The sequence below is a fragment of the Malaya genurostris genome, chromosome 3 (assembly GCF_030247185.1).
Source record: "Malaya genurostris strain Urasoe2022 chromosome 3, Malgen_1.1, whole genome shotgun sequence".
Lineage (NCBI taxonomy): Eukaryota > Metazoa > Arthropoda > Insecta > Diptera > Culicidae > Malaya > Malaya genurostris.
The window spans coordinates 114208638-114352816 of record NC_080572.1 but is presented as its reverse complement, the minus strand read 5'-3'; the positions used below and the strand labels follow the sequence as shown (position 1 = coordinate 114352816).

The 144179-nt window shown below is 36.7% G+C and overlaps 4 protein-coding genes and 1 pseudogene across 14 annotated transcripts; 2 read left to right on the top strand and 3 right to left on the bottom strand.

The window, feature by feature from the left end:
- Window positions 1-8228: 8228 nt before the first annotated feature.
- Window positions 8229-10183, bottom strand: LOC131434864 (probable chitinase 10). The gene is made up of 3 exons (XM_058602084.1): window positions 10025-10183; window positions 9387-9961; window positions 8229-9256 (listed from the first exon to the last, which is right to left on the bottom strand). The coding sequence occupies exons 1-3, from the start codon at window positions 10032-10034 to the stop codon at window positions 8351-8353; spliced, it is 1491 nt and encodes a 496-aa protein (XP_058458067.1). The 5' UTR covers window positions 10035-10183; the 3' UTR covers window positions 8229-8350.
- Window positions 10184-45978: 35795 nt separating this feature from the next.
- On the bottom strand, window positions 45979-47080 carry LOC131434868 (peritrophin-1-like). The gene is made up of 2 exons (XM_058602087.1): window positions 46377-47080; window positions 45979-46303 (listed from the first exon to the last, which is right to left on the bottom strand). The coding sequence occupies exons 1-2, from the start codon at window positions 47043-47045 to the stop codon at window positions 46097-46099; spliced, it is 876 nt and encodes a 291-aa protein (XP_058458070.1). The 5' UTR covers window positions 47046-47080; the 3' UTR covers window positions 45979-46096.
- Window positions 47081-70923: 23843 nt separating this feature from the next.
- On the top strand, window positions 70924-72372 carry LOC131434866 (uncharacterized). Its single transcript, XM_058602086.1, has 3 exons — window positions 70924-71633; window positions 71864-71975; window positions 72037-72372. The coding sequence occupies exons 1-3, from the start codon at window positions 70924-70926 to the stop codon at window positions 72247-72249; spliced, it is 1035 nt and encodes a 344-aa protein (XP_058458069.1). The 3' UTR covers window positions 72250-72372.
- Window positions 72373-94375: 22003 nt separating this feature from the next.
- LOC131434665 (uncharacterized) lies at window positions 94376-143883 on the bottom strand. 11 transcript variants are annotated; one of them, XM_058601626.1, is made up of 6 exons: window positions 143767-143883; window positions 135973-136440; window positions 106819-107672; window positions 95565-95763; window positions 95353-95511; window positions 94376-95277 (listed from the first exon to the last, which is right to left on the bottom strand). In XM_058601626.1, the coding sequence occupies exons 3-6, from the start codon at window positions 107352-107354 to the stop codon at window positions 95092-95094; spliced, it is 1080 nt and encodes a 359-aa protein (XP_058457609.1). In that variant the 5' UTR covers window positions 107355-107672; window positions 135973-136440; window positions 143767-143883; the 3' UTR covers window positions 94376-95091. The 11 variants fall into 11 exon arrangements, with proteins under 11 accessions (XP_058457609.1, XP_058457608.1, XP_058457613.1 ...); XM_058601625.1 differs by having other exon boundaries at window positions 143621-143878; XM_058601630.1 differs by having other exon boundaries at window positions 135969-136440; window positions 143621-143877.
- On the top strand, window positions 103360-106808 carry LOC131434664 (zinc finger protein 62 homolog; annotated as a pseudogene).
- Window positions 143884-144179: the final 296 nt, after the last annotated feature.

Below are 144179 nucleotides of genomic sequence, written 5' to 3'. Positions count from 1 at the left end.
CACAGGAGTCATTCAGTGCGAGAACGGCAACGGTACAGTAATGTGTTACTTTTTCACTGTCATATTTCGTTGCGGTGACCAGTTGGCAACCGAAGACAGTCAATGCGAACATATCGTAAGAATTAGGTTACCACAAAGTCACGTTGGAACTTATTGTAGCATAGAATGATGAGATGTGAATTCGTAACATTATTTTGACTTCGTTGTCACCATCATTATCCGGCTTGTTTCGTTGTGTCTTTCATGCGAGCATTATGTAGGAAATGTTTTTTTTTTCTACGAATATGTTACAGGTGCTACTTGGAGATACTTGGGATGAGTATTTACTTGCTCCTAATGACCAAACTGAGGCATCCTTATCGTGAGGAGTGGCTGTCTGGTTATTTGAAATGACAACTTGATTAACTTACCTTACCTAACAGCTATAGGCCTGGGGTGTCCTTTGCTGTATCAAGCATACGTCTCCACATAACTCGATCCATGGCTGCTCGTCGCCAGCCACTCAAAGCACGGACGCTTCTGAGATCACCCTCCACTTGATCGATCCACCTTGCTTGATGCGTTTCTCTTCTTCTTGTACCAGTCGGATTAGATTCAAAACCCATTTTCACTGGGCTGTCGTCCGACATCCTTATGACATGCCCAGCCCATTGTAGACGTCCGATTTTAGCTGTCCGTACGATGGGTGGTTCCCCTAGCAGCTGTTGCAATTCGTGATTCATACACCATCTCCACGTTCCGTCTTCCATCTGCACTTCGCCATAGATGGTTCACAGCACCTTTCTTTCAAAAACACTGAGGGCGCGATAGTCCTCTGCCAACATAGTCCAGGTCTCGTGGCCATAGATGACAACCGGTTTAATGAGCGTTTTGTAGATGGCCAATTTCGTGCGGTGGTGTACTTTTCTTGATCGAAGGGTTTTTCTGAGCCCAAAGTACGCACGATTCCTTGCCAAAATACGTCTCTGTATTTCTCTGCTGGTGTCATTGTCGGCGGTCACCAGTGAGCCCAAATAGACAAACTTGTCAACCACCTCGATATCGTCACCTTCTATCAATATTCGTGGTGGGAGGAGTAGTGTTTCTTCTCTAGAGCCTCTTTCTTTCATGTATTCTGTTTTTAACGCATTATTGGCCAGTCCGATACGCCTGGCTTCAGCTTTCAGTCCGATGTAGGTTTCCGTTATCTTCTCAAGGTTACGTGTTACAATATCAATATCGTCAGCGAAGCCAAAAAGTTGTACGGACTTTCGGAAGATCGTGCCACTTGTGTCGATCATCGCTCTTCGAATCACACCTTCCAAGGCAATATTGAACCAGATACAAGAGAGTCCATCACCTTGCCGTAGCCCTCTACGAGATTCGAAGGGGAGCGCATACAAACCGGGACAATGTAGTAGTCAGAATCAATGTTGGCACTGCGGTGAGTGCGGACATTGATGACGTCGGAGAAGAATTGCCCGTCGATGAGAACGTGGTAGATTTGATTTTCCGTATGTTGATCAGGTGATCTCCAGGTGGCTTTGTAGATTTCTTTGCTGGGGAAGAAGGTGCTTCGAACTACCATTCCTCGAAAGGCTGCAAAGTTCACGCATCGTTGGCCGTTGTCATTTGTTACCGTGTGCAGGCTCTCCAGCCCGATCACAGGCCTGTACATTGTCTCTCGGCCTACCTGAGCATTCATGTCGCCGATGACGAGTTTTACATCCCGCCGTGGACAGCTGTCGTAGGTTCGTGCCAGCTGAGCGTAAAATGCTTCCTTCTCGCCATCGGGTCTCGTCTCATGTGGGCAGTGCACATTGATAATGCTGTAATTGAAGAAACGACCCTTGTTCTTCAATACGCACATTCTATCGCTGATTGGCTGCCACCCAATCACGCGCTGGCGCATCATGCCCAACACTACAAATCCCGTTCCTAGAACGCTGGTTGTCCCACAGCTCTGGTAGAAGGTAGCCGCTCGATGCCCACTTTTCCACACCGTCTGTCCCGTCCAACGAAGTTCCTGCAGTGCTACGACATCGAATTTGAAGCTCATTATGCAGAATTCGGTCGTATCCTGGGAAGCCAAGCGATTTGCAGTTCCATGTGCCAAGCTTCCAATCTTAGTCCTAATTTCGTTGCGTAGGTCTTTGCCGATTATTCCGAGTCGTATTTCTTCCTTGATTATGCGTAACAAGTGTTTTCCGGGCGGCTTGTTAGGCCTACACCAACCTCCTGTCTCGCCGGAGGGCCATCGTGTCAGCATTGTTTAGAGTCCCACACTGATACAAGGATGGTAATCAGCTACTCCTAACATGGAGAACAGACGCTGTTTCGAGCCGCCCCAACATGGGGAACATACGCTCAGGTAGTCTTGCTCTCTATAAAGAGAAAGCAAGCCCCCCCTTCCCTGTCAGCTTACGACCAAGGTCCCACCGGGGTTGGTTACCCGATCTTTCCTATGGTTACTCGCACCCCAGCCGGCACCGCGGGGAGGTAGGGATATTAGTTACTGGACAAGAGGCTATGGACCACATTGGGGCCTGAATTGCGCATTGTCCAGTCGTTTACCAACCAAATTAATTAACACATAGTTTGTTTGGACTGCTGGATAGTTGTGCTGGTGCTAGTGTCTACTGTCGTGAAATGAGACTAGAGTAGTCTCATTCACTTGGTGGATACTGCACTGTATTCCACGCAGAAATCTACGCGATCATGTGTGGCCCTTCAACAGAGAATCTTTGGTAAACGAATTTATTTTTTTTCCGGCGGACAAGCAGTTTCAAAGGCATTCAGTTCGAACAATTCACGATCTAATCTAGTGATCGGCTGTCTAACTCGAACCAGAGACCTCATCATTTCAAAAGCTGTTTACTTCTCCAATACTGGTATTACTTAGAATTAATAAGTTGATGAGTTGGCTAGAGCTGATGCAACGGATGATTCCGTTAGTCCTGAACCAGCTGCACCCCTGTCTAACTAAGCTTTGGTATTACATTCCTGTAGTGGAATTTGAACCTTCTGTTCCAACAGACTTTGCAGCCGATTCAGAGTGAACAGAATCATTGCATGGCTGGTGCTACGACTCTACTGACACTATGAAATCCTTCCAGGTCGGGGCTCGAACATACGACAACTGGTTTGTAAGACCAGTGCCATATGCATTGAACCGCCAACCCGGAACGTCAACTAGTTGGATAAAGCACAAGATTCCTTTTTGGACCGCATCCTTACGTGCCAGCTACTGGCGAAACTTGCGTTCAGATTAAAGCATTGTTACAAGATTTGATGCTGAAAATGTAAAAATGTCTAGTGCATTTTTCCAAACATCATTGCAGTATTCTGGTCAGAGCTCTGACTGGACATTGCAAACTGAATTTCATATTATCTGATACTAACTCTAACTGTATTTGTCCCGCATTGACTCAACTACGTATTACGGGTTTTTAATTCTCTATATATGGCTCAATCTGTGAATGGGGAAATAAAATAGAAGCATATTCTATCGTTTCTCATACAATGTTGTAAGGAGCTTTAGTTAGAGGGGTTCATCGTTCTTCCTGAAGTGAACGAATACTTTCGGTATTGACCCTGAATAATTTTGGCAGATTGTTTGACATCCCTTATGGATTCCGAATCAGTTCTGCATTCTTCCGTGAGTGCAGAATGGTGTTGTTTTTGTAAAATCTCTACAATCTATCGGGGGTTGGAAGATTTTTTAAAAAGTACATTTAGGCATCTGCAGATCGTTCAGCATTCTTTCCTAACAGAACGATTTGTTCCTTTCTTTTTTGATCTGTTTTCCCACCTCACCGACTTCACAATTCTTTTTCTTTTATGTTTCGCTTTCCTTCAAGAAAATGACGAAAAGCCATGGCATATAAACAAACTTCAAAAAATCTGTGGCACGTGCCATTTACGCCAATTTGTTTCTAGAATAAAGTTTAAACCAATTTCTCATATTAACACTCCAAATACCAAGCCTCAAAAAAAGTTGGAACGGTAACTTTGAGCTGTTATAGCTCAGCTGTTTTTCAACGAATCTTAATAAATTTTACACCCTCGAATTTTGTGAAGTTCGTAGATTGATTCCAAAACTTTGTAGCAGACGATTGGTAAAGGAAAACCAATGAAAATTTGATTTTTCCCGTTCCAAGTTTTTTTCACACGCCCAATATGCCCTATCTGCTTCCCAATTTTCGTTCCTTTGGCTTAAACGTCGCATAGAAAAAATTGAATACTTCAACTTTACCGAGTCATAACTTTGTTGTTAGTCAACCGATCTTCAAAATTTGTTCACCATTGGAAAGGTAATACTTCCAGAAATAAAATGCACTGAAAAAAACTAAAAATAGGGTTGTCTACCCAAAGTTATAATGAAAACTGTAGATAGATGACCTAAGAAAAGATGAGACTTTTTACAATGATCGTAAATATCTCGAAATTCAAAGCGGTGACCAATATATTTTTATACATCATTCGATTGCTAGTGATACCAGCTACAATTTTCGCTCAACTACCATTCCTGCACAATCAAAAGAAAACATTAAACAATCGATGAATTTATAAATATATATGAATTTTTCATTTTTTTTTCACATGTTTGTATATAACTCAAAAATTAAAGCGATGACATGTACATTTTTTTGATTCAAAATATTGGAATCATTACCAGAAACAATGTACTGATGATCAAAATTATATATCCGTTCAAAGAATCTCAAGAAATTTGGTACAAATACAGAGAATTTCTTTTATTGGGAAAATTTTGCCAAAAAAAAACAAATCAAAAATTTTGAAATTTTATAACATATATTTTTTTTTTATTTTAGTTGGAAATTCATTATGAACAAATTTTACAAAAAAACTGAAACTTGGATTTCACTGAAAATCTTAAAAATTTTGGTAAACATATCTAAACTCTAAAAATAATTATGTTTTTGTATTGGACAATTTTTATGCACAACCCAAATGGAATTGATAACTACTTAAATTAGGTTTTTTTTTGTTTTAGGTTTTCCGTTAAATCTAAAAAAATCGGTAGAAGATCGGAAATTTCAAAATTTCTGATATATATTGCGTTCCAATGTTTCTGCAAATCAAAGTGAAAATATTGGAATCCGTTTTGATTTCATCTGTTTCAAAGAGACATAGAATTTGTTTCTATTAATAAAATAAATTTTGTGACAACACGGAAATTTTTAATTATTCCAATGGTTTTGTACAATAAGAAATAGAACGTAAAATTATATGAATTTCATATACTAACCCATGGCAAAAAAAACCAACTACAATTCTAAAAAAAATTATTGCTTGATTTTTTTTACAATACATATATCTTAAATTTTCCGATATCCTAAACAACATCGCTATCCTTATAATCGATAGAATAATAAAATTTAAATATCACAAACTTAGAATTATTTCGAAATGTATAGAATTCGAAAATTATTTGAATTTTCTATTAGAAAACAATTCAGAAAAAGTAGAATTCTGAATTTACAACAAAAAATCACACGAAATTAAGCAAAACTTGATTTTATCCACCTAGTTGTGTAATGATGCCTTTCTTATATCTCTTTTATTCTCATATAAAAAATGTTTTCTTCAAACAGTTTTGTTTGATTTTTGAAAAACATGAAAGCTAGTGCATGAACTTGTGTAACCTACAAAATGAAACAGTTCTCAAATCGGTTAGGCCATCTTTCTCAGTGAAGTGAGTTCCACTATTTCAGGTTCCACTTATGAAACTGGAATCGCCCCGAATATTGGCTTTGCAGCACCCTTTGCGATTAGCAACAACCAACCAATCTATTTGCAGCTAAAAGTTGTCTTCGTCTCGAAAAACAACCTCTTCGTTTGAATGCTTTTTACTGAATGAAACCCTACACCTATGTTATCAGAACTAATTGGCTCAAGTGGCATATTCCCCTAGTTATTTGGAGATTTGTGCTTTGCCGTAGCTTCTAATCAACTTCCTGATGGGAAGGGAAGGATAAAAGGAACATGGAAGGGAATTGGGAATTGGGTGAGGTGGGAAAACAGCACACAACATAAAGAAATAAATCGTCCTGCATCCCCGAAAGAACGCTGAACGATCGCAGGTGCCAAAATGCGGTTGATAAAACCTCCAAACACCGAGAGGCCTTAGAGATTTTACAAAAGCGACACCATTCTGCATTCTCCGAAGAATGCGAATATTTTTCAATGAAAAAACCCAATGAATAAACATAATTTAAAAAATTTTTAAAAAATATCTCCTCCGCCTTATTTTACAAACATGCTCGAAAATATTTTCTGTCAAATACAAGAAACGGATTTTTTTCGTTTGCTCAATGTTAGATATAGCAGTTCAAAAATAACCTGTTTTTGAACTAGTTTTGCTCATAACTTCGGTTCAGAAAACGCTACCTCGATACGCCAGTCATTAAAAAATTGGTTTTAACAAACTCTAAAAGATGTTCAAAGATACCTATTCGAAAAGAGAAAAATATAAAAGCTAGAGCAAAAAATCTGATTTTTAGAGAAACATTCTAAGTTGCTCTTTAAAAATAGCTGTAACACTAAAACCGTTGCAGATACTACTATGGTGTCCTCAGCAAAGCTGCTCGATATAAGTTTATCTACAAGAAGCGAAGAATGCAGTCCTCTATCTCAATACATCCGGAAAATAAGTTTTGGATCACCTTAATAATAAGAGCCACCCTAATACCATGTACATCGACATATGGCTTATCTTCACTGATCATTTGTTTTGAAGACATCATAGCTCTAAAGTATAAGGTTAAGCCATAAATGTTTTTGTCCTCCTAAATTGTGGATCCGGACCACTGTGCAATGCAATTTAACTCGGAAATTTTAAAATTTCCGATCTTTTACCTATTTTTTGAGATTCTACGGCAAACCTACAACAAAATCAGAATTTTAGTAGTTATCAATTGCGTTTGGGTTGTGCATAAAAATTGTTTAGATCGTTTGTCCAATACAAAAATATAACTATTTTTAGAGTTTGAGGTTATTTACTAAAATTTTTAAATTTTTCAGTGAAATCCAAGTTTCAGTTTTTTTTTTGTAAATTTTGTTTATAATAAATTTCCAACTAAAATAATAAAATAATATACGTCATAAAATTGAAAAGTTTTGATTTCATGTTGTTTGTCAAAATTTTCCCAATAATAGAAATTCTCTGTATTTGTACCAAATTTCTTGAGATTCTTTGAACGGATATATAATTTTGATCATCAATACATTGTTTCTGGTAATGATTCCAATATTTTGAATCAAAAAAATGTACATGTCATCGCTTTAATTTTTGAGTTATATACAAACATGTGAAAAAAAAATGAAAAATTCATATATATTCTTAAATTCATCGATTGTTTAATGTTTTATTTTGATTGTGCAGGAATGGTAGTTGAGCGAAAATTGTAGCTGGTATCACTAGCAATCGAATGATGTATAAAAATATATAGGTCATCGCTTTGAATTTCGAGATATTTACGATCATTGTAAAAAGTCTCATCTTTTCTTAGGTCATCTATTTACAATTTTCATCATAACTTTGGGTAGACAACCCTATTTTTAGTTTTTTTCAGTGCATTTTATTTCTGGAAGTATTACCTTTCCAATGGTGAACATATTTTGAAGATCGGTTGACTAACAACAAAGTTATGACTCGGTAAAGTTAAAGTTTTCAATATCCAATTCGCGATGCAGGTGCCGCATGAATGCAGATAGGGCACGTTTTGAGCTTGAAAAAAAACTTGGAACGGAAAAATTCTGATTTTCATTAGTTTTTCCTAAAAGATCTTCAATAATGATATACCTAAAATAATCTACGAACTTCACAAAATTCGAGGGTGAAAAATTTATCGAAATTGGTCAAGTAACAACTGAGCTTATTATTATTATTATGTTGCTTTATTTACCCTCGGTTTTAACCTTACGGTCATTCACCGAGGTATTACGGTCATTTACTGAGCTATGATAGCTCAAAGTTACCGTTCCAACTTTTTTTGAGGCTTGGTGCTTCGCGTAACTTTTTTAGGCTTGGTATTAGGAGTGTTAACAATTATGAGAAAGGCATCATTGCAAAACTAGGTGAATAAAAAAAGGTTATTTTTTTCTATTTCCATAGAATGCAAAGATCAGAAATATAGGATTCAACTAGATATTTTATGAAATCAAATTAATTAAAAATTCACCAACAAAAATGATAAAGCTCAGGATACTGATGCTGTAACAATTTATTAACTATAACAAAGTAAAGGAAAATAAACACCATAGGAATTTTCCAGCTAGGACTAGTGATAATCGTGACACTAACATGGTTTATTGCAATAACTTTCAGTTTGATCAAGTATTCGTATCAGTGTTGTCTTCGAGAAACACATTTCGCGTTCCAAACGTGGTCACAGAACTCGCGAGCTTGATTCCAGTGTTGATTATCGGGACAATCTAGTACATGTAGTGTTCCATAAACACAGCGGTAAAATTTGTTGCAATCTCGATGGGGGTGATAAAACAGTTCTGCTTTTAGGCAAGCCGGTGTTGACGGGTCAGCAAGATTTGAAATAGTGCTTGTTGATGGAGTGCTGACTGTTTCAGTAGCTGTTACGGGTCCGATAGTAGGAGCAACAGCCACATCGATAATACAAACAGAATTCTCAGGACGGTTACATTTCCTTGTCAGGGCATCAAAGATAAGAGATGATGAACAGTGCTGATGGAATGCCATTTCGTCAGTACACGTGTAAAATGATGAGCACTCGGCTGGATCTGGTACTCGGACTGTGCCTACGTTCCCAACACAGGGGTTCACAGGTTTTACAGGTTTCACTTGGGGTTCCAAGGTATCCTCCGAAAAACATTTTGCCTTAGTAATATCTTGACATTTGCTTGTAGTGACATCGAAATGTTTACTAGCTGAGCATGCAACTTCATACTCTTTGTCGCTCATGCACATAAAATATTTGGTGCAATCTTTCGAATGGGGGACGAATTTCAATCCCAGATTTCCTTTACAGGGGCTTACCTGATCAGTCACATCTCGGATGCAAACTGAATTTTCTGGTTTATTACATTTTAATGACTTCGTATCAAATACTTTTCCGCTTCCGCATGGCACTAAGAATTGCTGGTCTTTCATACACATGTAGTAACGTGAGCAATCGTCTGGGTCGGGAAGATTTTTGATGCCTGTGTTCCCAACACACTTTTCGTTGGATCGAATGGTTTTGGATTGAACTAAGGAGAGGAATGCTACCACGGATCGCTTGTAAAACGAAATCGAAGGATAGGATTAACATGGATCATTTTATGATAATAACTAACCATACATGGAAATGGGATTTTTTACAGTAATGAATTCGTTGATAACATTACAAATTTATTTATTATTTTACCATAAATGCAGGACACTGTACATTTTCTTTCCTGTCACAGGTTTCGGTTACAGGATTGAAGGCTGTTCCGGCAGGACATTCCTGCCGCACGGGATCGCCATCCACACAAATGAAATAAACCGAACACTCAGTCGGATGAGGGCGGAACGTTGGAGTTTCCGTATTTTGAGCTGGGCATTCTACGTCGACACACTTAGGTGCATTGGCAATCAAATTGCACTGTTGCAGAGTCCGATCAAATATCAATCCATCGGGGCATCGACCTCTGCTTTGAACTCCATTTACGCATAAAATGAATTGTGAGCAAGAGTACGGTATTGGAAACCTTGCAACTCCTTCCGATGGGCAGTTCACACAATATGCTGGATCCCCATAATCACATTTACCATTTTGGAATATTGGATATTTGGTGGGGCACTGCAACAAGTGCGCAACTCCGTTTACGCATGAATAATATTTCGTACAGTCACTCTCATGTGGTTTGAATCCAGAATTCACTCCCTGGCAGGGATTGGTTTCAGCAGTTGCGCTGACAAACAGCAAACAACCAATAATCGAAACTGCAATACAATGTTCTACAAAACAAACAAAATTTGCTTTAAAATAAATTAGTGATTATTATTCACATTTTCACTCACTTAACATCATATATTGGTTAATTATTTGCTGGAACAACAATCAATCCAACAAGTTCCGCGCTGTTCGAATCTATCAGTTGAAGTAACTGCTATCACCACCAGAACCAATAAATTTATACAAGAACCAGTTGCCGGGTGAGTTCATTTTCGCGATGTTCGCTGCGACCCGATGAATGTTATCTGCTAGACTTGGATAAAAACATGCAGATACAGAAATCAGATTGTCAAATTATCAGTCGCCATTTTTTCGCTTCCTGGCTGTTATCTGAAAAGAGCTTTATCACCGTTGCTTCTTTAGCCACTGCCGTATACCGTGTGATCCTTTACTTCCTGCCTGTTATAACAAATGAGATAAGGCATGCGTATTGTTTTTCGAGATCGATTAGTTTATTTCAATGAATGTGAAACATTTTTGATGATTGCCTCATCCATCGCAGAGAGCAGCAAATCATCCATTTCTGTACAAAGGGGGAATTGTTTAAAATCTAATACACATTAAAGACGACCTGGCTGAACCAAAGTTTAGCTACAACTACCAAAAACGATGAAGTAGCATGACTAAGAAAGAACTAAGTTCAGCGCAATTTCTTGATAAAACTCGATTATTAACAACAAAACCCCCTTGATTAGTTCAAGCCGTTTCACGTACTAAGAACAACACAACGAGGTAGTTTATTGCCCGGTGATTAATCAATTACTCAGAGACTTGGAGATTACGTTTTTACCTTTTTTTTTTTATAAATATAAAAAATAGGTATAGAATTCGCTCAAACTAGAAAAATTTTCCAAGGCCCGGAGGGCCGAATGTCACATACCAATCGATTCAGCTCGACGAATTGAGCAAGTGTGTGTGTGTGTGTGTGTGTGTGTGTGTGTGTGTGTTGTCAACTAATAGGTCGAGATCTCAGAGATGGCTGGACCGATTTTGATCAAACTAGTCGCAAATGAAAGGTCTCCCGAGCAAAGTCAAACATCAAAACGAGAGCAAATCGAAATCTTATTATGATAGCAACATCAAATTGAAATCATTCAGTAATAGCCGTTCAACCGAGAAGGTTGTGTATAGAAGCGTACAGTTTAATAACGCTGGTTGGTTTACACGCGTTAAATACGACAACGGTTGAACTACAGGTAGAGACCTGTTGGCAGCAGCCGTTAAAACGTATAGTCGTGCTGCATAAGAGAGCCCTAGTGCTGGGCCAAGCTGGTGAAGGAAACAACAAAGAGCGTTTCCCAAACTCTACCCAGGCCGCAATATACAGCCACAAGTGCTGAGCAGAAGAGTGCAAAGGCACATCGAAGAGGAAGAGTGCAAAGGCACATAGAAGCAGGAGAGTGCAAAGGCACACCGGTGCGAAGGCACTTCGGTGCAGAAGCATATCGGTGCGGAGCACTAGGAAGAAGGAGACAAGACAACTCGGTCTTTCCACTGCCATACAACACGCAGGTATACACCGGTGACCTGCGCTGGTTACAGCTGGCGAAGACGAAAGCAAATCGGAATTCGAGTGGTGCTGGATGTCAGGTAGCAGTAGCATCACATCATATTCTATCGCTACAGTGAGCTTCAGCATTGTATCAACGTCCAGATACATCCAACAAGAACATCTAGAGCAACGAGGATCTACACGGCAGTGCAACGGAGATAGACAACAATTTCAAGGTAGAAGTTTTTTCTTTTCCTTTTGATTGAGTACTGTGTAGTGTTGGTTTCAAATTTTATTTTAAAGTTTAGTTAAAAATTTTAATGTAATGGATGAATCCATGGACGTAAATCCTAGCATGAATCCGATACCCCCACGAACGAAAAAATATCAGGAGAGCTCTTCTGGGCCTTGGATAGTCTTTTTTAGACGTATATCAAAGCCATTAAACATTTTTCAAATTAATAAAGGTTTGACATCACGATACTCTTCAATCAAAGAGATCATAAAAGTAAATAACGATAAAATTCGTGTTGTGGTAAATAATTTGAAACACGCGAATGATATTGTCTCTTCGGAACATTTCAATAAAGAGTATAAAGTTTACATACCCTCCAAAGATGTCGAAATTGACGGTGTTGTTACCGAAGCGAGTCTTTCGGTAGATGATTTACTCAAGCATGGTGTTGGTCGTTTCAAGAACTCTATGCTTGAGGGTGTGAAAATACTGGAGTGCAAACAACTGTACTCAGTAGTTCATGAAGAGGAAAAAAAAGTTTATCGCCCATCAGACTCGTTTCGAGTGACATTTGCCGGGTCTGCGTTGCCGTCCCATGTCTATGTCGATAAAATTCGCCTCCCTGTTCGGCTTTTTGTTCCAAATGTAATGAATTGTACGAACTGCAAAAAATTCGGCCACACAGCTACTTACTGTAGTAATAAACCAAAATGTATTAAGTGTGAAGGGCCTCATAAAGATAATGATTGCAACAAGGAAATTGAAAAATGTATTTATTGTGGGAATAGTCCTCATGATGATATTTCAGTATGCACTGCATTTAAAGTGCACAAAGACAAAATTAAGCTTTCTTTAAAAGCACGGTCTAAGCGCACATATGCAGAAATGCTTAAAACGGTCATTGATGTCCCCCCTTTGGAAACCGAAAACGGGTTTTCAAATCTAGAGGAACCAGAGGACTCTGACTCTGACGAAAATGGTGAAGGTAATTCGTTTATCACTACCCAAGGGTCAGTTAAGAGAAAGAAGTCTTCCTCCAAATTACCAAAAAAGACACCTAAAATTTCATCTTCAAAAAAGATCCCCGTGTTAAACAAAAAAAGTCAAAACCAAAGACTGTGCCTCCTGGTTTGTCAAATTCACAAACCAATCCAGGATCTAGTACAGAAAAAGATAATAATCCAGTGGGCTCCATTTCACAGCCACCAACAGGATTACTGAAGTTTTCGGAAATTGTTGAATGGATTTTCTCAGCATTCAATATATCTGAACCCTTAAAGTCCCTCATAATGGCATTCCTTCCAATAGCTAGAACCTTTTTGAAGCAGTTATCAGCTCAATGGCCAATTGTCTCAGGTTTTGTATCTTTTGATGGATAATTTATCACCCGTCGCAAATGATACAATCACTGTCCTGCAGTGGAATTGTCGAAGCATCATGCCAAAACTTGATTCATTTAAAATATTATTGCATAGTCAAAAATGTGATGTATTTGCTTTATGCGAAACATGGCTTACTTCAAACATAGCTTTAAATTTTAATGATTTTAACATTATACGTCTCGATAGAGACTCTCCGTATGGTGGAGTGCTTTTAGGAATTAAGAAATGTTATTCCTTTTATAGATTAAACATCCCTTCAACTTCTAGTATAGAAGTTGTTGCTTGCCAAATAAACATTAAAGGCAAAGATATTTGCATAGCTTCGGTTTATATTCCTCCAAAAGCACAAGTTGGACAGCAACAGCTTAATGAAATGGTTGAAGCCCTTCCTGCACCACGATTGATTCTGGGGGATTTAAATTCGCACGGTATTATGTGGGGTTCCGTTTACAATGATAGCAGATCATCTTTAATACAAAACATTTGTGACAATTTTAGCATGACGGTATTAAATATGGGTAGCATGACACGGATCCCAAGACCTCCGGCACGCCCAAGTGCATTAGATCTATCTCTTTGCTCAACATCAATTCGACTAGATTGCACCTGGAAAATACTGCCTGATTTACACGGTAGCGATCATTTACCAATCATCATCTCAATTAGCAGTAGCAATTGCATTGCTACTTCCGCTAGTATTCCACATGATTTGACAAAAAATATCGACTGGATTAAATACCAAAGTAGTATCTCTAGTATTTTGAATTCAATGGAAGAGCTCCCTCCACTTGAAGAATATGACTTCCTCATTTGTTCGATTCTGGAGGCAGCAGAACAATCCCAAACTAAACGCTTTCCTGGGCCAACGACTAACAGAAGGCCTCCCAACCCCTGGTGGGACAAAGAGTGCTCAGAGGCTAAACTCGCAAAACAAAATGCTTGCAAGACGTTTCTAAAACGGGGAGGAGGAACTCCTCAGAATTTTGAAAAACTTATGGTTTTAGAAACCAAGTACAAGAGCATACTTCGAGCCAAAAAATGTAGCTATTGGAGACATTTTGTCGAAGGTTTGTCAAGAGATACCTCAATGAGCACTCTTTGGAACACGGCCAGACGAATGAGGAATCGTAACGTGGGCAATGAGAGTGATGAATACTCGAACCGATGGATATTTGACTTTGCTAGGAAAGTTTGCCCAAATTCTGTTCCTACGCAGAGCATTATACGGGAATCTCCTCCAAATAATGGTTTTATTAATAACCCATTTTCAATGATGGAATTTTCTATAGCACTCTTGTCTTGTAACAATAACGCTCCAGGGTTGGACAGAATTAAATTCAACTTGGTGAAGAATCTGCCCAACCCCGCAAAAAGACGTTTGTTGGAATTGTTCAACAAGTTTCTTGAGCAAAATATTGTTCCACCTGACTGGAGACAAGTGAAAGTTATCGCCATTCAAAAACCGGGGAAACCAGCTTCCAATCACAACTCATATAGACCCATTGCGATGTTGTCCTGCATCAGAAAATTGTTCGAAAAAATTATTCTACGACGTCTCGACACTTGGGTCGAGACGAACGGTTTGTTGTCAGATACTCAGTTTGGCTTCCGTAGAAATAAAGGGACGAATGATTGCCTTGCATTACTTTCGTCTGACATCCAAATTGCCTTCGCTCAAAAGCAACAAATGGCATCTGTATTTTTAGACATTAAAGGAGCATTTGATTCAGTTTCCATTGATGTTCTTTCAGACAAGCTTCACCAAAATGGACTCCCAGCGGTTATAAATAATTATTTGCACAACCTTTTGTCAGAGAAACACATGCATTTTTCACATGGCGATTTGGCAACACTCAGAAATAGTTACATGGGTCTCCCGCAAGGCTCATGCCTCAGTCCGCTCCTCTATAATTTTTACGTAAATGACATTGACAGCTGTCTAGTAACCCCATGTACACTAAGACAATTGGCAGATGATGGCGTGGTTTCAGTTACTGGACCCAAAGCTATTGATCTGCATAAACCATTGCAAGATACCTTAGATAACTTGTCCGATTGGGCTGTTCATCTTGGTATCGAATTCTCTGCGGAGAAAACAGAGTTCGTCGTCTTTTCAAGAAAGCATGATCCCGCGCAGCTTCAGCTCCATATGACGGGAAGAATGATCCAACAGGTTTTAACTTTTAAATACCTCGGGGTGTGGTTCGATTCCAAATGCACGTGGGGAGGACACATTAGGTTTCTGATAACAAAATGCCAACAAAGAGTAAATTTTCTTCGAACAATAACAGGATCTTGGTGGGGTGCTCATCCGGAAGATCTAATAAAATTGTATCAGACAACGATACTTTCAGTGATGGAATATGGATGCGTTTGCTTTCGTTCCGCTGCAAACTCTCATATTATCAAACTGGAGCGAATTCAGTATCGTTGTTTGCGAATTGCTTTAGGGTGCATGCATTCGACACATACAATGAGTCTTGAAGTTCTGGCGGGAGTTCTTCCATTAAAAGATCGATTTTGGGAGCTTTCATCACGCCTGCTAATAAGATGTGAGGTGCTGAATCCCATGGTAATTAATAATTTCGAACGACTAGTCGAGCTTCGATCTCAAACAAAATTCATGACAGTATATTTTAACCATATGTCACAGGAAATCAACCCTTCAAGATATATTCCTATCCGTGTCAGCCTCCTAAATGTCCCTGACTCAACTTTATTTTTCGATACATCCATGCAGCGCGAAGTGCGTGGAATCCCGGATCATCTACGTTCGACGGAAATCCCAAAAATATTTTCAAGTAAGTTCAGGCATATTGACTCTGAGAAAATGTTTTACACGGACGGATCGCGAATTGAAGAAGCGACAGGGTTTGGTATGTTCAACAATAATGTTTCGGCCTCATTTAGGCTTCAAGAACCTGCATCTGTTTATATAGCAGAGCTAGCAGCAGTTCATTATAGTTTGAGTGTAATCGTCACATTAATTCCAAACCATTATTTCCTCTTCACAGATAGTCTGAGTGCAATTGAAGCCATTCGCTCAAACATGACTGGCAAGACTGAACCGTTTTTCCTGGGCAAAATAAAACAGTGCCTGAACGACATATTGAACAATAATTATCTAATCACTATAGTCTGGGTCCCGGCTCATTGCTCCATTCCTGGCAATGAAAGAGCCGATATTTTAGCCAAACGTGGTGCTATTGAGGGTGAAATTTATGAGAGACCAATTGCTTTCAACGAATTCTATAGCTCGTCTCGCCAAAGAACACTTGCCAGCTGGCAAGCTTCTTGGGATAAAGATGATCTGGGTCGGTGGATGCACTCAATTATTCCGAAAATATCGACAAAGGCATGGTTCAGGGGACTGGATGTGAGTAGAGATTTCATTCGTGTGATGTCCAGACTCATGTCCAATCACTACACGTTAGATGCACATCTCCTTCGAATTGGGCTCTCCGAGACTAATCATTGTGCTTGTGGCGAAGGTTATCGAGATATTGATCATGTCGTTTGGACATGCGTGGAGTATCGTGATGTCAGATCTCAACTAATAAATTCTTTGCGTACCCAAGGTAGACTATCCAATATCCCAGTTCGAGACATTCTTGCTTGTCGTGACCTTTCATACATGAAACTTATTTATCATTTCATAAAGAAAACTGGAGTTTCAATTTAATAAAGGCCCCTTTCAAGACTTAGTTCTGATCCCAGCTGCGTCCATGAGTTCAACCAATAGCTAAATTAGAATAAAAATAATGTAATGATACAAACAAACTCGAAACAGTTTATGAAATTATTAACAAAATGTCTGAAAATAACAGCTTATTTTATAATTTATAGAAGTTAATCGTTTGGTTCAAATAATATTTCCGAGTAGATTTCATAATTAATGACGAGTTACCTAAGATGATATTTAAGTAATAAGAGAATATGTTTTAATAAATGCAAAACGTTGTGACTATGTTAGAATTAAGTTAGGATAAAAAAAGTGATGCTACGGCGAAGAAAAACTTATGTAAACTGCCTTAAGAAATAAACGTATTTATGAAAAAAAAAATCAAATTGAAATCTTAATTTGATCTCAGCTCATCAATTTTTCAATTGATATCACATTATGTTATCATTTTGCTGTTACTTTTGGAAAAAAACTTGGGAGGCAAAAATTTTGGGAAAATCCAAAAATGAGTATTCAAAGGCAACAATTTATTAACTGCATCAAAATAGGACTAATTCCATTAGGCGATACAAAAATGCAAAAATTAATTTTAATGGAACAATTATTTCTTTAATTCTATGTTGCGTTTTACAAAAATTGTTCCTGTGGCAGTTGTCCGGAACCATAACCGTGATCAAGGAAAAGATTTTTGTCAACACTTTTGCAGCTTTTACACCAATAATCCTCTATATTTTTATTTGCGAGATTATTGTTGTAGCACCACATATCTGGAGGACATTGGATAGGTTGACGATCATTGGTGCCACGTCTATCTGAAGCTAGTTCTTCTCCTTTAGCGATCTCCTGGCATACTGAGCCTTCACCAGATCCAGCCAAAAGGTGGCTGATCGTCAGCCACAGAAAGACCTTCGTCAGGAACTTGTTATGAAAAATACATTTGACGTCAACGGTTTCCTTCTGGTGGGATACGTTAAATATCAGATTCTCTAACAGTTTTCGCGTTTTGTTAAAAAAGGATGTTAATTCTTCTGACTATTATTTTCGGTTGTTGTTTTGACCGTTATTGTCTGTGGTTCAGAATTCGAGTATCGGTATTGCCAAAGTGATTGTTTTTTCGTGAATCAACTAACAAGTCCTTTGAATAATACGCTCTTCTTTATATCATACTAGCTGAATTACCCGGCGTTGCTCGGAAATGTTTCTTGAATACAAGGCCGCAAAAACAATTTTAGAAATTGTTCTGACCATTGAAACACTCAGAGCGTAGTGAAACACAACCTATTTCCACGTAATCGCTCAAGACTGTGAAAATAATTATTTGATAACGAGATGCTGTTCATAACTACGTTAAAAAACACTTTCGTTCTATAGAATAACGATTCAGTTAATTCAAATGTTATCGTAAACTTATTTTCATCAACTCGGTTCGACAGTTTTCTTATTTTACATGAAAAAAATGCACAATAATTTTATGATTTTTTCGTCAATTCAGATCAATTTTACCTCCCTTGGTTAAGACTATTTATTCCCCCTGCCTCTTGTGAACATTTTTGTGATCCTCACTTAGTTTCTAGAAATATGCAGTTCTAGTCAAGAAGTATCATTTTTTCATAAAATACGATAAATTCACTTTATACTTCCCATATTTGGGGCACTTGCTACACACCTTCCTTGAAATAACCCTTAAATCTATTTTGATGTGAAGGTAGTATCTGTAATAATCAAGAAGTATCATTTCTCGTTCAATAAATTTTACATTGAACTCCTCTTTTGTTAGTGAATTAGCAACAGCTCTCTGCCCTCTGAGTAGTGTAAAAAGTATCTGTGCTCCTCAAAAAAAGAGAGGGGGGATGAAAAATGATTTTCCAGACTCTTTTCTCCTAGTTTATATCCTCCGGCTTCCCTCGTTTGTCGACAAATAACATAAATTTAACAATAAACCTTATTTCAGAGGTACTTGCTACAAACTCAAACATTTTGTTCACCTGTGCAATGAATATTTGATCTCGACAAGAAAAAATAGTTTTATTACCACCTCTGAATTGCAAAAAGTACCTCTGCCAAGTTTGGTGATAATTTACTGAGTTGTTATGGAATTATTCCGATATTTACAAACAATTGAGCTGAGAGCTTCTTCAATAGACACTTGCTATCTGTGCCTGTCGAGAAATTTCGATTTCGTTAAACTCGAAACATTTTGCCTCAAATTCCCCCTGTAAACACTTACTGCAACCATCACCTCTCCCACCCCCCTTCTCATTAAAATATCTCATATAAGAACCTATGAACAGCAAGAATTACTTGTGCCAAGAAAGTTAATAATCTATTGAGTTGTTTTGGAGTTATGTTCGATCATATATACAATTTATCCTTTGCATGTTTGAGTTTGATCTCCTGTTAAAGACCCTAGCTAGGCCTCCTTCCCCCTAAAAATACTCTTATGACCGTCTTTGAAAAGCAAGAAGTGTCTGTTCTAAATTTGATAGCAATCCGTTCAGTAGTTTCGGAGTTATAACATTAAAAACATTACACCCCCCTTTTCAAAGGCACTTGCTGCATTCACCCCCCCATATAAGCATATCAAAGATGTGCAAAATGTTTCTATGGTCTTAAAAAACTATCGATTTCTCGTCCTCCCCCCTCTCTCATCTCCCGGTTAAGGACACTTGCTACGCTCTCTCCCTTTTTATTACCATCTCTGAAGAGCAAGAAGTATCTGTGCCAAGTTTGGTGGCAATCCGTTCAGTAGTTTCGGAGTTATGCTGTTACTAACATTACACCCCCCGTTTTAAAGGCACTTGCTACATCCACCCCTCGTCAATTCTAAGGTATGCAAAATGCAATTCTTCAAAACGTGTCGATTCTCGTCAAGTTATATGAATTTTTTCATAACCAAGAAATTCGTATTTCAAAGTGATTACATACTCGAGTAGAGTGAGATCAAATAAATAACTCAATTTGATATTATGATGTTCACATGCTACAGTTTCTGGATACGAGAAAGACAAAGAGCACATTTTCATACCTATCGAATAGCCGCACTGCCATTCACGATGGTTGCGGGACGGATGCGACGAAACGAGTGTACATCGGCTAAAACTACCTGTATACAGCTTTGTGAAACAGCACTGCTTGTCATATGATCGAAAATTCTCCATTTACTCACAGCTTAACGTCACAGTCCATAGCATTCGCAGAAAGTTCGGAATCGAAATCACCTAGGTTCGAAACCCAAGTCTCTCTCTGTGGAGGTGTGTGTTGGTGCTTTTGACGCTTTTTTATTGTTGCATGTAATATCGCCTAAAGGTATACTATCCCGGGTCTATTGCTCAATCTATTTTTAGCTTATGCTCGCGACTTGTTTGTTTTCGGTAATGTCTCCTTAAAGCAAATCAATAACTGATTATGCATTCCTGTTTTGTTTTCGTTGTTTGATAATAAAAACTAGTTTTGCTATCAACAAGAAAAAATCTATATCTTATTTAGATTTCAGTTTGCTTTCGCTGTTAGCAAAAATAGTCTTCTTTTTGCTATCATCGGGATATCTTTTTGCTTTCGATTATGATTTTTTGCCACTTAAAACGACCAAAACAACAGCAAATTGAGTAATCGATGAATGCGAACATCACAACATCAAAATGAGTTTTCTTTTTGATCTCACACTCTGCTCGGGCTTCCCGTCACCCTGAACGCTGTTGAATGGTTTTGAGATCGGATGTTCACTTTATGAGTTATACGAAGTTTTATGTCAAAATTTTCAGTTTTCTGCCAATATCTGTCACAATTGACCTTGAAAACAGAATTTGTTTTTGGACTTAGATTCCACACGGTAATAGCTATCCAACAAGCCATAGATTGTTAAAATCCGTCCATTTTTAACGGAGATATCGATATGTTTGTGTAAGCGACTTTTCCCCTTATTCCAGTAGTAGAAGTAAGCGCTGTATGAAAAATCAATGCTTGGGAGCAACGTGAAACACGATTTTTTATACTGTTACATACAACTGTTTCTAAGTACCACTAAGACTGTGTACAACATCCTTTTTCATAACATTTTGCCTCGGACCGATTTTAGCACGGTTCGTTTTTGGCAACATAACCGTTCGAATACGACCTATGTAAATCAGAGGATGGCCAAGATGGCAGCATTTTCGTGTTAAAACAATTGCATAATTATATTGATTTAAACTACTGACAGCAATGAATGCTGGAGGAACATAACACCCATATACCATTCGAATCAGTTCGTCGAGATCAGCAAATGCTTGTGTGGAAAATAATTTCACTCAATTTTCTCGGAGATGACTCAACTATTTTCTAAAAACTCAGATTCATACGAGAAGTGCTTCCAAACAAAGTTTCCGAATTATGTCTGGATCCGACTTCTGGTTCCTGAGCTACAGAATGATATGTCAAACGAAATTAAAATAGTGTAACACATTTTTCTCATTCATTCAAATGAAATCTAATAAACATCTAAGATTCAAATGAAAGGTCTTAAGATCTATAAAACATCTTGCTATTTAGTCAGTCTGCACTGATTTTCGAACATTTTGAATCAAATGTAAACTATACAATTACTCAGGTGAATTTAACTGACTTCGGCTACACTGATTTTGAATTCCGGTTCCAGTATCAAATCGTTTTCTCAAAAAATTTAATTTCAAAAACAAAAATTCAAATTAAAGGATTGTGGAATTACAGGGTGATGAGTTTTTAAAATTCAACCCGATATAGAAGATGAGACAAATCTAAAGAGCTTAAAAGTTGGACTGAAAACTATTGCAATTTCGTCATATTTATTTTTTGGCCCTACGAATCGTTTTGGATTATGCTGGTCCCTGAATACCGGCTTTGGAGACCGTAGATAACCGTAAGCTCTAAACTGAAACTTTCTTCGACATCTCATGGAATGTTCAATCGATTGTCACACGTTTAGATTCAAATTCGATCCGATTTGCAGCTTCAACATTACAGGGTATTGAGTGATTAAAATCACAAATTGCCGCTTAAAACGACGGTCATTAAAATAATATCATTAAAACTAAACCACCGAAGAACATTCATGCAAAAAACTCATGCGGATTGTTAAAAGAAGGTATCATTTCACTGCTAGGTGGAATCAACACGTTTTTTATTCAATAATATCATTTCAAGGCACACTGCTTAAGCTCTAAGATGTCAAAGGCTTTTTTCTGATTTAATTAACGGACTAACTTAAAACTAGGATAATATCATTAGGTAATGTAGCATTGAGGTCGCAACGATCGGCACCGGCCGGAGGGTTGAATATGTCATGAGAATCTTCCAGATGACGTTTGTATGTATCTATGTTGACCGCATCCTTTGGTCCGTGTAGTCGAAAGGGGCCAATACTGGTGAATACGGTGGGTGCAGTAGCAGCTCCCAGCCAAGTGCATTGATTATATCCTGAACCGGTTTTTCTTTGTGTGCAGATGCCTTGTCGTGTAACAAAATCAATTTGCGTGTCTCCAGGCCAATTCTATTTTTTCTATCAATTCATGATTTAAATTCTGTGGTCAGTAGCGATTAGTTTTACCAGTTTCACCAGGTTTCAGAGACTCACACCCTTGATCTCACCAAATACATTACCTTTTCATCACCTCAATCTGGTTTTGCAGTCGATAATGATGATTGTCTTGGATTAACCCATGATTTTTTTCCGTTTGGGATTACTAAAATAATTCACGTGGAACACATTTTCCACATTTTTCGACTTTGGAAAAACGTTAAGAAATTGTTTGTTGTGCAACATTTGACGTTGCCGCTTTTCGCTTTTGACCGGAAGTATTCTGACACGTACCCGAGACAATGAGCTTCGTGTGTATCCGCCGAAGTAAGCTTGTATGATCGCGCAGTAGCTAAATCCGGAGTAACATAAATAGACATAACAATAATACGTTCGTATGGCCATCAACTAATATGACTTACAAATTGGAACAGTTTTGATGCACGCTTAGAAGACCTTTTCTATTCGTCACGAGTCGTAACAAGGGAGCACTTCTTTTCATGCCATTTGTAAGTTATCTATGCAGTGAATTGCCGTCATTTGAAGCAATGTATGTATTGAAGGTTTTGGGTGCTCTACTAATAAACATTAAAAGGGTATTAGAAATACCTGATCGAAAAGAAATCTAGTTTGTTTTTGTTAATGCGAAAGTCTAAGAACTTTTTGGACTCGTCAAATGCGTCACTCAAGACTTCAACTATGTATATTGTCTCTATAACGTTTGCGTTGCACTCTGGAATGCGGGGTTACAATCACACTCATCAACCAACACAGTCTGCAAAATAGACGAGTATTTTTTCAGCGGATCTTTGTTGGTAGATTCATTGACTAGTAACCCCGACTTCCTTATGTTTTTGGAAAACAAATAATTTCAATGTTCTGGGTAGATTATCCTGGAGAGCGGACTCAATTCATTGCAGCACTGTATGTAATCCAATATATATATGTATTAAAATCTAATATATATATATATATATATATATATATATATATATATATATATATATATATATATATATATATATATATATATATATATATATATATATATATATATATATATATATATATATATATATATATATATATATATATATATATATATATATATATATATATATACGTTCGATATCACCGTTTAAATAGTATACATCATCATTTGAATTGAAAATATTATTAAGTTAACATAAGTGTGTAATTAGTTATATAGACAATGTCTGTGCGATGGGCTTTCTCTAATCGAAAATAATAAAGGAAAAAGAAATATAACACTATAAAATTTGGTTATTCTATTCTGGAAATGGATGATACTGCATATAAATCTGTGAAACCATACGACCTTTCGTTTGAATCCATTCTTACATTTGAGAAAATCTTTTTTGTCATCTCTGTAAAATGTACGTAAACTCCGTTTTGAAGTTTTCGACTACGGCTAAAAAAATTTTCTGTTGTTGTTTGGTCACTTTTGGGTTAGGATCATTTCGCCAAAAATATTTCGCCGAAAGTCATTTTACCGATAGGGTCTTTTTGCCGAATGGTACAATTTTCTCAACATTGTACTGGCATTAAATTAAATTCACACCCATTTTTCTTACCTAAAATCGTACAATTGAAATATTTCTAATTTGAATTGACGGACAAAGTCATTTGTCCGTGTTCAATTCAGAAAGGTGTAAAAACCTCTCTTGAACAAATTTTTCAGATTCCTCTTAGATCCTCAGAATGGAATTACCAGTTACTTAACTCGCTCAGTAGTGCAACTGAAATCAATTAGCAGGTGAGTTGAACTCACCGATGAAGAATTTTTCAACACGGAACGACCGAAATTAGCTCTGCGCCTAATTCGAATTACTGTTTTTGAATTAGTTGATTTTAACAACAAAATTTCCAAAATAACTATAAAATAAGTTAAATTTTATTACCATCTCTGAAGAGCAAGAAGTATCTGTGCCAAGTTTGGTGGCAATCCGTTCAGTAGTTTCGGAGTTATGCTGTTACTAACATTACACCCCCCGTTTTAAAGGCACTTGCTACATCCACCCCTCGTCAATTCTAAGGTATGCAAAATGCAATTCTTCAAAACGTGTCGATTCTCGTCAAGTTATATGAATTTTTTCATAACCAAGAAATTCGTATTTCAAAGTGATTACATACTCGAGTAGAGTGAGATCAAATAAATAACTCAATTTGATATTATGATGTTCACATGCTACAGTTTCTGGATACGAGAAAGACAAAGAGCACATTTTCATACCTATCGAATAGCCGCACTGCCATTCACGATGGTTGCGGGACGGATGCGACGAAACGAGTGTACATCGGCTAAAACTACCTGTATACAGCTTTGTGAAACAGCACTGCTTGTCATATGATCGAAAATTCTCCATTTACTCACAGCTTAACGTCACAGTCCATAGCATTCGCAGAAAGTTCGGAATCGAAATCACCTAGGTTCGAAACCCAAGTCTCTCTCTGTGGAGGTGTGTGTTGGTGCTTTTGACGCTTTTTTATTGTTGCATGTAATATCGCCTAAAGGTATACTATCCCGGGTCTATTGCTCAATCTATTTTTAGCTTATGCTCGCGACTTGTTTGTTTTCGGTAATGTCTCCTTAAAGCAAATCAATAACTGATTATGCATTCCTGTTTTGTTTTCGTTGTTTGATAATAAAAACTAGTTTTGCTATCAACAAGAAAAAATCTATATCTTATTTAGATTTCAGTTTGCTTTCGCTGTTAGCAAAAATAGTCTTCTTTTTGCTATCATCGGGATATCTTTTTGCTTTCGATTATGATTTTTTGCCAATTAAAACGACCAAAACAACAGCAAATTGAGTAATCGATGAATGCGAACATCACAACATCAAAATGAGTTTTCTTTTTGATCTCACACTCTGCTCGGGCTTCCCGTCACCCTGAACGCTGTTGAATGGTTTTGAGATCGGATGTTCACTTTATGAGTTATACGAAGTTTTATGTCAAAATTTTCAGTTTTCTGCCAATATCTGTCACAATTGACCTTGAAAACAGAATTTGTTTTTGGACTTAGATTCCACACGGTAATAGCTATCCAACAAGCCATAGATTGTTAAAATCCGTCCATTTTTAACGGAGATATCGATATGTTTGTGTAAGCGACTTTTCCCCTTATTCCAGTAGTAGAAGTAAGCGCTGTATGAAAAATCAATGCTTGGGAGCAACGTGAAACACGATTTTTTATACTGTTACATACAACTGTTTCTAAGTACCACTAAGACTGTGTACAACATCCTTTTTCATAACATTTTGCCTCGGACCGATTTTAGCACGGTTCGTTTTTGGCAACATAACCGTTCGAATACGACCTATGTAAATCAGAGGATGGCCAAGATGGCAGCATTTTCGTGTTAAAACAATTGCATAATTATATTGATTTAAACTACTGACAGCAATGAATGCTGGAGGAACATAACACCCATATACCATTCGAATCAGTTCGTCGAGATCAGCAAATGCTTGTGTGGAAAATAATTTCACTCAATTTTCTCGGAGATGACTCAACTATTTTCTAAAAACTCAGATTCATACGAGAAGTGCTTCCAAACAAAGTTTCCGAATTATGTCTGGATCCGACTTCTGGTTCCTGAGCTACAGAATGATATGTCAAACGAAATTAAAATAGTGTAACACATTTTTCTCATTCATTCAAATGAAATCTAATAAACATCTAAGATTCAAATGAAAGGTCTTAAGATCTATAAAACATCTTGCTATTTAGTCAGTCTGCACTGATTTTCGAACATTTTGAATCAAATGTAAACTATACAATTACTCAGGTGAATTTAACTGACTTCGGCTACACTGATTTTGAATTCCGGTTCCAGTATCAAATCGTTTTCTCAAAAAATTTAATTTCAAAAACAAAAATTCAAATTAAAGGATTGTGGAATTACAGGGTGATGAGTTTTTAAAATTCAACCCGATATAGAAGATGAGACAAATCTAAAGAGCTTAAAAGTTGGACTGAAAACTATTGCAATTTCGTCATATTTATTTTTTGGCCCTACGAATCGTTTTGGATTATGCTGGTCCCTGAATACCGGCTTTGGAGACCGTAGATAACCGTAAGCTCTAAACTGAAACTTTCTTCGACATCTCATGGAATGTTCAATCGATTGTCACACGTTTAGATTCAAATTCGATCCGATTTGCAGCTTCAACATTACAGGGTATTGAGTGATTAAAATCACAAATTGCCGCTTAAAACGACGGTCATTAAAATAATATCATTAAAACTAAACCACCGAAGAACATTCATGCAAAAAACTCATGCGGATTGTTAAAAGAAGGTATCATTTCACTGCTAGGTGGAATCAACACGTTTTTTATTCAATAATATCATTTCAAGGCACACTGCTTAAGCTCTAAGATGTCAAAGGCTTTTTTCTGATTTAATTAACGGACTAACTTAAAACTAGGATAATATCATTAGGTAATGTAGCATTGAGGTCGCAACGATCGGCACCGGCCGGAGGGTTGAATATGTCATGAGAATCTTCCAGATGACGTTTGTATGTATCTATGTTGACCGCATCCTTTGGTCCGTGTAGTCGAAAGGGGCCAATACTGGTGAATACGGTGGGTGCAGTAGCAGCTCCCAGCCAAGTGCATTGATTATATCCTGAACCGGTTTTTCTTTGTGTGCAGATGCCTTGTCGTGTAACAAAATCAATTTGCGTGTCTCCAGGCCAATTCTATTTTTTCTATCAATTCATGATTTAAATTCTGTGGTCAGTAGCGATTAGTTTTACCAGTTTCACCAGGTTTCAGAGACTCACACCCTTGATCTCACCAAATACATTACCTTTTCATCACCTCAATCTGGTTTTGCAGTCGATAATGATGATTGTCTTGGATTAACCCATGATTTTTTTCCGTTTGGGATTACTAAAATAATTCACGTGGAACACATTTTCCACATTTTTCGACTTTGGAAAAACGTTAAGAAATTGTTTGTTGTGCAACATTTGACGTTGCCGCTTTTCGCTTTTGACCGGAAGTATTCTGACACGTACCCGAGACAATGAGCTTCGTGTGTATCCGCCGAAGTAAGCTTGTATGATCGCGCAGTAGCTAAATCCGGAGTAACATAAATAGACATAACAATAATACGTTCGTATGGCCATCAACTAATATGACTTACAAATTGGAACAGTTTTGATGCACGCTTAGAAGACCTTTTCTATTCGTCACGAGTCGTAACAAGGGAGCACTTCTTTTCATGCCATTTGTAAGTTATCTATGCAGTGAATTGCCGTCATTTGAAGCAATGTATGTATTGAAGGATTTTGGTGCTCTACTAATAAACATTAAAAGGGTATTAGAAATACCTGATCGAAAAGAAATCTAGTTTGTTTTTGTTAATGCGAAAGTCTAAGAACTTTTTGGACTCGTCAAATGCGTCACTCAAGACTTCAACTATGTATATTGTCTCTATAACGTTTGCGTTGCACTCTGGAATGCGGGGTTACAATCACACTCATCAACCAACACAGTCTGCAAAATAGACGAGTATTTTTTCAGCGGATCTTTGTTGGTAGATTCATTGACTAGTAACCCCGACTTCCTTATGTTTTTGGAAAACAAATAATTTCAATGTTCTGGGTAGATTATCCTGGAGAGCGGACTCAATTCATTGCAGCACTGTATGTAATCCAATATATATATGTATTAAAATCTAATATATATATATATATATATATATATATATATATATATATATATATATATATATATATATATATATATATATATATATATATATATATATATATATATATATATATATATATATATATATATATATATATATATATACGTTCGATATCACCGTTTAAATAGTATACATCATCATTTGAATTGAAAATATTATTAAGTTAACATAAGTGTGTAATTAGTTATATAGACAATGTCTGTGCGATGGGCTTTCTCTAATCGAAAATAATAAAGGAAAAAGAAATATAACACTATAAAATTTGGTTATTCTATTCTGGAAATGGATGATACTGCATATAAATCTGTGAAACCATACGACCTTTCGTTTGAATCCATTCTTACATTTGAGAAAATCTTTTTTGTCATCTCTGTAAAATGTACGTAAACTCCGTTTTGAAGTTTTCGACTACGGCTAAAAAAATTTTCTGTTGTTGTTTGGTCACTTTTGGGTTAGGATCATTTCGCCAAAAATATTTCGCCGAAAGTCATTTTACCGATAGGGTCTTTTTGCCGAATGGTACAATTTTCTCAACATTGTACTGGCATTAAATTAAATTCACACCCATTTTTCTTACCTAAAATCGTACAATTGAAATATTTCTAATTTGAATTGACGGACAAAGTCATTTGTCCGTGTTCAATTCAGAAAGGTGTAAAAACCTCTCTTGAACAAATTTTTCAGATTCCTCTTAGATCCTCAGAATGGAATTACCAGTTACTTAACTCGCTCAGTAGTGCAACTGAAATCAATTAGCAGGTGAGTTGAACTCACCGATGAAGAATTTTTCAACACGGAACGACCGAAATTAGCTCTGCGCCTAATTCGAATTACTGTTTTTGAATTAGTTGATTTTAACAACAAAATTTCCAAAATAACTATAAAATAAGTTAAAATTGAGAATTCACTTTGCTGAAAAAAACTCTTAGTTTTAGAGAATGTGTTTAGTTGGCGAATATTCTGGACACAAACCAGCAATATTTCAATCCAGTACGAAATTCTCTCTCGAATATTGTTATTAAAATCAGAAAATTTGTTTCTATTTATCTATCACCATCATTACTGAAGGACAGGACAAAGAAAACAAAAATGAAATTGGTTTTATTAACAAGTTTATTAGCTAAAAACTCATGAGAAGTGTCAAAGCAAAACAATCCGTTAAAAAGCTAAAAGGGACAGTCTTGTTGAAACTGCTTGCAAATTGTTTAGATGTTTTTCGCATGTGTTACGATATATCCATATATAAATTTCTAAACCGGTATGTAAAAATGACGTAAACTGTTAGTGGAAAGTGTATTTATTCAGAATTTGTGCGCATTAAAAGCGATTGTGCGTAATAATGTTTTTACGGGGAACAGTGAAGTGAGTTTCGAATATTGCACTCTAATTGTATATGTCAAATGATGTTTTTTGTATCTTCCAACCTTCTGGGCTACGCTGTCCGGTGTACTACTTGTACCGAGTGCTCAAAGTTTTCAGTGAGATAGTCAATTTCGCGAAGTCGAATGAAGAAAACAGCAATTGAGAAGAAAAATTTTCAAAAAGAAGTTTATGTTTCGCTTATGTCTTTTTCTCCAATAGAACATCGTATTTATACCTGCCAATATAGAAAAGATAATCGTGACTGAAATTTTTTTCGGTAGTCGTGTGCCATCTAGTGGCTAGTAGTCATTACGGTGTTAACGTTTTTTCGGTGACAGAGCGCCATATAGCTGCAAATGGCAGAAACCAATTCAACCATTTATGTTGGTTGAAAACAACGTTTTATTTCTCTAATTCAACTAAAAAATTAGTTGAATGGATATGAAGCGTGCCTTAGCTAAGAAATGACAGCACGTTTAATTGGTGAATTCAACTAAAATAAATAGCCATTTCAACAAATATTTTATTATTATTAAGGGAATTAGAATTAAAAAATCTAAATTAGCAAAAGTAAGATTTTTTTAGTTGTCTCAAAAAATAACTAACTAAAATCAGAAAATCAACTAATTTTTTCGCCAAAATGCTGATTTCGGTCTTTCCGTGAAAGAAAAAACAGAATTTATTCTTTTCGTAGACGTTTTGGACAAAAGTCTTCATTGTATGATGGTGACTTCGCCTTGGCACTCTTGGCAAATGATTTGGATAGTGGCGCCTTTGGTGTTGATTAGGCCAGTCTTCCACCGGCTTCGCGGGATTGAATACGTTGCTGCTGTCGAATTTGTTGACTTCTTATCCACTAAGCAACGTTTAATGGCATTAATCAGTGCATTAAAGTTAATTTTCCTTGAATTGGACGATTAGTTTGAAGTCGCCGTGGCTAACAGAACCAGAGAACCAAAGTTTTTATTTATATGATGGATGTATTGAAGGTATGCCAGGTAATAGAATAATTTTAGCTAACAAAAACGAAAAGATCGCGCCAATTTTCAAAAGTCTGTAATTTCTGACGAATGTCTGCAAAAAATCGAAGTTTCAAAAGTCTGTAACAAATCTATAGTCAAGAAAAGGTTTATATGTAAACTAAGAAATTTGATAACTTACAGACATATTTGCAGACTTGGCATCCCTGCATATCACTGACAATTTTTCACGATTTGTCGACTGCGGTGCCGGTAACCGAAATCAAAAATTTGATAGCATCCGAAATAGATAGATTTCACTTCATAAATATTCTTCCACTCACCTTTTCGATTGATGCTTTTCAATTTATGATACTGTTAAAAAAGTCATAAAAATCTTTTGTGTTAATTTTCACGCAATTAAAATTTGTTTTAAGCGCTGCACAAAGTACAAGCGTCTGTTTGCTTTCATTTATGTGCATGTAATAAGATGTAAAATCACATGGTTTTTTTAAGTGTGCACGAACTCGTCAACCACCTCGATATCGTCACCGCACGCATACCATTTACATGTTGTGGCATTTAAAATTGAGTTATTTTTCAGATTAGGTTTCGATAGATTGCGTCATATTGCAAAAAAGGTCATCGATAAAATTCCAAAATTTTTGGTGTGCACATTATTATGAAACCCAGGACGATCCGAAATTAACGCTTCACCAAGTTTCCGTTTATTCTAAAAATTTCTGTGAAAATATCGAATTTTTTGAGACATTTTCAGTAAAGTTGAAATTGATTTCTTCTAAAACACACACTTAAAAAAAACCTGTGATTTTACATCTTATTAGATGCACAGAAATGGAGCGTCGAAGCTCACGCAAATTTAAGTGGAATAACATTTAATATTGTGCAAAACTCCATGCATGAAATTCATTGAAATAAAAAAAAAGGTCGCACCTGCCAGCAGAACGCAAATTACAGTCGAAACCAGTAAAATTCAAGCTCATCTAACATCAACATCATCAAGTCATTACAAATGAGATTTTCCGTCATTTGACAAATTAGGTCTTTATGAATTACATCGTATGAGGGATTAGGTCAGCAGTAAAATTCAAATTTTTTTGGTGTGCATATAGCTGATGTCAAATGCAATCTATTAACGTACAAAAATGCATATGTCGTCGCTTTGAATTTAAAGATATGCCGAAAATACGAAGTTTTCAATGATTTATGCTTTGACTTTTGGTTACGTCTTTGATCATAACTGTCATTAACAAAGTGTAATTGAAAAATTTTCTGTTCTATTTATGTTGTGATAGACGTATCTTTCTAATGATAAACAAATTTTTAAAATCGGACTACTAACAGCTGAGTTATGACCAACCAAAGTATGCGTTCCCCCTTTTTTTTCAACAGACTTTAGTTGGAACTTTGAATCATAACTTTGAATAGAATATTCGGTTTTCCATCGTTTCAAATGGATTTTATTCCGAATGAATTTATCTTTTATTAGGTAAAAAAAGTTTTGAAATCGGTCCAAAAATGGCTAAGATATAGTCAGTCAAAATTAGCGTTCCCACCGTCACCTATCATTCTGAGACACTTTGCTGAAGATACTGTACCTCAAAAACCACTTTTTCCATGAGTTATCAATTAAGAGCGTGAAATTGGGCTTTTGAACCACTGTGCATTGTAGCATTTGAATCCATAAATTTAACATCCGTTGAAGTAATATATCGTTTTCCTTCCAAGTGATTTGAAAGTGATTAATATATTGGCTGGAATGATGGGTAATAGTTCTTCTCATCCTTGTGCATTTCTCTTGGGCAATACGGAAGGAACTGCCAGAACAATCGGTTTCGTGAAACAATATGCTGATCAATGGTCGAAATCTGGAGGGAACACTGAAAATGCAAAAGATTTCTTTAACTCTCTTCATCCTCCTGTAGAAGTGAAGATAGCTCCTATATCTTAGGGTAAAGTGTTATAATATGCCCCTATTAAGAAAACATTGAGATATTTCTAAATGTACTGATATATTTTCTTCGAGAATGTAGGTATTTCTTACGCCTGAGGAACATAATTTTCAATGATTTCGGTAGAAGTGATGAGAACTGATTGATACAAACACATTTTTCAAAACGACCACATTCGCAGTTTTGTCGTGAATACGACTTACTTTACTATGGAGCGCCTTTTCTAAATTTAACTTTTAAGAGAGTGATATATTTTTGATCGTGAATATCACTTGTTGTATCTAACGAATCAACATAATTTTTGATACATGCCAGCGGAAATATGATCACAATTTTATGATAAAATTTTTGGTTGTGTGATATATTCTCAAATAATTCAAAATTAAACTTTTCTAAAATGTTTGGCATCAACGAGTATCCAAGAGGAAACCACATGACGTGCGTTCGCCTTTCTCGTATTTTGAAAGTTCATAGCTTAGTGATCTGTGGAAGGATTTATATAATCTAAACTAGCGAACCCCTGCACACTTCGTAGCGCAATAATATTATATTAGATGTAGAAAATCAAAACTACTTATTAATTTTGATGATGATTGAAGAAAAATATCATTATAATGCTCTATGATAGTGGCCTCAACCTTATTATATCGCGGACAGCAGGACAAAATATATAAACCCATGGCTTGCCGAAACGGAAACAGGCAGCGTACAATTTACTATCTGAAAAAAAACTCTAAATTCACGCTACAGACTCATAACGATTATTGACGGTAACAGAAAAGTTAAACGGATGAGAAAATCACGTTCAAATTGAAATGGCATAGTAGTGGGCATCATTGAAATGCGTGGAATGAAAACTATTTCTTCTTCTAATTTGCCATTCAAAATTGTTGTCTCGACAACATTTGCGATTAAATTTTGAACTTTTAACTTTATTCTGTACTTGTTCCTCTAGTGTCTGCACTTTATTCTGTACTTTGTGTGATTGTTTCTGTAATTTGTGTGTTTGTTCCTGTACTTCCTGTCCTTGTTTCAAAATTTGTTCCTGTGTACGCACCCGAGCGGCGAGAGGGGTATGTCTTTTAACGCACGAAATGTCATCTAATTAACGAGACGTTTTCTTTTAATCTGTACACTTCACTTATATTTACTTCTATTTTTGCATTTTGCACTACATACAACACTTTCCCTGAAGCACATAAATTTTGCGCCTGACCTAACTTCTACGCTGCACTTTGCTTTTTGCCTTAATTACTGCTTTATCACGAGTAATGGTGTCCAAGTTTTATTACGGTGTTACCCGGTCGCCCATGGAGCATTACTCTCAACAGTTGAATTAAGAAGCCCCGATAAATTCAATAAACATCCTTTTTATACTCAAAATATAACTACCTAACCAAAAGCTATACATATATTCCAGCTTTACACATATCTAGAATTCACTGCTAACTCTTAACTGCGAAATGTCCTTTTCCGGCGTATTTGTGTAAAGAAGCCCTAAATAATTCATACTGGACATTCTTGGGTTGACTAACTACCACCTATAATCAATATACATATTTTCATTGCTATGGATATACGTGAATGCAATGCGATCGCGTCGCTTGTTTACATAATCAATTAACTCGCTCGGTGGTACAGTTTTTACTGACTGATGCAATATGTTAAAATAGGCAGCCGTGAGCACTGCAATAACTTTACTATCTGTACTAGCTAAGGTACTGATCTTGATCTATGATAAAATTAGGGCTGTTGCAGCTGTACTTTCTGTACCTGCTCCAGAATTTTCTGTATTTGGTCCTGTAACTTATGTACTTATATCTGTACCATCTGCACATTCTGTACCTTTTTCTGCGCTTGTTCCTATACTTGTTTCCCTCATTTCTGTACTTGGTTTTGTACTTTCTGCCCTCGTTCCTGTACCTTTTTTATTTTTTCCTGAACTTAGCTTCTGTACTTGTTCCTTTTATTTCTGAACCTGTAGCTGACCCTGTGAATTTCTCACAGCTCAAAAATTATCTTTGGATGGACATTATTTCGAATACTCCTAAATTAGAATAATCGAACGACCCGCATGATTGCTCGAGATTAGTGAAGTAGAATGGTAGAGTGTTCTGTAAAAATGAATCATCTGACAATTGTTTTTGATTCGATCCAACATTTTTTCCCCAATTCAGTTACACACGTACACTTCGCACTTTAAAGCAGTTTTTGGCATTAAAAATGCCTTACTCTTCACTATATGGGGCCGGGTGTCAATTAAAAGTTTCAAAAATAGTCGCGTAACCTTTTTGTGTCATAATTTTGAACGTTAATAACTCGGTCATTTGTTGATGGATTGTTATAATTTAACAACCAATCGATTCGGAAACTTTTAACTTAAACATGTATGACGACGTCGTTTCAGTATTTCAATAGCATACTATTGAAAAAATGGTTGGAACCGACCTATGTTTTTATCCACCAATCCCTGTTGTGCAAAATGACGTCAACTTCTTGTTCGGCATAGAAGGCTTTGCGCCATGCATAAAAAATTAGAGTGTTGTATTCAAGACACGACCGAGCACAATAACATTGAAAATGGAACGTTTCTAAGGTCTTCATAATATATACAAAAATAAAGAGATGATGATACACTAAACTAAAAACTTTTTCAATTGACTAATTACAAACTTGCTCTAGTTTAAGCGCTTAGATTGTTGGCGAATGATAAAATTGACAATTAGATTTTTTCTTGATAATTAATTATATTCAATTTTGATCCCTTTCCACAATTTTTTACATTGTTAAGATTTTGAATAACGTCCTTTAACATACAAACTTATTAATTTTATAAACAGTCAATCGATCCAAGAGAAGATTTTATTTATTTTAACGAAAAATGTTGTACCAGTAAGCTCAGTAATAGTGTAATTTTATTAATCCTTCTTCAAAATCGTCGATAATCTTCGGAAAGTGTCGGTAAATAATATGGCAACAATACGAGGAAGAAAAATGTGAAACAGTCCGCATAAAATATTTAGTTACTTACATTAATTTTCGCTTTGGCATATTAGGAATATACGAAATGGATACGCAACAAAATTCAGAAATTTTGTTCATATTGTAACTTGATGTTATTAACACATGAATGAACATTGTCATAGTTACAACGCGTGTTTTGAAGCAAATAATAATTGAACTGAAACTGGCGGTTAACCAAATTCTACGAGGGTTGCTATTCAAACGATACATGTAAAATCGCAAGTAAACTTACCTTTAGTATATCTTTGATACTATATGATATTGTATCTAATTGTACTGTATATGTGAGCCTGTGGAACTCATTTATACTACCAAACCGAGGAGGCCGCTTTTAGATAAGTTTCAGAATTTAATTTTGAATCTTTTGAAGCGTTTAATACCTGGTGGGACAACAACTTGTTCAGTCACATATAATGAAGAAGAAGTTTCTATGATTATCATAATAACACAACTTTATACTGAATCCATTTTCGCGCCACCGTTTTGTTCGTATGGGAATGGAGATTTAAGTATGCAAACCGATCCGTTGACAAATTAAAACATTTTTAGGCTTACAATATTGAAGCTTTGGAATCATTTAAATGAGGAAATTCCATTAACAAATCATCGAGGAACAAGCGCTGTAAATTAGATCCGAATTAGATCTATTGCCGATAATACTAAATTAGCCTGATAGTTACCAGAGAACCAAAATAAAATACTCAATTCAAATAAATTTTTCAATGGAATGCAATTGAAATATTCAAATGACGTTTTCTCATAAGTTTAAGTTAAATGTTTCCGAATCGATTGGTTGTTGAATTATATAAATCCATCAACAAATAACTGAGGTATGAGCGTTCAAAATTATGACAGAAAAATGTTACGCGATTAGTTTTGCATGTTTTAATTTGACACCCAGCCTCGGGAAGCGAAGTGTAAGGCATTTTAAATGGCAAAATCGACCAAAAATTTGCTAAATACGTGGGATATTTCAAAAGAATCGGAAACCACGCTGATTCGGTTTTTCAATAGCTAGATGATATATAAGATACTCAAGCGAACACGATGTTGCGCAGACAGCAGGAAGTTTCACCAACACATAATGCAAAAGCGACAATCCAGCAAGTGAACGCATATACAATCCAGTCATCAGCTCACTGGACGAGCTACTTGTTTCATTCGCAGTCAAACATCAACTAGGCAAAGAAATATTGTGCAGCCTATATTTATAGATTTCTCTTCATACTACGCAGAACGATGTGGTGTTTTTTATGCATGACGCAAAGCCTCCTATGCCGAACAATAAGTTGACGTCATTTTGTAAAGCAGGGATTGGTGGATGAAAACATAGGTCGATTCCAACCATTTTTTCAATAGTATGCTATTGAAATACTGAAACGACGTCGTCATACATGTTTAAGTTAAAAGTTTCCGAATCGATTGGTTGTTAAATTATAACAATCCATCAACAAATGACCGAGTTATTAACGTTCAAAATTATGACACAAAAAGGTTACGCGGCTATTTTTGAAACTTTTAATTGACACCCGGCCCCGTATAGTGAAGAGTAAGGCATTTTTAATGCCAAAAACACCGTATCGTTATGCGTAGTATGAAGAGAAATCTATAAATATAGGCTGCACAATATTTCTTTGCCTAGTTGATGTTTGACTGTGAATGAAACAAGTAGCTTGTCCAGTGAGCTGATGACTGGATTGTTCACTTGCTGGATTGTCGCTTTTGCATTATGTGTTGGTGAAATTTCCTGTTGTCTGTGCAACACCGTGTTCGCTTGAGTATCTTATGTATCATCTAGCTATTGAAAAACCGAATCAGCGTGGTTTCCGATTCTTTTGAAATATCCCACGTATTTAGCAAATTTTTGGTCGATTTTGCCATTTAAAATGCCTTACACTTCGCTTCCCGAGGCTGGGTGTCAATTTAAAACATGCAAAACTAATCGCGTAACATTTTTCTGTCATAATTTCTAACGCTTATAACTCAGTCATTTGTTGATGGATTTATATAATTCAACAACCAATCGATTTGGAAACATTTAACTTAAACTTATGAGATAACGTCATTTGAATATTTCAATTGCATACCATTGAAAAACTGGTTTGAATTGAGTATTTTATTTTGGTTTTCTGGTAACTGTCAGGCCAATTTAGAATTATCGGCGATAGATTTTTGGATCTAGGTGCAGCGCTTGTTCCTCGATGATTTGTTAATGGATTTTCCTAATTTAAATGATTCCAAAGATTCAATATTGTAAGCTTCAAAATGTTTTAATTTGGCAGCGGATCGGTTTGCATACTTAATAAAGTTGTATTCATCCTTTTCATTGAATGTGACTGAACAAGTTTTGTCCCACCAGGAATTAAACGCTTCAAAAGATTCAAAATTAAATTCTGAAACTTATCTAAAAGCGGAATCCTCGGTTTAGTAGTATAAATGAGTTCCACAGGCTCACATATACAGAACAATTAGATGCAATATCATATAGTATCAAAGATAAGCTCAAGGTAAGTTTATTTGCGATTTTACATGTATCGTTTGAATAGGAACCCTCGTAGAATTTGGTTAACCGCCAGTTTCAGTTCAATTATTATTTGTTTCAAAACAATAAGCGTCTGATGGTTACACGCGTTGAAACTATGACAATGTTCATTCATGTGTTAATAACATCAAGTTACAATATGAACAAAATTTCGGAATTTTGTTGCGTATCCATTTCGTATATTCCTAATATGCCAAAGCGAAAATCAATGTAAGTAACTAAATATTTTATGCGGACTGTGAACGACCATTATTATGTTAAAACTGGGGGTAAATAAACGATATAAATCAAATCAAATTAATAAGTTTGTACGTTTCTCGAAAATTATCATCATAAAATAAAATAGTTTCATTTGTTCAGGTTTAAATCTTTAGGTTGTTTGTATCTAAAATTGAGCTTTCAAGTAACTTTGCAGTGTAGTGAAGTTTAGTGTATCATCATCATTATCATCTTTATTTTTGTATTTATCATGAAGACCCTAGAAACGTTTCATTTTTAATGTTATTGTGCTCGGTCGTGCCTTGAATACAACCCTTTAATTTTTTTTATTCATCAACATAATCACCTTTTAGGGTGATACAATGGTTCCAACGTTTTTCCAATTTTTCAATAACATGTATAAAAAAATTATCTTTCGCTTCAAAATAAGCTTCAGTTTCAACGATGACCTCCTCATTTGAGCCAAATCGTTTTCCCTGGAGCATTTTTTTAAGATCAGCAAAGAGCTAGCAGTCACTGGGGGCTAAATCTGGCGAGTATGGGGGGTGGGGAAGCAGATCAAAGCCCAATTCGTTCAATTTCGCCATTGTTTTCATCGACTTGTGGCAGGGTGCATTTTATTCCATCGAAAGCAATCGCGGCACCCACTTGGAAAAAACCTCTTTCATGCTCAATTTTTTATGAAGAATAGTAAATACACTTCCATATGATATCTGTGTCATCTCTGAAATATCACGGAGCTTCACTTTACGATCTTTCAATATAATTTTTGTCACTTCACTCACATTTTCCGGTGTAACGGCTTCGACAGGTCTACCCGAGCGTTCCGCGTCATTTGTGTCGGTACGACCACATTTAAACTCGGCGAACCACCGACAAATCGTTGCTTTTGATGGACAAGAGTCATTAATTAGATTACATTTTTCAATCCATTGTTTTTCTTGCACGGTGTTTTTACCCATTAAAAAACAATGATAACTCTGTTTCTGGTCGGATCGACTTAAAATTTTGACCCGTTTCAAGCAAAGGTTAGTACTCTAGAAAGACGTGGTTACTGGTTTACTACGAGCGCCATCTCTGCATTAGTCTCGGGACTTATTAATCCATGTGTTATAACGGTTTGTTTACTTATTTTGAACATACTTCTGATGTTATTTGTTTTTCAAGAAAGCTATAATAACAATTAAATAATAATCATCAGATATTATTGTTATTATCATTGTTGGTGGGGACGGGTATAGCGTGATGGGTAAGTCGATGCCCTTCACGCCGCCCGCCTGGGTTCGATTCCCAACCCCGCACATAGGGTCAGAAAGTTTTTCTGGCCCGAAGAGGCGAATGACATTAATGTTAAAGCCTCTATAATTGAAACAAAAAAAAAAAAAAATTGTTGGTTTTCCTATATTTTGAATTCGTGCCAGGTTTTTCAATACTTATTATGAACTGTTAGTGATAATATAATGTATAGTGGAATTAAAGTTTTTGGTATATTCCCATTTTTTTCCATTTTGTCGATTAGCTTGAATCCGTGCTGAATAAACGAAATTTCGAATAATTGATTTTATAATTTCAAATCTCTATACAAAATTTGTCCATTTGTCCATTATTATTAGTATTATTTTCATATTTATAATAATAATAATAATAATAATAATAATAATAATAATAATAATAATAATAATTATTATTATTATTATTATTATTATTATTATTATTATTATTATTATTATTATTATTATTATTATTGCAATTGACGCTTACTGAAATTTCGAGGAGAATCAGATATCTTCGCACTTAATAGTTTTCAATAAAATTAACTACAAATTTTTTGTACCTAGCGTATATTAGCAAATTAATGAGGAAATGTTTCAAGTTTAGAATAAGAAGTTTTAGAATAGTAGCTGTTTAATGTAACTAATCTGTACTTTAATGTAGGTGCATCGTTTCAAACTCTAGTAGTGAAAAAGGGAAATGCTTGCACAATTCACACAATCGATCAACTATCTGATATTCCGAAGTGTGCCAGTTTTTTTCGTAGTCACGACATCTAGTTATGTCTCTGACATTACCCACCCCCTTTTTTCGCTTGCCCTAGACATAATGCCCCGCAACCGTATAATATGTATGTGTGTGTGTCTGTGTGTGCACTTTTCGAAGATATTTATACGCGCTCCATTTGCTCAGAGATGGCTGAACCGATTTTAACAAACCTATGCTCGTTTGAAAGGTACTGTCGGGCTATTGATCAAGTTCGAAGATCAAATAGCTGTGACTTTTGGTTCCGAAGATATAATGGTATAAGTGACGTAACCGACAAAATACGTCGTTTTTTACCGCTCTAATAAATATAAGGGTGCCAATACTTTGGGATCACCTCTAATTTCGTAAAGGGCTATTGTTTAGAAGTTTAAGCATCTCGAAAAAAGTCCTTATGCAAAATTTGAGCTAAATCGGACATGAGTAAGTGGTCCAGCGGTTAAAGTTTGAATATTTTCGATCTTGAAAAAGCAACATAGGGAGAAGTACATGAAATTTCCGAAATCGAAAGGTTGGAAAAATGATGCTGACTGTGTGACATAAACATTGAAACATGCTTTTGTGAACTACTCGAATCAATCTGAATCAATTGCTGTCAAAATTAGTGTCCGAAATTATTAATTAAAAGTAAGAAATATATTTTCATGAGACTGTTATGAAGGAAGAGAAAGGCATTATTACATCACTAAGTGGATTAAGAAAGGGTTTTTCAGTTGCCTACTGATAATGACTATCGATTTGTGTAGTTTTGAGGCCAGTTTAGAACAGTTCTACGTTTTTTGTTTCGCCGGTTTAAGTGACGGTGTACAATCTTGAACACACTTTACCCTATAACTCCGGAACCGGAAGTGTGAAGTCGGAAGGTAATGGTTTGTATTATATTAAGCATCATCAAATATCTTTGATTTCCGCAATTGTTGACTATTTTTTCTATTTAGGACATTTGTCAGTTTGAATGGAAAAAAAAGTTTTAAAAAGTGCATTTTTCTTTTTGATTTGGTTGACAAAAACTAAAGGCCCATAAGTTGTCACACATTTATATCACTGAAATAGATTATTTTTTCGATAATGGTACTTAATTAAAGTGTATACATAAAAGTGAGACTTAACGGAATCTAGAAGAGATGATATTTTCTGGCAAAGAATTTTTCTAATGTCGGTAACCAAAGGATCTGAATTCAGTAATAGCTGAGTTGAGCTGAGTTGAAGTAGATCGCCCGTAGTTGCACTTCGTGATTGACCTAATGAGTGGAAATGTACAATGACATGCAGACGGCGCTTGGATCGGCTTCAGTTTTCCAATCTAATGCTTGACATTTGCGTTGCCTATTTGTATGAGCACAGTGATGTTATTGATACACACACATACACACATACAGACATTTTCCGATCTCGTCGAACTGCGTCGAATGATATATAACACTATGGGTCTCCGAAGCTCCGTTCGAAAGTCGAATTTTCCAGCAATTCTAATACCTTTCTATAGAGAAAGACAAAAACCTTTCTTAGTTCACTTAGTGGAATTTTCATAGATCTTGAAAAATCACCATGAAATTTCCGAAATCGAAAAAAAAATTTGATGCCAAAAGGCTTAGAATTGCATGAAACGTCGAGATTTAGCGTCATCTCGAAAAAAAACGTTTTTTTTAAATCGACTTTTTGGGAAGTCCCAGAAAGTACATTTTTTAAAAAAAAAATTTTTTTTTTAGATGACACTAAATCTCGACGTTTCATGCAGTTTTGAGAATTTTGGCATCAAAAATAATTTTCGATTTTGGAAATTTCATGTACTCCCCCCTATGGTGCTTTTTCAAGATCGAAAATTGTCAATCCTTTACCGCCGAGCAGCACCCCTTCCGCATGTACGATTTAGCTCAAATTTTGCATGAGGGCTTTTTTCGAGGTGCTTAAACATTTGAGCACTAGAGCTTTACGAAAATAGAGGTGATCCCAAAATTTTGGACCCTTATATATAAAAGCGGTAAAAATCAACGTGTTTTGTCGGTTACGTCACTTATACCATTATATCTCTGGAACCAAAAGTCACAGCCATTTGCTCTTCGAACTTGATCAATGGTTCGATAGAAGCTTTCAAACGAGCCTAAGTTTGTTAAAATCGGTTGAGCCATCTCCGAGAATCTTGCGCGGTAAAAAAACAACGCGTTTTGTCAGTTGCGTCACTTTTACCATCATATCTCTGGAACAAAAAGTCACAGCCATTTGATTTTCAAACTTGATCAATGGCCTAACAATAGCTTTCAAACGGGCCACAATCTTAGACTGTTAAAATCGGTTCAGCCATCTCTGAGAAAATTGAGCGGTAAAAATATCTTCGAAAAGTGCTTACACATACACACACACTCACACACTTACACTCACACACACATACACACACTCTCTCACACACACACACACACACACACACACACACACACACACACACACACACACACACAGAGAGAGAGAGAGAGATTTTCCGATCTCGTCGAACTGAGTCGAATGGTATATAACACTGTGGGTCTCCGAGGCTCCGTTCGAAAGTCGGTTTTTCCAGCAATTCTAATCTTTTCATAGAGAAAGGCAAAAAGCAATTTCACTACTAACACCTGCACTATCACTCAAAATTACTATTTCAACCAAATTTTTAACTATACGTATCAAACAACACATTGAAATTATACTATAATATATTAGCAGCACCAGGATACCGCATAGCACTCCCAGTGATGCCAACTCTCCAAAGGATCTGAATTCAGAAATAGTGTATGAAATAAATCTGTGTTTGTTGCTGTTCTTGGACTTTTTCTACACGCAGAGAAAAATATTGTAAAGATAACAAAATTTGGGGCTCACACAACGAATTATTGTATTGAAATAGTGACAAAAGAAAATCAGGTTTGATATAGCAAATATTGCTGCTTGAAACAACAAAACATGATAATTAATTTTTCTCAACGAATTAATATGATTCAATCCATATTTTGATAAAAATAACAAATATTTTACTTGTGCGTTTCTGTCAATTTCTTGACAAACAATTTCGTAGTAAATTCAATTTAGAAAATTAGTTCGGAATGAACGAACTCTATTTAAAATTAATAATTGAGCGCTTCGAATGTACTTACTTTTTAGTAGAAATAAATGAACTTAAATTTAGTTATTTCAACTCACATTTTGTATGTTATAATCATGCATTTTTGTTTGTTTAAAGAATAAAATGATTTCTTTCAAACTAATTCGGAAGGTAATTTTTGATAGCACTTTTATTTCGCTTTCAAATTCATAAAAATCATGTTTTTGATCGAAATTACTAAATTTCAAGACATGTAGCCCTTTTGTCGCAACGCAAGACGATCCAATCATTCACATACCACAAGCCCTGGTCTTTAAATTAGTATTCAATGGCTTGGTGCTTCATCAGTCCGGTGAAGATCTCTGCATCAAATATTTTGTTGTGAAAAAATCTGTTATGTAATGTAAATTTTCATAAATATCATGAATTTACAATACATACGCTTCATTTTTTTTAAATTCCTGAAAAATGAAAGAAGTAGATAAAATTTCATTTAAAAAACGTACACAAACTTTATCCGTGGGAAAAAATGCTCTGGCTTATTCGCGCGGGAAAAAATTGCAATGGTTTATAAGAAATAAAACTTGTATGGTTCAATTAAGCAGTAAAGTTAGTTTTATCATAATACAAATTCGATCATAGATAAATTGAACCAAATTGTTTCTTAATATAAACGTATAGCAGGATTTAATCAACGTAGACATGGTCGATAACATCAACTCAACTTTGGTTGACATATAATAAATAGTTAGTTTAATTCATCAATAAAATCATCCGAAACAAATACTTTGTTCATTTGACTAGACCAAAATTTTGGTTCAAATCAAACAGAGAAAATTGTTGATGTTGAAGGAAAAAATTAGCTCAAAACAATCATATTCTAGCTGGAAAGCATTATAAATCAAATTTAAAAATCTACTAACAGATTTGTTATTTTAAACATGTTCCATTTCTCTGCGTGTAGTGTAGTTTTGTCTAGAATCGTTAATATTTTTGTTATTTGATTCAGCAGCTTCTTTAGATAATTCACGAACGGATATTATAGCGTTATCAATCACATCTGAACCATGAACCAATGCTTTGTGTTAATATGGCGGCATATTAAACCATGGATACTCTTGTACTAGCGATCTGGCAGTGTTAATCGCAAAGATTTGGAACGCATCTTTTCTAATATTATAGCCTGACGCTAAACACTGAAATATTACGTGTTACTTATCAACAAGTTCTCTATTCAATACAGTAACTTCCTCAAACGATGTTGGAATTCTATAAAATTTTCCGAGCCGTATTGCTATCATTCGAGTTTCCAGAGCCTCTACTGCGTTGTTTGTCTATTATAAGTCCTAGTCTGGATCTAAGTTCTAGCTGGATCTACTTTTTTCTGTGGGATAAGGATTCTTTCTCTTGAACTGCTCTAGCCTGCGATGCTTTTTGAGATCTAACCTATGGGCAAGATGAAGAAAGTATTTAAAAAAAACGAATTCAGGAATGTCCAGGTGACATCCAAATTTGAATCTGGTTTCTTCTGCTCTTTTTCCAGGCCATTATAATGTTTATTCATCTCTTTAGGTTTATCACCACATAAATAACATTTACACGACGACGTTTCATTTAGCGCGTTGCACATGATAAGAAATAATTAAAACTAACAATTAAAAATATTTAAAAAGCACAAAGTTACCTTGCCATCTACCAGAACGTAACTATGAGCTAAAATTGTAATGATTCAGGAATCAATACAACAACAACATCCGAAGACGCGCAAGGTAAACAAAAACATGCACTCACTATATTCAACCTAGCGCGCTTATAGGCAAAATCTGGCAGCTAAATTAACATGACTTCCCCCAACACACTAGTATCCTGGTTACTTCTGGAATTTTGTGGGAAGTCAGTTGAACCTCTATCGGAAGATAATGTTTTTCATGAAAATAGACATAAAAACCACATATAGCTCAGGCATCATTTTTGGACCTTTAACTATACACACGAACCCAACAACTGGCAGGAAGCTTACTACTAACCTGTTTCTTGAATATCCATAACAGAATCGGGTTTTGATTGATTGTAATAGTTACTGTACAACAAAACTTATCAACCGTTTACTATGTGCGCGCAAAAAAAATATCACTTCCACATCAGTCAACTTTCAAAGCTGAAAAGCCAAACGAAACTTGAGCAAAATTGATCAACGGGATCATTTACCATTGATCAATTTTGCTTAAGTTTCGGCATTATCTGAAGACAATCAAGGAAAAATAACAAATTTGAAAAATTAAATAGTTAATTTTTCTTATTTTTGGCCTCTGGCAGAACCACTGTGCAGCGTAGCTTTTGCGTAATAATGGGCCCGGGGGCAAAATTTTTAGGTGCCCCTAACAAACTGAATGCCCTGTTTTTTTTTTGCTCGCTGAGTCCCGTCAAGGGCCCCCTGAAACCATGTGCCCAGGGGCACGTGCCCCCGCTGCGCCTCTGTAAAAGCGGCTCTGCATCATACTGCGTTTTTGTTTGACAAGCCAATGAAAACAGTAGTAGAATAGGTTCAGCACAGTCTGAAATGCCAATGCTCGAAAAACAATTGATAGGCTACGTATTGTAAATCAAATAAATCACACGGTAATCTTAAAACTTTTGATAAGATTAAAATGCATCACGGCTGTACTATCGTAAAATTCTTCCGGATATTCTTAATACTAAACGAATACTGCTAAATGAATCGGACATCGGAAATCGAACACTCTTAAACAAAACTAAATTCATATGATTGTTTTTTCTTTATTTATAAATACATATATTGTAATCGTTATGAAATATTGGATAATTTACTCAAGCATCCGAAAACTTTTTTTTTAAACAAATAGACTACTAAGCTGTCATGTCATGCACTCCTGGCAGGTGCAAGTAGCTAATTCGGCCTCTCTACAGGTCATAGTGTCAATATCAAAAAGTAAAGAGTCCGCGCATTCTTGTTCACCCCGATTTTCACCATTCACGCAAACGAAGAATGATGTGCAACTCTCTTCATGCGGAATATAATGCATTCCATTCGGTTGACACTCAGTTATTATGGGTGTAACATGCTAGAAAATAAACCCATCGTCAGCATAGTTTATGATCATTTCTAAGGATTTTTTTAATAATAATTATACTTACATCACAATCCACATTTTCAGGAAAATCACATTTTCTGGTATCAGGGTTGAACAGCATACCACCCGCACAACTTTGTGCAGTTGAGGTACGATTGAAACATATAAAGTAACTAGAGCAGTCTGTAAGGTCTGGGACGAACGTTGGTACCGACGGATTAACGTTGCTAGGGCAGCTGCGGTCACAAGAGTTGTCATCTGGTATTTCACACCGCCTACTCTCAGGATTAAAGAAAAGTTCCGGTGCGCATTCCATCAAGAAACCTTCGCCGTCGAAACAAGCAGTATATTTGCCACACTCATATTCGATAGGAAAATTCTCGACTGTTTCACTTGGCTCTAACATCAAAGTCATTTGTGTTTCCGTTTCATCAGGGCCTGTTGGAGATTCCGGCGTAGTAATAGTCGTAGGCTCCTCGTTCGGGTCACCACAAAGAAGGCAGATCACATTCCAGGAATGATCACACTTTTGTTCTTCCTCGTTAAAATACAAATCATTCGGGCAGCGACCAGGTACTGGCATTTGGCGAGTACAGACGAAATATCTATCGCAGGCCGTAAAATCGTTAATGAAGAGACCATCGGGCTTTCCGGTACACCTGTTTGCCAAAGATGGTATCACACATAAAACGGCAATCGTGGCCAAAGTAATAGAAATCGATGCTTTTAACATTACACTGTTTTTTTTGTTTGACAAACCGATGAAAAGAGTAGCAGAATATGATCAGCACAGCCCGAAATGCCATTGCTTAAATAGCAATTGCTAGGCTACGTATTGTAAATCAAATAACTCACACGGTAATCTTACAGCTCTTGATAAGATATTTGATGTAGGTTTCAAAAAGATTGAAATGGGCCATGGCTGTACGATAGGAAATTTCAAGATATTCTTATGTTCAACGAATTCTGCGAATTGAATCGGACCATTGAAAACAACTAAAAGAACGGCATATATTGCAAAATTGGTTCTTACCCTTCAATTAGTATAACGAGTCCTTTCAATAATGATGCGATTTAGATGTATAATGAAACAAAATTAAATCCATAAGATAAAACTATAATGGAATTTATTACTATAACTCAGAATAAAAACTCAATACCGCGAAAAAGATTAGCGTTCAGTCGCTTTTATAATAACTGGTTGCTTTTTTATGAGCCCCGAACACTAATTTCAAATCCAAAAGTAGGATCTAGATAATATTTAATAGCAGTCAGTAGCACTATAGGCTTTTTCTTTTATATTAAAGCTTTTACAAATCGGTTCAGTCATCTCTGAAGAACAACAGGCAGTCGCAGTTTATACACAGTCTCTGCATCCCATTCGAAATTGGAAATAATGCATACATTTCCTTGAGCAGAAAAAAATTTTCTCAGTCCAAATTACCTTCAATTTTCTGCTTCAATACGGCTCTGTATTTATTTGCTGATATGACAATCGGCAATATTCAATACAATCACTCGATCACCGTAGCTCAGATTAAATCCATTAGTCGGGAAGCCCGAATTAATCTTCTGGTTAGCTCTCTATCGATTGTGTCAGACCATTAATAAGTCACGTTGCATTCGCATCCCCTTCGAGGTATCTCCCCAGCAAATTTCTTTGATAATAAGTAGTATAACGACCAATAACATTTTCAGAGACTACCCCAATGGCGGCGTTCAGTGAGATTGTGTTGTAGGGAAAGATGGGGCAAAACGCATTCCCTTCGGAAATGTTGCTATATCTTAAGTAAAGAGTATAAAACGTGAAAGTTTCATACACGAAACCATTATTTCTCGTAATTCCAAACAAATATTCACTGTATGCATTGAAAAGTGCATGAAATATCTCATTTTTCAGAACCCCAAAAAAGATTCCATTGAAATATATGCGGGCATAAAACCCGATCATGGAAAACATGCAAAATATTCATTTTAAATTTCGCGAAGTCTCGGGTATCTGAACATAGAGGCAGGGTGATCTTAATCAGCGGGTGAACATTCATCAAAACAATGGAGCAAAACGCATGACAACAACCTGGCCAAACACACCCTCATGAAGCTGCTTCTTTATATTTAAAAAGAGCTTTAGTCTTTTCGTGGAATAAATACTTGCCAGGTGAAAGATTGCTCACTTTCGTTCATTAAATTGAAAACTTATACATAATTTTTGTGAGCGAGTCTTAAGCATTTTGCCTTCATAAATATGGGACAATAACTTTGAAGAATTTTTCATCTAGTTGTAAATACATCATCTGTATTAGAAATGAGTTTAAAGTTCACTGGTAAAAATGATAAAATCGTCTTTCTCACTCTGAAAAATTACTATGAAACGAACATCAAAACTTGCATATATTAAAGACATAATTTTTTTTAGTTATTTTTCCAGATATGATTAAACCATCGCTACTAAAATTTTATAGTAATCTATTGTCACGACGGATTTGCATTTTTTTAAATTTACGCGGAAATAATTAGTAACGTCTGAGAAAAGCAAGGAGGGTGTTTTTCCTCCGGAGGTGCGTTTTAACTCATCAGTACCAGTGCATTCGGGTAGACTTACAGTAGATCCGAATTTGTTTATCAGATCCCAGTGCGAAATCGGCAATATCTTGTTGTACGTTTGACGTCTGTTGAGCTAAAGCTGTGTGAACTGCAAACGGTTGAAACGGTAGTGAATGTGGAAAAAAAATCAACGGAAATCTCCATTTTCCTCTGGAAATCTACGGGACTTGGCAATTTCAACGGAATTTCGCATTTCCTGCGGAAAATATGTCTGCTGAGCAAAAATTAAAGTCGCCTATTGTACGTTTCGTGCTTTACCCCAGTTAGGTTTCCGGGAAAAAAATGTCCTTCTACGGAAATAGCATTAGAACAATCTGGCATCACTGATTCGTGCAGTTTGTTCGTTGCGTCAGCTTGTGTTGATATTATACAAATATAACATAATTGTTCTGCTAAAAAGAGAATCGTAAATGTTAGAAATAGTGTATCATTTGTACAGGTATGTATTTTATTTACATGAACAGTTGAGAAACTCGCGCATACTCACACGAATGGGTAGTAATTCTTGAGAAATTTATATTTCTACTAGCTGACCCATCGAACTTCGTCTCGCTCGTTTTTTTTAAATTTATGTTTTCGAACAGTAGAATTGTCAAACGTTATGCTGTTAATGTATCTTTTCATTATTTTACTGATTACTTGGCTGCAATGAATTGATAAAAAAAATTGTCAATATGTTAAAAGCTTTTGTTACGCAAAAATAAAGCGAATACACCGCGAATCATTTTTTGAGTCAGTGCATCGAATAGCGATTGTTGATCTCTCTCAGACTATGGTTTCGACATATGGAATAAAAAGTGAAGCAAAAATAACTGAGATGACTACTTTAAATTGATTAGAACAAATTTACAAAAGCTGCCCTCGCGACTTGTTTTTCGTCACTTCTCGCTAGTCTGGTGATATTATTTAATCGTGTTTGATGAATGTTCGTAGCGTGACAATCACAGGAAAAAATTTCCATTAACAATTTAGCGATAAAACTTTATTTTTACTTTTAATGTATGACTTCTGGTCAGTCAGTAACTATTTAGTAAATTTTTAACATATCAGAGACTCGGATGTTTCGCATCGCTAAGTTCGACTCCTCTGGTAGACGGTAAAAGTTTAGATGCGAGAAATCTTCTCCTTACTTAAATGAACCTTGTTACGTCGAATTTTCCGCACTTTATCTTCAAATCCTTACTCCTCCTTGAGTACTATGGTTAGTTTGATATTGTTAAAAAATCGAATGATAAAATGAGTAATTCTTGGACATTCGAAAGTTCAAGTTACAATTCTTTTAAATATTGTATCCATTAACTTTTACATGAACACTGCATTTGTTCAATAGTTTTATCAATAATCATCTCATTAGTCAACACCACATAATTTTGTTTAGTACCCCACCTACAATTAATGAATGGTGGAGTTCGGCACTGAGAATCTATATCAGAAAGTTTTATATGAAAATAATGTGCAGTTCTTCTGTTATAGAGGAGTGAAGATGAGGAGTGATTGTACCAGTATGCAGCTTATCGTTCAAGTCAATGCATAAAATCTCACAACTAATGGTTTTCAATCCACCAGAATTAACCCGACGCGAACGAACCACAGCACGCTAAATTCAAAGCAAACCTCTATGATTGATCTCATTATTTAAACAGCAGCATCTTATCATTGATTCGTACAAAAATCGTTCTATTTATGAGGTGATTTGTGCAACTCACGCCTACGATGGCCAACAATAAACAACTATAACTGATTACATTGCACACAATGCATCTTCTGGTAAACAGTATCAGAACTTTTGATCATGTTTACGGTATAGCTAGAACACTCATATGCGTTCCATCATTGAATCATTTGGCAATCAATAATGTTTATACCCAATTAAGCACGTGGCTCGAAATGACGAACCACATGAATTCACACAAAACTACTCGTTGCGCGCCAAAAGATTCTTTCAACGATCTAGTATTCCCTTCTTCGACGCCCAAACACTTATGCAACTCGTTATGCGCCAAACACCTATCGATCATCTAGCAATCATTGGCGACTTTTTCAGTGGAAAATTCCATTGTCCATACAAAATAACTTTATTGGTTTTTCCCACTTTTCCGGTAAGTTTTCCTAATTTTTTTGATGTACGAACCCGGTGGGGGTAAAAACTGATCAAACAAAAAAAAAAGCATCTCAATCCGTCCATCCGTTCTTACGTGATGCGATTACAAAGAATGATCTCTGCATTTTTATATTTATAGATTTTGTTTTTCGTCAAGCAAATGCAAAACAAATAGTTCTCAATGTTTACATACGCTACGTATTAATGTCGTTAATGGAATATAGCATTGCAAGATTACGATGTTCTTTAAGTGTTTAAACATTGATAAGCCAGAATGTAGAGAAAATGCTGTCCAGGTAATCTACGAAGTGTATATAAAAGAAATTGTTTCTGGAACAAAAAAAAATCCTTCTTCGTAAAAATATATGGATTCCATACTAAGCAGCGGTGTTCCAAAATAGGTCAGACATATGTACTATATAATAATTTAATTTTATATGGGTCATGGAAGTTATGACGGAAGCGATTAATAAAGCATCCTTTATGCTTTATTGATTATGGTACTGTGATGTTTCACAAGAGTTATCGTTCTGTTTTATATTTTTCTACAAGTTCAATTCCTACATCTATGTCTAAAGATAGAGTTTTATTTTACCTATTGAATATTATTGAGTTACATTTTTTACATTGAGTTTGAAATGAATTTTGCTAGATTGATTTCGTTCTAGAATATCACTGCATCGTTGATGATTTTAATTTACATGAAGAGTTTCATATCTGCATATATAATTACTTTGAGATATTCGAGTATGAAGGAAGGTCGTTTACATGCAGTATGAAAAGAAGAAGCCCTTGATAAAAGCCCTGTAGTACACCAGATGTTACATTAACGAATTCAGAGAGAATGTTATGAAAGCTAACAACTTGTGCTCGATTGTTCGAATATGATTTGAGTCATTGAAGTAGATTGTGTTTTTTTCTTTTTGTCATATTTCGGCGTTTTGTAGAATAGTAATGGTAGGTTGATATAGTCGAAAGCTTTGCTAAAGTCGGTGTATAATGTTTCTACGTGGGTGCCCGAATCCAACAGACTTCACAGACGATTCTTAGCGTACAGTCATTGTATGGCTAGTTCTACGGTCATATTAACCTTGCATTGAACCGTCAACCTGGGACTTCATTTGAAACAACCTTTTATAAAATTACGTCCTAAAATTGAGAATCACTCTGCTATTCTAGAACCAGAAACCGAGCGCAGACTATGAGATCATCAATCCTTTCGTTTGTGAAAATCGGTTCAGCTCTTTCTACATCTATTTTAAGATATACTTACCAAACAATCACTAAAACACACATGCATACATACTAACAGATCTGAATGGTCATTCGTCTATCAAATTTCTTGCTGATGTGTGTTGACCTTAATATAAAGTTCGGTATCCAAATCGTTTGATTTCTCGTTATTCCTTTCTTGGATTGGCCCGAAATTCTCCACCATAAAAAATGATCAGAAATTATGATCGCAATACGTAGTCTATAGAATACCATTCTAACAGATCTTATACATTTTCAGATTTATCATCCAGTACTATTGAGCGCCTCATCAAGATAGGTGAGTTTGTTTGGAAGGCATTTATTCGAATCAATATTTAAACAAAAATTGTTACAGAAAAAATGCTACATGCGTCGAATTTATACCATGCAACAACCAAGCGATGCCTGTATACACTCATGAGAGATATGAAAAGTGTGATAACCCACCTCGGCAATGTTTCAGTTTCAACTGCGGGTATCAAGATGCCAGTTCTCAATGATGAAGAGTTGGCGAATTTGGAAAATTACTCGGAAACAGCTGAAGGAAAGGCAGTTTTGCGTCAACGATTTGAAGGAGAGAACTCCGAAACTCTATACAATTATTGCCGACATTTCTCGGAGCAACTATTTGAGCATGCGAGCTACATCACTTGGAGTGGAAATACTCCTCACAATGCTCGTAGTTTGATACAACCGAAGCGAGCATCGGAGATGAATCTAGTTCAAATATTACTTGGTACGTTTGATTTTTAAATACTTAAAAAAATACTAGGAGACCCATATCAAACTCCAAAGTTAATTTGTATTGTCTGGAATCATAGTATCCTCTTTCTCAATGTAAATTAGAAAAGGTCTTATGTAAAAATGATAGTCTCTCGTTGATTATTTTCTCTTTCAATTACCATGTGCCATATCCTGTATTTTTAAAAAATGTCTGCAGCAGGCGCGTACCCAGAAAAAAATTTCGGGGGGTGTTTCAGAACATGTTGATCAATTTCCATACAAATGGAACTTTTTATATAATTGTTTGAAATTTTTTTATTGTGGAGTCGTTTGTTGAAAATTATTCATTTTAGTTTTTACTTATTTGAAAAAAAGAGTTTACATAATATCATACTTTTTTGAGTTTCGGAGGGGGTTTGAATCCCTAAAACACCCCCCTGTATACGCGCCTGGTCTGCAGTACTGAACGCAACTTATTGGGTTTGCTTTTATTCTACGCAAAGGTTTGCGATAATACCGTACTAATTGAACAAGAAAACAAACAACGAGCAACTATCGAGTGCTGAAGGTACCTTTTCTAATGTTTATTTTCGCCGTATCTTGTATAATAGTAATGTGCTTATATGATCAAGACACATATGAACAAGTCATACTAATAGTCTGGAAATATGATCAAGTCATACTAATAGTCTTATATGATCAAGTCATACTAATAATCTGGAAAAGGGGGAGAATTTTCAATTTTTTTTTGCAGGAAATAGAAATACTGATTAAATTAAATGTATTTTCTATCTGTTTCTAGATGTGGCTCAGAATAAATTCGCCGTAGAAAGAAAAGAAGTGAACACAACGTTCAACAGAGCTCTAAAGCATCAGAGCACGCAAGCGTCGACGTTATGCGAAGGGTATTACTTCAAACTCGGAACCAGTTCACTAACCTGATTAACAAATGTTATAATCCCCAATATTCGTTTAATATAAGAGAAATGCAAATATTTTCATTTTTAATACCGGGGCGATAGATCTCCTACACAACAATATGAATAATACAAAAATTTCAATCGAAGTTTTTTGTTTTGTTTGCTATTCGAAATTCTCCCTCAAAAGCAGGTCCAATGGCGGTCCAATGCCTTGAAGAAAAAATAGTTCAACAATGGACCTCTGTCTGCCGGGTTTGGTGAACGAATCGAGCAGCTACCGGTTCAACGGTCTGTTTCAAAATCATCAGACGAAGGTCGCGTGTTGGCCTCCCGTTGAACGATTGATTGGACTTTCATTGGACCAATGATTCAACGTATTGGACCAATGAAGGACCACCATTGAACGTTTTTTTCTAAGAGAGATAGAATTCATATTATTGCTGTTAAGAGTGCCAAAATGAGTATTGCGGACCCGATGCTATCCAGCAAAAACATTCGGCCATAAATGAAGAATTTCGCTATACCAGTTAAAACCAGCCTGATAGTTTGTTTGTTAGAAGGGTGCATCTTACTCATTTCAGATCTTCAGGGGGCAACATGAAGTTTCCCCTAGCTTCTCGGGTTAGCAATCCACTCCTTTATCCAATCATTCGCTTGTAAGATACCCTGCACTTCCAGCCCCTCTTCGTTGTCGATATAATTAAACATAATATTTTATGATAAAACATAATGGAATATAATATAATGTAATGCTACTGTGGACAAAAAGTAGTAAGACTTATGAGTTATATTTCGCGCGGAAGCCTTATCCATCGAAATTTTTTTTTCTAGGTTGGTATGACTGTCAGTGACATCTGGGCCAAATGTAACGTCAAAATATCCATTAGTGTTTAGTATACGCCTGTTTTTCTGAAGTATTAAAAGTGCTACCGGCGATTTTCACAACGAGTGAAATTATTCAACAAAGAAGTTCCATGAAATTTTGTGTGCGAAATCAAATTCGGTGATAATTGTACGTCGCGAGCAAGTGTTTTTGATTGGTACAAATTGTTCAAAAGGGGTCGAGAACGCGTTGACGGCGAACCACGTCCAGGACGGCCATGAATACCAACTGATGATAAACACGTCAATAAAATCAAGGAATTGGTGCTCGAGAATCGACGAATAACAGTCAGAGAACAAAGAAATATCGGAAGGATGAATAAAAACCTTTTTGAAAGATCATTTGGGCATAAGGAAAGTGAAAGCACGATTGGTTCCAAAATCATTCAATTTTTTCTTTGATTTTTCGTGATTTTTTCGCCAAAAATTCAACCAACCACCGTATTTACTTGATTGAGCTACGTGTGACTTCTGGTCATTCAGCAAACTCAAACAACCCCTCCGGAAACCGTTTTGAGTCAATTGAAGACATCAAACGTGAATCGCTACGCGCATTGACAGTTATTCCGGAAATTGACACTAATGAGCAAGACTCCTTGCAAGCGTATGAGTAATGTCAACAATGTGTGCGTAAAAAAAAATTCCGGCGCTTCTTTTCCTGATTTTACTCAATAAATCCTCCATATGGTTGAAAAATAAACCAATCAGTTCATTCCTCTTACAGAAATTATTTCATTCCTCTTGCAGAAGTTATTGCGATATAAAGATTTACGTACCTTCTATAAGTAAACCCGCGAAATAGGAAAACTGCTTTGGAACAGAAAATATTTATGTCGTTTTCGTTTTTAAATTGCACTACACCGGCGTAGGTAAGGTTGCACTGAAACCGTTCGTTTTTGCCAATTGCACTACACCAGTGCTACACTTTTTCTGCACCGATACCACTGGTGTAGCACTCATCAGTATAGCCCTGTGCAATGGAATCGTTTATTGTAGTCAATGGTTACTGTTTATGTTTTCGTCATTTTTGCTCGTTTATTCATGCCACAGTGTAGCACTGCACCGGTGTAGTGCAAATTAAAAACGAAAACGCCATTAGTTTTGTTTATTTTGTGTAGCGCAATCTAATACAAATGCGTTGAAGCAGTGTTGCTTACCTTTTTATTAGGGAATTAAAATCTACATTCATAAAATGTGAGCAATTTTCCATCAAACGTTATCCAAAATATCAGACTTAACATTCATTTGAGAATAAATGAATCGTTGCACTGCATAAATGAATACATAGATCTATGACATACGTACCAAATAAAAAGCACGTAATACACAAATTAGCAACACAAGTTAACTTACTCTTGATCCTTAACAACTGTTCGAGAATTGAAAAAAAACGTTGGCATAAGTATACCATTATGGCCGGGGGCGATCACTTTGAGGGGGGCGAAATAAATTTTGAAATTTTAACAAAGTCTTACTAGTGCAGAGACTCTGCATTGTCACCGAAGCGAGTTTGACAATCAATGACTTACTTAAGAATGGAGTTGATCGTTTCAAAAACTCTATGCTTGAGGGAGTTAAGATACTGAGTGCAAACAATTGTAGTCAGCATCTATTAAAGATGGAAATAAGACTCTGATGAAAATAGTGAAAGTACATCATTTGTCACTACTCAAGGGTAGGGAAAGAAGTCCTTCCCCAAATTATTCAAAAAGGAACCTAAAGTTTCATCATTAAAAAAAAATGACCCACGTGTAAAATCTTAAAAGTCAATTTTGAAACCAAAGACTTTACCTCCAGGTTTTGCAAATTCACAAACCAATCTAGAAGCTAGCACAAGAAAAGACAATAATCCAGTGGGCTCCTTTTCACATCCTTAAACAGGATTACTAAAGTTTTCAGAAATTGTAGACTGGATATTCACAGCATTCAATATATCTGATCCCCTAAAACACTAATTTCTGCATTCCTTCCAATAGCTAGAACTTTTTTGGATCAGTTATCAGTTCAATGGCCAATTCTCTCAGGGTTTGTAAAATTTGATGGATAATTTATAATCCGCTGCAAATGATTCAATCACTGTCTTGCAGTGGAATTGTCGAAGCATCATGCCAATACTTGATTCATTTAAAATAACAATAGTCAAAAATGTAACGCATTTGCTTTGTGAGAAACATGGCTTACATTAAACATGGCTTTAAATTTCAATTACTTCAACATTATACGTCTCGATAAAGATTCCCGTATGGTGGAGTGCTTTTAGGTATTAAGAAATGCTGTTCCTTTTATAGATTAAATAGGGTAAGGGCTCCCTATTTCATCTCATTTGTAAGGACGTCGCCTTCAAACCCCGATTTAGCCACTAAAATCACTGTAACTATTTCATATTACTGCTTCATTCGCCTTGCTCCACCTTGAGAATTGATTCACATTTCTTGAAAATTCAACTAATATTTATAAAACAGCTAAAAACACTAATGATGTTTTCACTACTTTGCTCCTAATTTCATCTCAATGGATTTTTATCCATCCTATCGTTGATCTTTTATTCATCCTATAAATTAGCAATGGCGACAGCAATCAAAACAAAATATTCCACTATTTCACTCTCACCCGCATACGCATGGCTGCCAGATGGCTGACTAAACTCTGCCAGCTATGAAAAATATGGCTGGGCAGACATTCTGGTGACCGACTGCCTCACCGCTGCCAGATATACAACTCAAACGATACAACCGTACCCACCAGGATTTTTCCACATTATTATTATTGGTAAAAAATTTACTCGTTGAATTGTCTAATTAATGGGGCAATGGCTTACGGAGATCTAAAGAACAATCTTTCAACATCATTTTATTAGTGAAAACAGATAGAACAGATATAGACTTTCTATGCAAAGTAATACATATTTTCTATGAAAATATCTGGCATCTCTGTGCACAGCCGATGAAACACACACACACTTCACAGCGTTATGTTGGCGTATAGCGGAATGAAACCAGTGCTACTAGATTTGCCACAATGGTTATTTCATTAGTATTTAACACGTTCTTTCTGGTAATATTCGAAGCTGAAACAGTTTTATTGAAATATTAATATCAATAATATAATTAAACTAATGTCACGGATACCAAAAACATACTTTTTGATGATAATTTGAAGAAGATAAACAATTTTTGTTTTGTAACATTATGAGATAACTTGGCAACTTTGCGAAACCAAATGAGATGAAAACAAAGCGCAATCAAGTGAACGAAGTGAAAAAATTTCATCTCATATTTTTGAAGACTTTTATTGCCTGTCGGGTAATTTTTAAAGTTTTTAATCGTTAACTAAACAAGTGGCAAGTGAACATAACTTATTATGAAGTCATCCAGCATTCAATGGTAGTGTAATTGTGCGAAATAGTGATCATGTTTTGAGACGAATCGATTAGTAGATATTCAGAAACATGACGAACTGTAAATCTTGAGACGAAAATGTGTCCTAAATTGAAAAGTGAGTTTATTTTATATGAAAAAAAAACGATCACCGAAGAATTTAAAACCATTTCTTTCAATAGGAAAGTGTGACAATAGCTTTTCAAATCATTTTAAAACATTTCACAGTTTGCTTCCGGTAGGTTGTAAAATATTATTTATGTTCAAAATTATGAGGTGAAGAGATGAGATGGAAATAGGAGCTCAGATGAAATAGGGAGCCGTTGCCCTACTCTTTCAACTTCTAGTATAGACGTTGTTGCTTGTCAAATAAATATTAAGGGAAAAGACATTTGTATAGCTTCGGTATACTAGCTTCATGAAATGGTTGAAGCCTTTCCTGTTCCTCGGTTAATTCTAGGAGATTTATATTGAATTATGGAATTATGTTGGGTTTCCTCTACAATGATAATAGATCCTCTTTAATATACAATATTTGCGACAATTTCAACATGACAGTTTTAAATAAGGGCAGCATGACACGGCTCCCAAAACCTCCTGCACGTCCAAGTGCACGGTAGCGATCATTTACCAATCATCATCTCAATTAGTAGTAATTAGCAATTGCATTGCTAATTAAGTTAATATTTAATATGGTTTGACAAAAAATATTGACTGGATTAAATACCAAAGTAGTATCTCAAGTGTCTCAAATTCAATGAAAGAGTCCCCTCGCTTGAAGAATATGACAAGCCCAAACCAAACGATTTCCTGCTCCAACGACTAACATTAGGCCTCCCAATCCTTGGTGGGACAAAGAGTGCTCAAAGGCTAAACTCGCAAAACAAAATGAATGCAAGCCGTTACTAGAAACGTAGAGGAGTAGCTCTTCAGAAATTCTTGGTTTTAAAGACCAAATTCAAAAACATATTTCTGCCAAGAAGTGTAACTAAAGGGTGATTTTTTAAGAGCTTGAGAACTTTTTTAAACAATAAAACGCATAAAATTTGCAAAATCTCATCGGTTCTTTATTTTAAACGTTAGATTGTTACATGACATTTACTTTTTGAAGATAATTTCATTTAAATGTTGACAGCGGCTGCGTCTTAGGTGGTCCATTCGGAAAGTCCAATTTTGGGCAACTTTTTCGAGCATTTCGGCCGGAATAGCCCGAATTTCTTCGGAAATGTTGTCTTCCAAAGCTGGAATAGTTACTGGCTTATTTCTGTAGACTTTAGACTTGACGTAGCCCCACAAAAGATAGTCTAAAGGCGTCAAATCGCATGATCTTGGTGGCCAACTTACCGGTCCATTTCTTGAGATGAATTGTTCTCCGAAGTTTTCCCTCAAAATGGCCATAGAATCGCGAGCTGTGTGGCATGTAGCGCCATCTTGTTGAAACCACATGTCAACCAAGTTCAGTTGTTCCATTTTTGGCAACAAAAAGTTTATTAGCATCGAACGATAGCGATCGCCATTCACTGTAACGTTGCGTCCAACAGCATCTTTGAAAAAATACGGTCCAATGATTCCACCAGCGTACAAACCACACCAAACAGTGCATTTTTCGGGATGCATGGGCAGTTCTTGAACGGCTTCTAGTTGCTCTTCACTCCAAATGCGGCAATTTTGCTTATTTACGTAGCCATTCAACCAGAAATGAGCCTCATCGCTGAACAAAATTTGTCGATGAAAAAGCGGATTTTCCGAATGGACCACCTAAGACGCAGCCGCGGTCAACATTTAAATGAAATTATCTTCAAAAAGTAAATGTCATGTACCAATCTAACGTTTAAAATAAAGAACCGATGAGATTTTGCAAATTTTATGCGTTTTATTGTTTAAAAAAGTTCTCAAGCTCTTAAAAAATCACCCTTTATTAGAGTCATTTTGTCGAAACCTCAATGAGCAACCTTTGGCACACGGCCACACGAATGAGGAATAGTAACGTGGGAAATGAGAGTGAAGAATACTTGAAACGGTGGATGTTTGACTTTGCTTGGAAAGTTTACCCAGATTTTGTTTCTACGCAGAGCATTACTCGGGTGTCTCCTCCAAATAATGGTTCCATTGATAGCCCCTTTTCAATGAAGGAATTTCCCATAGCACTCATTTCTTCAATAACGCTCCTGGGTTGGATAGAATTATATTCAACTTGGTGAAGAATCTGCCTGATCTCGCAAAAAGATGTTTAATTGCATTGTTCAACAAGTTTCTTGAGCAAAATATTGTTGCATCTGACAGGAGGCAAATGAAAGTTATTGCCCTTCAAAATCCGGGCAAACCAGCTTCCAATCACAACTCATATAGACCCATCGCAATGTTGTCCTGCATAAGAAAATTGTTCGAAAAAAATATGTTTCGACGTCACGACGCTTGGGACGAATGGCTTGTTTTCAGATACTCAGTTTGGCTTCCGCAGGAATGAATGCCTTGCATTACTTTCGTCCGACACCGAATGCACACTAAGACAAGTGGCAGATGATGACATAGTTTCACTTACTGTACACAAAGCTATTAGTCTGAAAAAACCATTGCAAGATACCATATATAACTTGTCCGCTTGGGCTGTTCACCAGGGTTTCGAATTCTCCACAGAACAAAGAGAGTTGGTCGTCTTTTCAACGAAGCATGACCCCGCGCAACTTCAGCTTCATATGATTGAAAGAATGATCGCCAAGGTTTTGACTTTCAAATACCTCGGGATGTGGTTTGATTCCAAATGCACGTGGGGAGAACACATTAGGTATCTGATAACAAAATGCCAACAAAGAGTAAATTTTCTTTGAAAAATAACAGGATCTTGGTAGGGTGCTCATCCGTAAGATCTAATAAATTTGTAGCAGACAACGACATTTTCAGTGATGGAATATGGATGCGTTTGCTTTCGTTCCGCTGAAAACTCTCATATTATCAAACTTGAGCGAATTCAGTATCGTTGTTTGCGAATCGCCTTGGGCTGCATGCATTCGACACATACAATGAGTCTTGAAGTTCTGGCGGGAGTTCTTCCATTGAAAGATCGCTTTTGGGAGATTTTATCATGACTGTAATATGATTTTTGGTATTGAATCCCCTAATTATTAATAACCTTGAAAGGTTAGTCGAGCTTCAATCTTAAACAAGATTCATGACAGTATATTTCAACCATATGTCACAGAAAATCAACCCTTCAAGATATATACCTATCTGTGTCAGCCTCCTAAATGTCCCTGACTCAACTTAATTTTTCGACACATCCATGTAACGCGAAGTGCGTTTGGTATGTTCAACAATCATATTTCGGCCTCATTCAGGCTTCCTGAATATGTTTATATAGCAGAGTTAGCAAAAGTTTATTATGGCGTGAGTGTAATAATTAAAAGGAAGCCATTCGCTCAAACGCTCCTAGTGGAGTAGTTCTCAGCCAAATGTCTACCAAATGACTCTAAACGGTGGGTCTGAGTAACTACAACAAAATTGCCGAAGACTGTATGGTCACAGATAACAGATATACAGGCTCACATATGAACTGTGTGTAAAATTTGCTCAATCAGCATGGCGAACACTTGCAGATGTCACCACGATCGACACGAGGTGCCACCGCTATTTGGGTGCCGCTTTCATTTGAGACACAACTTTGGGTGCAACCAAAGACATCATATTAACAAGATATCCAGCTCTCACATTTCCCGAACAAATCATTGGCAACATCCTTTTTTGCGAGCATGGTGCCCTCAGGTGAATCCGCATTGAATCTCTTGCATATAAGTAGAGGAGAGAAATGTCAAACTCGTGCGCACCAAAATAGCAGCACTGCGCACCCATACAATTGACATGATATGTTGAATGTGATGCCGTGCGATGGCGTTGCTGAACTGAAGATTGATTTCGCTCCAAGCTGACAGGGTCTGGGTGCAACATTCACTTCTCGCTAGATTTTTGTTTTGCTGTTGGTTAAAATGACAAGTTTATTTTTGTTTTATTCCGATCGGATTCTCGTGTGATTTATGCGACACGGTAATAAAATTGTCTTTAACAATTAGAGAAATCGTATGATAAGTGTTAAAATTGTTGTAGTTGGAATATTTCTACAACTGGCAGGAGGATTTTGTTATCGTTCCGGAACGTAGTGGAACGTTTTGAAAGATCGCGGCGAACAGTCGAGTAGGTGGCAATAGTGTTTCCAACGTATAGCAAATTTGAAATTTACACAGGATTTTGAAAAATTTTGTTCGAGTCTGTATATCTGTTATCTGTGGTATGGTGCTATCAGTTGACAGGAACAAAATAATTGTTCACAGCCCCAATCAATCGAAATCCGATATGCTCTGGGTCTCGTATATAGCGGATTCGTTTTTTACGCCCCCGATGAACTATGTTAATGAGTTAGAATAATGGATAAAATCGATTTCATCTCGCTTCCTTTTTCAATTCGTCTATCATTTTTTTTAACCGATTCTCCCAATGTTTTTGTTGTATTTCCAAGAGTTTTGTCGTGAATATGACTTGCTTTCACATGGGACGCTTTTTCCATTTTTACTCTGTACAAGAGTGGATAGATCTTAATCGTGAATATCTCTAGCTGTACTTTACTCTAGAACATATTTTTTCTTCCTGCTATCGAAGATATGATCAGGAATTTGTGATAAAATTTTCAGTAGTTTCAAATAATCACAAAGAACTCAAAAATCTCATGATGCTTGTTTGTCTTTCTCATGCTTGGACGACGGTTTTGATACAGTGAGCGACTGCGACGTTTTATTCATTCTAGCTAGCACCGTTGACCGTTTATTAGCAGTGACATAATTATTCAGTCATTGAAGAACTTTTAGATATTTTCTTCAATTGAAATTATTGTAATTCATACCGTGTGTACTTTTGCAGGCGAACAATGTTTTATACTCTATTACCCTGTGTGTGTAGGGAATTCGTAAAACCATTTTAAGCACAGAATGGACGAGATATTTAGTTAATGAAGTTTTATTTACAATGTATTTCTCGTCAATAGTATTTCATTTTAGTTCTTAATTCCTAATATATTTGTACATCCCTTTCACCATAGCGTAGTCGTTAAATTGTGGATCCCTTAAAAGGAAATCTTTTCCCACTTTATGTTAACAATAAATTAAAGGGGCACCGTTACAATTCTGAAAGTAAAGAAAAGAAATCTTGCACGTTTCACACAGTATATCAACTCATGGGAACGATTTGACATATTCAAAAGTGTGAAGAATCGTGTATTTCGTATTCACGTCATCCATGTCACTGACATTACCCACCCCCTTTTCTCTTCAACTCCAGCTCTGGTTTGATAATGATGGAATGTTTGCGGAATGCCGTCTTCATAATGTGAAATATTTCTACGAATTGATTTGAATATATGAGGCCTTGTATTCTCAATTATATATGATTCAATTTGGATTAATTGCAAGCACTGTCTTATTTTGCCTGCAAAAATCTAAGACACTATGCTGGCTTATTGACTTTCCCTAACCGGGACCAAGGTTTTGCAGGAGTAAGTGGTATATCAGCTGGAAAGCCTGCGAATTTATAAATATTAATGAAATTATTGCTAAAACTTCAGTCTTACGTGAAACATGTCAGATGAAGGTTGCTGCTAGACAGCAAGCATATCACAAAGCGCTAAAAAACGATTTGAAGTTCTAAAAGGTCTACTTAGATCGTAATTAACTCGCACGCGCGTAACTTAAGGGCTGGAGAAAAGAAGCCCAATCTTTCGATTACTCTAGGAACTATGGAAAAAATTTTACTTCGATTAATCAAAACCATCGAATAGTACATGTTTTGTTATGTTTGCGAAGTAAATTTTATCATAATAGATTGTAGATTATACTACCCCTGTCGCAAGAAGCTTTTATTTTGCGGTGAGCACGATATCTCAAAAACTTATGAATCGATTAATTCTAAATTTTCAGGTGTCGTTCCTAATTGCCATAGCAAGTTCGTGGATGAAGAGTTTTGCAAAAAAAAATCAATCAATCAATCAATAATGAACAACACCTTAAAATTTAGATTCGATTTGTTGTGATCAGAGCTGCAATTTGTCAGTCACGTCGAATGGTCTTGACAGACTGACTAGAATCATCGTTAACTATAATCTGTACTGTGGAAGTGACTGTCAAATGGGATACTCCATAGTTCTATGAACAAGTAGAAGTATACTCAGTCAAAGACAGGTGACTCTTTTTGTTTTCTCTCGCATTCTCCTATTTCCTATTGAAGTAAAGAAATAAAAAGAGTACTATCATAAACAAAAATTGACAAAGCTAATTAATCCTTGCAAAAAGTCAGCGGTCGTTCATTGGAGTAAAACGGAATTCGCACTATTCCGGGACGACCGGGACGGGACCATCCGGGACGTTTTTTCCTCATCGGCGATGACTGAGCTGCCGGCTGTCAGATGAATGGTGATAGCAGCCATATCCTGGTTTTCGATCGTAAACCAACCGATCCCGGAAGCGTTTAAAAGGCTAGTTACTGTCAAACTGAGAGCTGTGACATAGACGGATTTTCTACACTTTTGTGCTAATTCCTTTTCGCATTTGTACTTTAGACTCTGTTTCAAAACAAAGTGGCAACAAACCGTATATCATGTGTGTGTATCAGTCACGTACCCAGAGGGGGGGCCCGAGGGGCCCTGTCCCCTCCCGAAACCAAAAACAGATATATAATTATTCAGAAGATCTCAGACATGTGTTACAGAAAAAACAAGACAGTAAACGTAAAGAAATGTAATACAATAACAGTTCCAGTGGAAAAGTTTATAGTGTCTGTTAAAAACACCCGTAAAAGGCACACCGAAAATTAGGTACATAAGCAATCTTCAGTAACATTATATTTTTTATCTTTGGGCCCCTCCTGGGTACGGGCCACCATAACAACTATTTCCGAAATCAAGAACAGAAATGAGTAATCAACTAAATGAGTCATCATGTTAATTAGAAGATTTTACCAACCAGTTTCAGATAATCCAATTGAATTTTTTTCGATGCTTAAAAGTCGGTTTTCACAGTCAAAATTGAATCAATCAATCAATGTCAAAATTAAAGGAAATGGTACGGGATGACCAGAAAGTGCCATGGGTATTAATACTGAGCAAAATAATCATACTTTTAGCAAGATTCTGCGAATGAAGAAGATGTCCTGCCGCTGGATACCGCACTTGCATAATCAGGATTAAAACGACGAACGCGAGCCCACGTCGGAAGCATGTCCGCCTATGCTGATGAGGTCGGTTAGTTACTGTTGACGAAGTCTGGATCCATTATTATACACCAGAGAACAGAATGATTAACCGACAATAGACTGAATTCGGCACGAGTGCTCCGAAGTGACCTAGGTAGGTTAAATTGGGCGGAATGGTTATGAAGTCGGTTCTTTGGGTTTGTCTCCGTATACTTTTCGTGGACTACCTCAAACAAAGAAAAACACCTTCGACAGCTAGTATAAGTGTACATTATTGGAGCGATTAAAAATCGGTTTTCGAGACAATGCACAGAGCAGAGTGTGAGCTTCATTTTGAAGTTCTGACCGCTTCTTCCGAACCTGTTCCGAAACCGGAAGCTGGATTGGGATAAAATAGCATACAAGTCTATGAATCCATAAGACCATCCATTCTTACATTTGTGCAAATCGTCCTAGGCATCTCTGAGAAATTTATGTGAGTCCCATTTTGGAGTTTTTGACTACTACTAAGAAGGTTTTTTCTGTTATAGCATCGTCACTTCCAATGACGAATTCAAATTTTTATACTCATCACCCTGTATAACCAGATCAGAGATGTAAAGTAAAAATTTTGAATATATTCATACAGGGTTGAAGAAGTCTGTAAAAATCTGCGAAGTTGTCTTCAAAGAATGATGTAAGGAATTGGTATAGTGAACAATAAAGACCTCGGCGATTACGAAAGTCTGTAAATTTTCACAAACGTCTAAAAACCGTGATTTTTAAAAGCCTACAAAAAGTCTGCAACTGAAACATGTCTGCAGCTTATTCTATAAATCTGCTGATTTTCAAACAAATCAGCAGGTCTGACATCTCTGATCCAGACACGGAAGATGACTCGATGAAATTAAATAGGATTATCCGGGATTATAAGGCACTTCATTTGAATATAAATTTATTTAAATCTGCTCGACCATCTGTTCGACAAATAATCAACAAATTTTACAAATTAGAAGAGCTTGAATAGTTTCAAAATATTTGTTTCTTTTTACATCGTGAACACATAATAACATCCTATTTACATAAAACACACCTTTAAAATTGAAGGTTTCAATACTCATCACTCAGTTTTTCCAGAACCAGAAGTCGAAGCCGAACTATGGGACTATATGATAAAAGAAGTGTAATAAATCGATCCCTTCCCTTTGACACATATAACTTCTTGCTTCAATCCGTCATTGTCCAATACAAAATATGTGAGTACAAATTAACTTATAATTACTATAATTATTATAATTTAATTACTATTTAATTATAATTTATAATTACTTGCACTCACTCTTCAAAAAAAAAACAAAAACTACTTAAGGCACAAGAATCATCAGTTAGATGCGTTATTTCTTATTTGTGGGCCCCTCCCGAAACGAAATCCTGGGTACGGGCCTGGTGTGTATACAATGACATTTGCATCATAGGTGTTAGTTACATATTAATATTGACAAATAAAAAAGATGAAGCTAGATTGAAAAAATCTTTGTGCTTAATGACGGTTTTACAATGGTATTTACTGATATAACGCCTAATTGTCACGTGTTATTCCCTGATTAGGTTGTTATCATCAAGTTAAGAAATGACTGAATGATACTGATGATTGATGGAATTTACGCGAGTGCTTTTCATAATTGTTTGATTTTTGGTGAGATTTACGTTTTAACTTTTAGACTTCCGGAACCAAATTACATCAAAAAGTGAGCGAAAGTTAAATAATCTGATCTACGAATCATGGAGGCTGGTTCGTAGTCTCAAGTAGATTCACAAACAAATTATGTATTGAACAAGAACTGTATTACATAGAATTATACTATTTTAAAACGATTGTATCGTCGCGTCTTTTATAATAATGCAAAATTGAATAAACGCAATTTGATAAAGCAAGAAAAAAACTATTTTACTCCATTAAAAAAAACGAAGACTAAATTTCTTAGCTGTTTCAAAATACCATGATTGCAAGAGCCGAGCAAACAAAACCTTTGAAACATATAAACAACAGACAACCAATTTAAAAGAGAGTAGTTTTCGAACCTGTTAATTCTATACTTAACTGCAGGTTACCAGTTTGAGATTATCGTATTTTTGGTCAAGAGTACTTCCACTTGTCGTAAATTTGGTCCCCGACCTGAAAGGATTCTGAATATCAGTAGGATTTTTCCACTAAACATGCTATTGTCTTATACGCTGATGAATCAGCGACAAAGTCTATTGGAAGAGAAGTTTAGGTTCCACATCGGAATGAAAGTACACTTATTTTGCGTCGTCGCGTGATTGTCTTACTATTTAAAATTAAAAGGCAGAAAAGTTGTAGCTCCGTTCACCAATAGATAATTATGCACCGACTTTTTGTTTAGATAGGAATATGGTATATTCAGGATGTAAAACCATTGAGGGAATCATTTGAGCTTATAGATAAAATCTGATTCAACTGAGTTTAGTAATTATTTTCTCTGCTTTCAAAAACAACCCTTATCAAGAGAACTTTTCCGATACTTATTTTCTGTTTCTGAAGACTTAACCGAAGTTGAGCAAATAGAGCAAAATATTATGTCATCAAAATGAAAAATTTATTTTGATTAATACCACTATATTTTCCCAATTAAATGTACTGTATTATTCTCGTTGAAAAATAAATACAGAATTTAAAATCTTTAAGGCATCGAATTTTGATTAACCGCAATATAAAAAGCCAAAGAGAACAGTGACAACAGGTTATCGCACATACATGCAAACAACTAATAGATTTGTCTCTTTCTTTCTTTTTCATCATGGTGTTTTGTTAATTAATTTTGGTAATTCTACACTAGAAAAATGTCACTACTGAAAAGAAAAACTGCACTAAACCAAAACCATCATTAATAATACCCGTTTCTTGAAAAATAAGTCGTGAAGTTTTGTGCAAAAAAATGCTTGATGAGTGATCCGTGTATTTTTTTAGTTTTTATTAAACTAGAAAATGCCATAAAAAGGGAAATAAAAATACAATGTAAATTATGAAAATAAATCAACTGATTATTATTTGCTTTAATTTTGATTCACTATTGCTAGATGAAATGCGTACTGCAAAATCTACTGTTTTTTCAAAGTCGATGTACTGCATTTTCTTGATTTTTATTCAAAATGTACTGTTTTTCGTCGAAAAAATTATACGAGCGTTAACTATGATGAACTTTCCTCTAGTATGTGCCGTTTATTCTATAGATGTTCTTTTGTGTTTGATTTTTTCCTATCTCGCAAAACGAAAAAAAAGTTGGTTGGAAGAGAATTTTTTTCCTTTCCCAGTCCTCTATAATCGTTAAAATGAAAAATCGAACTACCTGCTGGGTATGTCCTAATCTTGAATACTTACAAATGCTTTTTATGTTTAAAAATGTTATTTGACTCATGAATATCAATCAATGCAATTAATTCGCAAAGGTCTCGACTTAAAAGACCACTGATAAGGAATTACTCTGTTCTAAGCTTTAAGAAATAAACAAATTTTCAATGAGGATGAAGAAACTGTTTTTCCCATCTCACTTCAAGTACTGACTAGTTTCATTTTGTTTAGAGTATTATAACTTGATATCATTCACAAACTACGTCACATTTAATTTGCAAGAAATAGTCTGCTATTTTTTTTTAATTATTCAAAAGTAATAATGCCTTTATCACAAATGTTTACATCATTGGGAACATACATCATTTTGGGCAAATTGATAGCAGTCTACTCAAATTAATCTTTTCGAACTAAATTTGTTAGAGTTGTGAATTCATTTTTGATAGCATTTCTGGATGAGGAATTGTTTCATTAAGATTTGTTCTGTCGTGAAGTGTTTTTTTTAATCTCTGTTCATTTACAAAAATCGTCATTTGTCGTCATATATTTGGTCTCCCGAAGGAAATCGTTGATGTTGTTGAGCTACTACATTTGCAAGCTTGTTTCAATTCACCTATTGATGTAATGGATCTTTTTTTATAAAAATTATAAATTACTATGAGATTCTTCGGAGAACTGTCATACCTTATGATCGAAAAAGAACCGGAATTTTCATTTAAAAAATCCCACGCTTGTCCAATCGGTAAACTTTTATTCTCTCAACGTTGGTAACACTTTTATACACATTCTGTCAAATTTTGACGCATATCGTACGAATAGTTTTTGTTTGGCGTCTATACAAAGAAGTTGAAAAATTTTCGTGTGGCGATTTTTATAATGGATGAAAATTTAGAACAACGGCTCGGCTTCGAAGTGTCATTCGGTCGATTGTTGTGCGGTTTCGACGTCATATTCATAGATACACACCTCATTACCAGTTATGATGCATTCGATGAATGTGGGGTCACTATCTGCGTTGGAAATCATCTCTTTGGCCACATCAACACGATGCTGTTTTTGAATGAAATTCAGCTTTTTTGGCACCAGCCGAGAAGCGTTGCGTTTCAAACCCAAAACATCAGTTAAAATGTGTTCGGCTGATCCATAAGAGATGCCCAACAACACAGCAATCTCTCTAATCGGTACAGAACGATTTTGCAACACGATTTGCTTCGCCGATTCAATGTTTTCTTCAGTAACAGATGTTGTTGGGCGGCCAGGGATCTCATCATGATCCAAGCTTGTACGACCACCTTTGAAGCGTTTATACCACTCGTATGCTTATGTTTTTCCTAGACACGATTCACCAAAGGCCTTTTCTAACATTTTCAACGTTTCGGAACACTTAAATCCATTTGCAACACAAAATTTGACGCACGCACGTTGTTCTAAATTTTCATCCATTATAAAAATCGCCACACGAAAATTTTTCAACTTCTTTGTATAGACGCCAAACAAAAGCTAATCGTACGATATGCGTCAAAATTTGACAGAGTGTGTATAAAAGTGTTGCCAACGTTGAGAGAATAAAAGTTTACCGATTGGACGAGCGCGGGAATTTTAAAATGAAAATTCCGGTTCTTTTTTGATCATAAGGTACACACACAGACAGACATTCGGCGTACTCAATGAATGTTTTTATCGACGAATGTTCATCTCTTCTACCGGAATCACGAAAAATTACGTTTCTCAGTCGTAATGCAATGAAATACACACATTCTCGAAAAAAATATATGATATATACATATTACTACATCTCAATATTTTCTTTAAAGGGCCATTTTATCACACTTCACCTTATATAGTATCATTTCTCTGGACTTTATCAAATATTTGCCATACAAATTGTGAAAAAATGAGGTCGTTATAGCGATAAAAAACTATTGCATATTCGTTTTCAATTGAATGCAATCAAATTTTACAGAGCTGTACGCAACCATTTAATTCAAATCATTCATGAATCTCTGAGCTGTAGGTAATTTATCAGACTCGGATTCTGCTTCTACGTTGCTTTATCAAGTGTATTCAATAATCTTGAAATTGTGTTGTATTTTACAGTAAAGATTAGATTAGTAATCCTACTATACTCAATTTATACCCACCATTAAATAGTATGAACCCGATTGCTTGCGAAAATGGTCAAACTTTTCGTAGTTCTTCTGTTCGTGGGTGCAACTTTGTGCGTAGAAATTAAAACGCCCATCAATCAAACAGTACCATGCGTTAGTACCGAAAATGATTTGTGGGAGCTTCAGAAGTATCCTGATGACTGTCGTTTGTTCATATTTTGTATGAATAACATAGGAATAGTAGGAGAGTGCCCCGATGAACTATATTTCAATCCAGATGATCAAAAATGCGACTTACGAGAGAACGTTGAGTGTGAAGACTCAAGCGAAACTACAACTGCTGAAAATGAAGAAGATACGGAAATTACAACGGAACCAACAGACCAAACAACGAATGAGGAGACTACAATCGATGTGACAATCAGTGATGAGCCCACAAATGACGACACCACAATTGAAGAAACGACAATCACAACCACCGAAGACGAAAATACTACCGACGATGATACAACTACTGACGATGGTTCGGAGGAAAACTGTGAACCATTGTGTGCAGAATTTCCACCGTGGGGAGGCCAGATAGCGGATCCAAATGATTGCCAACGATTCGTCAGCTGTGTCAATCGATGTCAGGGAGCCATCATGTTCTGTCCAAGGGGATTGCACTTCAATCAACTGAAGATGGTGTGCGATATCCCGCAAAGAGCGGAGTGTCTACAAGAAGTATGTTCAGATAGAGAAGATGGATTGCACGCCAGTGCTAACAGTTGTCGTATGTAAGTATAATACCTGTTGCGAATTCTATCAATATCAGAACAATACACATCTGTATCGATACAACAGTTCTGATACGGTTTGAAAATATGAATGTCTACCGCAAGAGACATTTCAGGTACAAAAATAAATACATACTTCAAACGATACTCCTACTAACTCAGTAAAACTTACTTATACGTACTGTACTGTACTGTACTTATACGATTCAATTACACGATTACAATTTTAGGTTTTATGCATGCGTTCAAAATAACGCACTTTTATGGTCATGTGGAGATACCCAAGTTTTTGACCCTGTCAGATTAGAATGTGTACAAGAAGATGAAACCAATACTTGCGAGGTAAGTATTTTGATATTTGAATTCAATTATTTTGATAATAATTCACCATCGCTTGCACTAGACTCCAGAAATCCCGTTGGCTCCGATTGAAGTCGTGAATGAATGCACTGATGTTGTGGAATCACAAAACCTAAGACATCCTTATCTGTGTGATGTGTATTACTGGTGCGTTAAAAGATATCTTTTTCCTCGGCAATGTCAGTCGGAATTATATTTCGATGCGGATGCACAAGCTTGTAATCTAAGCAAATTAGTAGATTGTACCATAAATTGAACTCGAGTTGCGTAGTTTCTGTTGAGAGTTATATGATATTACGGAAACAATTTGAGAAGATGCAGGTAAACACACGAATAATATTCAATTTTATTATAAAAATTGAAAAATATTATCTAAATATATTAGGTTCAAAAAAATGTCAGTGAAATTTCTTTTCCAATAATAACATTTATATAGGGCTTTTTTTTTAAGTTTGAATGAACGTAAATGTACGAGGTCTGTTCAAAAAGTTCCCGGAATTTTTTAATTGCGCGCGTCTTGGGAGTCCGGTGGTCAAAATTTTTTTTTATTGTGTTGGTACATAACAGATCGGCTGAAAAGTTCGTATCGTTTCTATGAGAGGGCGACATTAGAATTAAATCCATACCATTTTCAGTTAGTACCAACCTTCAAAAGATACGTGTATAAATTTGACAGCTGCCTGATTATTAGTTTGTGAGATATTGCATTTTGAGTGAAGCTACTTTTGTTATTGTAAAAAAAATGGAAAAAAAAATTTCGTGTGTTGATGAAACACTACTTTTTGATGAAAAAAAGTGCCGCCGATACCAAAAAATGGCTTGATGAGTGTTATCCTGACTCTGCACCGGGCGAAGCAACAATTCGTAAGTGGTTTGCAAAATTTCGTACTGGTCATATGAGCACCGAAGACGATGAACGCAGTGGACGTTCAAAAGAGGCTGTTACCGATGAAAACGTGAAAAAAATCCACAAAATGATTTTCAATGACCGTAAAGTGAAGTTGATCGAGATAGCTGACACCCTAAAGATATCAAAGGAACGTGTTGGACATATTATTCACGAATATTTGGATATGAGAAAGCTTTGTGCAAAATGGGTGCCGCGTGAGCTCACAATCGATCAAAAACAACAACGAATTGATGATTCTGAGCAGTGTTTGGAGCTGTTATATCGAAATAAAACCGATTTTTTTCGTCGATATATAACAATGGACGAAACATGACTCCATCACTTCACTCCGGAGTCCAATCGACAGTCAGCTGAGTGCACTGCACGCGATGAACCGAACCCAAAGCGTGGAAAGACTCAACAATCGGCCGGTAAGGTTATGGCGTCTGTATTTTGGGATTCGCATGGTATAATTTTCATCGACTACCTTGAAAAGGGAAAAACCATCAACAGTGACTATTATATAGCGTTATTAGAGCGTTTGAAGGACGAAATTTTAAAAAAAAACGGCCTCATTTGAAGAAGAAAAAAGTTTTGCTTCATCAAGACAATGCACTGTGTCACAAGTCGATGAAAACCATGCTGAAATTGAACGAATTGGGCTTCGAATTGCTCCCTCATCCACCGTATTCTCCAGATTTGACCCCCAGTGACTTTTTCCTGTTCTCAGACCTCAAGAGAATGCTCGCTGGTAAAATATTTAGAAGCAATGAAGAGGTAATCGCTGAAACTGAGGCCTATTTTGGGGCAAAGGACAAATCGTACTACAAAAATGATATCGAAAAGTTGGAAGATCGCTATAATCGCTGTATCGCCTCTGATGGCAATTATGTTGAATAATAAAAACGAATTTTGGCAAAAAAATGTGTGTTTCTATTAAACGATACGAACTTTTCAGCCGAACTGTTATGTCCCTAATGTAAGGTGAAATTTTCAGCTGTATTCATTGTTTACATTCTGTCTTGTAGCGGCTGGTGTAGACGTGTTTTTTTGAGCTCGGCGATTTTTGTTAGTTCAAACAATGGAAGAATTGAATAGTCAAAGAATTTGTATTAAATTTTGCGTGAAAAATGAAATAAAGTGTAACCAAGTGTGCGAAATGTTACAGAGAGCCTACGGTGAGTCTGCTATGAATAAAACAAGTGTTTACGAGTGGTATAAGCGTTTCCAAGATGGCCGCGAAGACGTTGAAGACGACGAACGCTCCGGTCGACCCAGCACGTCAATAATCGATGAAAATGTGGCTAAAAACAAGACTTTAATCATGCCCCAACCTCCTTATTCACCAGATATCGCTCCGTGTGATTTTTTCCTGTTCCCAAAGTTGAAGAGACCCATGAAAGGATAGCGTTTTTCATCGATTAAAGAGATGAAGGCAGAATCGCTGAGAGTGCTACAGAACATTACAAAAAGTGACTATCAGGGGTGTTTCGAAGACTGGAAAAAACGCTGGCATAAGTGTATTATATCTAGGGGGGATTACTTTGAAGGAGACCATATAGATGTAGACGAATAAATAAATATTTTTTTAGAAAAATGAGAATTCGGGTTACTTTTTGAACAGACCTCGTATGTTATCTGTGTCAAAAATACGAGGTATATTTTCCTACTGCTGTTTTTTAATGCAATCAGTTTTCTCCGTACAATAGATCAATAAGAAAGTTTATTACTAACATTAAACTCATATAATAGATACCAAGTCTTATGATCTGGTCACATTGCTTGCTACGAGCAAATCTTCGACCTTTCACTTTTCCAAATAACAAACTCTCCGACACCTGTAGAAGAATTTGATGAGTCGTCGTATTTTTGTAAAGAGCAATTCCATGCGGACTGGTTGTCTTTTCAAGAAAGCATGATCCCGCGCAGCTTCAGCTTCTTATGATGGGAAGAATGATCCAACAGGTTTTGATTTTCTCCGACAAAAATCGATGCAATCTTCAATTGAATCGATTCGCTCTCTGTATTAGTTAGTAAGTTAGTATATAAGTTCCTTTTCCCCATTACACAATACAAGTAGGTTTAGAATTTTCCCTACACAAAAATCTCAGAATTGCGGAAGCAAATGATGTCTTCATGGTAATAACCAAATCATATATATATATAACAGGGCTGAAAAGTCACCACTTGTGGCTGAACACCCAATTTAAATCTTAATAATTTAATTTTAACTCATATTCCAATAAATAGTTATTTAAAAAAAAAAAAAAAAAAAAAAAGGTTTTGATTTTCAAATACCTCGGGGTGTGGTTTGATTCCAAATGCACGTGGGGAGGACACATTAGGTATCTGATAACAAAATGCCAACAACGAGTAAATTTTCTTCGAACAATAACTGGATCTTGGTGGGGTGCTCATCCGGAAGATTTAATAAAATTGTTTTAGACAACGCTACTTTCAGTGATGGAAAATGGATGCGTTTGGTTCCGCTGCAAACTCTCATATTATCAAATTTTAGCGAATTCAGTATCGTTGTTTGCGAATTGCTTTAGGCTGCATGCATTCGACACATACAATGAGTTTTGAAGTTCTGGCGGTAGTTCTTCCATTGAAAGATCGCTTTTGGGAGCTTTCATCGCGACTGCTAATAAGATGTGAGGTACTAAATTCCCTGGTTATTAATAACTTCGAAAGGCTAGTTCAGCTTCACTCTCAAACAAGATTCATGAATCATGACAGTATATTTTATATTTAATTTCCTGTGACATAAATCTACCCTTCAAGATATATTCCTATCCCTGACAGACTCCTAAATATCCCTGACTCAACTTTCTTTTTCAACACATCCATGCAGCGCGAAGTGCGTGGAATCCCGGAACACCTACGCTCGATGTAAATTCCAAAAATATTTACAAGTTCAATGTATAAAATAAATGTATTTTATTTAATGTCATTCATAATACCAACTCACTTGATAAAAACATTGTGAAAATTAACTAATGAATACCAACATTCTAATATGATATTCGAAATGTATTAGGTTTAAAGTACTATGTATTGTGAATGCCACGGCGAAGAAAAACTTATGTATATTGCCTATGAAATAAACGTATTTATGGAAAAAAAATCCATGCAGAATCGATTCGAACATGAAACTTTGTATGTGTGTTCGTTATAGCAAATGAAGTATTCTTTACTGGTCTAGAGATTTTTTTTCACTCAAGACTAATTTATGAAAAGGGCGTATGTGTTTTAGCCACATTATTTTCAAACAATTAAAACAAAAATCTAAAGCTTCTACGAAAAATATGTCTGAGAACAAGATGTAGGTTATCAATTGGACTTTCTAAACAAAATATGCACTAAAAAATATCTGATTTTTCATGAAAACGAGAATAAAATTTATTTTTTTTAATTATCAGTTATTTCAGCACACCATTTTTTAAATTTTTATTCCGCAAAAAGCATCAAGTTACAAGGACACTAATGAATGTTTTTGAATCGAGAAAATGGATATTTCATGAGAATACGCCCTTTTTTAAATTAGTCTGGGTTCTCCATCGCCAAAATTATTATTTTTAGAATCCTCATCCAATGGTAATCAAATTTTCGAAAATTAGACTAACAACAAAGTTATGACTCGGTAAAGTTGAAGTTCTCAATATTCTATATGCGACGTTCAGGCCCGTACCTAGGATTTCATTTCGGGAGGGGCCAGTTGACTTTACCAGTTCCGGAAAAAGCGATTAAAAAAACGTCGGAAAGGAACTCTCACCTTTTTCGCAGATATTGCTCGGCCTATTTCATGAATTTATTCAAATGAAAGAATTTTTTATCCCGTATGACATTTAATTTCATCGAGATCCAACTTCTAGGTCCGGAGATACAAGATGATGAGTGTGTCAAATCATCATTAGAAAAAACGATGCAACAAAAACAGAAAAATTTTCCGTTTCAATTTCAAGGGCATGTAAGTTGGTTTTTATTCAAATTTGGCTTTACCGGTTTTCGGTTCCGGAAGTAGCGGCCGAAAATTCCAAAACGGAAAGCATAGATTTACCTGAGAGGACAAGTCCAATTTTCACAAATGATAGAAAGGAATTTGAAGTAAAGTTTGAAAGTTTGAAGAAATATAGAATTTTGAGTACCCAAAATCACAAACAGTTATACACGTTTATGTTTCTTTATTGACTTCTAGTAGAGATGATGTTTCCAACTGTGCAATTATTGAGTATTTGAATGAAATTGGTGACTATGCTTGAGATCAAATTATTGTATTACATTTCTTTTAATTTACCATTGTGCCATTTCTGTCACACATATCAACAACTTTCTAAATGCTAATTTTTACAATTATTATGATGAAGCAAATGAGAGAGGGTGTCTCCATAGATTCGTGGAGAACAAGAAACATTTTCTAAAACAAGCATATTTTGGATATACTGGTTTCGGTTTCAGATTTCGGAAGTAGTGGTCAAAAATTCCAAAACGATTTCTCAGAGATGGTTTGAGGGTTGGGAGCAGATAATAGTTTGAGGAAGTCAAATCAGGTGTACAAGGTGGATGGGTAATAATTGAAACACTAAACCGTTGATTTTAACCTTAGTAGCGATCCTGAAATGTTTCATGTTAGGTCTTTTCACAGCAATTCCGTTCTTCAATCGCTCCATTAATGCCCGATAGAACTTGCATATCTGTTTTTAATAAGACCTCCAAAAGTATACTATGGCAAACTCATAAAACGTGCATCATGATTTTTTCGACCCATTAAGGCCCTCGTGCTGACTTCAGTCTATTGTGGAGTAGTCATTCTGTTCTCTAGCGTATAATAATGGATTCATCCAAACATTAATTCGAAGTGCGCTTGCGTTCGTCTTTTCGATTTTAAATCTAAATAAGTATGTGTGTGATCCAGCTGCAGAATATCTTTCTCATCTGCAGAGTCTTAAGCAACTATGGCATGATCGTGCATTTTCTCTTTCCAGTCATCCAGTAAAATTTTATGTATTATTATTATAATTATTATTGTCATTAATTTTTCCCCTTAACCTCCGTTTTATGCAATTTTGATTTAATTCCTAAAACCACTGTTTCGCGGTGTAATTTGCAGAATCAACAGCTTCAAAATATTACATATTTCTTACAATTTTGTTTTTAATTTTTGTTCTCGGGAGAGGCTAGGGCTTGTGGCGAAGTTGATGCCAAAGGAAAGAAAATCGAAAATGCAGATCACCGAAAGAAATTACCGACCACAAACTGTACGGTTTTTGCTTCATCCGATCCCCATAACGATTTTCAGATGGTTTTAATAAGTCGCCCATTCAATTTCCCCTCCGTCAAAAGAAATCTGATTTGTATGAATATCATTGAAAATTGGTTTGAAAGACATACACTTGTAAATTGAAATGTTTTATTTATTCGACCAGTTCTTCTGTCAAATTTAAAACTGGTCTACGATACCGTTCTATTTTTTGTATATTTGAAACACGAGTAAAACACTGCTGGGGCTGCCAGTTTTTCTTGTTATGAAATCCAGATTTAAATTTTGTAACTGGCATAAATTATGCATCTAGAACTAAAACACTACTGAATATTCCCTAATAGGGCACTCTGATTTAGCTTCCGCCGATGCCGAGAGCAAGGTTTTCATATATACCACTTAGATACCTGAGACAATGGGCTGTATGAATAAAATGTAGTAAAGTCTGTTGTTTGTAGTATCTTTTAAAAAACAATGTCCACAGAGTATAACGCGGTTTGGTATGAATAAAAAACAAGTTCGAACATGTAGTTAATGCTACTTCCGAATTTAAGGATTTACTGCATACCGTATCGACACAGAGCTGAAAAAGCTGGCATAAGCATGCACAAAGCAAGAAACGTACTTACATCTGTCAAATTTAGAACTGGTCTACGATGCCGTTCTATTTTTTGTATATTTGAAACAGGAGTAAAACGCTGCTGGAGCTGCCAGGTTTTTTTGTTATCAAATTCAGATTTAAATTTTGTAACTGACATAAATTATGTATCTAGAACTAGAACACTACTGAATATGCCTGTAGAACTACGCTGGAGACGGTTAAGTTATCGTGCTAATTTTCATCAGTGTATTCAATGAATTGTACACACACTTTTTATAATAAGATTGTTAAGTATCGCAACAATTATAAGCTTGATTTTTTACCTCAACAATTTTTCAGAAAACAAAAAAGTGTACAGTTTGAATATATGTATTTATCATTTAGCAGCAGAAACAAACATAATAAAAACATATTGCACAGTGCAAAATATATTTTGTCATCAAAATACAATACATTGTATTGAGCCCAGTAGTTCCGACTGGGAGTCAATTGTTTCCGCGGTGGAATTAGTTGGGTAAATAAAAAATTCAATGGCTTATTAATATAAGAAAATGTAAGAAAACTTTAAAGTTGAAAGTATCAATTTCTTATACGATATCGTTTGCTGTGAGATACACGACTTTTCCGTTTCCATTCAAATGCAAATTATTTTACTCTTGAAAACCGTTATTACTTTTCCAAACGATTTCACAATAAATTCAACAAAGCAAACTAAGAAAAGTTAAATTCGGATAAAGCAAAAACGTCCAGTGCTTCGATTTTTTGTTATTTATTATGTGTAAAAGTAATGTTTTTTTTTTAAGATTGAATAATACATCTGTAAGCACTTTTCGCAATAAAGCTTTAAATTTTGGAAAAAAAACGGCGGAAGCAAAGTTTTACACCTAATACAAATTTCAAACAATAAATTAATATTTTCCTCTGTATCCGACTGCCCAGACCAACCAATATAACCAATTAATAATTTTAATAAATAATTAAAATAATTAAGCGGAAATAATGCAGAATCAAGACGCGCGTGAAATCTGTTGACCTTCATTTGGTGATTTAGAATGATTTTATAACAACTGTTTAGAATATGTCAATGCAATGAATCAACTACTATGTCAAAATCCTATTCACTCGTTTATTTTGTATCACGTAATTTCATTTTTTAAAAATAGGGAAGTTTTTATTCTTTACGCGATAGTATTGTAAATTTTTCTTCAGTCTCCCCGAATAAGAGCTGTGAATCAAGAATTTCCGGGACTTCAATATAGGATATTGTTGAAACGTTCACTCGGGAAGTCAGTGAGTTTAGTGGTGCATCCGAGCATCTTGAAACCGGAACATATTGAGTCGCGCGCGAATAATACCAGTACTGGATTTTTTGCTAACAAATATCCTTTTCTCGTAGTATATACGGCCTCTAGTAACAACAAGTGTTGGACTAACATCCCTTTCCATTCCTTAGCCGATCTGTGTTCGGGCCTGGCCGGCGCCGGTACTGATCAATGTATTCTGGGGTTACCAGAAGATGTACATTGAAGGATGATTTACTAGGATCATCTAGAAACTCCCTGTACAATTCCAGCTAATCCCGATCAGTAACGGAGTACCAACCAGGGGTGGTCGCTCAAGCTCAAACTCGCCATTGAGATGCTCGTTGTAGTATTGCTTCCGCCTATTAATCACCTCACATACGTTCGTGAGAAGGTTTAGACAGCTGAATCGATTGTGATAAACTCAGATTCGAAGTATAGATCTCACAATGCCATATAACGCTACTTAATTTCAACCAGATACGACTTTATGCTCCAATCCGACATGCAGTTCCAGATTTACAGCGTGAAGTGTGCAAGTGAAATACTTGAAAATGCAATTACTGATCTTTTTGTCGACTCAACGAAAATATTTATTTCATTTGAACGACTAAATGCAAAAATCGGATAAATGCATCTTAGTTTGGAAAACCCGTTCAAGTATTTTTGAATGCAAAAACCGTATAAAAACATTGAGAGCAAAAACCGGACATGGATTATGCAATGCAACAATCGTTTAAAAGCATCTTTTTTGCAAGAATCGTACAGAAAAACTTTGAATGCAAAAACCGGACAAAAACTTAACCGGTTCTTCCAAAACAAATGTATTTATCTGGTTTTTTCATTCAAAGTTCTTACCGTTCTTCAAAGTTCTTAGTTAGTTCTTCAAACTAAGATGCACTTACCCGACTTTTACTTTCAGCCGTTCATTTCATTCAAACATTTCTTAAATAATCTCAAACCTTAATTCGGCACGTTATTCTAACTCCAGTCTTATCTCAATCTAAATTACGATAATATTAGCGCTACTCTGCGAAGGGGAGGTTACTGAGGCCTTTTTGTGACGTAATATTTCACTAAATATTCATTCTGAGTATTAACGCCGAAAAAGTTGAATACAATATTCCATTTGATGTCAAATTACATAGAAAATCATACAAATGATTCAAATGTTGCGAAATATTACGTCATACAACAATACCTCATATCATCATCAACACGAAAGAAAAGTTGAAGGAATTGTCATCTCCAACACTGTTTGTGTGCTTACTTTCAAACCTAAATACGAAATATAAATTTAACAATAATTATATGATCAAGTATGATACGAAGTCCTATTTTACATGATTACAATTTGTCTATTTTATCAGTGTGATTCCGGATCTTTCTGTCCTCCAATTTTCAATGCAACATGCTCTGAAATTTTCAATTTATTGATTCCAGTCATTTCGGGATTAGTTATTATCTGATAATTTGCCTTTCGAGATAAGCTACTGAATTCATTGTAAGCATTGATAATCGACTGATTTTATTCATATACCGCAAGATAATTCAAAACGTAGATGCAACCATGACTTAGATTAACACTTAATTTTATTCTCAAGATTGCACTGACCGATATCAGCATCGAACTTCAATCCAGTCGGGCATTCGCGATTCGTTGCTTTACCTAGGAAACACTGAATAAATTTTTGGCAGGAGCCGATTACGGCTAAGTTGTGGAAGCCAGTGGAAGGGCACTTCACGCACCCGGCTTCGCTAGGAACATCACATATCTTGCGAGCTGCGTTGTAGTGGTAGCCACTAGGACAGGTCAATGGAATGGCCATTTCGCCCGTACACGCGTAATAGTGGTCGCAACGGCTGGCATCTGGTACAAAACTACCATCCGAACGTCCCAAACAGTTCTGGGCTGAGGCTGTTGCGATGACAACGAAGCTTACCAGAGCAATCAGTGCTGGTAGAAAAAGAAAAAAAAACAGATATAGATTATTTTTTTATTCAGAGTTCTCTCTCTTCAAGACTAACATTTCATGTTGTGCGATATTTCCACCTCGACTTCCTTCGTAACAACGTCCGATTGTTCTAGCAGTGCGATGACTTATATCGTTTTGATAGACTTATACACAGGAAATGAACCTGGTTTTTTTAGCGGAAATGATAAAAGTAGATAGTGGGTTTTTACGCGAAGTTTCCTTTATCACTCGTTTTTTTTATCACCAACTGATAAAGGTTTGTAGAATACAATAGCAAAGATAATGTTGATCTAACCTCAAATCAAGCAAACCTAAATTTCCCACTATACAGATAGACTGACAGCGCTTGTAGTGAGAAATGGAAGCATTTCTGCACCCATTTCTCATCGGACGGCGCTTTTGTTGTCACTTATAGCTCTATTATAACACTATTACACTCGGGCTCTTTATAATCTAACTCTGCCTGGTGTTCTCTTCAAATTTTCCATTGGTTTTGTTTCGTTAAGTTTTGCAAAATATGAAATGATATGTGGTAAATTGCTTCACTCCAATTTGTGATTCCAACGGTAATAGGGTTCATGGTAATTTTATTTGAAATATAAAAATGTTATTAGGTTTCACTTATAATCTTATTCCTTGTTGAAAATCGTGCTTAATCCACCTAGCACCAAATTCAAACGTGTATTTGCATGAATATTTTTCGGAGTTTTTAGTTTTTTCATGGCATTATTTGAATGTCTGTCGTTTAAAATATCTATTAAGGACTATTCACACCTTTCGGTTCCGCTTCAGTGCCAGCACGACGCCGTGTACTTAATTTGTTTTCTATGCGTGCATTCACACCTATCCGGCACAATGTCGATTCAGTGCAGCTCGCTGTCACTGTAGCGTCGTTCCGGCAAACTCGAATTGGTCGTCACCGACATTTTCTATTTTCACTGAAGTCAGTCTGTCAGCCCCTGTGCTGTGCCGGAAAAACTCACCCAAAACTGTACTATAAAAAAAACTCGCGGCGTACTGAAGGCACTTTCACTGTGCCGTCACGGAACCGAACCGGATCGGAAAGGTGTAAATAGTCCTTTAGAAATTGTATGCCATAAAATTATTCCTTTGAATCTAAACGTGTGAAAATCGATGATGCATTCCATGTGATGTCGAAGTGAGTCGCTTCTTATAATTTTTGGATACTAAATACTGTACCAGAAAGTATGAACGCACTTTGATTTCGCTGTGAATAATGCACAAGTGTTAGATATTCAAATTTTATTCGATATACTGATAATATCAGACTACAACAACAGAATATTGTTCTCAACATTTGCTACTTAGCCATTGTAGACTAGCTGGCACACCTTCTTGCGAACGTTCCTCATTAAATTCCGTACATACTTCTTGGTGATAAGTTTTCCCACTTTTTTCCAATCTTTTTCGAACTGTTGAATGGTTTCGGCTGCCGAGACATGTTTCCTAAGATATGCCTTCGTTAATGCCCAAAATTCCTCAATTGATCGAAGTTGTGGGCAATTTGGTGGATTTATGTCTTTTGGAACGAAAGTGACATTTTTGGTAGTATACCATTCTACCGTTGAATTCGAGTAGTGGCAAGAAGCAAGATCTGGCCAGAAGACAACAGGATCCTTGTGGCTTCAAATCATGGGTAGAAGTCGTTTTTGTAAACATTCCTTGATGTATATTTCGCTGTTCATTGAAGTAGTGATGATGGGGTTTCGAAATCTTACCCCAGATACAAATTGCTTGCCAGACCATAGCTTTCTTACCAAATTTTTCGACTTCAACACTTGCCCTTCTCGCATTGTATAATATTGTGGTCCCGGCAAGGATTTGTAATGAAGATTCACGTAGGTTTCGTCGTCCATGATTATGCAGTTCAAATTTCCAGCAAGAAACGTATTGTTTTGGACTACGTTTTGGTTGTTTCTGCTTCTTATAGGTTCGAAGATTCAAACGTTCTTTAGCACGAAGAACATTTGACTTCGAAGTGCCCACTTTTTTGGCCATATCCCGAACTGAAACCTCCTTCTTTTGCTCGAACGCGTTCAGTATACGTTTATCTAACTGAGGGTTAGCAGGACCTTGTTTTCGACCCGTTTTCGGTTTATCCTCAAAGGTGTTATCCTCACCGAACTTCCTGATTGCATTTCGCACGGCTTTTTCACTTACTCCTTCCATTTTTGCTATCTTTCTCAGTGACAGTCCGCGTTCTGTGCACCATTTGTACACAATTTTTCGACGTTGTTCTGCTGAAAGTCCACGCATTTCGAAACAAACTAATGAACACGAATGAACAACTGCACAAGTAATTAGAGAAGAGTGTAAACAACAGGACGCAGCCATAAAAATTGACAGATTTTGAACCATTGCAAAATGGCAGCGGTTTTAGGTTGCGTCCATACTTTCTGGGACAGTCTTTATTTACGGATTATTTCTTACCAAACGTATCCAAATATTCAGTCTTCACAACCATCCATCCCATTACACTCTTGGGATATCTGTTCATTTCGGAAAATGTTTAAAAAATCGAATAAGCAAACAAAAACTTGTTTTAATCCACCTAGTGGTGTAATGTTGCCTTTTTCGTATTATCATAAATATTACTATAGAGTTCTTAAAAAAACTGTTCATTGGATAGAAACAGGAAAGTTTGTTCGAACATAATCTAGCAAAATCTACGAATCAAAACACCCTACAGTTCCGGAATCGGAAGTATTATCCACAACGAATCCGTGGTAAGACTTTATCCTTTGAAGCTATAAGTTTGTCTATAAACGATTTGGTCATCTTGAAAAAAAGTGAGGGAGATACTTTTTGCAGTTTTTGACCGTTATTTCCAATACTTCCGAAACCTAATTTTGAGGACCAGAATAGCAAACGTAGGTTTGTATGGCAAGCAGTAAATGTGATCTACACACTGGAACAGTTTCGAACCTAGTTAAGAAGAATTTTTCCCTCTTTCATTCGTTGCGTTAGTTTGCGGTATAAAATTTTTAATGCTCAACCATATCTGAGAAAATAGTTTCATTATTGACACTATTTTCGGTGCCTCCGGTATCGGAAATCGGGAGCCAAAATAGTTGGAATTGATTCGATAGGCCGTCTGCTAACAATGACTAACGGTTGGAATAGTTTCGAGCCCAGTTTAGAAATCTTTCTAGGTTTTTTGCTTCGTCACTTAAACATTGTGCACTCTGTCATTTGAACATTCTCCACCCTGTAATTCCGAAACCAAAAGTTGTTTCCGAATGAAATTCTAAAGCTTTGTATGGGACCATTAGGCCTTTAATTTGAACCTAAGTTTGTGAAAATCGGTCACGCTATATCTGAGGAAAGTGAGTAAGTAATCAGCATCGGTATTGATTTTCATTTTCTATATGTCATGTACGAAACCGAGCTAAGCACGCTGTGTGCATCGTTTGTAAAGACGTGTTGTGTAACAGTCGGTGTTGAACAGTTGTTCGCACCGCACGCATATAGCTCTTGGCTCCTGGAATTTCTTTTTCTGGCTACCTAGAGTTTCATTGATTCAGGGCTTCAGTCTTTTTCAAGGCTACCTGAATCACTAACAGTCTTTTTAAAGACTAACAATTTGTCAGCCAAGGCTATACAAAGAGTGATATTAGAGTGACTAAGTAATACAAAGAGTGATATTAGAGTGACTAAGTGATACAAATAGTGATATTAGAGTGCCTAAGTGATACAAAGAGTGATATTAGAGTGACTAAGAAATTAATCAGCCTTTTTAAAGGCTAGCTATTCAAAGAACTATTATTCAAAATTCCATTTCATTTCAAAAATGCCTGCGTCCAATCGGAAAGGCAACAAGCCTAAGGCTAAAAATAATTCAATACGGAATAAATCACAATCCGTTATTCAACATTTTTCTAATAACATTCACGATCTCATAGAATCTGAATGTAAAAAAGAAAGACAACGGACGGATTTCCCTTCCGTTGATCCTATGCCGTCTAACAATATTTACGAGATTCTTCCTGAACCCGATTGTAGCGACATAGAAGAAAATTGTTCAAAAATTCCCAAAATGGACGCTTGTCGTTCTGGGAAGAAACAACAATCTATGCCACCAGTGACGGTGATGATTTCCGACTTCAAAGCATTCCGTACTGAGCTTTCAACTTTTCTCCCGGAAGTAAAAGTCTCATTTCAAATCGGACGAAGAGGAGAATGTCGAGTCTTGGTTGATGGATTGGAAGATTACGAACGACTTATTCGATATTTGTCCGAGAAACTTCATAAATTTTATTCATATGATATAAAATCAGACAGACCCTTCAAGGCTGTCTTGAAAGGCTTATCAAATGATCAAAGTATTGATGAAATTAAAAATGAACTAAAAGAATTGCTTGGTTTTGCCCCTTCTCAAGTAATACTTATGAAAAAAGAGCGAATGGTACTTCTAAACCACGCTCTGGAATTTCCCATGAACTTTACCTAATACACTTCAATCGAAGTGATGTAAACAATTTGAAAACTTTAGAAAAAGTACGTTTTATTTCCCACATTAAAATTCATTGGGAACATTATAAACGGCATAATCGTATTGCAAACTTAACGCAATGTCGTCGTTGCCAAGGCTTCGGTCATGGAACCAAAAATTGTCATATGGATATACGGTGTTTGAATTGTGGTAAATCGCATTCGAAAGACGGTTGTCCAATAAATTAAACCACTGATAAATTTTCATGTTCAAATTGCAATGGAAATCATAAATCCAATTATTTGAAATGTCCTGTCAGGGAAAAAATTTTAAACGCTCGTTCGCTTAGACAAAAAGTCAAATCAACGACCTTAAATTTACAGAACATACCTGAAAATCAAAAAACCGTTACAAATGCCACGCCTAATTCTTCTAAGGCACCTATTTCTTCGAATTTAAAACAAAAAACGTGTTTAATCCACCTAGCAGTGAGATGATACCTTTTTTATCAATCCGCATGTGTTTTTTGTATGAATATTCTTCGGTGTTTAAGTTTTCATAACATTATTTTAATGACCGTCGTTTTAAGCGACAATTTGAGATTTTAATCACTCATTACTCTGTAATGCCGAAACTGCAAATCGGATCGAATTTCAATCTAGAAGTGTAATAATCGATTAAAGATGCCATGATATGTAAGTTCCACTTTAGAGTTTACGGTAATTTAAGGTACTTCCAGAGCCGGTATTCAGGAACCAGCATAACCCAAACCGATTTGTATGGCCATATGACGAATAAATAACAACAGTTTTGAGTCCAACTTTGAAGCTTTTCGTTATTGCCATCTTCTATATCGGTTTGAATTTGAAAAGTTCATCATCATGTAATTCGAGAACCGGAAGTCATAATTGGATAAAATTAATAAATTTTTGTGTGTATGTATAAAATTAATTAATTTTGTATATAAGTTTATTTTAATTTGAATTTTTGTTTCTGAAATTTGATCAGGCTTTTTTTGAGAAAACGATTGAGCTTTGAGAAACGATTTTATTCTGGAACCGGAATTCTAAAATCGGTATGGCCGAAGTCAGATAAATTTACCTGAGTAGCTGTATAGTTTACATTTGTTTCAAAATATTTGAAAATCAGTGAAGACATCTTTGAGAAATCATAGCACGAATTAAATTTTTAGGTTCCTTCTGAATCGACAACTGAATACCACTAAAACTGAAAAAAGTTAATTTTTTTTTATCGACTATCCAAATTTGCTAACCCGATAAACCTGATTAATATATGTGGAATAGACATGTTTATACCAATCACCCTGTATCTCCGAAACCGGAAGTTGGATCTGACTGAAGAGCAAGATATTTTATAGAATCTTGAAACTTTTCATTTGAATCTTAGATGATTCTTAGATTTCATTTGAATCTTAGATGATTCTTAGATTTCATTTGAATCTTAGATCGGTTCAGACATCTACGAGAAGAATGAGTTACACAATTTTTATTTCGTTTCACATATCATCCTGTAGTTGCGGAACCAGAGGTCAGAACCAAACATAATTCAGGAACTTTGTTTGGGAGCATACGAATTTTCGTATGAATCTGAATTTGTAGAAAAGAAATTTTCCGAGAAAATTGAGTGGAATTATTTGGGCACACGCATTTGCTGGTCTCGACGAACTGATTCGAATGGTATATGGATGTTATGTTCTTCCAGCATTTATTGCTGTAAGTAGTTTAAATCAATATAATTATGGAATTACTTTCAACTCGAAAATGCTGATATCATTTGGTTTACATATGTCATATTCGAACGATTATGTTGCCAAAAACGAGCCGTGCTAAAATCGGTCCGAAGCTAAATGTCATGAAAAAGGATGCTGTACACAGTCTTTTTGGTACTTAGAAACAATTGTATGTAACAGTATAAAAAATCGTGTTTTCCGTTGCTCCCAAGCATTTCTTTGTCATACAGCGCTCAAAACTCCTACTGCCGGAATAGGGGGAAAAGTTGTTTACACAAAAATTTCGACATCTCCGTTAAAAATGGACGGATTTTAACAATCTATGGCTTGTTGGATAGGTATTACCGTGCGGAATCTAAGTCTGAAAACATATTCTGTTTTCAAAGTCAATTGTGACAGATACTGTCAAAAAACTGAAAATTTTGACATAAAACTTTGTATAACTCAAAAAGTAAACATCCGATCTCAAAACCATTCAATAGCGTTTTGGGTGACGGGGAGACCTTTCATTTGCGACTAGTTTGAACAAAATCGGTCCAGCCATCTCTGAGATCTCGACCTCTTAGTTGACAACACACATACAGACACACACACATACACACACACAGACATTTGCTTAGTTCGTCGAGCTGAATCGATTGGTATATGTCATTCGGCCCTCCGGGCCTCGGAAAATTTTTCGAAAGTTTGAGCGAATTCTATACCTATTTTTTATATATATAAAAAAGGTAAAACAGGTACGCCTGCCAATTCGTCTTCTAACGAAAACAATTTATTGACAGGTAGATCGACCTCGTCATCATCTTCTTCTAATGTCTGTTATGCTGGTATATTAGGTAAAAATCTACCACCTATTTCTTCTAATGTAAATAATCAAAACACAGGACCGCCTTGCAGTCCATCTTCTAACGAAAACAATTTATTAATAGGTAGACCGGCCAAATCATCTTCTTCTAATGGCAGTCTACCTACAAATATTCCTTCAATGCCATTCGCTTCTTTAAATGAAGTCGATTTAGGCGATATAACTGAAAATAAAATGATCTACCTACAAGATCAACTTTTTCAAATGATCATCCAAATGAATTCGACTTCATCACTTTTTGAAGCATTTCAAATCGGATGGAAATTTGCAAATAATATTATAATGAATTTAAAATTTAACAGTGATGTTAAATAATTATTTGAATATTTTAAATTGGAATGCTCGATCTTTGAAATCGAGTGAAGATGAATTTTATAATTTTCTCGAAGTTCACAAAATCCATATTGCCATTGTGACAGAAACTTTTCTTAAACCAAATGTCAAATTGAAAAGTAATCCACATTATGTGGTTCATCGATTTGACAGGATCACTGGAATGGGTGGTGGAGTTGCCATTTTTGTCCAACGCCAAATTAAACATCGAATTTTACCTTCTTTCAATACTAAAGTTATTGAAAGCTTGGGAATCGAAGTTGAAACCATTCATGGAATTTATTTCATCGCTGGAGCATATTTGCCATTCCAATGCACCGGCGAACAATTAAATTTCTTTAAAGGCGATTTGCAAAAACTTACAAGATATAAACCGAAATTTTTCGTAATAGGGGACTTAAATGCTAAGCATGTCCAGTGGAATTGTAGGCAAAATAACAGTAATGATAAAATACTTCATAATCAACTCTCAGCTGGTTACTTCACAGTTCTTCATCCCAGTAATCCTACTTGTTTCTCTTCCGTGAAAAACCCGTCTACAATTGATCTGGTTCTAACAGATCAAAGTCACATTTGTAGTGAACCGATTACACATGCTGACTTTGACTCAGATCATCTTCCTGTAACATTCAGACTTTCCAACGAAGCTATAATTAATCCAATTAGTTCTATATTCAACTATCATAGAGCTAATTGGTTGGATTACAGATCTCACATTGAAAATCATGTGGATCATGAAACTATTTTAGAAAATTCTGCGGACATCGACACAGCAATTGATAATTTGAATCATTACATTATCGAAGCTAGAAATCTTTCAGTTCCCAAATCTCAAACTAAATTAAATTCTCCTATCATCGATGACAATCTTCAACTGCTCATTCGGTTGAAGAATGTTCGTCGACGACAATATCAACGTTCTCGTGATCCTGCTATGAAAAACATAGTTAAGGATTTACAAAAAGAAATTAAACATAGATTTACTCTTTTGCGAAATGAAAATTTCGCTAAAGAAGTTGAACAAATTAAACCATGTTCTAAACCTTTCTGGAAACTTTCTAAGGTTCTTAAGAAACCTCAGAAACCAATTCCTGCTCTCAAGGAAGGAAATCAAATACTTCTTTCAAATGGCGAAAAAGCTCAAAAACTTGCTCAGCAGTTCGAGAGTGTCCACAATTTTAATTTGAACGTTGTGAGTACTATTGAAAATGAAGTCTCACTGAAATATGAGCATATTTCAACCCAAGTGTTATCACAAGATGACATTATTGAGACGAATTTTGATGAAATTAAGTCAATTATTAGGAAACTTAAAAACATGAAGGCTCCTGATAATGATGGAATTTTTAATATTCTTATTAAAAATCTTCCTGATGTTGCCTTGAGACTCTTGGTTAAAATTTTCAACAAGTGTTTTTCATTAGCTTACTTCTGTAACCGTTCGTTACAATATTCTTTGTTTTTCCTTTTTAAAGTGCATGATTTGTTAATAAAGCTATTGTGTTCCTAATTTATTAGTAGGGTTAGTTTTAGTCAATATTAAAATATATGTATTAGTAGGGTTAGTAAACATAAATAAGAAAAGGATTAAAAATTGTTAACACACTGAACAACACAAACAACATAGAGTGGGCACGAGTGGGTGGTGTAGTAACCGAACCCCACACCGTATAACAGTTGTCAGCAGGAGGAGGAAATTGTACGGTAGGAGGCGCGCGCTGCTTAGTCGACGAGATTCGCCCGTTGGAAGCGCGGGAAAAGCCGAAAAATATTCTCGGCGAAAAATGAAGCGAGCGCGCCAAAGGCTGCTTCGCGAGAGAAATTAGCTGGCGTTCGTGTGCATTAGACGTGCTAAAGTGGAGTGATAATTTTTCTAAAAGGCATTGAGCGTAGTGATTTCGTGAGTGGAAAAGAGTTTATTCAGGACCTTTTTGTTCCCCGATTAAAGCCCTCCACGCACACGATTCGGCCTAGGCGGTGAGTTCCGTCTACGTCTAACCGTAAAAGAGTTAGATCCTCTCGGGCCGTGGGCCCTAAACGCAAAAGAGAGTACCCTTCTCGGTGAAGCCAATACGGTCCCGTCCGTGGCCCACTGATCGTGCCAACGAAGGAAGACGCCATTGCAGCCAGTTCCCGCCCAGCTAGGGAACTTAGCACGTCCCCTGACGCAACGCCCCGCGTCGGATAGGTTCGTCCCGTCGTCGAGAGCGGGCTTTGCCGAGACGTCGGTGAAGGCTCGTTTCCGGAAGTTGCTGTTCGTCCCGGTACGTACTGTTCCTGAAATTCGGCCCGGGGAGGAACCGAAAAACCCACGCTACATACACAAAGACGTCGGTGAAGGCTCGTTTCCGGAAGTTGCTGTTCGTCCCGGTACGTACTGTTCCTGAAAGTCGGCCCGGAGAGGAACCGAAAAACCCACGCTACATACACAAATACACTTACACACAGATTCAACAATAAAACAATAGAACGAACCCCATTTTTCATTTCCCCAAATACAAAGAACATCCTAGGAACGCCATAGTCTAGTGCACCATTTTGTCCGCGTAAGTACCTCCGATTACCCAGTAGTAAGCAGACCTGACGATCTCAGTATACAGGGTCTCTTGCTCGGCTAGCTTGTCCGGGAGTCTTGTCGTCGAATAGCCATACTTCCCAAAAAGATGGAAAAATGCCAAAGTAATTCCTATATTCACACCTGATAAAAATCCAGCAGAAACATCAAGTTATCGACCAATTAGCTTACTTTCTTCTATCAGTAAACTTTGTGAAAAAATTATCTGGTTGAGAATGATGTCTCATATAAATGAGAATTCAATTTTTTTACCAGAACAGTTTGGATTTCGTCATGAACATTCAACTACTCATCAACTTGTCAGAGTAACGAACATGATAAAAGCAAATAAATCTTCTGGGTTATCCACTGGGGTTGCGCTTCTAGGCATTGGAAAAGCATCGACAGTGTTTGGCACAAAGGTTTAATAGCAAAATGTCTGATTTCCAGTTTCCTATTTATTTGATCAAAATGATTCAAAATTATTTAACTGATCGTACTCTTCAGGTTAGCTATCAGAATTGTAAATCTGAATTGCTACCCGTACGAGCCGGTGTTCCGCAGGGTTCGAGCGTAGCTCCAATCTTGTATAATATTTTCACATTGAATCGATTCGCTCTCTGTATTAGTTAGTAAGTTAGTATATAAGTTCCTTTTCCCCATTACTCAATACAAGTAGGTTTAGAATTTTCCCTACACAAAAATCTCAGAATTGCGGAAGCAAATAATGTCCTCATGGTAATAACCAAATCATATATATAATAGGGCTGAAAAGTCACCACTTGTGGCTGAACACCCAATTTAAATCTTAATAATTTAATTTTAACTCATATTCCAATAAATAGTTATTTAAAAAAAAGACGTGTTGTGTTTTTATGTGCCAGCACGTACCAGTGCGTACCGGCGTTGTATCATCATTTTATATGGCAGTTTGAAAACTTTGACACTAATCGCGCTGTAATTGCAGCACCGGATCTGGATGAATTTTCGCAGTAGATTTAAGACAATATGAGCTTTAATTTAAATTATGATTTGTGAAAATCGGTTCAAGCATTGTGCAAGCTGGAAAAATTTATCAGTCAATTTTATGGGATTTATACCAGTCAACACCTACACCCACATACATTACACATAATTCGGCATCCAGACTTGATCGTATTTATGTAAGCGGGGGGCTGTGCGAGCACTTGCGAAGCGCCACTTCGCACGTTTGCTCTTTTACCAATCACAAAGCGTTAAATGCGCGCATTTGCCTTCCCTAGCTAGGTCACGAACCAGGAAAAGGTTACTGGTCGCTACAGCCACATTTGCTTACTGTCGATGACCTGGAGGAATTTCAGAGTCGTTAGCATACTGGACACGTCAACGAACAAACTTTCCTATTTGGATGGAATGGTGGACAAAATGCTAATTTTTTTTTGCTGGAAAACGAACGAAGCCTTACGTATCTTCAACGCCGACTACCAACGTCTTTACACACAACTACACGCCGCGTATGACAAGTACTACCAGAATCCTGCTATGATAGTCACTATCAACCATCTCAAAGCACAAATGTTATCAATGCAAAGACAACATGCACGGAATTTCATTCGTATCAACCAGACCTTCGTAACCGGGGAATGGGGAGCTGGGAGAAAGACGGTGAAAGAAAACAACCATCACCGAGCTGAAGAGTGAGCAAGGCGGTAACATGCATAACCCCCGAGAAATCGAACAGCACGTGCTTCAATACTTCCAGGACCTATACACAGCGGAAGCCGCGGGGCAGGTTGAGGGAGAAGAATTCGCATGCCAGGGAACGATTCCTCCAGGAGATGAATACAATGCTGTTCTAACTACCGAGATCACGGTTGAGGAAATTAAAAACGCCATCCGTACATCCCAGAAACGAAAGGCCCCAGGGTTTGATGGGCTACCGATCGAATTTTATCAGAGAGCGTTCGATGGTGCTCTACTGCCGACATTTACCGAAGGGTTAATCGTTCTTCAAAGCAAGTTTTTGTTTACGTTTCGTCTTCAACTTATCTGTGCATTAGCAGTATACCTAGTAATGTGACTGGGCATGTTAACATAAATCGCTCAACTCACGAAAAGATCAACTCTACGTTCAGAGACAACGACAATAGTCTGAAACGAATCAAACATCAGTTTAGTCCTAACCTCTTGATGTGATTCCAAAAAGTTTCATTTCAAGTAGAGTTGAATTTTACGTCTTCTTATCGGTCTATGTTGAACTTTAAACTGTTGAATATGAGCGCAGTGAGTGAATCGAAGACGAAACATAAAAATGAGTTAAATGTGTTATGTGCACAAATATGGTTTGAATCTAACCAAACAACTCAACATCCATATTATCATAATTTTAATTTTGCGTTCTCTATCATCAAAAAAGCGTAGTTAGTATCGATCGTAAATTTATTAAAATTTAGGTTACTCGATTCTAGTTCTAACACAACTGTTTAACCGCTGCCCCGTATGCGATACAGCAGCGCTCTAAGCATCTTTTCCTATCACGAACTGTTATCTGATTTTTATCGTGAGCGGGAGATGTCACGGTGGCTGCTCCGTTCAAAATACATTAGAGATTGTTGGAGCGCAAGTAACTTAAAACCTAATTATGTCTCATCTTATCGCACGTCTGTGTTGCTTGTAGCTAAGGATGTCTAATCGCGTACAGATGCTAAATAATATCGATCAACACCTTCATACTAATTGAATACATATTCAGATTGTGAGCATTTTGTTCATCGCATTGGCGGTTTCTATCCTACGAGGCTTATCCTATAGTCTTATCTAGGTATAACATTGAGCTAGGTTGAACTATCTGCCTTAGCGCAATTGCTAAATTTTTATTCTCAATCGTAGTTCTTGCTGTCTACCATTCTGGTATGAGTAAATACATACTAACTTCATGCGAATTTTTGGCCCTGATTCCTTGGGGTTATGATTTGGCATCACTTGGAATAAGCAGCTACATGCTACAGACTGGGATGTTGATATATAATGAACTGGTACAGCATCGATTGCAACGAATTTGGTTTCTGTGTGATCATCTTAGCTTTCGTATGTGTACTTGTAACTTGTGCGATATTCAGGATAGTTGGTAATTACTATTATATTACTATTTTATCGTACGACGGTGGCGGTGACTCATCCGGTTCCTTAGTGTTTTCCGGTAATAGTATGGCAATGTGGTATGGCGGTGGGGGGGCCATCACCGCCAGTGAATTTTGCTGTGCTACACCTACACTGCCATTCAGCAACGGCGAAGGATTACTATTCGCTAAGTCCGGATTGTTCTGCAAGCGATAAAATAAATGAGTCCTAATTGTATTTTTTTTTGCTTCAAAATAGAGTTCAAGTTTCTGGTTTACCTGTAGGGAGTTTTGCTCCCCAATGGAGATCGTCTCCGATATCACATTGTTGGCGGGCATCTGTAGGTCTCTTGGACGTCGACAGAGCGATACTGTGCATGCCGCTAGGAAAAAGGTGGCCGAAAATGCACAAAATATAAGCACTTCCAGGCCGGTTCCCTGCGAGAAAAAGTTGATGCCATGAAACAAATTTACCAAATAAATACACTCACTTGATGGTCAAAGTAGAATTTCGCTCCCGCTACAAAAACCGCGGCCAGCGCGAGCGAGGCCCACATTCCACATTTGAGATGCGCTGGTAATAGTTGAGCGTCGTGACCCACGTGTGACACTTGCTGACTGAGTGTTCCAATTCCGAGCGCTCCGGCATTATGATCGATTTCGATTGCGTTAGATTGCGAGGGTGCACTGCTGTAAAGACAATTTTCAAAGTTACCTAAGCGTTGAAACTTGGATGCTAGTGAATAATATATAATACAACAATGCTGAATTATGATATTTAAATAAAATAACAATACACAATAAAATATACTTAATTAAATGTTTTGTCAAGGCGATATATAGTGATGTGTTTAATTCGAGCAATATGCACGGAGAACCCGAAGATTACGCCCTGGTTGTTTTAACTAAAATGTTGTTGATTTCACTAACATATCTGTTGATTTTGTCATAACCATTCAGGTAATGCTTATGAGGTCGTCAAAAGGTAAGCTAACTAAGTCCTCACAATTTCCTATCTCATGCCTCCCCGTGTGTCTATGATGACATTTGGTCAATAGAACGGCGTCGACTGTGTGCTATCGCCTTCTGCGTTAGTATCAGAATGAGAGGGTGCGAAATGACTTATAAGATGAAGCCCATCCTAAAGTGCAATGTTCATCATAGTATATTACAACATATAATTCTTTTTTTTTTTTTTTATTCAAGAATATAATGTTTAAGGCACACTGCTTAAGCTCTAAGATGCCAAGGGCTTTTACTAATTTAAAATTTACGACTAACTTAAAACTAGGGTTGTATCATTAAGTAATGTCATATTTGGGTCGCAGTGGTTGACTTTGGCAGATCCAGCCTTCATGTGGTGATCGGCCGGTGATCTGAATATTTCATGAGAGTCTTCCATATGGCGTTGGTGAATATTCATGTTGGCCGCATTCTTCGGTCCGTGTGGGTCCGCGGGAAACACCCCCAGGTTACGAATACCCGGCGGGTGGCCCGCATGCTGTTGATAAGTTTCCGTGGGCGATGATGGTGTTGTTACAGAAGAAAATGAAAAAAAAATATAGCGAAGTAAATATTGCGTAAAACGGAGTAAAAAGGGGATATGGGAATGAAATGACTAAAACGACAGAGATCTAATTAGTTGACATCGAGATGGTGAAGAGACGGGGAGGGGGGAAGCGAAGGTTAGTGACAGCAAAAAGATCTTGTTAGTTCCGATGAAGATGGTGGACAGATGAGGAATCGGGATAATCGGCGGAAGTTAGTGTCGAACCTGCAGTTGAGAAATAATTCTTAGCCACAGTTGAAACAACGTCGATAAATAGGAGGAACTTTCTAAGCCAGATGTAACAGATTACACTTGTATATTAATGTGTTTGAGAAACTGGTATATGAGAAGCATATATGAACTATCCCGACTCGCCAACACATCCCGAACCGGAACCTCAGGCGGTCTACCTCGGGCCCTGAGGGATTCCAGTAGCTTTGACCTGGCGTCGCGATACTCTACGCACGACCACACGACATGCTCGATGTCCTGATAACCGTCGCCACAGGTGCAGAGCCCGTTCTCCACGATCCCGATACGTCGGAGATGTGCGTTGAATGTATAGTGATTTGACATGAGTCGTGACATAACGCGAATGAAATCACGACTCACGTTCATCCCCTTGAACCAAGGTTTCGTCGATACCTTAGGGATAATGGAGTGTAGCCATCGTCCCAGTTCGTCATTGCTCCATGAAGTTTGCCAACTTTCGAGAGTTTTCTGACGAGAGATACTGAAAAATTCATTGAAGCAGATTGGTCTTTCATAAATATCACCTTCTAATGCGCCCACTTTAGCCAATGAGTCTGCCTTTTCATTGCCCGGAATGGAACAATGCGAAGGGACCCAGACTAACGATATTGAATAAGACCGTTCAGATAAAGTTCGCAAGTGTTCCCGTATTTTCCCCAGGAAATATGGGGGATACTTTCCAGGCTTCATTGCCCGGAGAGCTTCTATTGAACTTAGACTGTCCGTGACAATGACGTAATGGTCTTTGGGCAATGTTTCAATGATCTCGAGGGTGTACTGAATAGCAGCTAATTCTGCGACGTAAACTGAAGCCGGATCACTGAGTTTGTAAGAAGCGGTGATGTTTTGATTGAAGATGCCGAAGCCTGTGGACCTGTCGATGTTTGATCCATCAGTGTAAAACACCTTTTCACAGTTGACTGTTCTAAATTTATTATAAAATATATTAGGGGCCACTCGAGGGCGTACGTGAGCCGGAATTCCACGAATTTCTTCTCTCATGGATGTGTCGAAAAACACAGTAGAATCAGAAGTATCCAAGAAATGAGCACGGTTGGAAACAAACGAAGAAGGATTAATATTCTGAGCCATGTAATCAAAATACAAGGACATAAAACGGGTTTGAGAGTTAAGCTCAACTAACCTTTCGAAGTTTTCAATCACCAGAGGATTCAAAATGTCGCATCGAATGAGCAAACGATATGAGAGATCCCAGAACCGGTTTTTCAATGGTAGAACACCCGCCAGCACTTCGAGGCTCATCGTATGAGTCGATTGCATGCAACCCAAGGCAATACGCAAACAACGATACTGAATTCTTTCCAGCATGATGAAATGAGTGTTCGCCGCGGATCGGAAGCAAAAGCATCCGTATTCCATCACGGACAATATCGTCGTTTGGTACAGCCTGATCAGGTCTCCTGGATGGGCACCCCACCACGACCCGGTTATTGTACGAAGAAAGTTGATTCTTTGTTGGCATTTTCTTTTCAGATACCTAATGTGACATCCCCAGGTGCCTTTGGAGTCGAACCAGACCCCGAGATATTTAAATGTGAAGACCTGAGCTATGGTTTCACCCCCTAGTTGAAGCTGTAATTGTGCTGGTTCTCGCTTTCTCGAAAATACAACCAGCTCAGTTTTCTCCGTAGAGAATTCGATACCCATTTGAAGAGCCCATGTGGATAAGTTGACAAGAGTATCTTGTAACGGCCCTTGCAGATCGCCAGCTTTGGGTCCTATAATAGACACAACGCTGTCGTCGGCAAGTTGTCTTAGCGTGCAAGATGTGTTGATACATTTATCGATGTCGTTTACGTAAAAATTGTATAGAAGGGGGCTTAAGCATGAGCCCTGAGGAAGACCCATGTAACTGAATCGTATTGTCGACAAATCACCATGCGCGAAATACATGTGTTTCTCAGACAATAGATTATGTAAAAAGTTGTTCAAAACTGGCGAAAGACCATGCTGATGCAGCTTCTCAGATAAGATATTTATAGAAACTGAGTCAAAAGCCCCCTTAATGTCTAGGAAAACTGACGCCATTTGTTCCTTACGAGCAAATGCCATTTGAATTTCTGTTGAGAGCAACGCAAGACAATCGTTCGTTCCTTTGCCCCTGCGGAAACCAAATTGTGTATCTGAAAGTAAGCCATTAGTTTCGACCCAATTGTCTAGACGGAAGAGAATCATTTTTTCGAACAATTTCCGGATACAGGAAAGCATAGCAATCGGCCGATACGAATTGTGATCGGAGGCTGATTTTCCTGGTTTTTGAATGGCGATCACTTTCACTTGTCTCCAGTCATGTGGAACAATGTTGTCCTCAAGGAACTTATTGAATAAACTCAACAAGCGCCTTTTGGCGGGGTCTGGCAGATTTTTCAACAAGTTGAATTTTATTCTGTCTAATCCCGGGGCTTTATTGTTACATGACAAGAGTGCAAGTGAGAGCTCTACCATCGAAAACGGTGTTTCGTTTGTATTTGGTGTCGCGGCGCGGGTGATCTTCTGTTCCGGAACAGAGTCTGGGCATACTTTTTTAGCGAAATCGAATATCCAGCGGTTGGAATATTCCTCGCTTTCATTCGTGGTGTTATGATTGCGCATTCGTCGGGCTGTGTTCCAAAGAGTACTCATAGATGTTTCTTTCGTTAAGCCGTCTATAAACCGACGCCAGTAACCGCGTTTCTTGGCTCTAATCAAGTTCTTAGTTTTAACGTCTAACGCCGCGTAATTCCGGTAATTATCAGGTGTTCCATTTTTTCTGAATATTTTATACGCGGAGGCTCGCTCCGCGTTTAAATCGTTGCACTCTTTGTCCCACCACGGGTTGGGAGGACGGATGTTAGTTTTCGCGCCGGGTACACGTTTCGTCTGAGCTTGAGTCGCTGTGTCGAGAATCAAGCCAGCCAAAAACGTGTACTCTTCCTCCGGAGGAAGTTGTTGAGTTCTTTCAAGTTTCTCAGATATCGAGGTCGCATAGCTATTCCAATCAATATTTCGTGTGAGGTCATACGAAACATTGATTGTCTTCGCTGGTTTTGAGCCGCTGGTGATTGATATTACGATCGGTAGGTGATCGCTACCGTGGGGATCAGGAATTACCTCCCACGTGCAATCCAACCGTAGCGATGTCGAACAAAGGGATAAATCCAGCGCACTTGGTCTTGCTGGTGGTGCAGGAATCCGTGTCATTTCTCCCGTATTCAAGATTGTCATATTGAAGTTGTCGCAGATATCATGGATCATAGTTGATCTGTTATCATCGTGAAGACAGCCCCATCCCGTACCGTGTGAGTTAAAGTCTCCTAAAACCAACGTCGGTGCAGGAAGGAGCTCTACGATATCACTGAGCCACCGATGCCCAACCGAGGCTCTTGGGGGAATGTAGATGGAAGCAATGCAAAGGTCCTTACCTTTGATTGTAACATGACATGCGACAACTTCAATACCTGGTATCGAGGGGAGGTTAATGCGATAGAAAGAATAGCACTTTTTAATCCCCAAAAGTACTCCTCCATAGGGATTATCTCGATCCAGACGAATAATGTTAAAATCGTGAAAGTTTAAGGGTATTTCAGAAGTTAGCCAAGTTTCGCACAATGCAAATGCGTCACATTTCAGATTGTATACTAGAAATTTAAATGAATCTATTTTTGGGATAATACTTCTGCAATTCCACTGTAAAACAGTGATTAGATCCGTGACCTCGGTGGATGATTTAGCCATCGAAAGATACAATCGCTGAAAGAAGGGGCCAATTTGCAGTCAACTGCTTCAAATATGTTTTTACTGTTGGCATGAAAGCAATTAAAATGCTTCTAAGAGGGTCTGAAATATTGAAAGTTGTAAAAATCCAGTCCACAACATCAGAGAACTTTATAAGTCCAGCACCTAGTTGGTTCTCTGGTGGATTTTCAGGGACGCTTGGGGATTTTTTAGTCCCTGGAAGCGGTGGGAATTCCATCTCGGAATTGAGTTTTCCGAGACCAGGAGCTTTTTGCTTCGGTGATTTTTCCCGATTCCCGTTAGCTGTAACTTTTCGAAGCCCTTCGGAAGACACCTTCGAACCCTTACTAGGTAGCTTATGAGAAGATTTATTCATTCTTTTCCTACAGCTATGAAGGACCGCTGAAGATGGACCTTCCAAAGGGTCGTCAGAATCGCTCTCGTCAGTTGACAAGCAGGCATATGGATTCGTTGCCTGTTTAGGAGGGGTGGCACTCTTAACCATCTCGGCAAAGGAACGCTTGGAGTGTTCCTTCAGGGAACGCTTCATCCGATCTCCTCGCAGTTTGTAAGCGGGACAGTCAGAGAGGTCATGCGGACCCTCCTTACAGTAGAGACACTTTTCAGCATCCTTACCGCAAGAGCCGTCCGCATGAGCTTCCCCACAGTTAGCACAACGTGGCTTATTGCTGCAATGGGTAGCTGTATGCCCCAGTTGTTTGCAATTGGTACAATTCATTATCCGGGGTACAAATAAACGAACAGGCAAACGAACCCGGTCCAAGAGGATGTAGTTGGGCAATGCCGAGCCGGCGAAGGTCACACGATAGGAGTCTGATTGGGGATAAGACTTTGTTCCATCCCCGGCGATCGATACTGAATGCAATCGCTTGCAATCCAGTATCTTGACATTCTTAAGTGAGGGGTCTTTAAAACAACCCGCCCCGTACTTAAGAATATCCTCGCAAGTCAAACTCGAATCGGTGACCACACCGTCGATTTCGACTTCACGAGCTGGCACGTAGACGCGGTACTCCAGCGTAAAAGGATCATTTTGAACAAGCTCATTAGCCTGTTTTGAGCTGGTAAACAGGACCCTGAGCTTGTCTGGCCGTATTCTATCTATACTTTTTATGGTATTATATCGCGAATTCAGGTCCCGCGATATTTTTAAAATATTCAGTTTTTTTTCCTTTGATTTGGTCCGGAAATAGACCGCGTAAGGCCCGGCCGGTAGTGCGAGCCCATCAGGATAGCTCTTTATGCGGGACTTTTTACTGACAAGGGAAGTCTCCATTTGAACATCGGGAGCGGGGGGGACAGGTTTTAAATTAGACATAGCGGAACTACTTCCGCGCAAAAACAAATGATTCGGGGGGAAATATAATAAAGAAATAAAAATAAACGAAGTAAAGGTACTTAACTAAGATCCAACGGGGGACACCAAGCTGGACTTCGTCGATCGGCGTATCGCCGCTTTGATGATGTGCAAAAAACCTCCGAGAGGAAAAGGCACACTTATTTATAATCCTCACACAATGGCCGCTTGTTTATAATCCTCACACTTGGCCTTGATCGGCGAAACAATAATCGGCTAACGGTACCGTTTCGATCGACCGCTCGCAATAAGGCACTGTTCTATTATATAATGCGAAAAAAAAACCTCTCAGAGGAAAAAGCACTATTGTCTATCACACTATATCGTCCGATCACTTTATCACACACACAACTGGTTTTCAATGCTTTCGCAGTAAATCCAAATCACGTCCGTTCGCTCGGAAGGTTGAAACGGCAATGACATACATATAATTCTGTTGTTTATTACATCATGTATTACTATTATTATTAATATTATTATAAGAAGAGCATAACTTACACTGCGACATTAACTGTTATATTGTATCATAGCATATTATTTCATATACACTGAAGTCTTTTTTATGCGAACTTACGTACCGCATAAAAAAAACGCATAACTCTGAAACTTCGCACAAAAAAAACGCAGAAGGGAAACCGCATAACTCTGAAAATTAGCATAAAAAACCGGATAACTCTGAAATTTCGCATAAAAAGTCGCGTAAAAAAAACCGCAAAAAAAGACCGCATAAAAAAAGACCTCAGTGTATTATCGTCTTACATTATTTTATGTTATTATATAATATGTTGTATGGCATTATACTGCATCATACTGCATTATATTTTACTATATTATATTACATTATATTATATTATATTATATTATATTATATTATATTATATTGTATTGTATTATATTATATTATATTATATTATATTATATTATATTATATTATATTATATTATATTATATTATATTATATTATATTATATTATATTATATTATATTATATTATATTATATTATATTATATTATATTATATTATATTATATTATATTATATTATATTATATTATATTATATTATATTATATTATATTATATTATATTATATTATATTATATTATATTATATTATATTGTATTATATTAAATTGTGTTAAATTGTATATTACAGTAGATTGTATTGTATTACACCCAAACCTCCGTTTACGAACACTTTTTATACGTTACCTCTTTTTACGTAACTCTTTTTACGAACCAAATCCCAAATAACGTAATCTATTTAAACGAACCAAATGTCAAATAACGTAAACTTTTTTTACGAACCTACTTCGTAAAAAGAGGGTTTGACATACATCGAAAGCGATTTCCGACTCAATTGAAACTACTACAATATGGGTATTTTTGGAACGGGTTTAAAGAGTAGATTCCGGAAAATGATGTTTGAGGTATTTTGGAAATCCAAGATGGCGACTCCGGTTGATTGATATTCCATGAAACCCCTTTCAATATGGGTATTTTCGGAACGGGGTTAATGAGTAGATGTCGGAAAACGATGTTTGAGGTAGTTTTGAAATTCAAGATGGCGACTTCCGGTTTGTTGATATTCCTCGAAAACCATTGCAATATGGGTATTTTCGGAACGAAATTGATGAGTAGATGTCGGAAAATGATGTTTGAGGTGGTTCTGAAATCCAAGATGGCGACTTCCGGTTGATTGATATTAATCGAAAACCCTTACAATATGGGTATTTTCGGAATGGGGTTAATGAGTAGATATCGGAAAACGATGTTTGAGGTGGTTCTGAAATCCAAGATGGCGATTTCCGGTTGATTGATATTCCTTGAAAACCCTTGCAATATGGGTATCTTCGGAACGGAATTGATGAGTAGATGTCGGAAAATGATGTTTGAGGTGGTTCTGAAATCCAAGATGGCGACTTCCGGTTAATTGATACTCCTCGAAAACCCTTACAATCAGGGTATTTTCGGAACGGAATCGATGAGTAGATGTCGGAAAACGATGTTTGAGGTGGTTCTAAAATACAAGATGGCGACTTTCGGTTTATCGAAATTCCTCTGAGCACCCTCACTAAACAGATATCAGAATCGAGTATGGTGCAGAATCCATCCTTATATCTGCACCTGTACCTGGATTCATCATATTACCGGTTTGATTCAGATCCCGATCCTGATCTAAAATTTCTTCTAGATTTTTTATCAAGATGGGTCTGTAAAAAGCAACTAAACTAAATTCGTAAGTTTATTAAAACACAACGCGTTATGTCCTCGACTGAGCTGGAAAGTTGTTTCACTTGCCTTCGAAAATTGGACAATTTTCTTTGCATCACCGAACGAGACGACGTGAGCGGCGAAAATGTGAAGGAAGTGTTTGTCAAACAAGAATCTGAGAAAAAGACTTTCGATTGTGAAACATTGCGAAGCAGAACTGACGAATATGATGATAACGATGAAGACGATTGTGCTACTAGCAACGAGGGCAATGGTGAGGAATCGAGTTCGAGCTCTTCAAGTGAAGAAAGTACTAATGGTTCCGATGTAACCGATTCGGATGTTCCGCTGGCGAAACGACTTGCTGCCAGAAAGCAAAAGTCGGTGCTGGTTAAAAGACGTAATCATAACAGAACAAAGCTGAGAAAGGAAAAGTCAGACAATGAGAAATTAAATGCTTTCATAAGACAACACATGGATATAACGTGTTACCGGTGCGCTGAAACTGGACTGGATAAGGCCGAAACGTTCAAAACTTTCTATCGGTTGAGGGTACACTTTAAGAAAGTTCACGATACGTATGGGTACATATTTTGCTGTAATCGGGAATGATCTACAAAAACCGGGTTGGTGGAACATTTGAAAATTATGAACCAATGAAAAATGATCACAGTCATTGTTTGGAATGCAATTGCATTTTTAAGGATAAGCATAGTTATGCGAATCATATGTTTTAAGTGCATACACCGTAAGACCAGAAACAGTTTAAGTGTGATCGCTGCTCGAAGGCATTCGCGGCGGAAGATTTGCTCAACAGTCACATAAAGTGGCACGAAGAGGTGGAGAAAAAGAATCACCATTGCCAAGTTTGTGGAAAACATTTTCTAAGTGCCCGAAATCTTGAGAATCATAATCTGAGCCACCATGTTTTCGGAGAGAATTCGTCTGCCGTGCCGAATACTGGCGGAGAAGACATCGAAGAGCAGCACTCTTTCGATCAGTCTGTCGAAGAATCGTCAGCGAAACCATCGAGCTCAAAGGGCAGGCGGAATGCTGACGATTTAGTCCAACAAGATGAGCTTATAAAAATACGTTTCCTTAAATTGTTCCAAATGTGACTCCATAGGGGAAACTTTCAACAAGTTGTCCTATCACGCGTTCAAAGTTCATAACATAAATACACACGCGGTCATTTGCTGTGATCGTCGCTTCGGTAAGCGTCAACGGCTGTACGAACACTGTCTGAGACATTTGAATCCCGACCATTTCAAGTGTGAGATCTGCGGTAAAACGTACGCGGACAGTTCGGGATTACAAATCCACAAATGGTGGATTCATACACCGGTTTCGGAGCGACCGTTCAAGTGTGACATATGCGGCGCTGCGTTCGTGAAGGACTATCTGTTGAAGCAGCATACGAATTGGCATGTCAACAAAGAACGGTAGACCAACTTCTGCGAACAGTGCAATAAGGCTTACTCCAACTCGCAGCAACTGAGGGCACATCTACAGAAGAAGCACGGTGCAGTGTGCGATTGGGTTAGCGACATTTGCGCTAAAGATTTTAATCATCGGGCTCTTCTGGACGAGCACCGTTTGAGGCACACGGAAGAAAGGTTGGCCAGTTTGAAGATTCAGTGTGAAAAATTTCATAGGTGGTTGATAAATACGAAAAGTTATTTGCGACATAAACGACGTTGCTAAGACACGTCTGGACCCGTAAAGTGAGATATTTGCGGCAAGGAATCTATCAACGAAGCAGCTTTGATGGGTCATAAAAATTTTCACCATTCCAACAGACCTCTGTTCACCTGTGCTTTCTACGGCAAAGAATGCAAAACTCAGCTTCGTTTGAAGGAACACGAAGCAACACACACCGGTGTAGTGTTGTATCAGTGTCCATACTGCCCAAGGACTTCTAATTCAAGTTCGAATATGTATACTCACAAGAAATGGGCCGAGGAAGTCGCTGCGCGATTTGACACACGGTGAGGGAGGTGAGGGAACGATATAATTACTGTACGTAAAAATATACTGGGAGATTGGATTGGTGTATTGAATCTTGAAATTATTGTTTGTCAGAGGTGCGCAGTTTGATGACAATCCTGCACTAGAACGTTCTTGTACTGTTTCATAGGAATGCACAGTGGTTCGAATCGATAAAAACGTGAACTTAATTCCCTTAAAAAAGGCACAAATCTTCAAATATCAAGGGGAACGTGCCATTTGAGCCAATTTATTCTGAAGTGCAGGTCTGAAGATTAGTATTCTACCGCAATCGATGTAAATGCACTCAACAGCGTTTAGCCTCAAATCGAATGAATCTTTTTATACGTATTAACTTTAACCGGTTATGTCTCTGAAAACACCCTCTCTTTTTTTGTAATTTCACGGTGTATATTGAAAAACTTCCAATGAATTCATCTCAAAAAACGAAGAGATAATTTCTAGTTATAAAAATATTGGGTACAAAACAAGAAAGTAACACAATTTAAGTTATCACGATTTTGTTTATCGAAAGGTCGAGCTGCATTTACCAGCATCGTTGATAAGATAGCACATTCTAAACAATACTGATATCACGCTGTTTTCATAACTGTGATAAAGAGTAGAAACGTACCTATAAATATGATTCACTCCGACTGGTACATGGTAGTTGTTTGCCTGCTGCTGATGCTGCGATTGTTGCAGCAGATGGTGAGTCTGAGATGGAGATTGTGAATGGAGCGTCGATGCTGGGAGTATGCTATTATTCTGATTATAGTGCCCACTGCTATGCAACTGAGCCTGATGATGCTGAATATGCGATTGATTACTGCTAGCCTGATGTGACTGTTGTTGCTGTTGATGATGGCTACTGCTGTTTTGAGACTGTGAATGATGTTGTTGCTGTAATAGTTGCTGTTGCTGCTGTTGTTGTTGCTGCTGCTGCTGTTGTTGCTGTTGTTGTTGTTGTTGTTGTTGCTGCAGCTGTCGATATGAATGTGGTCTGGTACAGTCGACCGTTTGAAACCGATGAATTGGGGTAACCATTGATTTTCTGGGTATTCGCCGGGGATACCCAAAACCGAGCCCTCCACCACTAGAGAGAGACGCAGCCACCCGTGCTCTACCGAAACCACAAGCTTGCGAGCGCTTATCAATCCAAAAATGCATCTCCTCGGCGTACAACTGGTGGACTGGGTCGGGTCCGGGCAATACTCTGAATATAATTAACGTTTGCTACGATACGTGATCAAGCTTGGTACTGATTGTCTCCAGGACATGCAAATCACGGGGAAATTCAATGACAACACTCCGTTTTCTTACTCTTGGGATACCACTGATTTCGGCTGGAGCTTTCGTTTGAAGGAACCATGATTTGTGTTATACTATCCAATATAGCCCCATATATTCATTATTTGTATGGTAACGCAGTTTGATTTTTGCATCTCGTGGTTCATGGTCCATCCTTCAGCTGTAGTTTCGAAATCACTGAAAAAAGAAAAAGAATTATTTTAAATAACATCTCGAATACTAAGGAAAACAGTACTATTAGAGTTACAATCTAAATATTTCGTCAATCCTTCATCATAGGTATGTTTTTTGTATAATTTCGTGTGATAGATCGATCGTAATTCCTTTTCTAATATACAATACTTAAATGTACATTCATTCAACAGATTCGATACATAAAGTTTAGAATTGTAAAGCGATAGAGACAGTAGAAAAAACGAATAGGAATCTCCATCGAAACGATGTTTGTTAAATTCGAATTATACCTTGAAGAGATGAAAAACCGCTTAAGGCAAAGGGTGTTTTTAATAGCTTGCTGATTTGAAATTTAAGTAAAACACATGCCTAATTATGAAATGGCTAAATTTTTCTTTATTTGGTAAATAATTGCTTGGCAATTGACATTTAAATATAATTTCGGGCATATGGCCGCCACGACTATTTTTCACAATCAGGATTTGAAGGGCATATTTCAACAATAACATGTTTAATATTGGTTTCTAAAGCATCAATCGTTGTTGGTTTATCCACATAAACAAATGACTTCACGTATCAAAAAAAAAACCATCAAGTGGTGTCAAATCACACGAACGCGGAGGCCAATCCACTGGTCCATTTCTCTAAATAATGTTGTCGTTGAAATTTTATTTTAATAAGTCGATTGTTTCGGCCGCAGTATGACAAAAGACACCATCCTGTTGAAACCACATTTCGTTCACATTCATATCTTCAAGATTTGGAAACAAAAATTCATTCATCATGGTTCTGTATCCATTCACGGTAACGCAGAATTTGGCGCTATAATCAGTTTTAACTGAACACTGATTTTGAAAATAAATTTCCAATTTGTTCTGGAGTTAACCTATTCAAGATGATTTTCCAAACAATACTGAATAGAGACGTCACTTTATACTGTCAAAAAAAAAAACTTTCCGACAATATAGTAATCCCTATTGGAAAAACAAACCTCCTAAAAAACACCGGTATTAGAAAATCGCTTGTTGTTCACCGTACATAGCCCCTAAATTAGTTTTTGGAACAGTTTCAAAGTTTTCGTACCTTTTTTCTGTCGTCACTTATCTTATCTTGAGTTTATCTTTGGTACTATATTTTATTGCATGTAATAATTCTATATATCTGTGCAGCTTATTTGTACTAAGTTCCGAATCTTTTGAATCATTTCCTGGCGGAACAACAAACAAATTGATACTGGATAACGATTTGCATTGTTTTTGCTACACTTGGTCTGGATCCATTCTATGAGATTCTTGGAAGCAAGATTAGACTAAAATATTCAATTTCTAACTATTCAAATGGGTTACACGATTATTGTTGAGTTCAATAATAGGGTCAAAGAGATTATGCTCAGAGATAGTTTATTGTGTTTAGCCACATTTAATGAAAATGAATTATCTATGATTATCATCATAACACAACTTTATACTGAATCTATTTGCGCGCCACCGTATGTAAATGGAGATTTGAGTATGCACACAACCCGTTAACAAAAAAACTACTCGTTTATTTAAAACATTTTAAAACTTTTTCGAATCAAGTTAAATGAGGCAAACCCATCAACAAATCATAGATACCCGCACGGCCATTTGGCTACCTGGGCAGCCATGGCCACCAGAAGGCTACCAAAATTGATTCAGTGACGGCTGTTAAATCCAATTTGGCAAAACATAGTCGCCTGTATTTAGTTAGCCAAACGCTTTCATCTTTTCACTTTCGCTGAAAATGTCAAAGATTTCGATGTGGAAAAATCCTGCTAGATACGGTTGTATCATTTGAGGTGTATGTCTGGCAGCGGTGAGGCAGTCGGTCACCAGAATGACATCATTAATTGCGACTGTCATTGGCTCGTGAAAACATAGGTCAATTCAAACCAATTTTTCAATGGTATGCAATTGAAGTACTTAAGGATCAAGAGTAAACCAAGTTAACTTGTGTTGGTAATTTGTGTATTACGCACATTTTATTTGGTACGTATGTCATAGATCTAAGTATTCATATATGCAGTGTAACTAGTTTATCAAAGTGGCTAGCACTATTGAGTTTCAAAAAATCTTTTTTAACAATCATTTATTTTAAAATGAATGTTAAGCCTGACATTATGGATGAAATATAAGTTTTGATAAATTTTTCACCAACGTTTGAAGGAAAATTGATTACATTTTATGAATGCAGATTTTAATTCTTTAATAAAAAAGTTAGGAACACTGCTTTAAGGCATTTGTATTAGATTCCGCTACACAAAATAAACAAAACTAAATATTTTCTGTTACAAAAACAGTTTTCCGAAAAAATAAATCGTTTCACGATAACATTCCAAATCCATTGCCTTTCGCGTGTTAAATTAAAGGATTCTGCGGGTTTACTTATAGACGGTACGTAAATCTTTATATCGCAATAATTTCTGCAAGAGGAAATCCATGTAGGAATGTGTTTGTTGCTAATCAAATGTGTCAGTGGAAGTAAGCTGAAACTGACATAATTTCTCTCGAGCAGTTTTAAGAAAAACGAAAGAGTTTTAGACTAAGATTTTCGCTTTTTTTTTAAATGCAATTTTAAGCATAATGAACTGATTGGTTTATTTTTCAATCATATGGACGATTTATTGATTAAAATCAGAGAAAGAAACGCCGGAATTTGTTTTTACGCACACATTGCTGACATTACTCATACTCATGCAAAGAGTCTTGCTCTTTAAACGACGTTACCTGCATCAACTAATAACTGAGTTATAAGCATTCGATATTACGACAGAAAAGGGTTACGCGGTTAGTTTTGTATTTTTTAAATTGACATCCAGCCTCGTATAATAAAGAGCCAAAAATTTGGTTAATACATGGGATATTTATTTATTTTCGTTCATTTATTTATTTATTTTTGGGGAGCAGAGAAGAGCCCGATGGAGATGAAATATAGCAATCTCTCTCTCTCTCTATCTCGTAGGCATAAAACCTCCTCATCTTTTGTATCAACAGATTACAATGATCCAACAGATACATTTACGTTTAAAACTAACAATTAAAACTAACAGTTAAAGCTAAACCACTAACCCTGTAACTAGTTGATGACACAATATTACAGCATTACAGAGCAGCTTCCTTGAAAGGTGAAATAGAATAGAAAAGTGGATATGAAGATGGAAGAAGAAGGTTAGTTGAGGGAGCAGTGAGTGAGCGTGAGGTTAGAACGAACGACGAGGTTAGAACCGGCATGTAGATCTAATTAGTGATCAAAAAGATGGTGGAAGACGGAGAAAATGAGAGGGAGGACGAACAGGTTAGTTTCGGCGAATCTGAAAAAGCGTTTTATCGCATTACGCGAGAGATGATAATCAAAAACATGCGAGCAATTGTTAAATAAACGACACATACTGAGAAACGGTTCATTATATCCGTAGTTAGTTCTAGCACGAGGGATTCGTAAAAATGGATGTGTACGAAGATTGCGACGATGGATGTCAAAGTTGACCAATCGTAGGAGGTCAGGGCAATCAATATGTGATTGTATTAAATCAGCGATAAAAACAGCCTTGTAGACGTTTCTACGAATACACAGCGGATCCAGTTCGATCAGTCGGCAACGATCACTATAACTTGAAAGGTTTAATGGGTCCCTCCATGGTAGATTTCGGAGAGCAAACCTAATGAATTTGCGTTGAACAGCTTCAATACGATCAATATCAGTTTGATAATGAGGTGACCAAACGACAGCCGCATATTCAAGCGACAGCCGCATATTCGGACTAGTGCACAATAAGAGTTTCGATGCCTTCGAAATCACGTAGTCAATGTGATTCTTAAAATCAAGTTTATCATCAAGAATAACTCCTAAGTCCTTCACGAACGATTCACGCTCAAGAATATTTTGCGAAAGATTGTAGTCAAGGATGGCTTTTATCGTATCAAAGAATGTTCACTGGCAACTCTTCACACGATTGAATCGGTGCCATCAAAGAGAAACGGAAATCATCGCAACAACAAAAACCCGGCATGGCTCATTTAACATAGAATCGACACCAGTGCGAGAGCGAATTTCTCTCGATTACATTTCTGAGAATCGAAGGTTAGCACGCTGCTGTGGGGATCCTCTTTGAAGCAACAAACGGTCGCTTATTCTCGTTTCGCGATCCTATTCTTTACAGGCAGTTGATAATTGCGATAGAATCATTTTACTATTGCCGCTTATTCTAACTATGTGCATATAATCTTTGTATAAGTTGTATCTATGAAAATAGCTGTAAATGCTCCACACAAGGGTTTTGAAATATTGCAACCTAGTACGAGAATCATCAAGTTGAATCATCGATTCGATTTTCTGCGATAATTGTCAACTTGCGATTCTCTCTTGGGAAATTCCACACAGCAACGATCATTATCAGACTGTAAATTTTTTTCAGGGGGTAAAATACTCAGAGTATGAAGTTGAGCGAAGAAATGTAGCAAAATTCTCTCACGGTTCATGCATTGATAGACTCGAGTTCTTGTAGCATATTCTACCGGATTGAAAATGTTGTATACAATATAGATAGTAATATAGCAGCTTCTGTCAAATTTTCGGCAATCACCAACACTGATTGTAGTCATATCTTATTACTGAGTGCCTGCGGGAAAATGATATGACGGAGCATTTAGAGGCGTTTAATACCATCTTGTTGGAGTGACACTATTCCACGAATGTATTCAATTGAGCTTGCAGAAAGTGTGTATCTTCTTGTTCTTTTACCAAATGGTAGAGTTTGAAGTCATCCGCAAATAATAGTTTGAAACATTTCAGTAAGAAGTTCAAAGGTCCTAAGTGACTTCCTTGAGGTACTCCAGAAACGGTGATGTTGTACAGTTTCCTATTTTTATCGACCAGTAAGATATGAATGCATCCAATCCAGTAAAGAACCACCAAAGCCAAGTCTGTCAAGTTTAGCAATTGTTATTTGATGATTTATTTTATCAAATGCCGCTGAGAAATCAGTGTAGATAGCGTCTACCTGTAGACGAGATTGCATGGATTGCATGATAAAAGATGTGTAAGTTGTTAAATTAGTAGATGTTGACCGTTTAGGCATAAATCCGTGTTGATTTTCAGATATATAGTCGTTGCACTTATGAGTTATGAAGTCGAGAACAATGATTTCAAATAACTCGGAAACAGCGCATAGGGAGACTATTCCACGGTAATTTGTAATATCTGATTTGGTGCCTTTCTTAAAAACCGGAAAAATGTAACATTTTTTCTAGAGGTCAGGAAATGTTCCCAACTCGAGGAACATGTTGAACAGCATAGTCAGTGGTGAGACGAGGCTATCCAAGCAATTTCTCAGTACTATTGAAGGAATACCATCAAGTCCTGCGTTTGTAGAGCGTTTTAATTTAAAGCATGCCTTACTTATCATAGTCGGTGTAATAGTATGGTGCGGTCCAACAGGGGAACGAAGAGGAACGTTGTTTATCGCTTTAGATACTTCGAAGCTGCTGAGGATCTCATCGGAGAAAACGCTACTGAAGTGCCTTTGAAATAGATTGTAGGTATCAGGCAAGGTGGATGATTTAACCTCTCGAGCGACATATGAGTAGGCAGTCCTGTTTCTTTACGTTGTTCATTAACATGACACCAAAAGCTTTTTGGTTTTTTCTTTAAATTACGATGAACTCGAAGAAGGTGGGTATTGTACATATAATGATCTGTACAGACATTTATATCGATTATTAAGATACACATAATGAGACCTCAGATAACTCTACATCTGAGGTCTCATTATGTGTATCTTAATAATCGATATAAACGTCTGTACAGATCATTATACAATACCCACCTTCTTCGAGTTCAACGTAATTTAAAGAAAAATCCAAAAAGCCTTTGGTGCCGCTCGTGAGGTTTTTCAAGACAGATCTCTTAGCGCTCTTTAATTACTTAAGGGTTGGATTAGACCAAGGAGGTTAAACTGGTTTATGACATTTTCTTTTAGGTACGAACTGATCAATAGAATATGAGATTATATTAGTCAATGATGCAGCCGCATAGTTTCCACCATAAAATAGTTTAATGAAAATAGAAACTGATTCATTGCGTTGAAGTTTGCTTTCTTGTAATCGTAATAAGTCGTCTCTGTTAGATTTTCGAATGAAACAGGTTTATATACCGCTAGAGCAATTTGAAGCGGAGGAGGGGCTGGGGTTCCTTTTGGAGATTGATAGTACCTATTATCTTTCTCAGGACAGTACCAGCCTAGATGCCGTGTGGAATTCGGCGGAAAAAATGAGCCAACAATAGATCCACTGGGTTCCAGCTTCCTGTCGTAAAAGGCGACAATAGCTGGAGTTCCTTTTTCCTTTCAGTTATTAGATATTTTCAACGTTTCACTTCTGATTACTCTATTTTACTAACTTATCTCTTCAATCAACTTATCAATTTGCGACTAGCTTTGGATAGAAGTTTTATTTGGTATGTTTTCTTCTTCTATGTTATTGCTTGCTTAACCAATATATATCAAGATTATGAATTGAATGATAAAAATCAACTATTGCGCCAATTTCCTAATATTATAGTAAAAAATACTTCTTTGTTTGATAAATTAATAATTTTCTCTCGATAGCCGGCTGCCCAGATCAACCAATATAACCAATTAATAATTGTAATAAATAATTTTAATAATAAAGCGGAAATAATAAACAATCAAGTCGCGTGTGAAATCTGTTGACTTGATATTTGGTGATTTAAAATGATATCATAAAAATTTTTAGAATATGTCACTACAATTAATCAACTATTTTGTCTAAATCCTATTCACTCGTTTATTTCGTAGTAATTCCATTTGAAAAAAAATAGGGAAGTTTTTATTCGTTACGCGATAGTATCGAAATTTTTCCCTCAGTTTCCACGAATAAGAACTGTGAGTCAAGATTCCTCGGGACTTCAGTATCGGATATTGTTGAAACTTTCACTCGGGAACCCAGTGAGTTGAGTGATGCATCCGAGCATCTTGAAACCACAACGTACTAGGGTGCACGCAAATACTACCATTACTGAAATTTATACTGACAAATAACCTTCTCCCGTGACACTTGTGGAGTGCGCAGTGGTATATACGGCCTCTAGTAACAACAAGTGTTGGACTAACATCCCATTCCTTAGACGATCTACGTTCGGGCCTGGCCGGCGCCGGTACTGATCAATGAATTCTGAGGTTACCAGAAGATTGTACATTGAAGGATGATTTACCAGTCCCAGGTTAGATCATCTAGGAATTCCCTGTACAATTTCAGCTAATCCCGATCAGTAACGGAGTAGCAACCAGGGATGGTCGCTCAAGCTAGAGTAATTTGAAGCGGAGGATGATGACGGCATGATTTGACAAGAACTGATGGAGCAATGATAACGGCACAGTCGTTAATTAAATCTTGACTGACAAAACAAAGATCAAGCATACGTTTAAGGAGTTATCGAAAATAAGCTATCCACATACATTTGTATTGTACGCATGTGTTTGTGATGGTTTTTATGCTCAGATCACGGAATGCGGTGCGTTTAGCTGACAGCTTTCGTTACTTGTTTGTGCGGTTGAAATTCTGCGCTTTTAAAATGTCGTGTATTGAAAAGCAAGTGAAAATTAAGGTTTTGGACACATGGCTAAGTAAGAAGGGTATTACTATGCGAAAATTGGCGAAGCGGTTTGGAATTCATCATGCCAGTGTTAAAACCATTATTAATAGGTTTGGGGAAAACTATTCTTTGGATGAGCTACCAGAAATAAGCAGAAAACCCGGTTCTTCCAGCCCGAAACTGGACAAGAAAGTGGTATCTCTATTCACGAAGAACAAGTTAATGTCAATACGTGATTTGGCCAAAAAAAGCAGGAACGAGTGTCGGAATGATCCAGCGTATCAAGAGGCGAAATCACCTGAAGACCTACAAGAAGCAGAAAATCTCGAAACAAAGTGTAGAACAGAAGAAGCGAGTAGCAACAAGGGCCGTGAAATTGTATTCCCGTCTTTTGCAGTGTCCTGATGCAGGCATTTTGATGGACAATGAGACTTATGTACGGGAGGACTGTAAAACCCTTCCAGGTCCACAATACTTTACTGTCGTCGTTGGGGAGGATGTGAGCGATGCGGACAAGCCGATTCAAGTGGAGAAATTCGGTCGAAAGGTACTGGTATGGCAAGCAATATGTTCCTGTGGTTTAAACTCAACCATTTTATACACTACCGGATCTATAAATGCAGAAATCTATTGGTCTGAGTGTCGCCAGAAGAGATAGCTGCCTTTATATAAGAAGCATAGTACACCTCCACTGTTTTGGCCGGATTTAGCGTCGGCTCACTGTGTCCAATCCACTCTTAATTGGCTTGCGGAAAAAGGTATAAATTTCGTCGAGAAAAATATCAATCCACCAAATTGCCCTCAGCTTCGACCCATCGAACGTTACTGAGCAATTGTGAAGAGGGTCTTCAAGAGGACTGGTAAAGCAGCTGGGAACATGCAGGAGTTCAAAAATATTTGGGCTCAAGCGTCCACAAAATGCGATGCAACGCTTGTCCAGAACTTGAAGAAGAGTGTTCGATCAAAAGTTCGAAAATTCGTGAAGGAGCAACTTAAATTTCATCCGGTTTTCATTATCCTCAAGTTTAACCTCGTACAATAAAGGAGCAATTTTTAGTTTGATTAAATATCGTTTTTTATCATTATTTGAAAGAAAAAATTTCGATACACTCCTTATTGCTGTTGTAATTTCTGTTTAGTTGAACTAAGCCAGCGCTACTATAGCCGTCTAAGAGAAGCAATGTTGTAGATATTTTAGAAGAGCACGTAGAATCAGGATATAAATATCTGGATGAGCTGCGAGTCCATTTAATACCGGGAATATTGAAATCACCTGATATAACGATTTTATCATTCAGGTTCATTTGATCTACAATCATCGAAAGCGAGGCCAGATGCTGTTCGATAATTATCGTATCATTCACACGATCGGGCGAGAAGTATAGAACACACATATAAAGCGTAAATCGTGCGAAAGAGAGAGCTAAGGAGTGTATCGAAACGTAGTTAGCAACATTGATTATTGAATAAAAAAGCGAAAAAAACTAGTTTGACATCAGTTTTCGATATATTGTAGAAAAATTACATTTTTATGCATTTCACTGATTATATTGATGAAAATCCTAGTTTCTGTGAAACGCTCGCACTTTGGACTTGACATTCTTCATTAAATTTTGCACAGTTACTTTTGCGACTTTCCTGGTGGCAGGCAGTTCGGTCGGTTGATGTCCTTTTCCACGAATTGTACATTATTTTTGACAACCACTGTAGAACGGAGTTGACGTAGTGGGCTGAAGCCAAATCCGGCCAGAAGAGAGGAGGAGCCTTATGCTTTCTGTACAGTGGCAGCATTCTCTTCTTCAAACATTCTTCCTCGTACACCTTGGCGTTAATTGTGCCCTTCGTGAAGAAAATCGACGACCGCAAACCACAGGTACAATGGTTGCCAGACCAACACCTTCTGCCCAAACTTTTCCATCGCCACCGTGGTGTCAGCGTCGTCCAGGTCCTGGTACACCGATTTCGTATGATATTGCGGTCCGGGCAGCGCTCGAGAGTCTTCCTTGGCGTAGGTTTCGTCGTCGATCAGGATGCATCCGTCTTTATTCTGTAGAATCCGGTTATACAGTTTTCGGGCTCTTGTTTTGGCCTGAGCTTGCTGTACCAGGGACTTTTTCGACACCTTCTGTTTATTGTACGTTTTCAGGGAGTTCCGAACTTTGATCCGTTGAATCATCCCGATTCTGGTGTTGAACTGCTTGGCCAAATCCCGCGTCGACTCCGATGAGTTTTTCTTGATGTACTCAACCACTTTTAAGTCCCGGCCGGGCTGGCTGGAGTCCGTTTTCCTATCGGATCGGGGCAAATCCTTCATGGAAAGGGTCTTACCGAACTTCTCGATAATATTGGTGTGGTGCACGTTCACCCGTTTTGCAATTTCGTTGTACGTGCCACCACTTTCTGAGCACCAAGTGTGCAGAACTTTCTTTCGCATTTCCGGATCAATTCGAATCGTCATTGAAACAATAAACCGTACCGAAACCAATGTCACCGCAAAACACTTTGCAAAATATTAAGCCATTTTAGAGTAATAACTGTTTGAATGTTGCTAACTAACAGATCGGCAGAAAAGTTCGTATCGTTTCTATGAGAGGGCGACATTAGAATTAAATCCATACCATTTTCAGTTAGTACCAACCTTCAAAAGATACGTGTATAAATTTGACAGCTGCCTGATTATTAGTTTGTGAGATATTGCATTTTGAGTGAAGCTACTTTTGTTATTGTGAAAAAATGGAAAAAAAGGAATTTCGTGTGTTGATGAAACACTACTTTTTGATGAAAAAAAGTGTCGCCGATACCAAAATATGGCTTGATGAGTGTTATCCAGACTCTGCACCGGGCGAAGCAACAATTCGTAAGTGGTTTGCAAAATTTCGTACTGGTCATATGAGCACCGAAGACGATGAACGCAGTGGACGTCCAAAAGAGGCTGTTACCGATGAAAACGTGAAAAAAATCCACAAAATGATTTTCAATGACCGTAAAGTGAAATTGATCGAGATAACTGACACCCTAAAGATATCAAAGGAACGTGTTGGACATATTATTCACGAATATTTGGATATGAGAAAGCTTTGTGCAAAATGGGTGCCGCGTGAGCTCACAATCGATCAAAAACAACAACGAATTGTTGATTCTGAGCAGTGTTTGGAGCTGTTATATCGAAATAAAACCGACTTTTTTCGTCGATATATACCAATGGACGAAACATGGCTCCATCACTTCACTCCGGAGTCCAATCGACAGTCAGCTGAGTGCACTGCACGCGATGAACCGAACCCAAAGCGTGGAAAGACTCAACAATCGGCCGGTAAGGTTATGGCGTCTGTATTTTGGGATTCGCATGGTATAATTTTCATCGACTACCTTGAAAAGGGAAAAACCATCAACAGTGACTATTATATAGCGTTATTAGAGCGTTTGGAGAACAAAATTTAAAAAAAACGGCCTCATTTGAAGAAAATAAAAGTTTTGTTTCATCAAGACAATGCACCGTGTCACAAGTCGATGAAAACCATGCCGAAATTGAACGAATTGGGCTTCGAATTGCTCCCTCATCCACCGTATTCTCTAGATTTGGTCCCCAGTGACTTTTTCCTGTTCTCAGACCTCAAGAGAATGTTCGCTGGTAAAAAATTTAGAAGCAATGAAGAGGTAATCGCTGAAACTGAGGCCTATTTTAAGGCAAAGGACAAATCGTACTACAAAAATTGTATCGAAAAGTTGGAAGATCGCTATAATCGCTGTATCGCCTCTGATGGCAATTAAATTTAGAAGCAATGAAAGGGTAATCGCTGAAACTGAGGCCTATTTTGAGGCAAAGGACAAATCGTACTACAAAATTGTGCGCCATAATTAGCTTGACAACTCTTCGGAAGTCAATTTTCTCGTAAAAGTTTTTCAGAAAGGTTAGGGCTATTAAGTGTTGGTGGTTGTATATTCGATTCCCGACCTGGAATGATTCCTAGTGTTAGTGGAATGGTATGTCTGTGCAATCGTGTGCCCGTGCATGTGTGTATGTAATAAAAATGTGTCAAATTTCTCGGAGATGGCTGGACCGATTTTCATACACTAAGATTCAAATGAAGGGTCTTTTGATTCCATTGCTTTCTATTGAATTTTACCCGGCTCGAACTTCCGGTTCGGGACTAACGGGGTAAAATGTGAAAAAATTAAAAAAAGTTCACTGGATTGTTTCAGAGACCGCCTAATCGATTTTCTTCAATTTAGATTCAAATTAAAGGACTTATAGTCCCAAAAGTTCCAATTCAATTTCATCTGTAGCCGACTTCCGATTTCGGAATTACGGGGTAAAGTGATCCGGAAGTACCGGAAAGTGCTCGTTTGCTCCAAACCGGAAATCCCACCAATTTCTCAACTAAGCGGCTAAATCGATCTTCGCAAACTCAGATTCAAATGAAAAGTATTATGTTTCCATAAGTAAATGCAGATTTTAATCGGCTTAGGATCCAGAAATACAGGGTAGTGTGTATGAAATTGCAACCTGTCATATAGAGCGATAATACAAAAAAAGAAAAAATCCGTCTATATTTGGTTCAAAACTGGTTTAATTTATATGTTATGCTAGTTGCTAGATCTCAGTTATTCCGGTACCTAGTTCCCGGTTTCGGAAGTACCGAAAATAGTAGTCGAAAACTCAAAAACAAAACTCTCTTCATTTTCAAAGAAACAAAAAAAAATGAATTTTACAGGTGACAGAATTCTACAAACGATACAATTCACAACTACACTCTTAGAAAAAATGAAATTTACGCTTGACGTAAATTCAAGTATGCCGTAATTTCTTCGGTGATGGCACAATATTACATTTACTAACATGTAAACATAAATATTGCGTCTGTATCGATGTGAGTTTCAGCTAAAACAATTGTGAAGTTAATGATATGACTTATCTTTGAATGCTTTGTAGTGTGAATGTAAGTGCATTACGACGCTCCTTTTACGTGCATCTATAAAGATGTAACATTTTTTAAGTGTGCAGTTCGGGGACGGGTATAGCGTGATGGGTAAGTCGATGCCTTTCACGCAGCCCGCCTGGGTTCGATTCCCAACCCCGCACATAGGGTCAGAAAGTTTTTCTAGCCCGAAGAGGCGAATGACATTAAGGTAGTGCTTCGCCGTGGTCAAGTCGAAGCGAGACAACTCACTGCTTCCTCTTGCTTTGTCGCTGAAATTTCACTCTAAATTGCAAATTTCTCCAATACTAACCCGATTCACGCAAAATCAAAAACATACGATTGTAGGTAAATGATTTTACTATGCATTTGGCGAAAAATGTTAGTTAGAAAGCTTTTCTTTCGCGAGATTTCGTGCGAGTTTTGTTAAACCTTTTGTTTTCTTTTTTCCATTTCCCGCTATAAACAACTCGCATATGTAGGGATGTGCTACGTTTTCAACAAAGCTTCAAAGCTAGTAGCGATGAAAATCATTACTGATTTCTGGTTCTACTGAAACATGAATAGAAATTATTTTACAAAGTAGTAACACTTACTTACATTTTCTACTCATCTTTATTCAACGTTTACACAGAGAGAACGGACAACGAAAACAAAAGAAATGTTGTTAGCGTCTACCGCATGTGGCATTTTTCACACCCCAATGCATGCGTTGACATTGTGTGCGTGCGAAAGAATAAGGAAAAACTCATTTATTTTTAAAACTCGCACGAAATCTTTCGATAAAAACGTTTATCAGGCACAGTTTATATACGAATCGATAGAAAAATTAATTATCTAGAATCGTATGTTCTTGGAATTTCCGTTTTCTTTACCGTTTTCTCACAATTTTAGGTAAAGTGCGTAAAACCCCGGGATAGGCAGCGAACTCCCGTGACCACGGCGAAGCGCTACCTTAATGTTAAAACCTCTATAATTGAAACAAAAAAAAGTGTGTAGTTAATTTTTAAAATGACGCAATATTCCACTTGCACAGAATTTTACATGCTCCGAGTGTAATTACCACTCAGCTACCAAGTTCCGCTGTATGATTTATATTTATCAATTATCCAATGAACAGATTTGAGCTCTGCGGTTCAATCGAGTAACTGATGTGCTTGTGATCTAATGTTTCTCGGTTCAAGTCGCGCTGCTGCCTTCGATCTTACGCTTTTTTTTTATTGCATTCGAATTCAAGACATGTTATTTTCAAATCACAAATTTTTACATGTTCTTTAAAAGGAATTTGTGTGGAATATGACGCTCCATTTATGTGCATCTTATATGATGTAAAATCACAAGAATTTTTTGAACTGTGAACTAAGTCGATTTTCACGAACTTAGCCTCAAATAAAAGGTCAACGTATATAAAAATAGACAGCTTTTGATATATTTTCTTTGTTTGGAACTCACTTCCGATTCAGGAAAACCAGGGGGAAATGTTATTTGTAATCTTTGTAATTTGTAAAAAGTCGTAAATAAACAAAAAAAATCGAAGAATGCTAAATTGTAGTAAATGAGAATATGAGTGATTTGAGAGTCATAATTACACTACACCACCAGGTAGACTGAAACAGGTTTTAATTCAGTTTTGCAATGACTGAATGGAAACATACATTGAAGAAGCCAAATAAATAAGAAAGTCACAGAAAAAATGATATTTTGAAAAGGGTACGCTCAGAGAGAGGACTCGAATCTGCGTTCTTATGCAATCCGTGCCTACACGTTTATCATTTCCGCAACCCTGCGTTGTGGTAGACACAGTTCTACAACAGCACCGAGCTTCTAAGCGTGCATCGAACAATGATCTAAATCCTAGCCGCCTCACGACCGGTACCTTATATCCAAACATCCTCTCTATTCATCAGACCGCAAACACACTTTCACTATCAGAAGCAGATTATTACGGAAAATCTGACCGCAATTGTTTTTAACGATTTATTAATTTGTATTTGATTTAAAGTAAAGTCGCCAATTAATTAAACAAACTAATTTTTAATTATTGGGGCATTTATTACTGCAATGATCGTCCCAATGACGATTAGTATTAGTGGGCGGAATACAGGTATAAATTATTTTAAATTTCTTTTTCATATGGTATATTGTTGATGTTGATGTAGTGCATGATTTTGTATGATCAATAGTGTCTTGAGTGTTCGATAATCGATATCTAGTAGTTTGTCTCGCGGCTATGAAACTGAAACTTTTGATGTCGACGGTGAGACAATGAGAATTGATCGTTTTTTTTTTAAATTATTCATTGCATTGCACATATTTGATAGTATTCGGATCATTTTTCTTTACTTCTACATTAGTTTTTAATGTTATAGAAATATGGTCTAGGTCAAATCATTGAAAAGGTGAGCGGTCATTATCATAATCATCACCATCATCAAAAATGTCATTTAAGTATACTGACGAACCCATACTTCGGGCTTTGTCCATACAGCACGAAATGATTGATCGAAATGAAAACTAATAGTTAACTAGAAGCAGACATTATCAATGAATTTAGGGCGGAAGTTTGTAGGGTCCAACAGTTGAAAACAAAACACCGGTAAATAAGCCGGTAAAAAGTATTTTTGTGGACGGTTTTTAGAAATTATGATTTGCGGTGTCCACTGTATCTCTGCCCAGACTAATCAGAAGTCAACAAATCAAAGCAGTATAGTTAAAGTAAAAGGTGATTTTTTTGAGGTTAGGATTTTCATGCATTAGTATTTGCTCAGATTTTTTGAGGTTATGATTTTCATGCATTATTATTTGCTCAGTATGCTCTGACATTTCATCATGAATAGACTTACTAACGAGCAACGCTTGCAAATCAGTGAATGGGCCCTAGAAAAGTTGGCAGAAAATCCGCTTTTTTATCGACAAAGGCTGAGGCTCATTTCTGGTTGAATGGCTACGTAAATAAGCAAAATTGCCGCATTTGGAGTGAAGAGCAACCAGAAGCCGTTCAAGAACTGCCCATGCATCCCGAAAAATGCACTGTTTGGTGTGGTTTGTACGCTGGTGGAATCATTGGACCGTATTTTTTCAAAGATGCTGTTGGACGCAACGTTACAGTGAATGGCGATCGCTATCGTTCGATGCTAACAAACTTTTTGTTGCCAAAAATGGAAGAACTGAACTTGGTTGACATGTGGTTTCAACAAGATGGCGCTACATGCCACACAGCTCGCGATTCTATGGCCATTTTGAGGGAAAACTTCGGAGAACAATTCATCTCAAGAAATGGACCGGTAAGTTGGCCACCAAGATCATGCGATTTGACGCCTTTAGACTATTTTTTGTGGGGCTACGTCAAGTCTAAAGTCTACAGAAATAAGCCAGTAACTATTCCAGCTTTGGAAGACAACATTTCCGAAGAAATTCGGGCTATTCCGGCCGAAATGCTCGAAAAAGTTGCCCAAAATTGGACTTTCCGAATGGACCACCTAAGACGCAGCCGCGGTCAACATTTAAATGAAATTATCTTCAAAAAGTAAATGTCATGTACCAATCTAACGTTTAAAATAAAGAACCGATGAGATTTTGCAAATTTTATGCGTTTTATTGTTTAAAAAAGTTCTCAAGCTCTTAAAAAATCACCCGTTATAAGAGAATACAAAGAAAAAAAAAATGATTTTTCAAAAGTGTTAGACCCTACCCGCCCCTTAAGACGCCTGATTTACTACAACTATAAACTGTGAATATTTGCTCAAAAACTAAGAACAGTGCAGTTATTTTACCAAAAATGCTTAGAGCAATGAAAAACTTCGCAACATTTTAATGTGACAGAGAAGATGAAAGCGCTGAATAGAGAACACCTACAATTGTTGCCAAAAAAAACATTGAAGTAGCTTCGTATTCTTCATCACTTCTAAATGACCTGGATATGAAACTATTGGCAAAGTGCCACTACCCATTCGACTCAGTCTACAATACAAGGACAAAGGAGTGTAATTGCACGAAGCCTTAACAGAGGAACGCTTATAATTTTTAACCTGTTGAGCTTTTCGTGCTTTTAAACTTGATTGTTACTTAAGAACATATCCCCTTTAATATAACAGAACACGGCTGCATAATGCACTTTGGGTGAAAAGAGACTGCATCGCATCAGATTCAATTTAATTGTCAACCTTCGTCTAATGCCGTACCAGCTACCATGTAGATAATGCAATTTATGCTACTCCCACGCTTTGGATCAGTGAGACAGATTCATGCGGTCCATCTCCTTGGGGTTGAGCTTCAAACGGCACCATTTAACCTTACAGCATTCATTTGATAGCAGCTGAGCTCTTGTAGTATGATTGCATTATATATTTGCATGAATCAAAAATAGTCCCTCGGGGAAGAATAGAAAGCTACCACAATCTGTGATGACAATAATAGGTCAGGACATTCTCTTGGGACTATCTATCCATCACTCTGTTGTATACTGAATCATTTGGGAGAGTGAATTCAAGTTTTCCCTCGGTGTCCCCTTGAATTAAAAGAAATGAGTTCAAAATCGATTCTCTTATCATTCACGTTTGTCAAATGATTCGTTTTATTGATCGTTTAAATGATAGCAGATAACTAGAATCCGTAGACTGCAACTGGAACTATACAAGAATGTGGAGAATTACATATGCAAACCAATAAATCTGTCGAGATAGTATTCAACATCATATTGGAAATTTTTGATGTAGGACTACACAAACAAGTGTATGTGAAATTTATTTTTAATCTTTGTAAAACTCTAAATGTCAACGCAGAACGAAACGCTAATTCCAGAACCATTTCTGAAGAAAGTATGACATTTATTGATTTAAGAAATCAGTCCACTTGTAATCAGCTTTATGATGATGATGATTCACAATATCAGGGCGTTTTATTTTCAGAAACGTTGAGCACCACTTCATCACTTTGGAATGTGAAAACAATAAGTTTAATTCTAGTTCTCAGCAGAGCATTGAATGGTTTGTTATTTTGATGGTCGTATTGTTTATAGAGGTACTTAATTTGATCAGGAAAAAAACACTTAAATCATAGAATAGTTGTCACATCTTAGGTTCAAATGATAGGTCTCTTGTTCCCATATGGAATTCCTCTATTTCTTTCGAATCCTGCTTCCGGTCCCAGAATTATAGTGTAAAGTATGTAGAAAATTTTATATCATCACTTAAACGGGCGAAACAAAAAAAACAAAAATTCTCTGAACTGGCTTCAAAACTATTCCAATCTGTAGTAATTATCAGTAAGCCGATTGCGACCATCCTGGTTCCCGGTTTCCCGGAAAGAGTGGTCATGTTTTCCCAAATGGATTCCATTCACTTTTCTCAGCGATGGTTTGAAGGATTTTCACAAACTTTGGTTAAAAAGAAAGGTTATGTGGTCTTACAAAAAATATTGAATATTTTCGGATTCCACAAAAAATTACACCGTCGTTTTAAATACGATGTAAAAATCGTATAAAATCTTATTTTTATTTTTACGTTTCGCATTCAGCTCATCAGTGCGTCAGCAGTTTATGTTGAACTGCTAACGCCACCTAACGGTTCAACATAAACCGTTAGGTGGCGTTAGCAGTTCAACATAAACTGCTGACGCACTGATGAGCTGAATGCGAAACGTAAAAATAAAAACTAGTCATGTGCACATTAGCACAAAACGGTACACATGAGGTACCAAACCCCTAAATGACTGAGTATAAAATCTGTTAAATTTGATTCAAAACTAGTAGAGTTTGTACGTCTCGTTAGTTGATGGTCATACGAACCGACCTCGATTATACCGGTTCTCGGGTCCCGGTTTCGGTAGTACCTGCAATAGTGGAACTAACTTCGTTTTCCCATGGATGGCCTAACCGACCAGAAAACTGTTTCATTCTGCAGGTTATACGAGATTATGTACAGACAATTTATTGTTTTCTTTCAAGAATTGAATAAAATTATTTTGAAGAGTTCTACAGAAAAATGTCCATGAGAAAGGCATTATTACACCACTAGGTGGATTGAAACAGGTTTTTGTTTGAGAAAGCACAACCAGTATTGTGATAGCGAAACGATGGAAAAGCGGTACCGCATATGTAACACACGTAAGTTCTATGGAAATGTGTGCCGTTCACGAAGAAACCACACACCCCTATATGCTTTAACGATTCAGCTACTAATCCTGGCTGTTATTGAGATTGGGTGGACTTGTAGGTAGAGACACTTACACGCACATCGCGACTAAAAAGATTCAGTGTCTTGCTATACTTGCTTCAAGCCGAATCTATATAACATAATCGAATGATTCTACAGGTTAAATTTCATGGAGCGATTTTCGTAACAAACACAACAAAGATTTATAATATGTAACTAAAGTGAAAACAGTTTCGATGTGATATATTAATCGGGCAAGCAATACAAGTGTGTCTGATTTCGATCGTGGAAGCTGTATGTGGAGATGATAATACATAATGTCACTTACTCTTCTCGGAGATGGCTGAACCGATTTTCAAAATCATAAATTAATATGAAAGGTCTCAAAGTCCCATACAAAGATAATGAATATCATTTGGATCCGACTTCCGCTTTCAGAATTACAAGGTGATATGCACCAAAAACGTGAAAAAATGTCACTAAATTTTCCCGGAACTGGCTAAACCAATTCTCACAAACCTAGATTCAAAGGAAAGGTATTATGGTCCCACCCAAAGCTCCTGAATTTTATTTAGATCCCACATCCGGTTCCGAAATTACAGGGTGATATGCACCAAAAATATGAAAATAATGTCACTCACTTTTCTTTAAAAGGGCTGAACCGATTTTCACAAACTAAGATTCAAATGAAAGGTCTTATGGTCCCATACAAAGTTCCTGAATTTCATTTTGATCCGAATTCTGGTTCCGAAATAACAGGGTGATATGCACCAAAAATGTTAACATTATTTATTTAAATAACAAATAGTATCAAAAATAGTCGAAAATGAAGATATTATTCAAATTAATTATCGTACAGTAAGTTATATTTGTGGTTCGTTTTGTTCACTCTGATCGTTCTTCCATTCAATCAATAAGTTCTTTAGTTGTGTATTAGATTGTCTAAGGATGTGTTGCATTTGTTCTCGTCGTTCGATGTTGTTATTTAAAGAACAAAAGTTCTCCAATTCGTAGAGTAGTAAAATTTTTGATTTGATTTCTTCACTTGGCTGTGGAATAATAAGATCGTCTATATCATCTGTATCTGCGTAACATCAACGACAATTTCTTCTGCCGTAATCAATTTATCCGCGATGATGTCATCAATTCCCTCACGAGAAAGTTGTTCAGCACCCATCTTTTCACCGAAATCCTTAATTTCAGAAATTATTCTTTCGTTCTCAATATCATCGATTTGTGTACCAGGCTCAAAAAAAAAGATGGAAGTCGTTTTTTCCAGCAATTTTTAACGTTGATGACTTAATTTGAACTAAAACTGTTTGAATGCATTCAAACCAATTCTTGAGATCAAATTTTCTCCACGAATCGATTAATGACAGATTATCTTATTCAGAAATTTGTTAAATTTGCCTGTAATTTTCTTTAACAAATACAGCTTGAAATTTCGAACTATTCCCTGATCCAAAGGCTGTAGAATAGATGTCGTGTTGGGTGGCATGAATAAAAATTTTACATTTGGATGATTAACATCAGGTGGATGAGAAGGGGCATTATCCAACAATAAGAGAGCCTTGAATCCGATGTTGGGATTTAAGCAACGAAGTTTTTCAACAAATCTCAATAAATTTTACAGCCTCGAATTTTGTTAAGTTCCTAAATTGATTCAAAAACTTTGTAGCAGACGATTGGTAAAGGAAAACCAATGAAAATTAAATTTTTTCATTCCAAGTTTTTTTTTCATGCGTCCAAAATGCCCCATCTGCTTGATTTCAAGCACCCTTCACGTCTCTAACACAACCAAATGAAACGAAAGAAAGAATAGTGGCCCTTACACGATCATTAAAAGTGTCATTACTAAGTAATGAATGCTATTCTGCTTAAACGCTCGTCATTACTACATTACTGTACATCATTATTTTTTAGCATTACACGTTCATTATTAATGATGAGTATTTGTAACTACTCCAGCACGGGGCTTGTAACCAGAATAACTTTCCCTCAGCAATTAAAGAATATTAGCAATATTCTTTATCTTAGTTTAGCTGAAAAAAAGTTTTATTTGCATTGAAACGTTAAGGTTAATGAAACATTAATAATTTAAATCTACACTTTGTCATTTACAGAATTTTTTTTCATGTATAGTTCTTAAGAGAATGTTTACTTCATTGTTGTCAAAATTTCTCATCTAATAGAACTGACCATATTCAGTACTTCCACAAAAATTAATAGGAAGAAATAATTTTGGTAATGATGGTAATGACACTTTTAATGATCGTGTAAGGGCCGCTTATGATCGTTCTCTCTGTTGCACTGTGATTGTTTTCATATTCTAGCTTTCAACGCGACTCACCCAGTGATGCAACTTTTTCTTGAGGTCAAATCCGTAGATTTGACTCCAAGTCTAATTATACTCGTACATGTTCCTTTGAGCCGAGCTTGCCGTGAACTTATATGGGAAAAACTCACTAAATGTATCTAAAAAAATGTTTAGAATGAAAATTAGTACGTATCAAATACAAGTAAATCAATAAATAAAAAAAAACTACGTAAAATCATCAGCTTGGAATGCCAAGCGATAAAGACAGGCTTCCTTAAAATTAGTACTCAGTGCCGGTAGATGTTTGATAGTTTTTATAATTGGACATACAAAAAAATCTGGATAAATGATGCGACAATATTCAACCATTTTCCGTATTTTGCTTGGAAAAAATGCATTATTTTAAAATAATGAAAAATCCGTAGATTATTAAAGGTCCATCCGTAGATCCGTAGAAAAGATAAAAATCCGTAGATCTACGGATAAATCCGTAGGGTTGGCATCGCTGCTCACCTAGTATACAGGGTCCGGCACTCGAAGTGGGTTAGCAGTGTTCGTTAAGGAAAGTATAGAGCATAACATATCAAAAAATGAGGTTATTGATGGTCTACATACCATCCAAATTGAGATTAACATTAATGGGCACTGTTCTGACATTATAGGCGTTTACAGACCTCCTGCTTTTGATTTCAATCGATTTCATGATATGTTAGAATCCTGGCTTTCAAATGTCAAAAAGAACAAACCATGTTACATAATAGGAGATACTAACGTTCCTATGAATTTACCAAGTAATAACATTGTATCGCGATATTGTAGCCTACTCGAGTCCTATGGATTTATATGCACTAATACCATCCCGACTCGACCATCTAGTGGAAACGTTCTCGATCATTTTATTTGCAAAACCGATGATGCCGCTCTTTTACGGAACGATACCATCTTTACGAATTTAAGCGATCATCTTCAAATTATATCGTCAATAAAGTTGAATGGAAATAGACAAAAACAGGTACTAACAAAAAATCTAGTTGATCACAGAAAGCTCAATAGAATTTTCAATCAATATATTGACAGTTTATTGTCCATAGATGATGTCGAAGACGTCATTTCGAACATCATATCAACATATAACTCAATGTTATTGCAGTGTACTAAGACTTATACCAAAGCAATTAATGTGAAACGTGAATACTGTCCTTGGATGTCGTACGATCTTTGGAAACTACTACAGCTTAAATCCAATTATCTCAAAAAAGTAAGAAAAAAACCAACTGATCTCAACCTTCTAGGATTACTGAAACACGTCTCCAGGAAAGTTGACAAAGTGAAAAGGTCAAACAAGAAATTATATTACGAAAATCTTCTGAGTACTACATGTCATTCTAGACTTTGGAAAAATATTAATTTAATTATGGGTCGCACTAAATCAAAAGAGCAAATAAAACTAGTAATAAATGGAACAAAAACAAAAAGCGAATTGGAAGTATGTGAAACATTCAACGATTATTTTTCAAGTATTGGCGCCTCTCTAGCTGACGAAATATCGAACTTGAACACTTCAAATCCTATCGAAAATGTTTATTCTGTCACAAATTCAATTTTTCTACGTCCAGCCACTGAAAATGAAGTTATTGTTATAATTAACGAACTTGATTCCAGCAAATGTAATGGTTATGACAATATTTCTGCAAAGCTTCTGAAAAGTAATCCTCGCTCTTTCTCAACAATTTTAGCTCAAATATTTAACAAAATTTTAACAACTGGTGTTTATCCTGATTGCCTAAAAATAGCCCGTGTAGCACCCATTTTCAAGACCGGAAATAAGTGCGATCCTTGCAACTACCGTCCAATCTCTACTTTATCGATTTTCAATAAAATCTTGGAGAAACTTCTCGTGAACAGAATGCTCGACTTCCTAAATTCTAATAATATTTTATATCGATTCCAATACGGTTTTAGATCTGGATGTAGTACAACAACAGCTATTGCTGAGCTGGTTGATTGTCTCATTGGTGATATTGATTCCAAACAAGTTGTTGGTGCATTGTTCTTGGATCTCCGAAAGGCTTTTGACACATTAGATCACAAAATCCTTTTAGAAAAACTGGATCGATACGGGATTAGAGGGGTGGCAAATGACATAGTCAAAAGCTATTTATCCAACCGAAAACAGTTTGTATCTATTGGTCATTCATCTAGTTCATATCGCTCCATTAGTGTAGGAGTACCTCAAGGTAGTAACATAGGACCATTGTTATTTTTAATTTATATTAACGATATTGAGAATTTGAATCTAAAAGGTGTACCTAGGTTATTTGCTGACGATACTGCACTGTTCTATCCGTGCAAGGACGTACAAACATTAATCCCGTTGATCGAGTACGACCTCCGGATCCTATCTAAATATTTCAACGCAAATTTGTTGTCTTTGAACTTATTAAAAACGAAATACATGGTGTTTCATTCCCCGAGAAAAAAACTACCAAATCATCCTCATCCATGTCTAGAGACAATTGCAATAGAAAAAGTAAACGATTTCAAATACCTAGGTATACATCTCGATTCAACTCTTTCTTGGGATGTACATATAAAGGCTATCGAAAAAAAATTATCCGCACTATCCGGCGCATTGCGCAAAGTTAGCTATTTTGTTCCAAGGAGGGCTTTATTGAGTTTCTACTTTGCTTGTATTCATTCTCACATTCAGTATCTAATAATCGTTTGGGGTCATGCACCTAAGTCCAGATTGAAAAAAATTCAGATATTGCAAAATAGATGCCTTAAAACTATTTTTAAGTTGCCTCATTTGTATCCCACAGCTTTACTGTATTCCAACACTAGTCATTGCATTTTGCCCATTTTGGCATTGAGAGACATGCAAACAATCATGTTCGTCCATAAGGCGCTATACCAACCAGGGGTTCATAGCAATTCACCTCTATCGGTTATTGCACGGCAGCGAAATAGCAGACAAGCTAATTCACTACTGCGAACTAGAGTATCCACAAATCTCGGTCAAACTCGGATAACGTTCTACGGTCCGACTATCTATAATTCTCTACCTATAAGTCTGAAACAAATCATGAATATTGACTTGTTTAAAACTAAATTGAAACAATATGTAAAATCGAAGATAGTTGATTATATTGTGTAGGTGTATCAGCCGCATGCTGTGGTTTGTATGTTGTATGTCCTGGTTTTTGGATATGTGTATGTGTGTGTATTTTTAGTCCCTTTTTTATTTATCGCTTCCGTCAGAGGTATCCTCTGTTGTCGTAATAATGTGCTGTGCTTATTTCCAAGATTTATTATTGTATCCAAGTATTGTTACTCTGTTACTATCATTCTAACCGGTTTTGTATTCAATTTTTTAATTTTATTAATTCATTTTATTAATTCATTTTTTCATTCATTCATTCATTTATTCATTCATATATTCATTCATTTATTCATTCATTTATTCATTCATTTATTCATTCATTTATTCATTCATTTATTCATTCACTTATTCATTCATTTATTCATTCATTTATTCATTCATTTATTCATTCATTTATTCATTCATTTATTCATTCATTTATTCATTCATTTATGCATTCATTTATTCATTCATTTATTCATTCACTTGTTCATTTATGAAATAAATTTCGTTTTACATTACTTTAATCATTCATTTACTTATTCATTAATTCTTTCATTTAACTTATTCATCAAATTTAAAAAGAGGAGGAGGTTTTTGTGCCCTTTGAGTAAGTACTGGTTCAACGGTCAGCTCAAGGGGGATTTTTCCTGCTCCAATAGACGGATACATAAATATTATTTTTAGAACAGTTTATTTTTTAACATATTAAGTGCCCCTTAACAGGAATCTTACATTCCACTGGGAGCTCTTGCTTAGTACAAATAGTTAGCCTTCTTCGTTTTATAATAACCTCAGCTTGATAAAATCGCGTTTTTTTTTTGTTAGTAGAATTTTTTTCCCAAGCTGAGGACTGTATGTGTCCGCAACCAGAGGGCTCCTAATGTGAGCTTTTTGGTGCGGGGGAGTGTGGAGGGCAAAAAAAAAAAAAAAAAAAAAAAAAAAAAAGTGTAACCAATTAAAAAGGCCATAAATTCAGTTTGGAAAATTACTTTTACTTAATTCAAAGTACAAAATGTGTAAAAATAATACAAAATTCAGAATCAATTCACTTTTGCTCGATATGACCACCTTTTGCCTTGACTTGATGACTTGAGAGAGCGAAGGAGTTGCTTCGTTTGGCCGAAAGCGGTCAATTTCCGAACATTGTATTTTCTGACGAGAAAATTTTTCCAATTGAGCAATTCGTAAACTCTCAAAACGATAGGGTTTACTTGACCGACCGTTCATACGAGAATTTGAGTCATCGATTGGCCACCAGGAGGCAGCACCCGCAACAGATAATGGTTTGGGCCGCTGTAACCGCAGATGGGCGCTCTCCAATCGTTTTCATCGAGCCTGGCGTCAAGGTAAATGCGACATACTATCGGGAAAGTATTCTGGAGGTTGCTTTGAAGCCGTGGGCAGACAAACATTTCGGTGGCAGACCATGGACGTTTCAGCAGGACTCGGCACCGTCTCACAAAGCTCGAGTGAACCAAGAATGGCTGTAAAACAACGTTCCGAACTTCATCACGTTCACACAATGGCTCTCGAATTAACCAGATGCGAATCCAATGGATTATTCTCTTTGGGCCATTGTAGAGAGCAAAGTCCGAACTAAAAGATACACCAGTCTCGAGGCGCTGAAAAAAGTTATTGTCCGCGAGTGGGCCAAAATACCTGCAAGTCACATTCGGCCAAACGAAGCAACTCCTTCGCTCTCTCAAGTCATCAAGTCAAGGCAAAAGGTGGTCATATCGAGCAAAAGTGAATTGATTCTGAATTTTGTATTATTTTTACACATTTTGTACTTTGAATTAAGTAAAAGTAATTTTCCAAACTGAATTTATGGCCTTTTTAATTGGTTACACTTCGAGTGCCGGACCCTGTATAGTAGTATGTATGCGAGAAAGTAATTCTGCAGAAACACACTAACACAATTACGATAGCGTCGCGTAGGATGTATGCTTAGTAGATTTGTTAGAGAATCGCATGGCACAAAATCATTTTATGACGGAGGGAAGCAAATGAGTTCGCATCATTTTGCGAATCCTCTGAAATAACAGCTATTTTAGAAAACCGAACAATTTAGAAAACTGTATAGAAACCGCAAATTTCGAAACTTGAGAAATCCCATAAAAGTAATCATATTTCTTATCAAGTTTGTCCGCGACAGCGGACACAAGCATTGTAAAAGAAATCTCTACCGTCAACTAGAATAAATCACGAAACAAACAAATATAATTTTCCCAAAAAATAGCTTTCTAAGTCATCATGATCGCAATAGCACAACCTTTTTTTCGAATACTGAGCTACTGTTCATATTATCGAATACTTTTTGATATTCCAAGCAATGTTGAGGAAGATACACTGCTTTTAAATTATCACACACAAGCTTTTTTCAATCTTCTAGTCTAATGTTGTAAACCATCGAAAAAACGATCCTAATAAATCAAGATAAATCAAGATTACAGGAATTTCCAACCCAGAATTGCACACCAGCGTCGCCAAGTGAGAAAAATTTTTACAATTGTTCACACTATTTAATTTGTTTTTATCTCCTCTACTTTCTTTCCGAAAACACCGTCAATCTATATCATCAGATTTTAGAGATATCACATAAAAAATTTTATATCGTAAGATTGTGATCACACTAGAGCCATTCTGTGGGTAAGTTCTCAACTAACATAGTTTTCGTAATGTAAACTATAACATTCCTAACAACTTTCCAACAAACAAAACCGCTCTTTTAGTTTTTTTATAAGAACATAATTCTGATAATTGATATTTGTATTTAAGCACGCTAGCTACATCGGATGGAGTAAGTCTGAGTTGATATTTTTGCTGTTTGACAAACTTTGAATTCCCGCATTATTCAAAATACTATATGGGTAGATGGAGTAAAACGCACCCCCTAAGGAAATGTAGCTATATCTTGACTATAGCGAATAACACGGAAGAATTTAATGCATGATTATCATCCGTAATCATTATTTATCAAAATTACGTACTAATACTCGCTGAATGCATTGAAAACTACATAAAATATCTTATTTTCCAAAACCCTTAAAAATTGTCTATTGAAATATATGCGAGGCATGACGCCCGATCGTGGAAAACATGAAAAATATACATTTTAAATTACGCGAAGTGACGATTATCTGAACATAGAGGCGGGATGATCTTAAACAACGGGTAAACATCCATAAAAACAACGGATTAAAGCTCATGACAACCACGGGGCAATATGCACCCTCATAAAGCTTCTTCTTTTTATTTAAAGAAAGCTTTAGACTTTTCGTTGACGAAATATTTGCCAGGTGAAAGATTGTTCACTATTATTCATTAAATTGATAACTTATGAAAAAATTTTGTAAGCGAATTCTTGAGCATTTCGCCTCACACAATTTGGGTCGTTTTACCCCCAAAACTATGAGACGATAAATTTGGCGATTTCTAGAAAATTTCAAATTTGGCAATTTTTCTATAAAATTTCAAAATCGTCTATATTAGAACTAATTTTAGAAACCCGAATGATTGGCAAAGAAGTTCACTGGTCACACAATTAAAATCGTCTTCCTCACCCTAGAAAATTACTATGGAACGAACATCAAAAATTACTTATAACAGAGACATACATAATTGTTTTTTTTTTTTTAATTTTCCAGATATGATTGAACCATCGGTGCATTATGCCTCTAAGGTGCGTTTTACACCATCTTCCCCTAATTTGCGAGTTACTTGAAGCTCAAATCGTTTTGTCTGTGTTAAGCGGATGATTTATATCATGCATTTTTCAAAGCGCCCCTAGCGGAGCAGTTCTCAACTAAGTGTCTGTAAAACTACACTAAATTGTTGGTCTAAGTATCTACAACAAGCGTGATAACCGTTCACAGCCCCAATCATTCGAAATCCCATATGCTCTGGGTCCCGTTTATCGCGGTTATCCGGCAATAACGAATCCGCGTTTTACGAGACCCCACTGTATAACGGCACCTATTAAAAGTTGGTTTTCCAACAATTCCATATCCTTCCAGTTAACTGAATTTTAGCGAGTAAGCTAACAGCTATACGGTGATAATATAAAATTTATTAAGCAGCAAGACGCTTTTGAGTTACTTAAGAAATAAGATACTTGTATAATCATGTTTTTACCTACCGTACGAAGTTCGACAACGGCAAATGTTGTTATCTATGAAATCCTGCACAGCATTGAAGAAAGCTTCAACTTGTACTGTTTTCGTCATGCTTGAAGAACGCTTTTTCGATCGTCGTCATCCTGTCATCGTATTCAGTCGAGACACACAAACAAACATCATAATCCACCGAAACATTACGAATAGAGGCTCCTGAATCCAAAACTCGACATTATCCTTTACAAAAATTGTATACCCATCGTAATATGCAGCCTTGTTTGGCTAGCTACCTTAGCTTTTCCCGGCAATTTCGAATTTTCTCAACCAAAGTGTAATCCTCACATCAAAGTTTTATTTTCGACACTAATCTCTCGAATCGTTTTTTCAAATACCAGATACAGCTTATGGTCTCTTTAATAATCCTTTTTTCCTTCTTCCGTGCTATGTTCCATTTGTCTCCGCTTTACATTTATCCTTACGGTGATTTTCTCCTGTGAATGCGAAATGGATATACATATCTTGAAATTGCCGCTGGCTCAGTGACGGTGATTATAGAAACTGTTTGCCGCCAGTCTGAACCCAACCCTGCCCTGTAACGTCTTATTTCCCTTTCAAAATTACTGGTCTTGATAGCATACTCCGTGAATGTGTGTGTCAATTTTCCAACGAAATGTTTCTGCACAATCGAGTATCGGACCGGTGGCGTCTGTTGGTGAGGCGACGACGCGGTTAGAAGGGAAAACGCAGCAAATGTTGAAGGCCGTATTTCCAGAAATCTGTGTATAAAACCTTCCTGTTCTCGGTAGGTTTTTAGCCTGGCTAGGAGGATAAAATTACCAGATGATTTTAAAATCATGCAACACATAACAGGTTTCTAAAGGATCTCTTGAACTGTTCTAGAGAAGCATAATTAAGTAGAAGTTGTCGTAAATATTATGACAATGAGAAAGTAAATCAATCAAAAAAACTCAAAAGCAATTTGCAACCGTAGGAACTAACTTCAATATAATACGGCTACATGATTCACAAATACACTAAGTCGATTCTTGAACAAGTGCTCAAACATTTTTCGTCATGCCGCTATTCGTTTTAATGCACACTAGTAGAAACTTAATTACTGTGGTCGGATTTGTTTACTTAATCCATCATGTATACATCTCGATTTGAAACGCGAATGTTTATTATTTTTGCAGTTTTAATCGCAAAAGGTGTTACAAACTTTCTGAGCGAATGTTTTGCACGCAATTGTGTGTACATTGGATAACTGTTCGATTTCACATACAAACATCGGGAGGTGAAAATTGTACCACTTGAATCCTCGACATCATCATACAAAATATGAAATCATTAGCATGTTTATACGATTTTATAACAACCATCCCAAAGAGTTCGATTCACAGTAAAGAAGTACAATCGTGTTGAACCAAAAAAATCCACTTTAATTCAGCTAGTGGTGTAATCATGTCATTCTCATCTTGGTCTTTTTTTTTTCATATATACGTTTATTTCTTAAGGCAATTTACATAAGTTTTTCTTCGCCGTAGCATCACTTTTACATAATATTCTTATTCTAATTTAATTCTAACATAGTCACAACGTTTTGCATTTATTAAAACATATTCTCTTATTACTTAAATATCATCTTAGGTAACTCGTCATTAATTATGAAATCTACTCGGAAATATTATTTGAACCAAACGATTAACTTCTATAAATTATAAAATAAGCTGTTATTTTCAGACATTTTGTTAATAATTTCATAAACTGTTTCGAGTTTGTTTGTATCATTACATTATTTTTATTCTAATTTAGCTATTGGTTGAACTCATGGACGCAGCTGGGATCAGAACTAAGTCTTGAAAGGGGCCTTTATTAAATTGAAACTCCAGTTTTCTTTATGAAATGATAAATAAGTTTCATGTATGAAAGGTCACGACAAGCAAGAATGTCTCGAACTGGGATATTGGATAGTCTACCTTGGGTACGCAAAGAATTTATTAGTTGAGATCTGACATCACGATACTCCACGCATGTCCAAACGACATGATCAATATCCCGATAACCTTCTCCGCAAGCACAATGATTAGTCTCGGAGAGCCCAATTCGAAGGAGATGTGCATCTAACGTGTAGTGATTGGACATGAGTCTGGACATCACACGAATGAAATCCCTACTCACATCCAGTCCCCTGAACCATGCCTTTGTCGATATTTTCGGAATAATTGAGTGCATCCACCGACCCAGATCATCTCTATCCCAAGATGCTTGCCAGCTGGCAAGTGTTCTTTGGCGAGACGAGCTATAGAATTCGTTGAAAGCAATCGGTCGCTCATAAATTTCACCCTCAATAGCACCACGTTTGGCTAAATTATCGGCTCTTTCATTGCCTGGAATGGAGCAATGAGCCGGGACCCAGACTATAGTGATTAGATAATTATTATTCAATATGTCGTTCAGACACTGTTTTATTTCACCCAAGAAAAACGGTTCATTTTTGCCAGCAGCGATTGAGCGAATGGCTTCAATTGCACTCAGACTATCTGTGAAGAGGAAATAATGGTTTGGAATTAATGTGACGATTACACTCAAACTATAATGAACTGCTGCTAACTCTGCTATATAAACAGATGCAGGTTCTTGAAGCCTAAATGAGGCCGAAACATTATTGTTGAACATACCAAACCCTGTCGCTTCTTCAATTCGCGATCCGTCCGTGTAAAACATTTTCTCAGAGTCAATATGCCTGAACTTACTTGAAAATATTTTTGGGATTTCCGTCGAACGTAGATGATCCGGGATTCCACGCACTTCGCGCTGCATGGATGTATCGAAAAATAAAGTTGAGTCAGGGACATTTAGGAGGCTGACACGGATAGGAATATATCTTGAAGGGTTGATTTCCTGTGACATATGGTTGAAATATACTGTCATGAATTTTGTTTGAGATCGAAGCTCGACTAGTCGTTCGAAATTATTAATTACCATGGGATTCAGCACCTCACATCTTATTAGCAGGCGTGATGAAAGCTCCCAAAATCGATCTTTTAATGGAAGAACTCCCGCCAGAACTTCAAGACTCATTGTATGTGTCGAATGCATGCACCCTAAAGCAATTCGCAAACAACGATACTGAATTCGCTCCAGTTTGATAATATGAGAGTTTGCAGCGGAACGAAAGCAAACGCATCCATATTCCATCACTGAAAGTATCGTTGTCTAATACAATTTTATTAGATCTTCCGGATGAGCACCCCACCAAGATCCTGTTATTGTTCGAAGAAAATTTACTCTTTGTTGGCATTTTGTTATCAGAAACCTAATGTGTCCTCCCCACGTGCATTTGGAATCGAACCACACCCCGAGGTATTTAAAAGTTAAAACCTGTTGGATCATTCTTCCCATCATATGGAGCTGAAGCTGCGCGGGATCATGCTTTCTTGAAAAGACGACTAACTCTGTTTTCTCCGCAGAGAATTCGATACCAAGATGAACAGCCCAATCGGACAAGTTATCTAAGGTATCTTGCAATGGTTTATGCAGATCAATAGCTTTGGGTCCAGTAGAAACCACGCCTAATCTTGGTCTTATTCTCATATTATTGAAACTATGTTCGTTTTATTCTACCCCGGCTTCACCTTTGTGCTCGTTCAACTGTTCTTAAATTGAAGAATAAAAACAAGAGCGTTATGTTTGGCACCAACTTGAAGCACATATGGTAATTGAAAATAATTTTAAGATTTATTTTGGAAATTTGGCATGATTTTTGCATAAATAACGGTTTCAAATTTTCAAAACTCATAATTAATGTGATTGCGAAACCGGTAATAAGATCAGAATAAAATTCAGGAATTTTGAATCATAAGACCTTTCATCTGAATCTATGCTTACGAAAGTCGTTTAAAAATTTCATTTTGACGATTTTGATCATTATTCCCGGAACCGAAATTCAAAGACCGGTATATTAGGAGCCAGTATGAGTGGTTATTAGCGAACATGACCTTTGAACAAGCGGAATTGACTAACTATTTATCGAGGAAATTGCTCATCTTTACAACTTCGTTTAATAAAAACAAACTCTGAAATTTGCGCTTTTTTCTCTCAACACCCTGTAATTCCGCAACCGGACTTCAGATGAAATTCAAAACTTTTTTACGAGCACCTTCCATTTGATTCTAAGTTTAGGAAAACCGGTTCAGCCATCTCTGAGAAAGATGAGTGCATGTTTTCTTCATTTTTTACACATCTTTCTTAGGAATTTCGAAACCGAAAAAACGAATTCGGATTAAATAAAAAGCAATCTATGGGACTGCAAATCCTTTCCTTTGGATAAAAATTTAACGAAAATCTTCTCAGTCTTTTCGGAAAATGTGTATATTTTGGCACAATTACGCCATTTTGCGATTTCGATGAACTGATTCGAGAGGTGTATGATACTCGGCCCACTGTGCGTCGGTACAACGGTCGGCACTCACAGTGATGCCATGAGTAGAAAATTAAAGTACAAATTGTTAACAGAAGCGAGTTAGCTCATTACTATAATCAGATAAGTGTAACTAAGTTTGAAACTCCGATTAAGTATTTTTAAATGCAAAACTCGGATAAAATGGTGGGTTGGTAAAGTAAGAGACAAAACAGGATTGACGAGAATACAAATAACATTGGCTCGCTGGAAATGAAACTTTGTCCTTATAAAGCACGATATCAACTATGGCGAACGACAAATACAGGTTATAGAAAGGTTAAATAATAAGGGTAAAATAGAGGTTAAATAATAATAAGTCCAATACACATCTCGAAAGTATAGGAAATAATAACCATCATAGTTTTAGAATACTCTAAAGCATCAGCCCTTCTAATTACTCCAAATATTATCTAAAAACTATTACTTTTTTGCAAATCGAAGATAAAAATCATCGGTTTAGTGCAAAATTAAAATAATTTGATTAGCTTTGTGCACTTTTGTGAACAATAGGAATTACTTATCTGTTGAAATATTCAAATCGGATGTGAATGTAGTCAGCTTCTAAAAATTTGCGTGTATTGGTTCGAATGCGTTTTGTGGACTCGTGAGTGTGCAAGTGGTGTCAAATATTTTATTGTTGATTACATTTGCCACAAATTCAAAGATTTTCGTATGATATTAAATAAAGGGTTTTAACGTATATGTCTTCCTTGCACAATTCACACAATCGAGCTAACGGATATTCGGAAGTGTGTCAGTTTTATTCGCATTCACGTCATCCAGTTATGTCTATGACATGACCCACCCGCATTTTATAATCACTAATGTCTCAAATGCCTTCGAAGAGCAAAATAGTGAAAAGCACAGTGGGCTGCTTTTTAAAATCACACAGAAAAAAATTATGATTTTTACTGGCGACAGAATTCTACAAACGATACAATTCACAACTACTTAATTTTTCAAATGACGCAATATTCCACTCACACAAAATTTACGAGCTCCAAATGTAATTTGCACTCGGCTACCAAGTGCCACTGTTTGGATTTATATGTATCAATTATTCAACGAACAGATATGAGCTCCGTGGTTCAGCCGAGTAACCGATGTGCTTGTGATCTAATGTTTCTCGGTTCAAGTCGTAATGGTGCTAAAGATCTTTTGTTTTTTATTTCGTTCGAATTAAAGCCATGTAATTTTCAAATCACATAATTTTACATGTTCTTGAATAAAAATTTGTGTGAAATATGACGCTCCGATTATGTGCAGCTTATATGATGTGAAATTACAAGATTTTTTCGAACTGTGCATAAAAACAAACTTTATATAGAAATTTTACGAAAGCTTTTATTATAAACCGCGGAGTGACTTCAATTAATTTTTTTCAAAAAATCGTATGAAAAATCGTCTTTCTAAAAATATTTAGGTGGTTCATTCCTAAGGTTAAACGTGGTGGTTCATTCCTAAGGTTAAACGTGACTCCCATTAGATGGTGTTCCAAATTTAAAATCGAATTTATTTAAAAAAAAACAAATACATATATTTACTTATATTCACACAAATTTTCTAGTTCTAAATTCAAAAGTCGTCAATTAGATCTTGAATTAACATTTGGTAATGATCTTAAATAATCACTTTCACGAATTTTGGAGATTTTCATTTAGTGTGCAGCAGAAATAATGATATATTAAAACTGGACAATCGACCAAAAAAGTTTGTACTTGTGTTGAAAGTCCTATAAATAGAATTAGAGAGTAAAGTTAGAAATTCGGTCGTACTCGGGTCGCGTAGAAACTAAAATCCGGCAAGTATGAAAGTACAAATATTTCTTGAGATATAATGCATCCAATCACCAATATAAAAATAAGAAGAAATTGTATACCTGATTCCCCCTTATCCCTTCCCCCTTGCGAAAGTCTTCAGTATGACAAACCATTTATATTGAACGCATTGAAAGACCAACTCAATTCAAGATTTGAACACGTTGTAACCATTTATTGATGATTTTATATTTCATTGGGAGCAACTGTCCCTATAAGTGTACAAGCTCGCTTTCTTGAGTGTATAATTTTCTACATTTTTGCACATATCACTCTGTAACTCCGGAACCGGAAGCCGAATTCTTTTTCAAATTTTACAAAAATCCAATGTGACCTTACGACCGTCAATTTGAATCTTAGTGTGGTTCAGTCATTTCCTAGAAAATTGAGTACATATTTGCGTTACACACACTTTCATTCACACACAGACATTTTACTATCTCGATGAGCTGAGTCGAACGGTATATGGCACTCGGCCTTCGGCCTCGGATCAAAAGTCGACCAAATATTTCGCGTATTCGCTTGAAAAACTGACCTAGGGTATTTGCTTGAATAAACATTTTTCACGAAACTGATTTGGGTTCACAAAGGTAGTGTAAGTTCGAAACTGACCCAATTTTTTGTATAATAGTGTTGAAACTTTATAGCTGAGACTCGATTTCAAACAAACCCTTTTAAGACCAATTAGAGTTAAAGCTAGGATAGTTTCGAATTAAATCGAAAATAACATAAAATATTATTTTACTAGATTGATTACTCCATGTTTAGCCGTTTACAAATCAGTAAAAAATTCGGCGACAGCTTGGTACGCATTTACCGAAAAGTTTCTTTTTTCTAAATAAACTATTGATTCCTAGTCAAGTAGCAGTGAGTCAACTTGAGCTTGATGTAATAGGTTCAGGCTTAGGCAAATGTTTAAGTAGACTTTCATCAATTAAAATTTTAACGATGAGCAACTACTGAGAGCAATTAATAATACACAAACGCAAGGTGAAGAGTTTTTACATTACACGCGTCAGTCAAACCAGATATTGGTGATATTGAGCGAAAACTCTCTCCGTCCTAATTTTCTTCACCTCGAACATTTGTCTCGTCAGTTTTGTGGAGCACTTCAACACAGCTTCCTATTCCCAATACCGCCCTTCTGTTAGGATTTCAGTTCAGAATTTTTAACCTTTCGTTATCGTTTCACCAAGGCCATAGACACACAACAACACAGGATCCGATAAGGGAAAAACAGCTTCACTACAATCAGCTAACATATTCCATACTGGTTTCAGAAAGACATATTTTCCTTTTAGTTTTGCCTCGCTTTACAACATTCGAGTTTTTCGCAGCACTTCACTTTCTTCTCCATGACCACTTGTATTGATAGCACTTCGGAACACTGACCTGGGCACTATTCACACTCGATCCAGGGCTGAAGAGTGCTTATAATGGCTTTCCCAAATACACCCTTGAATTCACCTGGCGTCTCAGGAGGTTAGTGAAGAATCTATTCCCCATCCGCAAAGGAACATCCAATTTCCTTTATTTACCGATATTCACCAATCCATATAAAGTGAAAAAACAATAAAAAAATAAGCAAATTAAGCCAATGGTTAACAACGGCGACGGAGCGAAAATTGATTTACTTGCACGGTGTTCGAGTAAAATATTCGATATGCGCGAGGACTGTGAAAAACAAGGAACGTTACTTTTCCGACACACTCGCTCTCGCTATTGGAAAAACGCTCTCTCTCTCCCTTCGGAAAAGTTGAGTTCTCTGCGAGAGCAAACGTCATGCTTTGGCGTCGTAACAACCAACAGTGCCGAGAATGTTTTTGGTTATCACAGCATGCTTTCCATTTGGACCTTGCTTCTTACGCTTCTCACACTCTTCGTGCCCAGCAGTCCGTCCACAAGAGTGGCAGCCTGTTGATGCAGTATAACGTGATTAACGGTAGAACGA

Bases quoted from the DNA above. Each gene is read 5' to 3' on its own strand.
- LOC131434864 (XM_058602084.1), bottom strand. The intron at 9,257-9,386 runs GTAAAATAATAA...TCGTTTTACAAG, and splicing joins TACAGTGTCCTGCATTTATG to CGATCCGTGGTAGCATTCCT.
- LOC131434866 (XM_058602086.1), top strand. From the start codon at position 70,924: ATGGTCAAACTTTTCGTAGTTCTTCTGTTCGTGGGTGCAACTTTGTGC. The intron at 71,634-71,863 runs GTAAGTATAATA...TTACAATTTTAG, and splicing joins AGTGCTAACAGTTGTCGTAT to GTTTTATGCATGCGTTCAAA. The intron at 71,976-72,036 runs GTAAGTATTTTG...CGCTTGCACTAG, and splicing joins ATGAAACCAATACTTGCGAG to ACTCCAGAAATCCCGTTGGC.
- LOC131434665 (XM_058601626.1), bottom strand. From the start codon at position 107,354: ATGCATTTTTGGATTGATAAGCGCTCGCAAGCTTGTGGTTTCGGTAGA. The intron at 95,764-106,818 runs GTACGTTTCTAC...TTGTCTTTACAG, and splicing joins GGAGTGAATCATATTTATAG to CAGTGCACCCTCGCAATCTA. The intron at 95,512-95,564 runs GTGAGTGTATTT...TTTTTCTCGCAG, and splicing joins AATTCTACTTTGACCATCAA to GGAACCGGCCTGGAAGTGCT.
- LOC131434868 (XM_058602087.1), bottom strand. From the start codon at position 47,045: ATGTTAAAAGCATCGATTTCTATTACTTTGGCCACGATTGCCGTTTTA. The intron at 46,304-46,376 runs GTAAGTATAATT...TTTATTTTCTAG, and splicing joins CTGAAAATGTGGATTGTGAT to CATGTTACACCCATAATAAC.